Raw genomic sequence first — 117,500 nt, 5'->3', positions numbered from 1 at the left:
GCCACTTGTGTGGGTTGTAGACTCCGTCTCATGCTACCACTAGAGTGAAAGCACCGCCAGCATTCAAAAGTGACCAAAACATCATCCAGGAAGCATAGGAACTGAGAAGTGGTCTGTGGTCACCACCTGCAGAACCACTCCTTTATTGGGGGTGTCTTGCTAATTGCCTATAATTTCCACCTGTTGTCTATTCCATTTGCACAACAGCATGTGAAATTTATTGTCAATCAGTGTTGCTTCCTAAGTGGACAGTTTGATTTCACAGAAGTGTGATTGACTTGGAGTTACATTGTGTTGTTTAAGTGTTCCCTTTATTTTTTTGAGCAGTGTATATATATATATATATATATATATACAGTTGAAGTCAGAAGTTTACATACACCTTAGCCAAATACATTCAAACTCAGTTTTTCACAATTCCTGACATTTAATCCAAGTAAAAATTCCCTGTCTTAGGTTCCCTGTCTTAGGTCAGTTAGGATCACCACTTTCACCATTTTAAGAATGTGAAATGTCAGAATAATAGCAGAGAGAACGATTTATTTCAGCTTTAATTTCTTTCATCACTTTCCTAGTGGGACAGAAGATTACATACACTCAATTAGTATTTGGTAGCATTGTCTTTAAATTGTTCAACTTGGGTCAAACGTTTCGGGTAGCCTTCCACAAGCTTCCCACAATAAGTTGGGTGAATTTTGGCCCATTCCTCCTGACAGAGCTGGTGTAATTGAGTCAGGTTTGTAGTCCTCCTTGCTTGCACACGCTTTTTCAGTTCTGCCCACAAATGTTCTACATGATTGAGGTCAGGGCTTTGTGATGGCCACTCCAATAGCTTGACTTTGTTGTCCTTAAGCCATTTTGCCACAACTTTGGAAGTATGATGCTGCCACACCCGTGCTTCACGGTTGGGATGGTGTTCTTCGGCTTGCAAGCCTCCCCCTTTTTCCTCCAAACATAATGATGGCTATTGTGGCCAAACAGTTCCATTTTTTATTCATCAGACCAGAGGACATTTCTCCAAAAAGTACAATCTTTGTCCCCATGTGCAGTTGCAAACTGTAGTCTGGCTTTTTTTGGAGCAGTGGCTTCTTCCTTGCTGAGCGGCCTTTCAGGTTATGTCTATATTCAACTCGTTTTACTGTGGATATAGATACTTTTGTACCTGTTTCCTCCAGTATCTTCACAAGATCCTTTGCTGTTGTTTTGGGATTGATTAGCACTTTTCGCACCAAAGTGCATTCATCTCTAGGAGACAGACCGCGTCTCCTTCCTGAGCGGTATGACGGCTGCGTGGTCCCATGGTGTTTATACTTGCAACTATAAACAGCTGCCTCTGATTGGGAACCATACCAGGCCAACATAGAAATAATTAACCTAGATAGGAACACCCCCCCTAGTCACACCCCGACCTAACCAAAATAGAGAATAACAAGACTCTCTATGGTCAGGGCGTGAAGGTACTCTCCCCCCTCCCACAAAGGTGCGGACTACGGCCACAAAACCTGAAACCAACTGGGGAGGATAGGGGGGGTGACTAGTGCTGGTGGCGGCTTCGGTGCAGGTCTTTGCCCCCACCCAGACCACGGGTCTGGCCTTGGAGCCGGGTAGAACGCCGTGCCCAGACTGGGCATCGGCGCAGAGGAGGGCCCCGGCCATGGAGCTGGGTTGTACGCCGTACCCGGACTGGGTACTGTGGGAGAAATTAGGTACATATATGGATAAATATACTGTCCTATATAAAAGAGGGATGCATTTGCCATTCTGGTAGGGTACATTGTCTATTGTATAGGACAGGAAGCCAGAGTGGGACCATGGGAGTATGGAACAGCCGGGAACACTAAAGTAATGCAGACACATAGACGCCTAGAAATGGCTGGACATACAAAGGTCAGAGGGATATACGAAGGAGGGGGTCAGCCAAATGACCCCAGATGAATTACAGATATCAGTTACATCACAGGGGAGACACAAGTCTGTTTGATCTTATACAACCATATGAAGAGAAGGCGACCAGAACAGCTAGGCACCCTAAAGCTAAAGGAGATGAAAGACACCAAAAGGGACACATGGAGTTAATTACAGGGTCTGAACACAGGCCACAGGAAAGGGGGATGTATATTATCTTTAGGTCAAAGGAAGGGTCTTGTCACCATTAGGATCTAATGGAAAGCAGATGTGGGCGTTACTGGGCTGAACAAGCAGGATGCATGAAGTAGGATGGACTCATGGATTGTGTGTATAAAAGTCAGATTGAGTGCTCTGAGAAAGCTTGTGTGTTCCGCGGACCGCTCCGGCTTAAGATACTGTTGTATTAAAAGTCTACATTGATTTTCACAAAGTTCCTGGGTGTGTCATATTTGAAACGATTTGCCACTACAGTACCGGCGTGGAAGAAGGCTCCGGCCATGGAGCTGAGTTGACCGCCGTGCCTGGACTGGGCACTGGTGCAGAAGAAGGCTCCTGCCATGGAGCGGGACTGGATGCCGTGCCTGGACTGGACATTGGAGCAGAGGAAGGCTCCTGCCATGGAGCGGGAACAGACGCCATGCCTGGACTGGACATTGGTACAGAGGAAGGCTCCTGCTATGGAGTGGGACTGGACGACATGCCTGGATTGAGCACTGGCGCAGAGGAAGGCTCCTGCCATGGAGCGGGACTGGACGACGTGCCTGGACTGGACGCCGTGCTCAGACTGGGCATCGGCGCAGAGGAAGGCTCCTGCCATGGAGCGGGACTGGCCTGGGACCGTCGCCTGAAGCTCCGAACAGGGGACTGTCGCCTGAAGCTCCGGACCGGGGAGGCGCACTGGAGGCCTGATGTGTGGGGCCGGCACAGGTGGCACCGGGACTGGTGACACACACTTCAGGGTGAGTGCGGGGAGAAGGCACAGGACGTACCGGACTGGGGACACACACTTCAGGGAGAGTGCGAGGAGGAGGCACAGGACGTACTGGACTGTGGAGGCTCACTGGAGACCTGATGCGTAGGGCCGGCATAAATTGTACCGGAATGGTGACACACACTTCAGGGCAAGTACGTGGAGGAAAAACAGGACGTACCGGACTGGGGAGCGCACTGGAGGCCAGATGCGTGAAACCGGTGCAGATGACACCGGATTGGTGTCACGCTCCTTAGCACGCTCACGCTGCAGCACTCTCATCGCCACCACCTCTCTCCGGAATCTTTCATCGAGTTCCTCCATCGACTCCCTTACGGTCTCTGGCTCATTCCTTGGCTCCACCGACCACCCGTGTGCCAGCCCCCCCCCCCAAATTCTGGGCTGTCTTTTGGGCTTACTCTGTGGCTGCGAACCCCGGTGTCGTCGCTATCCTCCCTTCTCTCCCTGTGTCTGCTTCCACGGAAGGCTTTTGTCTCCAGCCATAATTTCCTCCCAAGTCCAGGATGTCTTCTCTTCCTTTAACTCCTCCCAAGCGCAGGATACCTTCTCTTCCCGGGCACGCTGCTTGGTCCTGTTGTGGTGGGATCTTCTGTCACAATCGTCTAATGAATTAACGGACCAAGGCGCTGCGTACGTAGAGTTCCACATGTTTAACCAAATGAAACTCACAAAAACAACAAAGAAGAATAAACGATACATGACACAAATGCAGTGCTCACAGGCAACTACACACAAACAAGATCCCACAAAAACCAGTGGGGAAATGGCTCCCCAATCAGAGACAGCGATAAACAGCTCCCTAACCAAAATAGAGAATAACAAGGCTCTCTATGGTCAGGGCGTGATGCGAACTGACTTGCCAAAACTATAGTTTGTTAACAAGAATTTTGTGGAGTCGTTGAAAAACGAGTTTTAATGACTCCAACCTAAGTGTATGTAAACTTCCGACTTCAACTGAATATATATACTTCAACTGTATATATACTGTACAGATCACTGCACCTGTACATAGCCCATCTGTAAACAGCCCATCTATCTACCTACAGTGCCTTGCGAAAGTATTCGGCCCCCTTGAACTTTGCGACCTTTTGCCACATTTCAGGCTTCAAACATAAAGATATAAAACTGTATTTTTTTGTGAAGAATCAACAACAAGTGGGACACAATCATGAAGTGGAACGACATTTATTGGATATTTCAAACTTTTTTAACAAATCAAAAACTGAAAAATTGGGCGTGCAAAATTATTCAGCCCCCTTAAGTTAATACTTTGTAGCGCCACCTTTTGCTGCGATTACAGCTGTAAGTCGCTTGGGGTATGTCTCTATCAGTTTTGCACATCGAGAGACTGAAATCTTTTCCCATTCCTCCTTGCAAAACAGCTCGAGCTCAGTGAGGTTGGATGGAGAACATTTGTGAACAGCAGTTTTCAGTTCTTTCCACAGATTCTCGATTGGATTCAGGTCTGGACTTTGACTTGGCCATTCTAACACCTGGATATGTTTATTTTTGAACCATTCCATTGTAGATTTTGCTTTATGTTTTGGATCATTGTCTTGTTGGAAGACAAATCTCCGTCCCAGTCTCAGGTCTTTTGCAGACTCCATCAGGTTTTCTTCCAGAATGATCTGGTGAAGAAAAGGAAGCCCAAACCATGATGCTGCCACCACCATGTTTGACAGTGGGGATGGTGTGTACAGGGTGATGAGCTGTGTTGCTTTTACGCCAAACATAACGTTTTGCATTGTTGCCAAAAAGTTCAATTTTGGTTTCATCTGACCAGAGCACCTTCTTCCACATGTTTGGTGTGTCTCCCAGGTGGCTTGTGGCAAACTTTAAACGACACTTTTTATAGATATCTTTAAGAAATGGCTTTCTTCTTGCCACTCTTCCATAAAGGCCAGATTTGTGCAATATACGACTGATTGTTGTCCTATGGACAGTCTCCCACCTCAGCTGTAGATCTCTGCAGTTCATCCAGAGTGATCATGGGCCTCTTGGCTGCATCTCTGATCAGTCTTCTCCTTGTATGAGCTGAAAGTTTAGAGGGACGGCCAGGTCTTGGTAGATTTGCAGTGGTCTGATACTCTTTCCATTTCAATATTATCGCTTGCACAGTGCTCTTTGGGATGTTTAAATCTTGGGAAATCTTATTGTATCCAAATCCGGCTTTAAACTTCTTCACAACAGTATCTCGAACCTGCCTGGTGTGTTCCTTGTTCTTCATGATGCTCTCTGCGCTTTTAACGGACCTCTGAGACTATCACAGTGCAGGTGCATTTATACGGAGACTTGATTACACACAGGTGGATTGTATTTATCATCATTAGTCATTTAGGTCAACATTGGATCATTCAGAGATCCTCACTGAACTTCTGGAGAGAGTTTGCTGCACTGAAAGTAAAGGGGCTGAATAATTTTGCACGCCCAATTTTTCAGTTTTTGATTTGTTAAAAAAGTTTGAAATATCCAATAAATGTCGTTCCACTTCATGATTGTGTCCCACTTGTTGTTGATTCTTCACAAAAAAATACAGTTTTATATCTTTATGTTTGAAGCCTAAAATGTGGCAAAAGGTTGCAAAGTTCAAGGGGGGCGAATACTTTCGCAAGGCACTGTACCTCATCCCCATACTGGTATTTATTTACTTACTGGAGCTTGCTCCTTTGCACCCCAGTATCTCTACTTGCACATTCATCTTCTGCACATCTACCATTCCAATGTTTAATTTCTATATTGTAATTACTTCACCACCATGGCCTATTTATTGCCTTACCTCCCTTATCTTACCTCATTTGCACTCACTGTATATATACTTTTTGTTTTCTTTTGTTCTACTGTATTATTGACTGTATGTTTTGTTTATTCCATGTGTAACTCTGTGTTGTTGTATGTGTCGAGTTGCTATGCTTTATCTTGGCAATGTCGCAGTTGCAAATGAGAACTTGTTCTCAACTAGTCTACCTGGTTAAATAAAGGTGAAATACATTTTAAAAATAAAAAAAACTGTAAAAAAAAACATATATATTAAATTATGTGATCTAAACATAACAAAAACACACATATTTTATATATATATATATGTGCTTTTTTATGTTACGCTCACATAATTTAATTTCAATGTATGCATTAAGGCTAATATGGCTAATTGAGTGACTGTCAGTGACTGACATAACAAGAGAAAAACTGCTGAGGCACAACCACATTTTTTAAATGCATCTTGTGTATTCTACTATTCTAACTCTCAACAGTAATTATTTTTAATTTGTTCACTCTGATATGTCACGACCCACATTAACATGGTGCTTGCCTACGGAGCAGCAAGGGGAACTGCCCCTCCCTTTCCCTACTTTAAGGCTATGCTCAAATCAGGACAGGGAACTGCCCCTCCCCACCCTACTTTCAGGATATGCTTCTTTATTGAGGAAAATGTGCTTACTATGACTGTGATATGCAGTTGTCTCACCTTAAGATGAATGCACTAACTGTAAATCTCTCTGGAGCTAAATTACTCAAATGTAAATGTGGCATACTTTAGAAAGGATGCATTAAGCTGTCTAACAGAATAAATGTGACAAAAACAAATGAGGACATTACATGTATTTCTATAGCTTCAAAAATATATTTTAGTGAAGGAGTGCCAAGATGGAGGCACAGTGGCTTCAACACAGCACCCCTATCAGTCATCTAGTGTATAAATCTTGGGTTCAGATAGACAAAACTGTCTGTTCTTCTCTTGCATTGCTGTAAACACTGTCAGTGTAATGTTGCATTGTAGTGTCAGTGTAATGTTGCATTGTAGTGTCAGTGTAATGTGGCATTGTAATGTCAGTGTAATGTGGCATTGTAATGTCAGTGTAATGTGGCATTGTAGTGTCAGTGTAATGTGGCATTGTAATGTCAGTGTAATGTGGCATTGTAATGTCAGTGTAATGTGGCATTGTAATGTCAGTGCAATGTGGCATTGTAATGTCAGTGTAATGTGGCATTGTAGTGTCAGTGTAATGTGGCATTGTAGTGTCAGTGTAATGTGGCATTGTAGTGTCAGTGTAATGTGGCATTGTAATGTCAGTGTAATGTGGCATTGTAATGTCAGTGTAATGTGGCATTGTAATGTCAGTGTAATGTGGCATTGTAGTGTCAGTGTAATGTGGCATTGTAATGTCAGTGTAATGTGGCATTGTAATGTCAGTGTAATGTGGCATTGTAGTGTCAGTGTAATGTGGCATTGTAATGTCAGTGTAATGTGGCATTGTAATGTGGCATTGTAATGTCAGTTTAATGTGGCATTGTAATGTCAGTGTAATGTGGCATTGTAATGTCAGTTTAATGTGGCATTGTAATGTCAGTGTAATATGGCATTGTAATGTCAGTGTAATGTGGCATTGTAGTGTCAGTGTAATGTGGCATTGTAATGTCAGTGTAATGTGGCATTGTAATGTCAGTGTAATGTGGCATTGTAATGTCAGTGTAATGTGGCATTGTAATGTCAGTGTAATGTGGCATTGTAGTGTCAGTGTAATGTTGCATTGTAATGTCAGTGTAATGTGGCATTGTAATGTCAGTGTAATGTGGCATTGTAATGTCAGTGTAATGTTGCATTGTAATGTAAGTGTAATGTGGCATTGTAATGTCAGTGTAATGTGGCATTGTAATGTCAGTGTAATGTTGCATTGTAATGTCAGTGTAATGTCAATGTAATGTGGCATTGTAATGTCAGTGTAATGTTGCATTGTAATGTCAGTGTAATGTGGCATTGTAATGTCAGTGTAATGTGGCATTGTAATGTCAGTGTAATGTTGCATTGTAATGTCTGTGTAATGTGGCATTGTGATGTCAGTGTAATGTGGCATTGTAATGTCGGTGTAATGTTGCATTGTAATGTCAGTGTAATGTGGCATTGTAATGTCAGTGTAATGTGGCATTGTAATGTCAGTGTAATGTTGCAGTGTACATGAATAGCAGATCATTTCTCATTTAACTGAGTCTAATTTGGATGTGTATTTATGCACAAAGCACAAAACCTCAAGAGACATGCAGTGTTTTAGAAAACCGTGAAATTGTTCTCTTTTATTTGGCATCATGGAGTTTTTAGAAATTCTGTATTTACAATATTGTCATGTGGTGAGTTCTTTTAATTTAAGAATTTTATTTAAACGGAAATTTCAGCCTTTGGATGAAAGGAAAACATGCTTACTATCAAACTGTCAGTGTATTCTGTTTGGAATGCTGATGGTCTAGCTACATGCCTATGTGATCATCTTGACACACCCTTTGCCATCTGGCCTTCACAGGTTGCATGAGAGCACTGGTGGTAACCATGATGTCTGCCAATAGAACAGTGGTGTATGTGTCTCAGTTCTGTCGGTGTATCCTCCCTTTATCCAGGCAGAGGCTCTCTTGTGTGCTCTTTGGAGGCATTGAGTACAGACTGATTGGACTACAGTGCATACAAACAGGTTCCATGCTACATCACCCAGACGGGACAGAGAACAGAAGTCTTCTGCCCAGTCAGAGGACTCAGTGATAAACCACCACTGTTTTACTCCCCACCCCTGCTTGTTTGGGTCTCAGACAGTGGCTCACACAGTCTGCCAGAGAACTTTGCTGTCTAATAAAGCTGAACACCTCTTGTGTGGTTAGAGCTCCCTCCCTTGGGCATACCTTTATGTATCGCATATTACACAATTGTTTGAACGCTTGATCAGTGAAGTGATTTGATTTTACACTATATCAATACACACTGACCCGGCATGTGGTCTCTGTCATCAAGGCTGACCTCTGAAAAAGGGTCAATGAATTTACCGCCAGTCGTCCTTGCATGCTTCAGACTACACACACACAGACAGACACACACACATAGGCAGCCAAGCATACACACAAGCACGCAGACACACACACACCCGGGGGATCAGCGAAGTCACTCAAGCCTACCTATTCATCCCTGCTCTGTGAAGCGCTCAAATCAATTACTCCTGTCATCTTTTGAGGGCAAACAGCAGAAAAATAGCCCTCTTTATCCTTCCTTCCTTCTTTCCTTCCCTTTTTCTTTTTCCCATTCTGTCTTTTCCTTTCCTTTGCCTGACTCATTAGTCTACCACTTGCAGTCATGTCGTTGCCAGTTGTTCTCTTTCTTGGCTTTGCCTCAGGCACCAGATGCAACTCTGATAACTGGCACAGACTCACATGTCCTGACTCTTTGACATACGACCATAACAATAGAATAACAATCCATACAGTATACATCCCTATGCTTGTTGTGACACGTCTGATACATGAGAACATAGATATTGAAGCTGATTCCTGGGCATTATCTTTTTATGTGGGGTGTTTATTCAGTCTCACAGACATTACCACAAACTCATGAAGCAAAAACTATATTCACATAGTACATGGGAGCACACCTAGATCTTGCACTTGCCAAATGTTGCTGTTTGCTGAGGCTGTAACCGTGGCAACCCTTCAGTGCACCCCCTGGACAAAAACTATTTTGGTGCTGAGCTAAAATGCCTACATTTAATGAATTATGCATCTTTGTCAGATAAAAAGATCATCATGAATATTCCTGCATTATTTATTTTTTACAATAATAATCAGACTCTTAAGATTGATGTTATTTTTCTTTTTCTCTTTGTGTTTTTGTTTTCTAATAGTCCATCATTAGGGTGGTTGTAGTTACATTGTTCATGGTCATTTTACTGTGTGCACCTCTGTAATTGCTTGTGGGTGTTATTACTTTGAACTGTAAATCAATAGTTTGATCATTTTAATGAATACATGCATGGCTTGTTCATATGGATGGGGTGTTGAAACCATTGAGCATACACATGATCTGTCAGCTGGTTTGCTGAATGACTGACATTAGACCTATATGACGTCAGCATATTGACGCCCGTCTCTGTTGCTACAGGTGGTGCCACCAGAGCATTGTGACTGAGTTGTGGCTGAGCACGACTCGAGATACAGTGCCTTCGGAAAGTATTCAGACCCCTGGACTTTTTCCACATTGTTAGGTTACAGCCTTATTCATGTTTTCCTCATTAATCTACACACAATACCCCATAATGACGAAGCAAAAACAGGTTTTTAGAAATGTTTGCTAATAAAAAAACTGATTTTACATTTGCATAAGTATTCAGACCCTTCACTCAGTACTTTGTTGAAGCACCTTTGGCAACGATTACAGCCTTGAGTCTTCTTGGGTACGACGCTACAAGCTTAGCACACCTGTATTTGGGGAGTTCCTCCCATTCTTCTCTGCAGATCCTCTCAAGCTCTGTGAGGTTAGATGGATAGCGTTGCTGCACAACTATTTTCAGGTCTCTATAGAGATGTTCGATCGGGTTCAAGTCCAGGCTCTGGCTGGGTCACTCAAGGACATTCAGAGACTTGTCCCGAATCCACTCCTGCATTGTCTTGGCTGTGTACTTAGGGTCGTTGTCATGTTGGAAAGTGAAACTTCACCACAGTGTGAGGTCCTGAGCTCTCTGGAGCAAGTTTTCATCAAGGATCTGTCTGTACTTTGTGTAACAGTATAACTTTAAACCGTCCCCTCACCCGGACGCGAACCAGGGACCCTTTGCACACATCAACAACAGTCACCCACAAAGCATTGTTACCCATCGCTCCACAAAAGCTGCGGCCCTTGCAGAGCAAGGGGAACCACTACTTCAAGGTCTCAGAGCAAGTGACGTCACCGATTGAAACGCTATTTAGCGCGTACCACCGCTAACTAGCTAGCCGTTTCACATCCGTTACACTTGCTCTATTCATCTTTCCCTCGATCCTGATTAGTCTCCCAGTCCCTGCCGCTGAGAAACATCCCTACAGCATGATGCTGCCACCACCATGCTTCAACGTAGCGATGGTGCCAAGTTTTCTCCAGACATGACACTTGGCAATAAGGCCAAAGAGTGACTTTTGGCAATCTCCAAGTGGGCTGTCATGTGCCTTTTACTGAGGAGTGGCTTCCGTCTGGCCACTCTAACATAAAGGCCTGATTGGTGGAGTGCTGCAGAGATGGTTGTCCTTTTGGAAGGTTCTCCCCTCTCCACAGAGGAACTTGAGCTCTGGCAGTGTGACCATTGGGTCCTTGGTCACCTCGCTGACCAAGGTCCTTCTCCCCTGATTGCTCAGTTTGGCTGGGCAGCCATCTCTAGGAAGAGTCTTGGTGGTTGCCAACTTCTTCCATTTAAGAATGATGGAGGCCACTGTGTTCTTGGGGACCTTCAATGCTGCAGACATTTTTTGGTTCCCTTCCCCAGTTCTGTGCCTCGACGCAATCCTGTCTCTGAGCTCTACAATTTCATCGACCTTATGAGCTCTACAGACAATTTCATCGACCTTATGCACTGTCAACTGTGGGACCTTATATAGACAGGTGTGTGCCTTTCCAAATCATGCCCAATCAATTAAATTTACCACAGGTGGACTCCAATCAAGTTGAAGAAACATCTCAAGGATGATCAATGGAAATAGGATGGACCTGAGCTCAACTTCGAGTCTCACAGTAAAGAGTCTGAATACTTATGTAAATAAGGTATTTGTGTTTTTAATTTTAATACATTTGCTAAAGATTCTAAAAACATGTTTACGCTTTGTCATTATGGAGTATTGTGTGTAGATTTCTGAGGAACTGTTTTTATTTTTTAAATCCATTTTATAATATGGCTGGAAAGTAACAAAATGTGGAAAAAGTCAATGGGTCTGAATACAACAGCACATACTGTCATTAGATTACAGACAGACAGACACTGTATCAGAAAGGTGTCAATATGAATAAGCTGTGACAGTATCAAGAGAGCAAGAGAGGAGGAGAGAGGAGAATGTTAAAAGGCTTGGTACTACAGTAGGCTAGGAGAGAGAGAGAGAGAGAGAGAGAGAGAGAGAGAGAGAGAGAGAGAGAGAGAGAGAGAGAGAGAGAGAGAGAGAGAGAGAGAGAGAGAGAGAGAGAGAGAGAGAGAGAGAGAGAGAGAGAGAGAGAGAGAGAGAGAGAGAGAGAGAGAGAGAGAGAGAGAGAGAGAGAGAGAGAGAGAGAGAGAGAGAGAGAGAGAGAGAGAGAGAGAGAGAGAGAGAGAGAGAGAGAGAGAGAGAGAGAGAGAGAGAGAGAGAGAGAGAGAGAGAGAGAGAGAGAGAGAGAGAGAGAGAGAGAGAGAGAGAGAGAGAGAGAGAGAGAGAGAGAGAGAGAGAGAGAAAAAAACTCACCTGGAACATGACCCTGTACTGTTCCTCAGGCTTCTGAACCATACACATGTTACACCCCATGATGTCCTGGACTCAGGCCAGGCGGGGCCAAACTAGTCCAGGAGAACAGTACCTTAAAACACCGCTCTCTCCCTTCGGTGTGGCAGTCAGAGAGCTCCCCACAGACCTACAGGTCCTGAGTGTCAACCCCTCTTATTTCAGGGCACTGTGGATTATGGATATCAGAGTTTCTCTGTCCCCAAAAACAGGCTGTGTCCCTGTGTCCTGTTCCTATCCTCGTTCCAGATGTCAAGTTTTACAATCCAAACCTAATCCCTACATTTAAAAAAGGGTTTTGGGTGTCCTCCCATCTGTTTCTGTCCCCATTGCAGAGTACACATATCTTTCTTTGTCTTCATAAGCGTGGAGTGGTTATGTTCAGGTTAGGTTTTGCGTGACTTCATCATGATTTTTGGACTGGTGAGTCAGAGGGAGGGAGGGGACTGAGAGATGAGTAAGTTGACATGGGAGCTGAGGATGGGTTGAAAGGACTGACAGTTGATCGGTGTTATTGTGTTGTATTGTATTTAAGACAGTCCATCATAACTATTCAATAATGATTCAATCACCTGTCAATAATAATCATGCATGTGACCTAGACCTAAAGTGTATGCAGCCTAATTCTGCATGATTTCTGTTGAACAGTCACCTTTTGAGCTGTCTCTCTCAACTAGCTGAGACTTTTTCCCAAATGGAACTCAACGTGAACTCGCCCACTCCTTTCCCTGGTCTCACGCTCAGCTCAGCTAATCCTTAGCACTCTTTTAAAGAAACTCTTTCAAAGTTTCAGATGCAAACAGGCACCGATATCAAATAACTTCTTGCCCTCTTTTTCCCCTAACACTCCCTCTCGATTTTCCCACCTTCTTCGCTTTCCAGGTTTAGAAGAATTGCTCGAGTCTGGCTTGTGTGATAAGTTATCCCTCTGACGGCCTTTTTCTCAGGTTTCACTTTTCTTTTGCTCTGGTACTTTCACCTTTTCAGGATCAATGGACTCCTCAGTACTTTTTCATTGGTGCTTGGGGTCATTGACATCTTCTGGTTTACCTCCATTGAAACAGACCAAGAGGAGAGAGAGATAATCTGCCCACTGAACAATCTATCCTACTGCCTGAATCTCAAGCCCTGGCTGTTGAGCTAAGATTAGCAGTATGTATTGGCTACACGAAACCCAATAACACGCACACCTGCACACGAATCCCAGTGAGGCAACAACAGACGAGGAAACTGCTGTCTCAACTGCACCTCTCTGCTTGATGTTGTGTATCTGTCAGAATAACAGACGCTAAGAACCACTTTTAGGATACAACTGTTTCACTGACGCTGGTCTACATACAAAATGTATATAATGTAAATTATCACTGTGGAGTGTTTGAGGAAACTAGGCAGTTGTCTGCAGAAGGTGTGTGAGACAGACTGGTAGATTCAGCTTCAGGTGTTCTTTCAGGTTTCTAGCCAGCTCTTTTGACAGTTATGGCTCATTGATAAGCTAAACCAGGGCATTTCCAATCAACTGAAACACTGGAGGCTATTGATCTGGGGTGTCACTGAATGGAAAATTAAAATTAAATTATAGGCCTGTTATAGAACAGGAACCCTCCTACTCAGTCATGTGCAATAATCTATATCAAAACCTCTAAGGGATCAATTACATTGTGTTTTCAGGACTATTGGTGAAATCAGGACGAGTCAACATTAAGAACACCAATGATAAGCCATGTGTAAAATAATGGGCTTTTCATTAGAAATATAAGGTTTAAGGGTCTTTGTTTTCCTCATTAAAATGTGTTGATTGAAAGTATGCCTCTTGCTCCTCTCTCATTGCTATCTATCATTCAATCTGTCCTTCACCTGTTTAAGTGGACTAATTCAGTGTATTAACTTAAATCCTGCACTCCTTCTCTCATTATCCCCTAAGATAATGCATGCTGAAGTGGAAACGTACAGCATTATACTGTGACCGTGTAACCATTTACAGCCTGTAGGTTAAACGTTTAAGTCTCATCAGCACTTCCTCCAGAAGGCCCTGCAATCTGGACATCACTCAACATTTTATGCTTTCAAAAGTTCACCTCTGCCCAGCCAAGCTACTGTCAAAAACAAGGTGTTAGCTTCTGTAATCCTTCCTCAAAGCCTCACTGACTGCACCTACCTGTACTATCTCCAGTACTACACACAGTATATAACCAACTGCAATATAAAATATCAACACACACACACACACACAGAGACATGCACACACACTTGTAAAACCCCCTCCCAGTCTGTCAGGCTAGGCAGTAAGCACCAGAGCCAATGCCAGTCTAGCTGTAGAACTGTGTCAGACAGTCACAGCAGGTGCTGAAAGCCAAACAGGCGTGTCAAATGTCCCAACGGTTCCTACACTCTCTCCATGTTCAGTTCCACATTGAGCCTTTCATCGCATGAGGATGTACGCGAATTCTAATTCTGACCTGGTCACTATTGTAAAACCTCTAGTTTGAGACCCACAGTCTGCCATGTGAATGATCTGAGTCTAACAGGTATGGACTCTACTGATCCACGAAGGAAAGAAGGAGAGGAGATGTAAAATGTAGTGATGAGAAATGACAGAAAATTAGAGTATTTCCTCTTGCAGGACTTCTGCCACTCTATGTCCTCACAAACAAAAACAAAGCTTAAACTAGAGCCCAGAAAAAGAAAGTTCATCCATCTTCTACTGCAGGAAGAAAATAACATCAAATCAAGAATGTGAGGTACCAGATCTGCAGTAATAATCCACCTTTTGTCTGTTGGTCATTCTTTAAAAAATCCGCAATTAGAAACAAAAGCGTTGGGAGGGACAAAAGCGTCCATCCAGGTGGTTTATAGAGCCAGAGTGTAAAGCACACTGCCTCCCTCAGGTTGGACATAAATCCCAATCACCACACTCAGAAGATGATAGAAATCACTGACGGCTGATTGGGGGATTGTCTTGGCTTCTCCCCTCAGGCACGACAGTAAATGCACTCCCCCACTGCAGAGTGGAACACAAAGGCGTTCCTGCCCAGCGGTAAGGAGCCTGCTGATCCGCACACAGCACTATCAAGCATGTCTGCTACTGCTGAATAGGATTCTACTGGATGCAACACTGTTCTCTCTCTCTGGCTTTCCAGAGGTAGGCTCTGGCCCCCTCCCCTAGTCCCCCCCATTTGCTACCCCTCCTCCCCCTCTTGCTCTCTCTCTTGCTCCCTTCTCTCTCCCTCTTTCTCTGTCTCTCTCTCTGTGGGAAACACAGGGCATGCTCCAGAAAGCCTGATGATCTGTTTTCACTATGCAGGTAGAACAGAGCTGAAGGAGAGAGAGAGAGAGAGAGAGTAAGCTACTACAATCTACATGAAATAATGAACAGTCAAGGAGCACTATCAATAAACATTTGTCAATATTCATATATAATGTGACATACTGTATGTATCCCTACAAGTATCAATTGCTTAATGATAAGGTACCAAGAATAATATGGGATAATGTACTGTACTAGACAAACAGAAATGGCCAAAGGAGGTAGAGAGCCTCTAACCGCCTGTGAATTTAAATGAGTTGAAGCGCTGACACACAGAAGGAAGAAAATGAGAAGGAAAAGAGAGGGAGACAGAACAATTGGATAACAGGTGTATGATGGGATGGATTTAAAGATGGAACACAGCCAAGGAATGTGAAGTACATGACTGTGTGGGAGAGAGTGGGAGATGGAGAAAAAGAGGGGGTGGGGTGGAGACAGGGAGGGCTTTCAGCAGTACATTCAAAATGCAACCAATACAAACCTGTAAATGCTGCAATCATGTGGATAACAAAAAGGTTTAAATGCTGTGTATATGCACCTGTTTTGTTTGCACAATACTTGTGTATTCCCTCAAGTTATATATTTTCATTGACTTCCCTTGACCCTCTCTCCCTCTCTGAATATCAAGCTGCATTTTAGTACTGTTCATTGTCTAATTTCAATTTTAAACACAGCTCTGTCGGCACATTTGCAACAATCACACTGCCAATTGTTTTAGAACCAAATAGAGCTATGAGACACAGACCAGGGGACGGGGCGGATTAAATCAGTGAATCCCTGTAAACTGAACACTGTAAGAAAGAACAAATTTTAAAAATAAAATTATTGCCTACAAACAACTATTTAAAAAATGATATTTTTTACATTATTTCGGTATTTCTCTCTCCCTCTCCTTTGTCGTCCTCTCTCCTGTCTTCCTCTCCCCTGTCTTCCTCTCTTCTGTCTTCCTCTCTCCTGTCTTCCTCTCTCCTGTCTTCCTCTCCCCTGTCGTCCTCTCTCCTGTCTTCCTCTCCCCTGTCTTCCTCTCTCCTGTCTTCCTCTCTCCTGTCTTCCTCTCCCCTGTCGTCCTCTCCCCTGTCGTCCTCTCCCCTGTCTTCCTCTCCCCTGTCTTCCTCTCTGCTGTCTTCCTCTCTCCTGTCGTCCTCTCCCCTGTCTTCCTCTCTCCTGTCTTCCTCTCCCCTGTCTTCCTCTCTCCTGTCTTCCTCTCTCCTGTCGTCCTCTCTCCTGTCTTCCTCTCCCCTGTCTTCCTCTCCCCTCTTCCTCTCTCCTGTCTTCCTCTCCCCTGTCTTCCTCTCCCCTGTCTTCCTCTCCCCTGTCTTCCTCTCCCCTGTCTTCCTCCCCCCTGTCTTCCTCTCTCCTGTCTTCCTCTCCCCTGTCGTCCTCTCTCCTGTCTTCCTCTCCCCTGTCTTCCTCTCTCCTGTCTTCCTCTCTCCTGTCTTCCTCTCCCCTGTCGTCCTCTCCCCTGTCGTCCTCTCCCCTGTCGTCCTCTCCCCTGTCTTCCTCTCCCCTGTCTTCCTCTCCCCTGTCTTCCTCTCTCCTGTCGTCCTCTCCCCTGTCTTCCTCTCTCCTGTCTTCCTCTCCCCTGTCTTCCTCTCTCCTGTCTTCCTCTCTCCTGTCGTCCTCTCTCCTGTCTTCCTCTCCCCTGTCTTCCTCTCCCCTGTCTTCCTCTCTCCTGTCTTCCTCTCCCCTGTCTTCCTCTCCCCTGTCTTCCTCTCCCCTGTCTTCCTCTCTCCTGTCTTCCTCTCCCCTGTCTTCCTCTCCCCTGTCTTCCTCTCCCCTGTCTTCCTCTCCCCTGTCTTCCTCTCCCCTGTCTTCCTCCCCCCTGTCTTCCTCTCTCCTGTCTTCCTCTCTCCTGTCTTCCTCTCTCCTGTCTTCCTCTCCCCTGTCTTCCTCTCCCCTGTCTTCCTCTCTCCTGTCTTCCTCTCCCCTGTCTTCCTCTCCCCTGTCTTCCTCTCCCCTGTCTTCCTCTCCCCTGTCTTCCTCTCCCCTGTCTTCCTCTCTCCTGTCTTCCTCTCCCCTGTCTTCCTCTCTCCTGTCTTCCTCTCCCCTGTCTTCCTCTCCCCTGTCTTCCTCTCCCCTGTCTTCCTCTCCCCTGTCTTCCTCTCCCCTGTCTTCCTCTCTCCTGTCTTCCTCTCCCCTGTCTTCCTCTCTCCTGTCTTCCTCTCCCCTGTCTTCCTCTCCCCTGTCTTCCTCTCCCCTGTCTTCCTCTCCCCTGTCTTCCTCTCCCCTGTCTTCCTCCCCCCTGTCTTCCTCTCTCCTGTCTTCCTCTCTCCTGTCTTCCTCTCCCCTGTCTTCCTCTCTCCTGTCTTCCTCTCTCCTGTCTTCCTCTCCCCTGTCTTCCTCTCCCCTGTCTTCCTCTCTCCTGTCTTCCTCTCCCCTGTCTTCCTCTCTCCTGTCTTCCTCTCTCCTGTCTTCCTCTCTCCTGTATTCCTCTCTCCAGTATTCCTCTCTCTCTTTTAGCCTCTCTCTCACCAGAGGGAGTCATTTGACCAACATAAATACCCTGTCAATATTCAGGACACTGTGTTAATCTAACACACACACACACACACACACACACACACACACACACAAACACACACACACACCTCAATGCGCTTACTCTTATAAAAATGCATAAATCAAAGCATGTATTTGTCCATAACACTGAAATACCATCACAAACCTTTGTCCGATACAGACCACACATATTAAATGTACTCATTGACTGGCTATGTATTTGGTAAATGGAGCCATAGACCCTCTCTGTCTGTCTGAGCCAGTTTGAAACAGGATTTCACGCTGTCTGTGTCTGTCTGACTGACCCAACAGGCTTACAGACAGTTCAGTTCAGCGTGTCTGAGTAAGCTGCAGAGCTCCCTACATTTTACTGAACACACACACACTTACACTCAGACCTCAGTCAGACTCGGTTATCCTCGTGCGTCACCCTCTCCAAAACGTGAGGCTGCTGAAGATCTCTATCTTGACAAAAGATGTCAAAATACCAGCATAGAAAAACTGTCTAGAATATCAACTGCCTATTCTGCAAGACAGAACAAAAAGAGGGATCTATTTCATCACAGTGCATTCTTGTCTATCCTAAATATTAATGTTTGCCATTTCACTATCCTTGCCCTCTTCATCTATCTAAAGGGCAGGTGTAGAAAATGGGGCCTTGTCTGTTCTGCAGCTCTGACTTCTGTCTGTGGTTCATCTCATGACTTCAGTTCTTACTCTGCTCTGGCGATGCTCACACTGTGTTTCTGCTCAGTCTGCATGTCTACAGTTTGTCTGTTGGTACCATGTCTGCATTTTGTCACCATTACCTCTGGGTTCTGTATGTCTGTCAGCACTTTACCAGTCCTGTATGTGTGTCTGCTTTCTATTGCCCTCCAGTGCAGTGCAATTTCAGAGTGGTGCATTGACATTGCTGTGCATTTTGCCTTACACTCTGCAAATATGCACATAATGGAACCAACTATAATGGAACCATTTCTGAATTTGCACATGCAGTACTTGTGTACATGTACAGACCAAATATAGTGTGTACATACAGACCAGATGTCTCAGCGTTGAATAGGTAATGTAACACAAATGCTAATATTGGGAAATGCATATACAGTTGAAGTTGGAAGTTTACATACACCTTAGCCAACTAGATTTAAACTCAGTTTTTCACAATTCCTGACATTTAATCCTAGTAAAAATGTCTTGTTTTAGGATCACCACTTTATTTTAAGAATGTGAAATGTCAGAATAATAGTAGAGAGAATGATTTATTTCAGCTTTTATTTCTTTCATCACATTCCCAGTGGGTCAGAAGTTTACATACACTAATTTGGTATTGGGTAGAATTGTCTTTAAATTGTTTAACTTGGGTCAAACATTTCAGGTAGCCTTCCACACGCTTCCCACAATAAGTTGGGAGAATTTTGGCCCATTCCTCCTGACAGAGCTGGTGTAACTGAGTCAGGTTTCTAGGCCTCCTTGCTCGCACACGCTTTTTCAGTTCTGCCCACAAATGTTCTATAGGATTGAGGTCAGGGCTTTGAGATGGCCACTCCAATACCTTGACTTTGTTGTCCTTAAGCCATTTTGCCACAATTTTGGAAGTATGCTTGGGGTCATTGTCCATTTGGAAGACCCATTTGCAACCAAGCTTGAACTTCCTGACTGATGTCTTGAGATGTTGCTTCAATATATCCACATAATTTTCTTCCCTCACGATGCCATCTATTTTGTGAAGTGCACCAGTCCCTCCTGCAAACAAAGCCCCTCCACAACATGATGCTGCCACACCCGTGCTTCACGGTTGGGATGGTGTTCTTCGGCTTGCAAGCCTCCCCCTTTACCTCCAAACATATCTATGGTCATTATGGCCAAACAGTTCTATTTTTGTTTCATCAGACCAGAGGACATTTCTCCAAAAAGTACAATCTTTGTCCCCCTGTGCAGTTGCAAACCGTAGTCTGGCTTTTTTTATGGCGGATTTGGAGCAGTGACTTCTTCCTTGCTGAGCGGCCTTTCAGGTTATGTCGATATAGGACTCGTTTTACTGTGGATATTGTCATGCCCTGACCTTAGAGAGCCTTTTATTTTCTAATTTGGTTAGGTCGAGGTGTGACTAAGGTGGGTACTCTAGTTTTTGTATTTCTATGTTGGCCTGGTATGGTTCCCAATCAGAGGCAGCTGTCTATTGTTCTCTCTGATTGGGGATCATATTTAGGCAGCCTTTTTCCCACTGGGTTTTTGTGGGATCTTGTTTTTGTGTTGATGCCTGTGAGCTCTACAGAACGTCACGTATCGTTTATGCTTTATTGTTTTGTTGTTCGGTTCTCCTTAAAAGAAAAAGATGTTGAACCGATTCCACGCTGCGCTTTGGTCTGAGTATGATTATGACGACAATCGTGACAGATATAGATATTTTTGTACCTGTTTCCTCCAGCATCTTCACAAGGTCCTGGTTGACTTGACTAACATACAAGATGAACTGGCACAAAGAGACCGGAAACAGGGATAAAAACACTGGGGAGAATATGCGACACCTGGAGGGGGTGGAGGCAATCACAAGGACAGGTGAAACAGATCAGGGCTGTTCGGCGACAGTCCACTTGTCGACGACACCTGGAGTTGGTCTTGAGAAGTGCTGCCCAAGCTCTTCTCCAGGTACGTCGACAGCGGCGGAAAAACATTCTGGGCCGAGGGTATGCTGACCTCTTGTTTCGGGAAGAGTGGAGGTTGATACCCCAAAGAACACTCAAATGGAGAGAGTCCTGTGGCCGAACAGGCAAGGGTGTTCCGTTCATACTCCACCCAGACCAGCTGTCGGCTCCAGGTAGTGGGATTAGTTGAGACCAGGCACCTCAGGGTGGTTTCCAGGTCTTGGTTGGCTCGCTCCGACTGACCATTGGTTTGGGGATGGAATACAGATGACAGGCTGGCTGACAACCCAATAAGGGTGCAGAATGCCTTCCAGAACTGAGAAAAGAACTGAGGCCCCCGATTGGAGACCATGTCTACCGGGAGTCCATGGATCCGGAAGACATGCTGCACCATAAACTGGGCAGAAGGTAGGTTGGGGAGAGGGATGGAATGGGCGGCCTTGGAGAACCGGTCGACTACCGTCAGAATGAAAGTGTTGCCATCAGACGACGGAGGGAGCCCAGTGACAAAGTCCAGAGATATATGAGACCAGGGACGATGAGGAACCGGTAGTCGCTGCAGGAGGCCAGAAGGAGCTTGCCACAGAGTCTTATTTTGAGCACACACAGTGCATGCGGGGACGAAGGCAGAGACGTCAGGGACCATTGTGGGCCACCAGAAATATTGACAAAGGAAGGCTAGTGTATGACGGGACCCTGCATGACAGGTCAGCCTGGAGGAATGAGCCCATTCCAGGACCCGGGGCCGGATTGGGTTAGGGACAAACAGCCAGTTTGCTGGGTCCCTTTCAGGTCCAGGCTGGGAGCGTTGCGCCTTGCGAACCAGGTTCTCAATACCCAAATCCACAGTGGCAGCAAGGCATGAGGTATGGAGAATGGTGTCGGAGGTCAAGGGTGAGGCAGAGGAACTGTATAGGTGGGAGAGAGCATCAGGCGTTTACATATTTAGACCCTGGACAGTAGGAAATAGTAAAGTTGAATCTGGTAAACAGGAGGGCTTACTGGGCCTGCCTTGAGATGAGGCGCTTGGCTGAACAGAGACATTTCCAGGTTTTTATGGTCAGTCCAGACCAGGAATGGCTGTTCTGCTCCTTCCAGCCAGTGCCTCCACTCGTCCAACGCCATCTTCACCGCCAGGAGTTCACGGTTGCCAACATCATAGTTCCTTTCAGCAGGATTGAGACGATGCGACAGGAAGGCACAGGGATGAAGCTTCTGGTCCTGGGCAGATCGCTGGGACAGGATGGCCCCCACTCTAACATTCGAAGCATCCACTTCCACCACAAATTGACTTGAGTGGTCCAGATGGGTGCTGTAGTGAACCGATGCTTCAGGTCCATAAAGGCTATGTTGACAGCTGGAGACCATTTGAACGGTACCTTGGGGGAGGTGAGTGCCGAGAGGGGGCCTGCCAGGGTGCTGTAATCCTGAATGAAACTGCGGTAGAAGTTTGCAAAACCAAGAAACCGTTGCAACTGCACCCTGGACGTTGGTTGAGGCCAATCCACCACTGCTTTCACCTTTCTAGGATCCATCGGAACACTGCCCTCAGCAATGACGTATCCCAGAAAGGAGATAGAAGAGCGGTGAAACTCACACTTCTCAGCTTTCACAAACAATTGGTTCTCCAGGAGGTGCTGAAGGACCTGTCTGACATGGAGTACATGTTCTTGTGCAGATCGGGAAAAAAACAGGATGTAGTCCAGGTAGATGAACACAAACCGGTTTAGCATGTCTCAAAGCACATCATTGACCAAAGCATGGAAGACATTGGCGTTGGTGAGTCCAAATGGCAAGACCTGGTACTCATAATGTCCACTGGCTGTGTTGAAGGCTGTCTTCCACTCATCCCCCTCATGTATCCGAATCAGGTGGTAGGCATTCAAGGGTTCAGGGTTCAACTTGGAAAACATGGTAGCCCCCTGGAAAGGTTCAAACCCAGAGGAGAGGAGAGGTAGGGGGTAACAATTTTTGACAGTGATATCGTTAAGTCCCCGGTAGTCAATGCACGGGCCAGTATATTGTCCTTCTTCTCCACCAAGAAAAACCCTGCGCCAACAGGAGATGCAGATGGATGGTGCAGGAGCAAGAGATTCTTCTATGTACTCCTTCATAGCAATGGCCTCTGGTCCGGACAGACAGTACAACCGACCCAGAGGTGGTGTAGTGCCTAGGAGAAGATAAATGGCACAATCATAAGGACGGTGCGGGGGAAGGGAAGTAGCACGTGCCTTGCTAAACACTTCCAGGAGGTCATGGTACTCCGTGGGGATAGCAGAGACATCCACAGTCTTGCTAACCTCCTGAGGAAGATGACTAGGCTGTGCTGCTTTAAGGCAGTGGGAATGGCAAAATGGGCTCCAACCCAGGATGGAGCTTGTGGTCCAGTCAATCACAGGATTGTGCTTTTGGAGCCAGGAAAATCCCAAAATAACCGGAACATGGGGGGATGCAATGAGGAGGAACTGTATGGTCTCACTGTGGGTACCCGAAACCCGTAATTGAACAGGCACAGTACTATGGGTGACTTCCCCTATAGAGCGGCCGCCCAGTGCCCTAGCATCCATGGGGACAGAGAGGGGCTGAGTGGGAATACCAAGCTCCGAAGAAATAGTGGCATCCATAAAACTCATCAGCCCCAGAGTCAATGAGCACTCGGAGAGACTTAGATTGGTCTCCCCACAGCACCCACTAGTGACAAGGGTTTCCTAATAGGACAGGTAGCTATAAAATGTCCTGTCCCTCCACAGTACAGACAACAGTTATTATTCATCCTCCGTGAGCGCTCCAAAACTGATAGCCTTGTTCTTCCCAACTGCATAGGCTCAGGAGTATCCAACTGTTAGAGGAATTTAGTTCCTATGTGTTCATTAACCAATTCAATTAAAACACTGTCTGTTTATAAGAATTTGTAAGGTTCTTATTTACATAAAATAGACTAGTCATTAACATTAACCAATAGTGTTTATTCTCGAGAGCTCTGCTCATAATACCATGTACATTAGTTTATATACCTCACATTTCGTCATAAATGTCCCTCCTCCTCTTAGATACAATGGCAATATAGTTCACAAGCCTTCTCACATTGTCGGCCACCTGTTAAACAATCTACCTCAAGCCCAAGGTCTCTCCCCTCCCTGGGTTGGGACAGAATGTCCTGTAAGGAACAGGTGGCTCAGGTGGCTTCGACTCCTGTCGGAAGAGCTGCCTTCGGAAACTTCCGGACTCCATAGGAGGTGAACGTGCCATATCGGGTGCACGAGTGTAGACCAGACCTCTCACTCTTGCGTTCCCTTAGGCGTCCATCAATTTCAATGGTTAAGGCGATAAGAGAGTCGAGGTCCACTGGCAGTTCCCGAGTAGCTAGCTCATCCTTTACCTCCACAGATAATCCGTGCAGAAAAGTATCGAAAAGAGTCTCCGGATTCCAGGCACTCTCGGCAGCCAACATGCTAAAGTCCACCGCGTAGTCTGCCACACTACAGGAGTTTTGACTTAAGTCAAGCAGTTTGCTGGCTGCCTTTCTCCTGGATACCGGAGACTCAAAAACTTCTCACCTCTGCCATGAATTCCTCCAAATGACCGCAAATGGCAGATTGTTGTTCCCAAACTGCCGTAGCCCAGGAGAGCGCCCTTCCCAACATTAGCGTAATTATATACCCTATCTTCGATCGGTCTGACGAAAACAAAGATGGCTGTTGCTCAAAAATAAGCGAGCACTGAGAAAGAAAACCCTGGCAGGTACCAGGATGTCCCTCTCTGGAGGAGATAAGCGGGGTTCACGGGAAGTCGGGATAGGCTGTACAAACTCACCACAGATAGGGAAGAAATTACTGGGTGATTGAGGTTTTTCAGAGGTGGCAGGCAGCCTCTGAACTAACTCCCTGATTTGCCCTATAATAGCCTTTAACCCATGGTTGTGGTGTTCTGTCAAGGAACTGAGCCCTCCTCATGTCTCCTAATGGTGGCTCCCTGCAGAGAGACAGTGTGGCGAAGCTGGTCCAAGTCTGCTGGGTCTGTCATGGCCAGTTCATACTATCATGACACAAGATGAGACCCAGATGCACAGGAGGCAGATGGTTGGAGTCTTACAATATTTATTAATCCAACAGGGGAAGGCAAGAGGGGAAGGCAAGAGAATGGTCGTGTACAGGCAAAAGGGTCAAAACCAGAGTCCAAAAGGTACCGAAGGGCAGGCAGAATCAAGGTCAGGCCAGGCAGGATGATCAAGCAGGTGGGAAAGTAGTCCAGAGTCAGGCAGGGGTCAAAACAGGGAGGACTATCAAAAAGAGAATAGCAAAAGGGGTACCGGGAAAAACACGATGGTTCACTTGACTAACATACAAGACCAACTGGCACAGACAGGAAACACAGGGATAAATACACTGGGGAGAATAAGCGTCACCTGGAGGGGATGGAGAAAATCACAAGGACAGCTGAAACAGATCAGGGAATGACAATACCTAAACTGATAACTGAATGTATCTTCCGCAGAAATGTGTCTTCCGCATTTAACCCAACCCCTCTGAATCAGAGAGGTGCAGGGGGCTGCCATAATCACCATCCATGTCTTCGGCACCTGGGGAACAGTGGGTTAACTGCCTTGTTCAGGGCCAGAACGACAGATTTTTATCTTGTCAGCTCAGGGATTCAATCCAGCAACCTTTCGGTTACTGGCCCAACACTCTAACCACTAGGCTACCTGCCGCCTAGATAGAGAGAAAGACAGAGAGAGAGAAAAAGAGGAATGATGAAGTGAGAGACTCAAGATGAATGGTGAAGTGCAAGGAGAGGAAATCTACCTCTTAGATGGGTCCAGAGTACGTTGGTTTAATCCACCTTGAATAGAGGAAGCTTTGGTCAGAAGATGGGAGGATTCACAGTAATTAATTGTCTAGGGAAATAGGATCTATTATTGATTAATAGTTTAAGAGAGAAGATCAGGGCAAAGCCCCAGTCAGTCAGTAAATATGGGAAGTGGGGAAAGAGGACAATGTTATATATTCATGCCAGGCAAGGAACACATTTTCAAAAAAAGTTTCCGTATGAGAGCAGTGCAAAAATGCTAAGTTATTCAATCCGATTCAGTTCAATGGTTATAGTCTTTACGATGTCATTAATTTCTAAGAGGGCCTAGCAAAGGTCTAAGAACAGTTACTTCCCTGAAACAGAGATAGTGATCTTATTTCAGAGTCACACTGTTGATATAGAGGAGGAGAGGACAGATGATACTGTAGAGATAGTGTGTGAGAGAGAGCACAGTAGAGTGGCATCAGACAGAGAGAAATTTGATTATTCATGTGTATCACTGCAAAATGAAGAGACTGTTGTTTGGGTCATGTAAATGTTTTTGCTCATCTTAATAGCTTTGCATGCCCATCAAGCCAACTGAATTAGTCTGAGAGACAAAACAGAGGGGGAGACTATTCCCTACTGCCAATCCATCACTATTCTCCATTCCTTGTTTATCACTACTCTTCCCAGTCCCCTATTCCCATCTCATTTTAATAATTGTGTCACAACAGATGTAATGTGGTTACAGGATTCTGGAGGGAGGAGGTGGAGGGGGGGGGGGGGTCGACAGGAGAAATGAGGGAAAAGGGATAGACGGGCCTTTTTTGATTGTATCAAGATTCTGCCAGAGAGATAGAAAGAGGGAGATAAATAGAGAGAGAGAGAGAGAGAGAGAGAGAGAGGAGAGAAATATGGTTTTCAGAGTTCTTAAATGAGTGATATCCAATATGTAGTACATATGACCACATTTCCTTAAATTAGAACCCAGCTGTGAACACTGCTCGTGGCATCTTAGCACAGAGAGGGAAGGAAAGTGGAAAAGAAAGAGAAAGAAGAACTGTGAGAAGTTATGAGAGAGGGGAATTGAGAGGGCAGAGAGTGAGACCATGAGAGAGAGGAATTGAGAGGGCAGGGAGTGAGATCATGAGAGAGGGGAAGAGAGGTGGGTAGACAGGAGCAAGGAGAGACTGAATTAGCGGGGTGAGAGAATGTTTGTGGAGGGCAAAGACTGCACAGCATGAAAAAACAACGAGACAGGGAGAGAAAAGTGAAAAGTGGAAAGTAAGGAGGTGGCAGCTTTAGAGTTCTCCTTCCGGTGGGGATAGAGATTACTAGTAGCAGGCAAAAGGATGAGGGCTTAGAGAGAAATTACTAATGAAAGGAAGTGCTTAGAGGGACCACAACATGCAAGAGTCTTTAACTCCTATGCTTGGATTAATCCCTACTCTGACCCCTGTACACAGTATCCGGAACCACGTAGACCTTAAGAAACAGCCACAGGTACGACCACATCAGGTTCTATGGACACAATTGGAGGATAGGAGGGGATCATTTTATGAAATGAACTACAGCTACTATTTAAATGAATAGCTCATTAGATTTCCAAGGGAGACCTAGAACCTTGTGACCCCAGACTCATCTAAGTGTATAAACACGTCTACGACTTCAGGAACTCCTATGACATCTTCTCTTAAAGAGTCTATCTCTTCATCGCCCCTGTAGACTGATGTATTTTCCAATCTGTTTGTTTCATTTATATTTCAGCAGAGGGTTCCAGAATCAATACTCTGATGGCAACACCTCTGCTGGTGAATACATTTGCTGTTCTCTCTCTCTCACACACACACACACACACACACACACACACACACACACACACACACACACACACACACACACACACACACACACACACACACACACACACACACACACACACACACACACACACCTCGACACATGAAGAGGGAACCTTGAGAAAATACCATTAATCCCCTCTCCCCCACCCTCTCTCCCTTTACAGTGATCTCACCTTAATGTGCTCCCCAGACACTCTCCTCCTCCTAAACGCCTGATCTCCAGCTCTTGCAGGGAGTTGCTCTGATATTAATGATACTGAACACAGACCTGGACCCTGAACTCATTTCAATTCACTGCAACATAAATGGACTAATTTTAATTCACTGCAGCATAGGCCTACACCATGCCTCAGACAAAATGTCATTGTTATTTGAAAGGCTCTACTATTAGCTTGAGCCAAATACATGGTGGGGGTGGAGACTGAGTAGCTGTCAAACTGAGGGTCCATAATATTAGTACAGATTGTTAGTGTAGCATAAGAGCTGGAGCGCTTGACAGCATGACAACAGAACACCAGAGTAATTCAGCTCTCAGTCAAACAGCAGGCTGTTAACAACCCAATGGGTGTTTTTAAATTTTTTAAATTGAACCTTTATTTAAATAGGCAAGTCAGTTAAGAACAAATTCTTATTTACAATGACAACCTACCAAAAGGCAAAAGGCCTCCTGCAGGGACGGGGGCTGCGATTAAAAATAAGAACAAATAAATAAATATAGGACTAAACACACATCACAACAAGAGAGACTACACAACACTACATAAAGAGAGACCTGAGACAACAACATAGCAAGGCAGCAACACATGACAACACAGCATGGTAGCAACACAACATAACACAACATGGTAGCAGCACAAAACCTGCTGGAAAATGTGGGAGCTCATCTGGTCATGACCTCCCTCTCTCTATGTTTGAATGTTTGACAGGGTAAAAGGTTTAACTCGCTTATCTTCATACAGGTAACTGCCTAAATTAAGGAAACACCAACATAAATTGTCTTAATAGGGCATTGGGCCACCACAAGCCATCAGAACCGCTTCAACGCGCCTTGACATAGATTCTACAAGTGTCTGGACCTCTATTGGAGGGATGTTACACCATTCTTCCATGAGATATTCCATAACTTGGTGTTTTGTTGATGGTGGTGGAAAACGCTGCCTCAGGGCGTTGCTCCAGAATCTCCCATAAGAGTTCAATTGGGTGGAAATCTGGTGACTAAGATACACACAAACACACACACACACACACACACACACACTCTTTAAACCTCCCATGCTCATTTGAGACCCCTTTTTCAAAGTTACAGATCTCTTCTACTAGCCATGGTAAGCAAAATAACAGACACCTGGGCATTTTTATACATGACCCTAAGCATGATGGGATGTCAATTGCAGTATTGGGGAGTAGTGAACATGTATTTCAAATAGTAATTTAACTACATTTAGCAGTAGCTTGGTGGGAGTTGAACTCAATTTAAATCTAGGTAGTGTTTTCAGTAGTTAATTACTTTGTTGCCATGTAGCGGTACAAAAATAAAATATGGGTGAAGAAGGCAAGAATTTGACTTCATTTTTCGGCATCAGACCTGCCTATTTTTCACTTGAAACATTGTTTTTTTGTTTGTTTAAATTACACATTCTGTTTTTCTTAAAGATAGCTTTACTTCTCTGTCTCTGTCTTTCTCTCAATTCAATTCAATTCAATTTAAAGGCTTTATTAGAATGGGAAATGTTTACATTGCCAAAGCAAGTGAAATAGATAATAAACAAAAGTGAAATCAACAATCAAAATAAACCAATTATTCAGTAAACATTACACACATTTCAAATGTCCATTATGTGCAAATAGTACAAAAGGGAAAATAAACATCTGTCTTTCTCTCTCTCAGCCAGTCCCACAGTCATAGTTATGTGACCCCAGGCTGTGTCAGATCAATATATCATTAGCGCCAGCCTCTGCTTCAAAGCAAATCAAATCAAATGTTATTCGTCACATGCGCCAAATACAACCCTTCATTCCTCATTCAGGGGACCCCAGAAAGCTCGGCAATATCAAACCCCTCCTCTTCCTCGCGCGTTCCTCTCCAAGTCGTTCCTCCCCTGCAGTTCATGTTTATTCAGGTGACTTTCTTTCTATTGCTCCCCTCCCCTTTGATATCTTCTCTATTCCTCTTTCATGCTCTACCTCTCCTTTCCACTGTTGGCCTTTATGCTGCATTAAGTGGATTTCTCTGAACCTACAGTTGACAGGGGAGAGGGTAACAAGAAATCAAGAGGGAAAATGAGAGATGAGGGAGCAGAGGGGAAGGGGATGAGGAGGCAGAAAGAGAGAGGAAATGGAGAGGCTTTCTGTGTGCAGTGGAGGAAGACAGGGTTGCCTGAGAAGGAGGTAGGGAGGGAGATGGAGGAGAGTGATGGAGGGGGAGGGAAGACTGCCTGCCTTGCCTGGGTGAAATGAATGTGTAATTGCATTGTAGTGGCTCACCCCTTCAGCACATGGCTGACTGATGGCGTGGCAGACAGCTCAGTCTCTCCTGGCGGGGCAGACATGGCTGAGGCTGAGCCTGTGGGCTGTGTGGGACTGCCTGTGTAAACACAACAGCCTGTCAACATACTTTAACATAACAATGAGGTAACAACACCTCTAGACTGGATGGCAGACAGGTAATGGGAGAATAAGCACAAAGGTCATTGATGGCTCATAGGTAGAGGTGTTATATAAATTGGGGTCCTTTTGGTCATTGACTGGAAAGAGTAAGGTTGATGAAATTAACCGTAAAGCACAAGAGAGAAGGGAAATACTAACTTAATCAGCCAGGCAAGTGGGGAGTGTGGCAGCAATGAGGGAACAATAGCATGGAGAGGATGATTGTCCTCCCTCCTGTTACCTTACACATTACCACACACACACACACTCCACAAAGCAAGTCCTGCAGGCTCTAGTTGTCACACCCTGATCTGTTTCACCTGTCTTGTGATTGTCTCCATCCCCCTCCTGGTGTCGCTTATTTCCCTGGTGTATTTATCCCTGTGTTTCCTGTCTCTCTTTGCCAGTTCGTCTTGTATGCCTTTCAAGTCAACCAGTGGTTTTCCCGTACTCCTGCTTCTATTCTCTTTTGCTAGTCCTTCCGGTTTTTGACCCGTGCCTGTTTTCTGGACTCCGTACCGGCCTGCATGACCATTCTGCTTGCCCTGACCTCGAGCCTGCCTGCCACTCTGTACCTCCTGAACTGGTTTTGACCTTTTGCCTGTTCTCAACCATTCTCTTGCCTACCCCTTTTGGATTGGTTAACAAATATCAAGACTCAAACCATCTGCCTCCCATGTCTGCATCTGGGTCTCGCCTTGTATCCTTATACAAGTTTGAATGTATCTTGATTACTGTTCAGTCATATGGTCAAGTGCTGCAAAGAAAGACTTAGCTAAGCTGCAGCTGGACCAGAACAGCACATCTTGTTCTTCATCGTAAGAGGGCTAATATTAATATTATGCATATGAGTCTGTCTTGACTGCATCAATTCTTGTTTTTATAAGAAACATTAATGTCTTGGAAATTCCAAATTGTTTGCATAGTCAACTTACATATAGCACTGACACACACTTACCCCACCAGACATGCCACCAGGGGTCTTTTCACAGTCCCCAGGTCCAGAACAAATTCAAAGAAACATATAGTATTATGCAGAGCCATGAGCGCTTGGACTCCCTTCACACACACCGCACCCCACCAAACCCCTGTCTGTACATTATGCCCTGAATCTATTCTACCATGCCCAGAAATCTGCTCCTTTTATTCTCTATCCCCAACGCACTAGATGGACAGTTTTGATAGCCTTTAGCCGTACCCTCACCCTACTCCTACTCTGTTCCTTAGGTGACGTGGAGGTTAACCCAGGTTAACCCAGGTCCTGCATGTCCCCAGGCACTCTCATTAGTTGACTTCTGTAACCAAAAAAGCCTTGGTTTCATGCATGTTAACATCAGAAGCCGCCTCCCTAAGTTTGTTTTACTTACTGCTTTAGCACACTCCGCCAACCCTGATGTCCTTGCCGTGTCTGAATCCTGGCTTAGGAAGGCCACCAAAAATTCTGAGATTTCCATACCCAACTACAATATTTTCAGTCAAGATAGAACTGCCAAAGGGGGAGGAGATGCAATCTACTGCAGAGATAGCTTGCAAAGTTCTGTAATACTTTCCAGGTCTATGCCCAAACAGTTCGAGCTTCAAATTTAAAAAATGTATCTCTCCAGACATAAGTCTCTCACTGTTGCAGCCTGTTATAGACCCCCCTCACTTCCCAGCTGTGCCCTGGACACCATATGTGAATTGATTGCCCCCCATCTATCTTCAGAGTTCATTCTGGGATATGCTTACCCCCCGGCAGTCCTACAATCTAAGCTAGATGCCCTCGATCTCACAAAAATTATCAAGGAACCCACCAGGTACAACCCTAAATCCGTAACATGGGCACCCTCATAGATATTATCCGGACCAACTTGCCCTCCAAATACACCTCTGCTGTTTTCAATCAGGATCTCAGCGATCACTGCCTCATTGTCTGCATCCACTATGGGGTCCGCGGTCAAACGAACACCCCTCATCACTGTCAAACGCTCCCTAAAACACTTCTGCGAGCAGGCCTTTCTAATCGACCTGGCCCGGGTATCCTGGAAGGATATTGACCTCATCCCGTCAGTCAGGGATGCCTGGTTATTCTTTAAAATGTATTTCCTCACCATCTTAAATAAGCATGCACCTTTCAAATAAATGTAGAACTAAGAACAGATATAGCCCTTGGTTCACTCCAGACCTGACTGCCCTCGACCAGCACAAAAACATCCTGTGGCGGACTGCAACAGCATCGAATAGTTCCTGCGATATGCAACTGTTCAGGGAAGTCAGGAACCAATACACGAAGTCAGACAGGAAAGCAAAGGCTAGCTTTTTTTTACAGAAATGTGCATCCTGTAGCCCTAACTCTAAAAAGGTTTGGGACACTGTAAAGTCCATGGAGAACAAGAGCACCTCCTCCCAGCTGCCCACTGCACTGAGGCTAGGTAACACTGTCACCACCGATAATCGAGAATTTCAATAAGCATTTCTCTACGGCTGGCCATGCTTTCCTCCTGGCTACTCCAACCCCGGCCAACAGCTCTGCACCCCCCGCAGCTACTTGCCCATGCTTCTCCTTCACCCAAATCCAGATTGCAGATGTTCTGAAAGAGCTGCAAAACCTGGACACACAAATCAGCTGGGCTAGACAATCTGGACCCTCTCTTTCTAAAATGATCCGCCGCCATTGTTTCAACGCCTATTACCAGTCTGTTCAACCTCTCTTTTGTATAGTCTGAGATTCCTAAAGATTGGAAAGCTGCCAGGGTCATCCCCCTCTTCAAAGGGGGTGACACTCTAGACTCAAACTGTTATAGACCTATATCTATCCTGCCCTGCTTTTCTAAAGTCTTCGAAAGCCAAGTTAATAAACAGATCAATGACCATTTCGAATCCCACCGTACCTTCTCCGCTATGCAATCCGGTTTCCGAGCTGGTCACGGGTGCACGTCAGCCACGCTCAAGGTGCTAAACGATATCATAACCGCCATCGATAAAAGATTGTTCTGCCGTCAGCCGTCTTCATTGACCTGGCCAAGGCTTTCGACTCTGTCAATCACCGTATTCTTATCGGCAGACTCAACAGCCTTGGTTTCTCAAATGACTGCCTTGCCTGGTTCACCGACTACTTCTCAGACAGAGTTCAGTGTGTCAAATTGGAGGGCCTGCTGTCTGGACCTCTGGCAGTCTCTTTGGGGGTACCACAGGGTTCAATTCTCGGGCCGACTCTTTTCTCTGTATACATCAATGATGTCGCTCTTGCTGCGGGTGACTCCCTGATCCACCTCTACACAGACAACACCATTCTGTATACATCTGGCCCTTCTTTGGACACTTTGTTAACAAACCTCCAAACGAGCTTCAATGCCATACGACACTTCTTCCGTGGCCGCCAACTGCTCTTAAACACTGGTAAAACTAAATACATGCTTTTCAACCATTCGCTGCTCACACCCGCCCGCCCGACTAGCATCACTACTCTGGACGGTTCTGACTTAGAATATGTGAACAACTACAAAGTCCTAGGTGTCTGGCTAGACTGTAAACTCTCCTTCCAGACTTATATTAAACATCTCCAATCCAAAATTAAATCTAGAATCGGCTTCCTATTTCGCAACAAAGCCTCCTTCACTCACGCCGCCAAACATACCCTAGTAAAACTGACAATCCTACCGATATTCGACTTCAGCCATGTCATTTACAAAATAGCCTCCAACACTCTACTCAGCAAACTGGATGCAGTCTATCACAGTGCCATCCGTTTTGTCACCAAAGCCCCATATACCACCCACCACTGCGACCTGTATGCTCTAATCAGCTGGCCCTCGCTACATATTAGTCTCCAGACCCACTGGATCCAGGTCATCTATAAGTCTTTGCTAGGTAAAGCTCCGCCTTATCTCAGCTCACTGGTCACGATAACAACACCCACCCGTAGCACGCGCTCCAACAGGTATATCTCACTGGTCATCCCCAAAGCCAACACCTCATTTGGCTGCCTTTCCTTACAGTTCTCTGCTGCCAATGACTGGACCGAACTACAAAAATCGCTGAAGCTGGAGACTTATATTTCCCTCACTAACTTTGAACATCAGCTATCCGAGCAGCTAACCGATCGCTGCAGCTGTACATAGCCCATCTGTAAATAGCCCATCCAATCTACCTACCTCATCACCATATTGTTTTTATTTACTTTTCTGCTCTTTGCACACCAGTATTTCTACTTGCACATCATCATCTGCACATCTATCACTCCAGTGTTAATTTGCTAAATTGTAATTACTTGCTACTATGGCCTATTTATTTCCTTACCACCTCGCGCCATTTGGACACACTGTATAAATACTTTTTTCTATTGTGTTATTGACTGTACGCTTGTTTATTCCATGTGTAACTCCGTGTTGTTGTTTGTGTCGCACTGCTTTGCTTTATCTTGGCTAGGTCACTTGTTCTCAACTAGCCTACCTGGTTAAATAAAGATGAAATATATATTTTTTAAATAAACACACACTACATGTTAATGTATGTAAATTATAAAGGTACACTACCGTTAAAAAGTTTAGGGTCACTTAGAAATGTCCTTGTTATTGAAAGAAAAGCACATCTTTCTTCCATTAAAATAACATAAAATTGACCAGAAATACAGTGTAAACACTGTTGATGTTGTATATGACTATTGTAGCTGGAAACGGCTGATTTTTATTGGACTGTCAACATAGGCGTACAGAAGCAATTAACATCAACCATCACTCCTGTGTTCTAATGGCACGTTGTGTTAGCTAATCCACATTTATCATTTTAAAAGGCTAATTGGTCATTAGACAAACATTTTGCAATTATGTTAGCACAGCTGAAAACTGTTGTTCTGATTAAAGAAGCAATACAACTGGCCTTCTTTAGACTAGTTGAGTATCTGGAGCATCAGCATTTGTGGGTTCAATTACAAGTTCAAAATGGCCAGAAACACAGGACTTTCTTCTGAAACTCGTCAGTATATTTTTGTGCTGAGAAATGAAGGCTATTCCATGCAAGAAATTGCCAAGAAACTGAATATCTCGTACAACGCTGTGTACTACTCCCTTCACAGAACAGCGCAAACTGTCTCTAATCAGAATAGATAAAGGAGTGGGAGGCCCCGGTGCACAACTGAGCAAGAGGACAAGTACATTAGAGTGTCTAGTTTGAGAAAGAGACGCCTCACAAGTCCTCAACTGGCAGCTTCATTAAATAGTACCTGCAAAACACCAGTCTCAATGTCAACAGTGAAGAGGCGACTCTGGGATGCTGGCCTTCTAGGCAGAGATCCTCTGTCCAGTGTCTGTGTTCTTTTGCCCATCTTAATCTTTTCTTTTTATTGGCCAGTCTGAGATATGGCTTTTTTTTCAACTCTGCCTAGAAGGCCAGCATCCCTGAGTCGCCTCTTCACTGTTGATGTTGAGACTTGTGTTTTGCGGGGACTATTTAATGAATTCGCCAGTTGTGCTAACATAATTGCAAAAGGTTTTTTTAATGATCAATTAGCCTTTTAAAATGATAAACTTGGGTTAGCTAACACAACGTGTCATTGGAACACAGTAGTGATGGTTGCTGATAATGGGCCTCTGTACGCTGATTTAGATATTCCATTAAAAATCAGCAGTTTCCAGCTATAATAGTCATTGAGCTACGATATTTATTAATCCAAGGGGTAGGCAAAAGGTAGGTCGAGGACAGGCAAGAGTTCATCAACTCTGTTTTGGTCCGAGTCCAGCAGTCTCGAGGTCAGGCCAGGCAGGGGTTCAGTAACCAGATCCGAGTCCAAACAATACAAGGGAATAGGGGGGCAGCAGGGTAGCCTAGTGGTTAGAGAGTTGGACTAGTAACCGGAAGGTTGCAAGTTCAAACCCCCGAGCTGACAAGGTACAAATCTGTCGTTCTGCCCCTGAACAGGCAGTTAACCCACTAGGCCGTCATTGAAAATAAGAATTTGTTCTTAACTGACTTGCCTAGTTAAATAAAGGTAAAATAAATAAAAAATAGGCAGGCTTGAAGACAGAACACGTAGAGTGGTCAGGCTGGCGGGTTCGGAGTCAGGACAGGCTAGAGTCGAAACCAGGAGGACTAGAAACAAAAGAAAATGGGGAAACAATAGGAGCAAGGAAAGATGCAGGTTGACTTGACAAACAAGACGAACTGGCACAGTGAGATAGGAAACACTGGGATATATACACCGGGGGATAATAAGTGACACCTGGAGGGGTGGAGATGATCACAAAGGCAGGTGAAACAGATCAGGGTGTGACAATAATATGTTACGAATTTGCAAATGTACAATATGTTATGAAATCATATTTATTGTTGCTAAGGCTAACAGGGTTAGGAATTATGGTTAAGGTTAACATTAGGAGTTAAGTTAAAGGGTTAATGTTAGGGTTGGGAGAAGGGTTAGCTAACATGCTAAGCACAGTGCCTTCGGAAACTATTCAGGTCCCTTGAATTTTTCCACATATTGTTACGTTACAGCCTTATTCTAAAATGGATTAAATAAAAACAGTTCCTCAGCCATCTACACACAATATCCCATAATGACAATGCAAAAACAGATTTTTAGACATTTTTGCAAATGTATTAAAAGTACAAAAATGAATACCTTATTTACATAAGTATTCAGACCCTCTGCTACGAGACTTGAAATTGAGCTCAGGTTCATCCTGTTCCCATTGATCATCCTTGAGATGTTTCTACAACATGAATGCAGTCCACCTGTGGTAAATTAAATTGATTGAACATGATTTGGAAAGGGACACATCTGTCTATATAAGTTCCCACAGTTGACAGTGCATGTCAGAGCAAAAACCAAGTACTGAGGTCGAAGGAACAGTCTGTAGAGCTCCGAGACAGGATTGTGTCAAGACACAGCTCTGGGGGGGAAACTGTTTTTGCTTAGTCATTATGGGGTATTGAGTGTAGATTGATGAGGGAGAAAAAACAATTGAATGAATTTTAGAATAAGGCTATAACGTAACAGAAATGTGAGAAAAGTCAAGGGGTCAGAATACTTCCCAAAGGCACTGTAGTAGTAAAGTTGCTAAGAAGTAGTAAGTAGTTGCAAAGTTGCTAATTAGATAAAATGCTAAAGTTGTCCATGATGAGATTCACATGATCACATTATATGCTCATCCATCCACCCCGACCAACCACCCTACATTATTTTTTACCTTCAGTAACCTTCTGTTATGTAACCACACCACACCAAACCTAACATATCATACTAGTTTGAGTGTCCCGAATTTACATTTACTATGTTACATTTAGTATATGAGACCAGACTGTTTTGAGAGATGGAGAGAGCAATGGAGGGAAACACCATGTATGAATGATCACACTTGGAAGAGAAAAGAAAGATGGCAAATCACCTTGACTATGGCATGAATAACGCCGCAATAAAACAACAGAGTCGGGGTGCCATCTGGCCAGATGGGAAATGGAGATAAAATATTGGTTATTTGAAATACCTTTCAGACCACTGTTTATGTAAACAGTCTACGTTTACCTCTCTCTCGTACACACACACACACACACACACACACACACACACACAGACACACACACACACACACACACACACACACACACACACACACACACACACACACACACACACACACACACACACACACACACACACAACCAGCCACCACACCCACACACAGCCACCAATCTCGCCCACCCACACACACATACCCAGCCGCACACCCAGCCACCACCCCCACCCACCTACCAACACACACACCCAGCCACACACCCATCCACCACCCCCATCCATCCACCCACCCACCTAGGCTATGATTGCTTGCCACAACAATAAATAACATTTTTCCATGCTCAAAACATAGGATGCTTGAGCCAAACAGGTATTCAGGGACAGATGGTGATGGTTTTTTAAAAAGGAAGAGATAGATAGAGATGGAGATAGAATCACAGGACAAAAATAAGGATAACAGAGTCATGGTTATTGAGGGAATTTTTAGATTGGCAAGAAGAGGAAGGGGAAGATGGAAGAGTGTTACCTAGAGATAGAGGGGAGGAGGGGTTAATGCTGCCTAGTTGTTTCTATTCAGATACATGCTGACGCAACAGTCCTTTTTTGAATGAGCCACTGAACCAAATTCTGGTTTGGATTGTTATGTAAACACAATTGAATAAATATTTACACACACACACAACATACTCTACAAGAGGCAGATTATCTATGCATCTCCACAGCTATGTCTCCAAACGCATTCAATAGATAATGTATTACACAGAATGTTACAGTAGTTTAAGACACAGTTTTGTTCTATACTAGTGTTAGTGGGGGTCTGCTGTTTCTCCCAGCATGACAATGAGAATAAAATGAAACATATATTGATTTAACTTTCAGAAGCAGCATGATAGATCCATTTTCACACTTGTGTCTGGAGTGCAGTCTATCAGAAGTCCCTGTTGCATTCACCCAGAACAGTACTGTGAAGCTCACCCAGGGGCATAGGTGCAGAGGGGTGGTGTTAAACTACTCCTATCATTCTCTCTCATGCACACACACACTCGAGCACACACTCGGGCATGCACACACACAAATAAACAAACAAATGTGTGAACAGTACTGCCTTCTGATGTTTTGTGCTGTGCAGTGCTGGTTATGACTATACCATCTGAAATACCCAGTGATAGGTTATGTCTATGTTTATACACACTTTATTGTGGCCTAGTGGTTAGAGCATTGGACGAGTAACCGAAAGTGCAAATCCCCGAGCTGACAAGGTACAAATCTGTCGTTCTGCCCCTGAACAGGCAGTTAATCCACTGTTCCTAGGCCGTCATTGAAAATAAGAATTTGTTCTTAACTGACATGCCTTGTTAAAAAATAAATGGTGTGCTTCCTCTAGGCCTATTTGGGTCAAAAATTAAGCAATTTGTGTAATCCTAAATGATAGGGAGTATAAGTCTTTCCCAACCATTTGTATTGTGCAGACAACAGTGACACCTGGCGAAATATTTGAAGAACTGCATCAAGCACCAACTTGTGAGGGAGACTGAAAATGTTAAAATTGTTCTTAAATTATTTGTTCAATTATATTAATCTACACACAGATGTAATTTAAAAACATCTTACTTTCACGCCTGAGCAGAATTGATGCTTTCAAACACAGCAAAGACAAAGTACACGTTCACGGCCAGGATTGCAAGTTAGCCTGCACAGGCGCTAGTGGTCGTTATTTACCTGTCGTTTATTTTAAATTTTTTATAGTGAGCCGTCTAGAAACAGATCAATAGTGACCTATGTCGGCTGTTTATGCTAGTTGCAGGTGTGTTAACGTGTAAAAAAACAAAAAAACTACGCAAAACCTGTTATATAGATATCATCATATTGTAACTTGTTATATAGATCCACGTCGATATTTTAAAGGCGTATGCATGTACTGTAGGAACGGAACCAGTACAGCCATACGTACTGTAGGAACGGAACCATTACAGCCATACACGGGGACCAAAATTGGGTGCTTAAGTTTCTGGGGGAGTGTGTAAGTGATGCACCTAACATACAAAAAGCGCTCGACACTGCCATGAAAGTTGCATAGTTTGCTGTCGTTTGTGTAATTTCACCTTTATAGCGTTAAACGTTATTTTCTGTAAGTATTTTTCAATTAACTGCCACCTCTTTGTATAACATATGTGTATATGAATTGCAGACGTGCAAATGTTGATGGTCCAGCAACCCTCTTGAAAAATCTGCCTCGTCGCTTTAGCTGCTTGCTAACTAACGATTAGCTACAACGAGCCAACACAAATGTTATTAGCTATTCTAGCAAGCTATCCTAGGAAGCTAACGTTAGCTACAATCCACGCTCTTTCTTGATAGTTAGTTACAACCAGTCGCAGTGTCTTTCTGTACTTGACACGCATTTCAGTTTACAGCAAGTTTGTTTGAAGGTACGAAGATGCACTGGGTAGCTAGCTAGGTGAATAATGGCTTAATACCGTTAGTTAGCTACATTGCAGTATTACAAATGGCAAATTATATATCATGTATTTATCCATTGGTATGGGCACATGTTTCATTGTTAACATCAAACTTTCTTTTTTTTTTTTTTACTGTACTTTAGAGTTTGTCCTTTTACCTCTAATTTATTTAGTCTGACTCGTCTTTTTTGCCAGGGTTTTGGGTGGAGTAGGTAGACATGGCTGACCAAGAAATTGGGCACGTTGGGTTGGGCAAGCGGGCTGCAGCAGGTGCTGCAGTTTTCAAAGTGCGCGAGGCTGCAATGGCTATTCTTCAAACAGAATCTACTGGTAACCTGAAAGTACAAAAACGGAGTGTCCCATCGACTCCTTTCATCATACCAGAACCTTCCCTAAAACCATACAAGCGGCCCCCCACTCTGCTATTGCCACCTTCGCACCATGCCATCCCAGTTGGAGGATTTACCTGTGAGGTGTGCGGCCAGAACTTCTTCTCTTTTCCTCAGATGGTGAGACACAAACAGTTCCACGACGAAGAAAGGCCCTTTCCCTGTGGTGTGTGTGGGAAACGTTTCCTGAGCCGCAGCCACTACACTGAGCACCAGCGGGTTCACACTGGGGAGCGCCCCTTTCCTTGCGACCAGTGTGAGCGCTCGTTCACCACACACCACAACCTAAAGCGTCACCACACCATCCATGCCAAAGAGGAGGCGTACCGCTGCCGAAAGTGTGGTGTACTCTTCTGCCAGCGTCACGAGTACCCCAATGGCATACCTCAACCTGACCTCGAGCCTCGACCTGGGTTCGAATCCATGCCCACGATGCAACCCACACCTCCCATTCAGGTCACACTCACACCCAAGCAGCTTAAGAAGCTTAACAAGAAGAGCCATAATCTCTCAACCAAACATGATCATTCTAAGAAGAAGAAGAAGAAGAAAAAGAGGAGAGTCAAACATCCAGGCACAGCAGAGAAAGTACATTCTGTGCCTCAAGTGGAACTTTGGCCTGTGTTGTTAACTAGAGGAGAAAAATTGCAAAACGTTGCGTATGACATCGAGGTTATTCTTTGATTCTGCATGATGAAACAAATGGGATAATCAGTTAGATCATTATTTTTAAAAACAAGATGAACATTGTTCTGTTTCTTCTCCACCCATGTGGATGCACTGTTTCATAAAAGGACTTATACCTCAACACTTGTTTTGCATCACATCATGATTTTGGTATTTATTCCTTCATTGAGTTTGAGAAAATAAGAACTTTCTCTCCACCAGTGATAATGATTTAGAAAATATTTTGTCAAGCATTTAAAATGGTTAACAGTCCTCTGAAATGTTATGTTTTTGCCTTTGAGATCATGACAAGTTTTTGTTGGTGTTACTTTAGTGTATATATATTTTTGGGATTATGATTCATTCACTCAATTATACTTGATCCATTGTGAAGAAAGGGCTAATTAGACTGTCTATACATTATTAAATTACTTGCTGTTAAGCTATCTTACTCTTCTGTTACACATTCAAAACTAATTTCTATAACAAATCATGTTCATTCACTTTTTAGATTACGATCATAGAGGCCTGTAGTGTTTCTTGCTGGTTCTCAACCATTAAATTGTCCAGAAATTGCCCTCATCAATGTATGTACATGTAAATAAATCTGAGTTTTTTTGTTGATTATGAATTATGAATATCTATAGTCCGTGTCAAGTGAATAATTCTGTTGAATTGGAGTAACAATTAAAGTTCCAGAGTCAAATTGCTATGAAATGATATATTGTCTCTGATTTGAATTCTGCATAACTACCTCAGGCTGTAGATTGTAAATATGTATTTTTTTTAAAATTGATAATGTGTTTACTAATTTCTTGACTTAACACTTTACTATATATAAATGAATGATGTGGATCGCGTTACTTCAGCCACACCCTTTGCTGACAGGCGTGTAAAATCGAGCACACAGCCATGCAATCTCTATAGACAAACATTGGCAGTAGAATGGCCTTACTGAAGAGCTTTCAACATAGCACCATCATAGGATGCAACCTTTCCAACAAGTCAGTTTGTCAAATTTCTGCCCAGCTGGAGTTTCCCAGTCAACTGTAACTGCTGTTATTGTGAAATGAAAATGTCTAGGAGCGACAACTGCTCCTAGACATTTTCTATCACACAACTCACAAAACGGGACCGCCGCATGCTGAAGAGCAGAAAATCGTCGGTCCTCGGGTTACAAAACTTACTACCAAGTTCCAAACTGCTTCTGGAAGCAACGTCAGCATGAGAACTGTTAATCGGGAGCTTCATGAAATTGGTTTCCATGGCTGAGCAACCGTACACAAGCATAAGATCACCATGCGCAATGCAAAGCGTCGGCTGGAGTGGTGTTAAGCTTGCTGCTATTGGACTCTGGAGCAGGGGAAACGCGTTCTCTGGAGTGATGAATTGCGCTTCACCATCTGGCATTCCGACGGACAAATATGGATTTGGTGGATACCAGGAGAACGCTACCTGCCCCAATGCATAGTGTCAACTGTAAAGTTTGGTGGAGGAGGAATAATGGTCTGGGACTGTTCATGGTTCAGGCTAAGCCCTTTAGTTCTAGTGAAGGGAAGTCTTAACGCTACAGCACACAATTATATTCTAGATGATTCTATGCTTCCAACTTTGTGGCAATAGCTTGGGGTTGGCCCTTTCCTGTCTCAGCATGTCAATGCCCCCGTGTACAAAGCGAGGTCCACACAGAAATGGTTTGGCGATATTGGTGTGGAAGAACTTGACTGGCCTGCACAGAGCCCTGACCTCAACCCCATCGAACACCTTTGGAATTAATTGGAACGCTGATTGCGAGCCAGGCCTAATCGCCCAACATTAGTGCCCGACCTCACTAATGCCCTTGTGGCTGAATGTAAGCAAGTCCCTGCAGCAATGTTCCAACCTCTAGTGGAAAGCCTTCCCAGAAGAGTGGAGGCTGTTATAGCAGCAAAGGGGGATCAACTCCATATTAATGCCCATGATTTTGGAATGAGATGTTCGACGAGCAGGTGTCCACATACTTTTGGTCATGTAGTGTATTTTTTCTTCTTCTTTCTATTATGTCACGAGACTCCTCTTAAAGTGAATGTAGGCATGCATAGAAATATTGGCTCAGCTAACATAAAATACTGGTCTGACAAATACTGTAAAGTACTTTGTATCCTCCTCTGTATTACAGCAGACATGTCTATCACTTATCTTCAGTATTAAATAAGGTTAAAGAGGCACCCATCTTGCTTCTCTATATCATGCTTGTCTTGCAACAACATGTAAACACTAAATTGTGCTTATGTGAAACATAACATTTGATATGCATCAGCAGTGCTAGAAGTGGGTTATTACCATCACCAACTGTTATGGATCTAGTTCTGGGTCCTGAGCTTGACTAGCTCTAGTAAGATCCCTGTTTGGATATCGTCCAGAGATATGGACGGAGTAACGTTTACTATAGCTCTGTTGGAATAACTTTTATAGATAACTTTGACACCTGGAAACAGAAGATGCTCTACGGGAATGACAGAGTACATCCAAATCATCTTGGCTCATGGACTCTGTCCACGCATTTCAAGGCTGCGTTGAGACAATGACTTATCAATGACCCAAGCCCAGCTCCGATACCATTGTGTCGCTGAGTGTTAGTAATGCTGCAGCAAATATACATTATCCCAGGGGTGGTAGCAGTCACAATGTAAGTAACCTAATTTATGTCCCTCTTAACTCCCCTGAATGCCTCTGTCGATCCTACAGCTATTGTATACAGTAATTATGTTCTTATGGTGTGTCCTAGTAGGAAGTCCACTGTGTGCCGCTCACCCTGCACTATCAGCTCCAACATAAATAACATTATCATGTCTACTTCTGATAAGCTTCCCAGTAAAGCAATAAATACAATAAAGCATCCCAGAAAAGTGTGAAAAATAGCCTACATGAACATAAACAGCCTAAGAAATGAGGTTCAGAAAATCAACTTGCTAGTAACAGATGACATTCGTATTCTGACTATCTCTGAAACTCACTTAGATAATACCTGTGATACAGTGGTAGCAGTACATGGCTATAACATCAACAGAAAATACAGAAATGCCAATGGGGGAGGTGTTGCGGCCTATATACAGAGCCACATTTCTGTAAAGGTTAGAGAGGATCTCATGAAATACTATTGAAGTAATTTTGCTACTGGTTCACCTGCCTCACCTAAAGCCCATTATTTTGGGGAGCTGCTATATACCAAGTACTAACAGTCAGTGTCTGGATAATATGTGTGAAATGCTTGATAATGTATGTGATATCAACAACATTTCAATGTGACCTTAATATTGACTGGCATTCATCAAGCTGGCCACTCAATGAAAAGCTTCAAACTGTAACCAGTGCCAGCAACCTGGTTCAGGTTGTCAGTCAACCAAACAGCACAGGAATGAAATCATCAACATGTATTGATCACAACTTTACTAATGCTGCCGAAATCTGCTTTAAAGCTGTATCCAAATCCATCGGCTGTAGTGATCACAATATAATAGCTATATCTAGGAAAACCAAAGTTCCAAAGGCTGGGCCTAATATAGTGTATAAGAGGTCATAAAATACATTTTGTAGTGATTCCTATGTTGATGATGTAAATAATATTTGCTGGTCTGTGCTGTGTGATGAGGAGCAACCAGACGCTGCACTTGACACATTTGTAAAATAGCTTTTTCTAGTTACTAATAAGCATGCACCAATAAAGAAAATGACTGTGAAAACTGTTAAATTCCTGTGGATTGGTGAAGATTTTTTTTAAATTATTTTGAGAGGGATGAGGTCAAAGGAATGGCAAATAAGTCTGGCTGCACGACCGATTGGCAAACGTACTGCAAATGGAAAAATCATGTGACTATACTGAATAAAAAGAAGAAACTATACTATGAAACAGATAAATTATATAAAGAATGATAATAAAAAGCTTTGGAGCACCTTAAAGGCAAACTCAGCTCCATCATTCATTAAATAAGATGGCTCATTCATCACAAAACACATTGATACTGCCAACTACGTTAATGACTTTCATTGGCAAGATTAGTAAATTTAGGCATGCCAGCAACAAATGCCGACACTATGCATCCAAGTATTACTAACCAAATTATGATTTCCAAAAAGTGAGTGTGGAAGAAATGAAACAATTATTGTTGTCTATCAACAATGACAAGCCACCTGGGTCTGACAACTTGGATGGAAAATTACTGAGGATAATAGCAGACACTATTGCCACTCCCATATCTTCAATCTAATCCTACAAGAAAGTGTGGGCCCTCTGACCTGGAGAGAAGCAAAAGTATTTCCTCTACCCAAGAATAGTTAGTCCCCCTTTACTGGCTCAAATAGCTGACCAATCGGCCTATTTCCAACCCTTAGTAAACTTTTGGAAAACATTGTTTGACCAGATACAATGCTATTTTACAGTAAAGAAATTGATAACAGACTTTCAGCACATTTATAGGGAAAGACATTCAACATGCACGGCACTTACACAAATGACTGATGGCTGAGAGAAATTGTCGATTAAAAAGCTATTTTGTAAGACTTCAGTGTGGCTTTTGACATTATTGATCAAAGTTTGCTGATGGAAAAACGTTTGTGTTATGGCTATAAACCCACAGCTACAGTGGGGCAAAAAAGTATTTAGTCAGCCACCAATTGTGCAAGTTCTCCCACTTAAAAAGATGAGAGAGGCCTGTAATTTATCATAGGTACACTTCAACTACGACAGACACAATGAGAGAGAAAAAAATCCAGAAAATCACGTAGGATTTTTAATGAATTTATTTGCAAATTATGGTCATTCAAATCATTCACTAAACCTCAAAATACCTCAAATAAATCTTGTAATGAATTATGTGGAAATTGAGCAAGTTGAGGAGACTAAACTGCTTGGAGTAATCCTGGATTGTAAACTGTCATGGTCAAAATATATTCATGCAACAGTAGCTAAGATGGAGAGATGTCTGTCCATAATAAAGCTCTACTCTGCCTTAACAGCACTATCAACAAGGCAGGTCCTACAGGCCCTAGTTTTATCGCATCTGCACTACTGACACCAAGCTGTCTATTTATACTACTAGCACACAGCTCAGACACCCATGCATACCCCACAAGACATGTCACCAGAGGTCTCTTCACAATCCCAGTCCAGAAAAGACTTTGGAAAGCACACAGTACTACATAGTCCATGGATACATGGAACTATTCTACATCAGGTAACTGATGCAAGCAGGATCATTTTCTTTTTTTCTTTTAAAAGATAAAAATACACCTTATGGAACAGCGGGGACAATGAAGAGACACAGACACACGCATTGATTTTTTAATCATAGATATGTGGGCTGAGGTGAAAGGTGTTATAAAATGTAATGTCATGTAATAATTGAAATCGTATATACAGTGCCTTGCGAAAGTATTCGGCCCCCTTGAACTTTGCGACCTTTTGCCACATTTCAGGCTTCAAACATAAAGATATAAAACTGTATTGAAATATCCAATATATGTCGTTCCACTTCATGATTGTGTCCCACTTGTTATTGATTCTCCACAAAAAAATACAGTTTTATATCTTTATGTTTGAAGCCTGAAATGTGGCAAAAGGTCGCAAAGTTCAAGGGGGCCGAATACTTTCGCAAGGCACTGTAACTGCCTTAATGTTGCTGGACCCCAGGAAGAGTAGATACTGCCTTGGCAGCAGCTAATGACTCATATCTCTCATATAAATATTGGTTAAACTGAATTTTGACTTTTAGTTTGAAGTACTATTCATGTGGTAAATGTAAACTAGGTTGTGTTTACAAAGGCAGACAAATTCCGATATTTTTTTCACTAATTGGTCTTTTGACCAATCACATCAGATCTTTTAAAGAGCTGATCTGATTGGTTGAGCTGATCCCCCCCCAATCTACACACCATACCCCATAATGACAAAGCAAAATATATATATATTTTTGCAAATGTATACACAAAAAAAAAATGATATCACATTTACATAAGTATTCAGACCCTTTACTCAGTACTTTGTTAAAGCATCTTTTGGCAGCGATTACAACCTCGCCTGGGGCGGCAGGGTAGCCTAGTGGTTAGAGCGTTGGACTAGTAACTGAAAGGTTGCAAGTTTGAATCCCCGAGCTGACAAGGTACAAATCTGTCATTCTGCCCCTGAACAGGCAGTTAACCCACTGTTCCTAGGCCATCATTGAAAATAAGAATTTGTTCTTAACTGACTTGCCTAGTAAAATAAAGGTAAAATAAAAAATATAAAAAATAAAGTATTCTTGGGTATGATGGTACAAGCTTGTCACATTCTTCTCTACAGATCCTCTCAAGCTGCACAGCTGTTTTCAGGTCTCCAGAGATGTTTGATCGGGTTCCAGTCTGGGCTCTGGCTGGGCCACTCATGGTCATTGAGACTTGTACCGAAGAATACATTTGCAAAAAAATCGAAAAAACTTTTTTCACTTTGTCATTATGGTTCACTTTGTCATTACAATTGAATTGAATCCATTTTTAGAATAACTTTAACTTAACAAAATGTGTAAAAAGTCAAGGGGTCTGAATACTTCCCGAATGCACTGTATATAGACTAATTTGATATTCCCTGGTCTCCCAAAGCCACAGTATAGTTATTACTTTACTCACAATTCATTTGTACATTTGATTTGTTAGATTTTTTGCAAATCAATTGATCTATTATCTATCGATATGGTTTGTAAGGTTTGTCTGAGACAAAGCTATGCTCACTGGAACGCATTTGCGAATCCATGACCAAAAGGATATCTGCAGGCGGAGCGTATTTTTCGCTGTATGCGTCCCATTGGTCGCATAATACCTGTACCTTATGTACCCTTTGTGATTGGGCATACAGTCAAAGCCACCACTGGTAACAGTTGCAGTTGATTTGCTAACTACCTGTATCGGGGCAACCAACTCCAATAATTGGCTGATTCCTCTAAAGCGACGCAGTTGATTGGTTAATCCGTTTGTATGGTAGCACTGGCTGCATGAATTGCTAAAGCAACTGCTGCTGATGCTACAACCTGGTGCTTGGTGTCGGCGTCACGCTACATCTGGACCGGCCGTGCATGAAGCTCATAACATTGTGTCAAGTGGTTACAGATAGAAGAAACGGACAAGTAAACCCATTTGAGGGAACAACTGACTGAAGGGTTTGGAGGTAAAACACAATTTTCCTCTCAAAAATATAAGCAAATCTGGAATGATGCTGAGTCTCGTGAAAAAGCGTCTTTCTCCCTCTGGCGGTGTAGCGTGTGGGGCTCGGCTAACAATCCAGACACCACTGTGTGTAGGTATTTTCTTATCTGATCATGGTCGATGATTGGTGAGAAAGCATGGTCAGCGAATTTAATTAATAGCGGATAGCTATCGTTATCAAGTGAGCACAATAATGGAAGACTGTACTGCTACGACCTTTGCAAACCGCAGCCGACGTCAGTGTGAAGACAACTGCACTGCGGATTAGGACGGATTTGTATGGCGCCAGCCTGCTAGCTAGCTATTTGTGAGTTGTGCCTTGTAAACCAGCATGCAAATTAATGTTGTGTGTTGTAGCTTGGGAAACAACATAAACCTGTCCGTTTGTGGAAGACCATTTGGACCACTTATAGATTAAATGTACGATATATTGATATAGCAGAACAGCTTGCCTGGTACTGTCTGTAGTTGTCCATGAACGCACACAGCTGCCTGCATATCATATGCATTTTGTTGATGCACAGATGCCGCCTCCCCCCCCAAAAAAAGAGAAACTGTGCTTGTCTTTTCCTACTATCACAGACTTGATAACTACTTTACTGAGGAACGACTGTGATATATGATTGTGCCCCTAGCTATTTTAAGATTCATGTATTAATTGTAAGTCGCTCTGGATAACAGCATCTGCTAAAGAACTTACATTTAAAAAGTTAATATAGTTTAGCCAGTAACCCTGCTCTGCTTACTTTGTCAGCATGCACGAAGAGTGAACCTTCCAAGGTTCTGTGAATAGCATGATGGGGTCCTTCAGCCGACAGGAGTTCTTCCATGAGCTTGTGGAGGGCTGTCTTCTGCCCACCGCTCAGCAGGGCCTGGAGCAGGTCTGGCAGCTTCTGGTCATCTGCCTTCTATGCCGACTTCTCTGGATTCTGGGTGAGATTTCACATTCCTTTGTTTGAAACGTCACTTTTGGAATTTCATTGTCGCAGACATGATGAGTCATTTAGATTTGACATTTTTGAAAAATGATTATATAGTACTGAAGAACTACATGCATGTTTTATGACTGTCTACAACTACATGCTCTTATTCTCTTCTGTCTTGTTGTTTTGTTGGCCTGGTCAGGCCTCCCATCCTATGTGAAACACCTGAGCACTGTGGCAGGAGGGTTCTACACCCTGTACCTGTTCTTTGAGCTCCACATGGTGTGGGTGGTACTGCTCAGTCTACTGTGCTACCTCATCCTCTTCCTCTGTCGACACTCCAGTAACCGGGCCACCTTCCTCTCCATCACCATCCTCATCTACCTGCTCATGGGGTAGGTAGGCCTTCTCTGTTACCAGGCAACAACATACAACTTTTTAAGCAAAGATGATTGATGATAAACAACTTGACTTAGTCCTTTTAGCTCCTAGTGGAGTAAACCGCCTCTAATTGGTCTACTGTTGACTTATCCAACCAGAGAGCTGCATATGATGGACACCACCACCTGGCACAAAATGAGAGGTTGGTTCATACTTTGTAATTAGTTTTTATATATATATATACATGGTACCAGTCAAATGTTTAGACACCTACTCATTCAAGGGATTTTCTTTATTTGTACTTTTTTCTACATTGTAGAATAATAGTGAAGACAAACTATGAAGTAACCAAAAATGTGTTGAACAAATCTAAATACTTTTATATTCTTCAAAGTAGCCACCCTTTGCTGATGATGACAACTTGATGACAACTTTGCACGCTCTTGGTATTCTCTCAATCAGCTTCATGAGGAATGCTTTTCCAAAAATCTTGGAGTTCTCACATATGTTGAGTACTTGTTGGCTGCTTTTCGGGTGATTGTGGAGGCCTGTTCATCTGATGCAGCACTCCATCACTCTCCTTCTTGGTCATATAGCCCTTATATACCCTGCAGGTGTGTTGGGTCATTGTCCTGTTGAAAAACAAATGATAGTCCCACTAAGCGCAAACCAGATGGGATGGTGTATCTCTGCAGAATGATGTGGTAGTCATGCTGGTTAATTGTGTCTTGAATTCTAAATGAATCACAGACCGTGTCACCAGCAAAGCACCCGCACACCATCACACTTTCTCCTCCATGCTTCACAGTGGGAACCACACATGCAGAGATCATCCGTTCACCTACTCTGCGTCTCACAAAGACACGGCGGTTGGAACCAAAAATCTAAAATTTGCACTCAGACCAAAGGACAGATTTCCACCGGTCTAATGTCTATGGCTCGTGTTTCTTGGCCCAAGAAAGTCTCTTCTTCTTATTGGTGTCCTTTAGTAGGGGTTTCTTTGCAGCAATTTGACCATGAAAGCCTGATCTACACTGTCTCCTCTGAACAGTTGATTTTGAGATGTCTTTCACTTGAACTCTGTGAAGCATTTATTTAGGCTGCTATTTCTGAGGCTGGTAACTCTAATGAACTTATCCTCTGCAGCAGAGGTAAGTTGGGTCTTCCTTTCCTATGGCGGTCCTCATGAGAGCCAGTTTCATCATAGCGCTTGATGGTTTTTGTGACTGCACTTGAAGAAACTTTCAAAGTTCTTGAAATTTTCCAGATTGACTGACCTTCATGTCTTAAAGTAATGGACTGTCGTTACTCATTGCTTATTTGAGCTGTTCTTACCATAATATGGACTTGGTCTTTTACCAAATAGGGCTAGCTTCTGTATACCACCCCTACCGTGTCACAACATAACTGATTGGCTCAAACACATTAAGAAGGAAAGAAATTCCACAATTTAACTTTTAACAAGGCACAGCTGTTAATTGAAATACATGACTACCTCAGGTGAAGCTGGCTGAGAGAATGCCAAAAGTGTGGAAAGCTGTCATCAAGGCAGAGGGTGGCTAATTTGAAGAATCTCAAATATAACATTTATTTCAAATTGGTTACCACTTTTTTTGGTTACTGCATTATTCCATAAGGGTGAAGTCAGAAGTTTATATACACCTTAGCCAAATACATTTAAACTCAGTTTTTCACAATTCCTGACATTTAATCAGAGTAAAAATTCCCTGTCTTAGGTCAGTTAGGATCACAACTTTTATTTTAAGAATGTGAAATGTCAGAATAATAGTAGAGTGATTTATTTCAGCTTTTATTTCATTCACCACATGCCCAGTGGGTCAGAAGTTTACATGGACTCAATTAGTATTTGGTAGCATTGCCTTTAAATTGTTTAACTTGGGTCAAACGTTTGGGGAGCCTTCCACAAGCTTCCCACAATAAATACATTTTTGCCCATTCCTCCTGACAGAGCTGGTGAAACTGAGTCTGGTTTGTAGGCCTCCTTGCTCGCACACGCTTTTTCAGTTCTGTCCACAAATTTTCTATAGGTTTGAGGTCAGGGCTTTGAGATGGCCACTCCAATACCTTGACTTAGCTGATGTTAAGCCATTTTTCCACAACTTTGGAAGTATGCTTGGGGTCATTGTCCATTTGGAAGACCCATTTGCGACCGAGCTTTAACTTCCTGACTGATGTCTTGAGATGTTGCTTCAATATATCCACAGAATTTCTTTTGTGAAGTGCCCCAGTCCCTCCTGCAGGAAAGCACCCCCACAACATGATGCTGCCACCCCTGTGCTTCACGGTAGGGATGATGTTCTTCGGCTTGCAAGCTTCCCCCTTTTTCTTCCAAACATAGAGGGTCATTATGGCCAAACAAACATTATGGCCAAACTATTTTATTTCAGACCAGAGGCCATTTCTCTGGTGGTTTGGCTTTTTTATGGTTTTATAGCAGTGGCTCCTTCCTTGCTGAGCGGCCTTTCAGGTTATGTCGAGATAGGACTCTTTTTACTGTGGATATAGATACTTTTGTACCTGTTTCCTCCAGCATCTTCACAAGGTCCTTTGCTGTTGTTCTGGGATCGATTAGCACTTTTTGCAGCAAAGTACATTCATCTCTAGGAGACAGAACGTGTTTGGTGTTTATACTTGCGTACTATTGTTTGTACAGATGAACGTGGTACCTTCAGGTGTTTGGAAATGGCTCCCAAGGATGAACCAGACTTGTGGAGGTCCACAATTTTTTTCTGTGGTCTTGGCTGATTTCTTTTGATTTTCCCATGATGTCAAGCAAAGAGGCACTGAGTTTGAAGGTAGGCCTTGAAATACATCCACAGGTACACCTCCAATTGACTCAAATGATGTCAATTATCCTATCAGAAGCTTCTAAAGCCATGACATCATTTTCTGGAATTTTCCAAGCTGTTTAAAGGCACAGTCAATTTAATGTATGTAAACTTCTGACCCACTGGAATTGTGATTAAGTGAAATAATCTGTCTGTAAACAATTGTTGGAAAAATGACTTGTCATGCACTAAGTAGATGTCCTAACTGACTTGCCAAAACTATTGTTTGTTAACAAGACATTTGTGGAGTGGTTGAAAAACAAGTTTTAATTAGTGTATGTGAACTTCCGACTTCAACTATATTTTTTTAGTTTTTATGTCTTCTATTGTTCTACAATGTAGAAAATAGTAAAAATAAAGAGAACGCCTTGAATTAGTAGGTGTGTCTGAACTTGACTGGTACTGTGTATCCCCCAAAACCCAGTGAAAGATGAATTAACAGGTTACAGCTATGTGTTGTACATGAAAACATTAACAATGTGATGAATATTTCAAGTCTCACTGAGTACTGTATCTGCAGGTTCCCAGATGGTGGTTGCCATGAAGGCCATTTCTCTAGCCTTTGACCTGGATCGGGGCGTGGTGGCTAATGTGCCTTCTCCTGTGGAGTTCATGGGCTATATCTACTTTGTTGGGACTATCATATTTGGGCCCTGGATCAGCTTTAACAGCTACAGAGAGGCTATAGAGGGCCGCAAACTGGTAAGTTCAATGTTAAGTCCTGTCTAGAGCAGAGGGATACGGAAGAAGATAGATAAAGTATATTGAGAGGGATGGTATTTAGATATTCTCCTCGTCTTCCTCAGAGTTTCTCCTGGATATGGAAAGTGTGTGTCAGCTGGGTGAAGAGCCAGCTGTGTCTGATCACCTCTAACTGTGTTGCTCCCTACCTCTTCCCTTACTTCATCCCCATCTACGGAGACAAGCTGCTACGCAAGTAAGTGGATGACCTAACCTCTTATTGCTGTTGTAATGATTTAGTGTAGGTCATAGAATGCATCCACAGACATTGATGTGTGATCGTTCAAAGACAAGTGCAACGTAAATGTCTTTTGTAGGAAAGATGTTTGAGTAATGTTTTTCTGTAGTGCATTCTTATTTGTTTATTTTCCTCCCTTTAAATAAATGTTCTTGCCTTGGCTCTATCCCCAGCAAAACAAAACGGAAGATCAGGTAAATATTTATCAGATTTAATGACTATACAATATCCTCCATCTGTCTCTGTAATTTATTTTATGTTGCATGTCCATTTCTAACTCACCAGCTCTTCCACCTTCCTGACACCTGCACCTCTTTATCCCCATCATTCCTACAACCGCGTCTCTGTCCTGCCCATTCATGCCATGAGACTTAAGAGTGAGTGTGTATCAGTTAAATGTATTGAATAAAATAAATGGTGATAACTGATTAACATTTTCCTTCTATTGTTTGCTGCGCAGAGCTTCTGTGGCAAGGTATGTTTAATGGCATTTATATTACCATGGAGAATTGTATTATTGGTAGGTCCAATGCAGTAGTTTTAATCTCCATATTAAATCATTTCTGCTTAACAATTAAGTACCTTACTATGATTGTTTTCAATTAAATGTTCAAAAAGAAACCTAGCGAAGAGCAATATCTCAAGCAAGAAGAATAAAAATGGACTTCAGGTGGAAAAGTGCAGTGTGAAGGTGCGACAGTGGGAAAGAAGTGCTCGTATGCACCTCTGCTCACATCAATTGCGTTTGGTTGGGAAATCTGGTGGGAGAACAAGTAAACATTTGAGTGGGGGGGAGAACTAGCTGTTATTGGCAGAAAGGTTGGGAACACTCTTTTTTTTATTGGTCTATTTACCACATTACCAGGCAGGCCAAAACTACATCCCACCAAACAGCTCTTACACTAATAGGGCATTATCAAATTTTTAAAACAATTTCGCAGTATTAGTCCAACCTCAGTGTGGAAATATATACAGCACAGGAAAATACCGTAAGTGTGATTTGAGGCTTTTATTTTGACAGGTGTCTTCTAATCTAACCTTCTTCCATTGACCTCTAGGTGGCTCCTGGCCTATGAGAATGCACTCTCATTCCACTTCAGCAACTACTTTGTGGGTTACCTGAGTGAGACCACCACCACTCTGGCTGGAGCAGGCTTCACTGAGGAGAAAGACAACCTCAAATGGTCAGGGCATTAAAGCATCATGGTGACTAGGCTTGGCTTAGATGTGCCATCATGTACAGTGCATTTGGAAAGTATTCAGACCCTTTGAGTTTTTCCACATTTTGTTACGTTAATCTTGTTCTCAAAATGATCAAATCGTTTTTTCCCCTCATTAATCTACACACAATGCCCCATAATGACTGTTAGGTTCTAATTCTCAGAGTAAAAAACTCAACGGACACTATGAAAGATTAACTAAATTTATTCTTCACAGATGAATAAATTTAGTTGCATTAGACAAACACATTTTCACACAAGCACTGATATTTAACCCTTCCGCCTAGGCTGAGTCTCCTCCTACACACCTGTACAAACATTGTATCACTGCTAGCCAGGACACTAAGTGATATGGGCCATAAACCTTAACGTGGCCTGATCTTACCCCCCATGGCTCTCCCCTTATTAATGCCTGCCATGTGATCGCTTCCCGGCACTCAATATTTCAATAGGATACCTGATATAATGTAAACGTTAAACATTACCCTCTCTCCCTCAGTGTCAGAACCCAACATGACTAAGCAAAAACAGGTTTTTAGATATTTTTTTTGCAAATGTATATCACAAAGAGAAAAAAATATATCCCATTTCCATAAGTATTCAGACCCTTTACTCAGTACTTTTTTGATGCACCGTAGGCCGTAATTACAGCCTTAAGACTTGGGTATGACACTACAAGCTTAGCACACCTGTATTTGGGGAGTTTCTCCATTCTTCTCTGCAGATCCTCTGTCAGGTTGGATGGGGAGTGTTGCTGCACAGATTTTCAGGTCTCTCCAGAGATGTTTGATCGGATTCAAGTCTGGGCTATGGCTGGGCCACTCAAGGACATTCAGAGACTTGTCATGTAGCCACTCCTTCATTGTCTTGGCTGTGTGCTTAGGGTCGTTGTCCTGTTGGAAGGTGAACCTTGCCCCAGTGTAAGGTCCTGAGTGCTCTTGAGCAAGTTTTCTCCGAGGATCTCTGTACACTGCTCCATTCATCTTTGCCTTGATCCTGACTAGTCTCCCAGTCCCTGCCGCTGAAAACATCCCCACAGCATGATGATGCTGCCACCACCATGCTTCACCGTAGAGGTGGTGCCAGGTTTCCTCCAGATGTGACGCATGGCATTCAGGCCAAAGACTTCAATCTTGGTTTCAGCAGACCAGAGAAGCTTGTTTCTCATGGACTGAGAGTCCTTTAGGTGCCTATTGGCAAACTCTAAGCGGGCTGTCATGTATCTTTTTACTGAGGAGTAGCTTCTGTCTGGCCACTCTACTGTAAAGGCCTGATTGGTGGAGTGCTGCAGAGATAGTTGTCCTTCTGGAAGGTTCTCCCATCTCCCCAGAGCAACTTTGGAGCTCTGTCAAAGTGACCATCGGGTTCTTGGTCACCACCCTGACCATGGCCCTTCTCCCCTGATTGCTCAGTTTGGCCGGGTGGCCAGCTCTAGGAAGAGTTTTGGTGGTTCCAAACTTATTCCATTTAAGAATGATGGAGGCCACTGTGTTCTTGGGAACCTTCAATGCTGCAGAAATGTGGCTCGACACAATCCTATCTTAGCGCTCTACGGACAATTCCATCAACCTCATGGCTTGGTTTTTGCTCTGACATGCACTGTCAACTATGGGACCTTATATAGACAGGTGTGTGTGCCTTTCCAAATCATATCCAATCAATTTCAAGTTGTAGAAACATCTCAAGGATGATCAATGGAAACTAGATGCACCTGAGCTCAATTTCGAGTCTCATAGCTAAAGGACTGAATAATTGTGTAAATAAGGTTTCTATTTTTCCCGAATGCACTGTAAATACCTTATTTGGCCCCCTCCTAGTTCTCTTTCCCCCTTCAAACAGCCCAACTGAAATGCATGTGTTTTATTCTCCAGGGATATGACGATTGCCAGGCCCTTGCATGTGGAGTTTCCCAGGTCTATGGTGGAGGTGGCCACCTCGTGGAATCTGCCCATGTCCAAATGGCTCAACACCTGTAAGCTTTCTGTGAAATGGGACACATTTACAGCATTGTTACTCTGCCTATAAAAACCTTACTTTGAACCAAATACACAGAATTAATACAACTGTTATTTATATTAAAAAAATACAAATACATTTAAAAAACTTCAGTTGCCTCTCTACAAATTTAAATGTAAAGCAGTGAAAATCCCAACTCAATTACTCCATTTGAACCCGGAAACAACCATGATTCCCATAAAACTGTTTCTGTCTGATCACCCAGATGTTTTTACCAGTGCTCGCAACCTTGGAACCTTTTCAGCCATCCTAGTGACATACACAGCCAGTGCACTTCTACATGTGAGTATGCACACGCAGGTGTGAGTGCAGGTGTGTAAGAGATTTTCTTACCATTGTCTCCTTTGGCCTTTAGGGTCTCAGCTTCCACCTGGGTGCAGTGCTACTGTCTCTCGGGTTCATCACGTATATTGAGCATGGTAAGTCTATAAAATAAATGGCCTGCTATTCAAAAATAGCCCTTTGCTAATTTTATTTAAGTTCCACGTTACCTTTCAGTAGTAACACTATTTACATCTGGAGAATAACCTTTGGTGACATATAGAGTTGATTTATTACTAATGAACAATCAATTAACTTGGCTTTGTGGCACAAAACACAGCAAATGCTGAGTATGTATGACAGGATAAATCATTGAATTATATTTGATCTGCCTGAGACTAATTTTATTTTGTTTTCCTCTGTTCCAGTTTTGCGGAAGAGATTGGCAGCCATTTTTAATGCGTGTATTCTGTCAAAGAAATGCCAGCCAAACTGCTCTCACAAGAACAATAAGGTATGGTTTAAATATTTTATTTGTGTGATATTTATGCATAATGGAATTTTCATGTGTAAAGTCTAAAAGATTTGTCAATATTGTCCCCATGCAAATGGTCCATACAACATTTCACAATATCTCTTATACTTAAAGGAAAAATATACCCACATCCATTCAGTCCTGTAATTTAGTGTTAAATAACACTGGGAACAATATTTTTTGTCAACAAATGTTTCATTTTGGCGTTATAATAAGGTTGGTAGAAACATGGAAAATCATTGTGGAAATCTGTTATACCTCAAGTCGACTACAAAATCCACAATGCTTTCTAATGGCTGGCTGGCTAGCAAACGTAGCAACACACAATAATACCAATGACCATATTAGCATGTAACGTAGCTAGTTAGCTGTAAAATTGGCTAAACAAACTGCACTATCAATTTAGGCATCTACAATGTCACCATATTCAACCTGCAGATCGATGTGCCTCACAGAGTGGAGTCTAACATTTGCAATGGCAGATATACTTTTGAGGAGACGTTGCCCATGCTACGTCAATGGGCCGTGCGGTGCATTCTGGGACAAGGAGTTCTCTCCTGCAAGGAGTAAATAGGAGTATTGGGCGCTAGTTCAAAACCCAACATTAGCACAAATTCCGTCAACAAGAAGTAACACATTAGAAATATTTCCCGAGATGTGAGATAATTAACTTGCTATCCGTGATATCGCATAGCTTTGGGATCGTGACATTACGTACTTTCGAGGAAAATCCGCACCTTTCTCAACATATACACTGACTTTGAGAAGGGATTGCGTGACGATTAGCTTAGCAACCGCCTAATGCAGCATGATAACGTGAACGCGATTGGTTGACAGTCTGCTGGGTGGGGTGTTATACATTCCTTCATTCATTGGATTCCTATCTCCTTTCTATAATATCTATGGCAAGGGCACCATGTAATACACCCTGAACTAAATAGGAAAACTGTGCTAGACCCTCCATTAAATTCCATACAGTGGGGCAAAAAAGTATTGTCAGCCACCAATTGTGCAAGTTCTCCCACTTAAAAAGATGAGAGGCCTGTAATTTTCATCATAGGTACACTACAACTATGACCGACAAAATGAGAGAGAAAAAAATCCAGAAAATCACATTGTAGGATTTTTAATGATTTTATTTGCAAATTATGGTGGAAAATAAACTTTTGTTTTTGACCAAATACTTATCTCAATACTTTGTCATTGCCAACAAAGGGTATATAACAGAGGTCAAATGTTTTCTGTAAGTCTTCACAAGGTTTTCACACACTGTTGCTGGTATTTTGGCCCATTCCTCCATGCAGATCTCCTCTAGAGCAGTGATGTTTTGGGGCTGTTGCTGGGCAACACGGACTTTCAACTCCCTCCAAAGATTTTCTATGGGGTTGAGATCTGGAGACTGGCTAGGCCACTCCAGGACCTTGAAATGCTTCTTACGAAGCCACTCCTTCGTTGCCCGGGCGGTGTGTTTGGGATCATTGTCATGCTGAAAGACTTGAAAAATGCCCTTGCTGATGGAAGGAGGTTTTCACTCAAACTCTCACGATACATGGCCCCATTCATTCTTTCCTTTACACGGATCAGTCGTCCTGGTCCCTTTGCAGAAAAACAGCCCCAAAGCCTGATGTTTCCACCCCCATGCTTCACAGTAGGTATGGTGTTCTTTGGATGCAACTCAGCATTCTTTGTCCTCCAAACATGACGAGTTGAGTTTTTACCAAAAAGTTCTATTTTGGTTTCATCTGACCATATGACATTCTCCAATCTTCTTCTGGATCATCCAAATGCTCTCTAGCAAACTTCAGACTGGCCTGGACATGTACTGGCTTAAGCAGGGGGACACGTCTGGCACTGCAGGATTTGAGTCCCTGGCGGCGTAGTGCGTAACTGATGGTAGGCTTTGTTACTTTGGTCCCAGCTCTCTGCAGGTCATTCACTAGGTCCCCTCCGTGTGGTTCTGGGATTTTTGCTCACTGTTCTTGTGATCATTTTGACCCCACGGGGGGAGATCTTGCGTGGAGCCCCAGATCGAGGGAGATTATCAGTGGTCTTGTATGTCTTCCATTTCCTAATAATTGCTCCCACAGTTGATTTCTTCAAACCAAGCTGCTTACCTATTGCAGATTCAGTCTTCCCAGCCTGTTGCAGGTCTATAATTTTTTGTTTCTGGTGTCCTTTGACAGCTCTTTGGTCTTGGCCATAGTAGAGTTTGGAGTGTGACTGTTTGAGGTTGTGGACAGGTCTTTTTATACTGATAACAAGTTCAAACGGGTGCCATTAATACAGGTAACGAGTGGAGGACAGAGGAGCCTCTTAAAGAAGAAGTTACAGGTCTGTGAGAGCCAGAAATCTTGCTTGTTTGTAGGTGACCAAATACTTACTTTCCACCATAATTTGCAAATACATTCATTAAAAATCCTACAATGTGATTTTCTGGATTTTTTCTTATTTTGTCTGTCATAGTTGAAGTGTACCTATGATGAAAATTACACGCCTCATCTTTTTAAGTGGGAGAACTTGCATAATTGGTGGCTGACTAAATACTTTTTTGCCCCACTGTATTTCTCGAGGTAGGAATATCGCAAAAATATGATCAATGGCTCATTCGAAAGAAGACGTTCTGACATCGACCAGTATTAAAATATGACATGTATGATAGACGTTTTCACAATTTTAAAGTTGTATTCCTGTTAACTTCCAGTGTAGTGAGAGCGACTATCAGGGTGCAGCAAGGATTTCTGCCTGCTTGAACGCCAATAAAAATTACCCAGGGAACATCACTCAAAGATGCACAAAAACATAACATTCAAAATGGGTGAACCTTTCCTTTAACCAATGCCAAAAAATCACCAATAAGAATGTTTGCAATCTCTTCTGCTCCTCCCATCCACACAGGTCCTGTGGGTGTACGTCATTAACGTAGCCTTCAGCACCCTGGCTGTCTTCCACCTGGCATACCTGGGCTCTCTGTTCAACTCCAGTGTTGACTACATGGATGATGATGAAGAGGTAACTATTTACTGAATGGTGTCATCTCTAAGATGGTCAAATACATACTCTGAGTCATCGTCAGATCTTTTAGAACGAAGCATTATGGTTGAGTTAGACATTTCAAACCCATGTCTACGTTCTCTCCCTTTACAGAGTGACGTGGCCAACCACACCATTCAGAAGTGGTCGGAGCTGAGCTGGGCCAGCCACTGGGTGACGTTTGGCTGCTGGGTGCTCTACCGCATTATCCTCTAAATGTGTGTCTGTAAGAGAGAGCGAGCTGGGGATAGAGACGTGGAGAGAAATGAACCACCCCTTTGTACAGTATATAAACTATTTTACTCTAGACCAACATGCAGTGCTCAGGACACCGCCTAAGAGATTGGGCTATCTACTTACTGTAACCTGCTGGTGACAAACTATTTTTGATACTCTTAAAATAATGTCCCACTCTTCCTTAATCGCTTAATTTTGTTTTTAATCACATCATTTTGTTTGAGCTGCTGCATTCGTCCCTTGTGGAAAGACTGATCAGGATCTGCTATCTGACATCTCACTGTGATTCTCAATCAATACCCATCCTGTCAGCATGGCAGTGGTCATTCATTCACTCTTTTATGGACTGCTAAGAACTAGTTTTCAGAAGTGATTCCAGAATATGCCATTTAAGTATTGTTTTCCTGTTTCTCTATATTAGAATGCTATATATTTTTCTATTACATCTGTAGAGTATGTAAATAAAACCCAGGTTGGAGATTAAGAAAGTTTCTATTTGTATGACAGCACAAAACAGAATTATTAGGCAGCTTTCCTTTTGTGGATTTTAGTAGAAATATAAGTTTTTATTTTATTTATGGAAATAATCATGTCAATTGGGGCCAAATTTTAGCCAGTTTTTCCATTGTCCTGTTAATAACTATGTAACTGTGATATATTTGACAAATTATTGTAGTTCAGTCAAGAAAGAATACTAAAGTCTTTACTTGGTCAGTCAGAGTTCTTCATGTTGCTGTAAAGCAGATTATGAAAATACATAACTTCCTGTTTTCGATGCAAAATGAAGATGACGTTTGAAGTTGCATCAGTAACTAAAGGCTTTGGTCATTTTCTATATCCTGCTCTTTTAAAAAAAACATGCTTTTAAGAAAATGTATTATTTCTAATGGAATGCATACTGCTCCTGAACATACTGCACATAAACTGAATCGTACTGCTGCTGGTTATCCCACACATCCCATTCCTTACCGACAGATTCTACCGTATCTGTTATGTTTACGTAGATCTGTCCACGAGATATTACATATACTATAATTTAGTAGGCTTTCCTGTAGAATACAAGGTTCAACTCATTTGCATTGCAATGCACAAGAAAATATTTGTATAGCTAAACCAAGACCACAGCCTGTTTCCAATGTGAACAAATTAGTCATAGTGGGCAGAACAAGCAAGGAGGTTGGCAGAGCCAAGCACGAGCTAGTGAAATCCTATTGGCCTGTTCTAGCATGCATCTGCACATTTCGGTTAGGGAATGCGTACTCTGAAGTGTGCAATTACTCAATTCGCCTTTGCACACCTAAACAAAGCAAATGTTTTGTATTTTGCTTTGATAAACGGGAAAGTCTACAAAACTTAATCCACTTTGTTCATAACTGATTTATAGTTTTTGTAGCTGAACTGTATTGAGATCAAATGTTTAATTTGCAGACTGGCCATCTCCTTCCATCTTCTCCCACTGCTGGCCGCTGGGCTTCCTCTCACTACCATATTTGGTAGTGGGTGGAAACGGCTAACGGATGCTTCACCTTTATACATCTGGTGAAATATCTGTCTCATTGTTCTATCTGTGGCACAAGTGCACAGCCTTAGCACACCACCTTTCACCACTGTCCTAGTGAAATATTAATCTCAAGGGTTTGTTTTGTCAAACTTTTACCTACAATATGTGTGAAGCTACTGAGGGAGATATGTGATACTTTTTAATACATTTTGTATCAAACCTGAATCGCTATTTATCTTTGGTTCAAGTTTATGTGAAGTACTGTTAAAGGAAGCTACCTTGAGTAAACCATTTCTGACAAGCAGACATGTTCTTATGTAGCATTCAAAGACATATCTTGTGTGAACATGTAACAATAAACTGCTGGACTGTTTTAGGAAATAGTTTATTTGCTTATTTACAAGAATGGTTTGGACTGTTAGTTGATCAAAATAAGGAACTTTGGGAGGGAACAATTGGGTAGATGATGGTTTCAGTTTCTCGGGAAGCTCAGATCATTGGCTGAGTTTGACCTCGTGACCATCCATTTCCAAGCTTCCTACAATCCAGAGCAGACTGAGGGAGGGGAAACAGGGTGGGAAGAAAGGGCATACCCAGTGGATCACTGATGGATGGAAATGTGGGTCACTTTCTGCCCTTGTGAGAAGAGGTGAGCGTAGTTGTGTAGCGATGGCCTGTCTGCAGGCCCAAGGGAGGTTCTTCAGCCTTGTCTACCCTGAGGATCCCCATGCTTGTGATGGCAGGATCCCAGCAGAGTCTCCAGAGCCATCTTTACAAATACCTGGAAATTATTGCTTCTCTCCCTTCGGCTGTCCTAAGAGGGGATGGAACACCGAAAGATACCTTCAATGCAGACACACAACATGCAAAGTAGACAAGAGACCCTGCTTATCACATACTGTAGCATTGGGTGGGAAGAAATAGCCGACTATAATTGACTTGGTCCAGCTCAATCATTTGGAGAGCAAGGACTGGATTGAGTTGACTTAAACTTAGAAAATGACAACTCATATACACAAGGCTGTTTTAGACCATCATCCTCCTAACCTCAATCCTCGATTACTCTAATGCTTACCTCCTTGCTTTTTGTTATCTCCTTTCTGATCAGCTTTCTTCAGTTGCTCCTTAGGACTCTGAGGTTGCTGAGGAGATTCATTGGGGGGAAATAACTTAGACAAACTCAAACTTGAATGTTTTAATCTACAATGAATGAGAAGTTCTTGTTCTTACCTTGGTAGCTGATTTCTTGTCAGATTTGTTGCCCACAAACGATGAAAGAATGTTGATTTATTAGTCTTTAAAAATAACTCCCCATGATCCAGGAAAAGGGATGGTGCATTTTATTTTCCACCTTAACTGGGGAGGATGGGCTCGTGGTAATGGCATTAAATACAACAAACGGATTCCCCTCAGCCTCCACTGTAATGTTCATATAGTCAATGTTATAGTCAATGTATGACTGTAGAGGAGACTGGGCACAAATAACACACTATTTTACCTTTATTTAACTAGGCAGGTCAGTTAAGAACAAATTCTTAGGGTGCACCACCCTATGGGCTTCCCAATCACAGCCAGATGTGATACAGCCTGGATTTGAACCAGGTACTGTAGTGACACCTCTTGCACTGAGATACATTGTCTTAGCCCAACTAGATGGATAGTCCCATATTCAACTGAATAGAATAAAAAGACACACAGTATAGCATAGGCATGAATTCACTACATTATACACTACCCCGAGAAAAGCATTTATATATGATAATATTTGTTTTATATAGAAAAAATAGGCTATAATAAAAATATATATAGGCTAACCATATCATAAAATTTTACTTTACAAATAATACCTTTTGTTCCTGGCATTTTGGCTGCGCTCCATAGTCTGTGTATCTTTTACAAAACTCAGTGCTTATGTGGCGTCCAACTCGCTCATTTATTGCTCCGGCTCCTGAATGGTATCGTCACCAGAGAGAGCCCTTTCGGGAAAAAGCGCAGTTAACAAGCAAAGAGCCCCGTCAGCTGCGCGAGGGGGACACCGTCCTTCTGGACTTTGCTGAGCTCAGGCGAAACGTCTGAACGTGCGACCCAAACTCATAATCCCATCATTGTATGGACAATGCGCTGTAGATCTAATTGTTCTCAAGTACAACAACAAGAAAGAGTTTTCATCATAGACTATATGTGTGTGTGGATACGCGCGTCCATGTGCATGTGCGCGTGTGTGAGTTGTGTAAGGTATGAGTTGGCATAATCTCTCTTGCAAGACGTTTTCAAAGCTGATGATTGCCTTAATATATTGTTTTATTTCCAAATGTGATATCTAAAAGTGTCTAAATGTTGCAACTACATTCAAACCAGGCAGTTGATGTCCTCAACCGTGTTTCGTTAAATTATTAATATGAGTGAACGTTGGCTGTTTCAACAGAGCGTCATTACATTGCAACATTTCATTGTCGTTGTTTATCATTATCAGGGACAGTGTATTTCTTTAGGAATACGCCATAGTTGCCATAGTTTCCTGGCTCATCAAAGACTGTACAAACTCTACGTACATCTTTGGTGTACGTACATATTATTTGATTTGTAAATCATATTGATTAGGTTTAGACATAAAGCTGCATCAAACATATGTTGTACAAGTCAGCGTAGCTGCGCACGTGGGCGGAATCAATAGTGTCATATGACAGTTTGACCAATGTCATCGATGGCAAGATAGTGTCATTTTGACAGTTCGACCAATGACATCGATGGCAAGAAGCTAAGGAAGGAAGGAAGGAAGATAGGTAGGTAGGTGAGCTGTTGCTGACGTTTTCTTCGACGTCTTTATTTATACACGCAATGGAAAATGACGTGGTTTGAATTGCATTTAGAGAATTAAATAAAATCAGTTTGCTAAGTAAAATTTGAGGGCTGGGCGTCCAATTATGTCTCAAAGACATGGCTAACGCCGTTTTCTTTCTCCCTGTCAAAGCTAGCAGGCTCCATCTCTGATGATGGCGTCTGTTGCTAGCTAGCTGACTATGACTTAGTAACTAGCTACCCTCTGAACACATTACACTGCCCAATGCAGGCTTTCTATGCCACTGTCTTTGAGACATTCATCGCTTGATTAATGTCGATCTAGCTGGCAGTGTTCTGTACCAGCCAATAACTCGACTGTCTGGACTCTGGAGGAGAAAATTATTAGCCATCGTGTAGCCTACTCCCCTACCATTTATATAGGTATGTTGTTTATGTGTTTATAGATAGCTGACATCTGCCCTGGCCGTGGCTTCCCCTCTACCTTGACTGTTTGTGGAATGGCTGCAGTTTGGCAGCAGGTGTTGGCAGTGGACGCAAGGTAAGTCTCATTCAATAAACTGGTGGCATGGCATTGCCTGCCTGGTGGCCTCACAGTACTGATACAAATATGTTTACTGATACACATCTTGCATTGATTGCTGTCTAGGGCTAGCCTGGATAAACCAGACTGACCGCTGCTGAAACAATGGTGAGTGCGGAAGTCAGTCTGGTTAAACCAGGCTTGCCAAGCACCTTGATTGTAATTTAACTGCTGTTTGTATTAGTAAAAAGTGATACTTGAATAATGAATGACTCCATGTTATATTGAGCTTATACAGCAGTCTGCTGTCCAGGCAAAAAAAATCTAAGGAATTGTTTGTCTCTCACTTCCCCCGATCCCTTTCACAGGTACAATGCATACCGCACGCCTACGTTCCCACAGTTCCGCACGCAATACATCCGGCGGCGCAGCCAGCTACTCAGGGAAAACGCCAAGTGTGGCTTTGAGCCGGGGCTGCGCAGGCATTACCTGAGGCTGCGCAGCCAGCTGCTAGCCCTGCGCTACGGGCCCCTGTCTGAGCAGAGCAGCTTCAGGGCCAGCAGTGTGCGCAGCTCCCGCACCACACTGGACCGCATGGAGGTTAGACTGAGAGCAAGGAGCAGAGGGAAAGAGAGAGACAGACAAAGACAATAGGCTACTGTCAATACACATTAGGTCAGTTGAGATGGTTGGAGGCAGACAGATGGTGTAACTGACACTAATAAGGATGCGTAGTAGGCACACTAAACTGACCACTTTAGTTGGGAGGAATAGATGGATTTCAAAGAGTTGGTGAGTTCATATAGGCCTACTTTTGTCTCTGGCTAAGATTATTTGTTTTTTATATGGACGGCAAGTTCCTCACACTCACTACTTATGGTTTTCTATCTCCCTATTTCTCCTTCTCTACTTCCCTCTTTCTTGACAGGATTTTGAGGAGGACCCCCGTGCTCAGGGGGCTCGTGGTCACCGTCGATCTGTGAGCAGAGGCTCCTACCAGCTTCAAGCCCAGATGAACAGGGCAGTCTATGATGAGAGGTAACCCCAGCAACCTCTCGTTCAACCCTACTGACCCCATTCTATTTTAGTAGTTTTTTTATCTTTATTAGCACAGAATTTCCTTGAGTGATGGTCCGATTTGTAATAAATTATTCTCCCTGATTGGAAATGTGGGTGTGTAGGACCCCAGGTGCCTTGGTGCCAACCTCTGTGGCGGAAGCTAGCCGTGCCATGGCTGGGGACACCACTCTGAGCGAGAACTATGCTTTTGCTGGCATGCACCACATATTCGACCAACATGTGGACTCTGCAGGTGAGTGGAAAGTACAGTATGTGATGGGAAGATCAGTGCAAGGAGTGAGTATTTCTGTGTCTTATTCTCAAATTTTGTTGGGTTCCCTCCTTTTTAGTTCCACGGCTGCAGTTTGCTAATGATGACAAGCACCTCCTAGCCTGCTGCTCATTGGACGGCACCCTGTCCATCATGATCCTGTCCCCGTCCCCGCCCAGTGTGAAGGTCGTCCTGAAGGGTCATGCAGGTCCCGTCACCGACTTTGCTTGGTCCCTTAGCAACGACGTCATTGTGTCAACATCAAAGGATGGAACACTGCGTATTTGGAACACGGAGGATGGGAGGTGTATCCGTGAGGTCAGAGACCCGGAAGCTAGCGAACTGCTTTGCTGCACCTTCCAGCCCATGAATAACAACCTCACAGTGGTGAGTCATAGTAGAGACTCAGACAAAGTTTCTAACTCATACCCACACAATATCCACACTAGCATATCACTTAGAATACATGGCCAAGGCCAATACATTGCTTTATTCTAAGTGGTATGCTAGCTGTCCCTACAATGACCAAACTCTCTTCCTTATGGCTTTCCTGACCTTTACCAATGCTCACCTTGACTTCTGTTCAGGTAGGGAACAGTAAGCACCTCCTGCAGGTGGTGAACATCTCCACTGGGAAGAAGGTGAAGGGGGGTTCCAGTAAGCTGACGGGACGGGTACTGTCTATGTCCTTTGATGCCCCTGGGAGGATCCTGTGGGCCGGGGACGACAGGGGCAGCGTATTCTCCTTCCTGTTTGACATGGCCACAGGTATACTGAGGAAAAACATGCCTACTTTTGATTAATTCATATTAATTGTATTAATGAAACCCAAAGTGCTAGGCCACAAGTATGGGACAGACAAGTGTTGTGTGTGTGTGTGACAACTCTGAATTTCAACTCATAGGGAAGCTGACCAAAGCCAAGCGGCTTGTGGTGAGTGAGGGCAGCCCAATCTGCAGCATTTCTGCCCGCTCCTGGATCAGCAGAGAGGCTCGAGACCCTTCCCTGCTGATCAATGCCTGTGTCAACAAACTGCTACTCTACAGGTCTGTCAGAGAGAGCCAGAGAGCTACTCGTGCTCCATAATGCTCAAAATGCTTATACATATACTGAACAAAAATATATAAATGCCACATGCAACAATTTCAACGACTTTACTGAGTAACAGTTCATATAAGGAAATCAGTCAATTGAAATTATTTAATTAGGTCCCAATCTATAGATTTCACATGAGTGGGCAGGGGCACAGCCATGGATGGGCCTGTGAGTGCATAAAAGGGCTTTATTACAGACATATATAATCCTCAGTTTCATCAGCAGTCCGGGTAGCTGATCAGACGATCCCGCAGGTGAAAAAGATGTATGTGGAGGTCCTGGGCAGGCATGGTTACACGTGGTTTGAGGTTGTGAGGCTGGTTGGATGTACTGCAAAATTCTCTAAAACGAAGTTGGAGACTCTTATGGTAGAGAAATTAATATTAAATTCTCTGGCAACAGCTCTGTTGGACATTACTGTGGTCAGCATGCCAATTGCATGCTCCCTCAACTTGAGACACCTGTGGCTTTGTGTTGTGTGACAAAACTGCACATTTTAGAGTGGCCTTTTATTGTCCCCAGCACAAGGTGCACTTTTGTAATCATGCTGTTTAATTAGCTTGTTGATATACCACACCTGTGATTTATCTTGGCAAAGAAATGCTCACTAACAGGGATTTAAACACATTTCTGCACACAATTTGAGAGTAATAAGCTTTCTGTGCATATGGAACATTTCTGGGATATTTGATTTCAGTTCATAAAACATGTGACCAACAATTTACATGTTTAGTTTATATTTATTCAGTATAGCTTGATTAACTACTGTGTCGTGCCCTGGAATGTGTGTATGTTATATCATTCATGTACTGTGTGCTGTTGATTGAACAAGGAAAGCATGATCCACTCTGCACATTGCATGCAGAGTTGAGTTTGACTGGTTCTCTGTTCCTCTCGTCTTTATAGAGTGGTGGATAATGAAGGCACTCTGCAGCTTAAGAGGAGCTTCCCCATCAAGCATGGCTCTCAGCCCCTTCACAGCATCTTCTGCCCTCTCATGTCCTTCAGACAGGGCGCCTGTGTTGGTATGAGCCCTTCAGCCTTACTCTGACTTTCACTCTATCTGCTATAAATGGGATAAATGAAAGTGCACCACACTTAAGAACATTGATTGTGTACTGGTTGCCAGTACATCAACTCACTGAAGCCATAGTGTAGTTACTATATGTAACCATCTTCAATCAGTTATAGCAGGTCATAACAATCAGTTATAACCAATGTTCTTTCATTTGTTTCGGCAATGAGCAAATTTCAGGTCTGCTGAATTCTGTGCAATTTCCAGCATGCGTTTACTGTGAACATTGAAGCTGTACCCACTTTAAGTTACAGTTTGAACAGTGGCCATGTAGGTTACTGTGGCTATTTGATCATAATGTATACCATCAAAAACAATGTGGAAATGCATCCCATAACATTTTAACATGGAAATGGCTGTTCTATCATTCAGACTACAGTAGCAGCCAATGTGTGGTGTTCAATGTAGGCCTACATTCCATGAGACTTGAAAAAAACATGCAGGGCTTGACAGTGACCTGTTAATCCACTTGTCCTTCAGACAAGGAGCTGACTGAAAATGTTGTTTTCTTTTATGCAAGAAACCACTTTACAAAATAAAATGCATTATTATTCCCATACCATTATTACAGAGAATCAAAACACATTATACTACCCTCTGCATATTGGCTACTTAGCTTGTTCAACCCTGTCTCAAAATACAACACTGCCACTTTACCGGACTGGCTTTTCAAAGATGTTTTGTGCTCTGAAGCAATCACTCCACTTTTGCTGACTACAAATGATCTATAACTGGGCTAATAATTCACTAACTAGCAAAGGACATGAACAAAATGTGAACACAGGGCTCCATGCACCTCTCGCTTTGATCTCTAAACAAGCACATCTACTCATGACCGCTCATGCTATAAACACAGTTCAGTTCAAAGTAAATGGCACAGATCCATATATGGCAATGGTCTATTTGCATATAGGCCTACTGCAGCTCTAGTTGTTTATGCTGTTCAGGCTGAGTAGTGCGTGTCAGTGCAATAGAGTCCTACCCCAATGCATTATTCCTACAATAAAATTTATTGCATGGTTTGTTATGTTGCATTGAAAGTGGCTAATGCATTGTTGTTCGGGACATTTTTGTAAATTATATTTCCATATTTTTAGCTAGGCTATATGATCACTCCGAAAGTAGATCTGCTGTTGTATTACTTGTGAGGCACAGCTGAGTGAGCATACATTTAAATAATTTGCTTCTTATTTTAATTTTACTGGGCTGATGGTGCCTGCATCTGATGGTCTGTCTCAGCGGAGGGAGAGAGCAGCAGACTGAGGGTCCACCTCTCAACATCCCTCCTTTCTCCCTTTCCTCCACTGACATTGACCAAAAAGGCACACCGTCTTCCAGCTGATGTGGAAACTCGAGTCGCGCTGCATTATTTCTGCCTCATGCACAAATTCATGTTACTCCATGAACAGAGAAAGTGAAATCTTCCGCGATATTAATAAAGACCCAAGCCGCTAATAATAACAACGCAAGCCTATAGATACATTTTCCTACTCATTCATTGGAAGATGGGCTCCCTCCCGAGTGGTGCAGTGGTCTAAGGTGATACAGACGATTCCAGGCTGTATCACAACCAGCCGTGATTGGGAGTCCGATAGGGAGACACACAATTGGCCCAGTGTTACTGCTGGACTGCTTGTTGTAGCACTGAGTGGAAATAGGAAGAACGTATAATTTTATGCCTTATGAAAGTGTTGAATACAAACTTCAAAATGAACTCACAAACAAAAACAGCAGCTCTTTGCTGTATTTGTTGACCGTATCTCACTAATCATGGCTTTTAACGTTTTGAAATCTCACAGTATCAACTTTGCTGTAGCTTTCTTTTATGCCTGCTACGTTACTGCAGACATGGTAATCTGAACCATCCGATTGGCCAGCGGTAGGCCTATAGTGCACTTGATTTGCTCTCTGGGCCCGCCTGGAAGGCAGAGTTTGTACCTTCAGACACATGACATGGTTCAAAATTCACAACAGTTTGCCTACCCGGCGTGCAGTTTAGAGGGAACTTTGGTTATAACAGATTGGTTTTCACAAGTATTCTCTCTCTCGTCTCTCTTCCCTATTTTTCTCTTCCTTTCCACGCCTTTTCTCCACTCTGTATCCCAGTGACTGGCAGTGAGGATGCCTGTGTCTACTTCTTCGATGTGGAACGCAACACTAAGGCCATAGTCAACAAGCTGCAGGGTCACGGTGGCCCAGTGCTGGATGTCAGCTTCAACTGTGACGAGAGCTTGCTGGCTTCTGCAGACTCCACTGGCATGGTTATCATCTGGAGGCGGGAGCAGAAGTGACCAACCACCAAAAGATTCCTTCCATGCACTACAAAAAAAGCAACTACCACTTTGAACCATCCAATCACTAGAATGCTAAATACAAGGGGCAGGGAAAGGATATCTGTGTTTTTAAGGCTGGGATTTAGTGGTTACTGTGAGTGTGGTCCCCGCAAACGCAGGAAAATAGCCTTTTTCAATATAGTCAACAAACTGCGATCTAATTGAATCCCTGCCTAGGTTTTCAACGTAAAAGGGAGCACTGCTCCTCACTGAGGGTCTGGAGAGGTTTGCATGTGTCAAGAGTAGGACCTGTAATAGCGCTAACTACTTATTGTAAAGCATTAATATTGCAATATAGTAGTATTAAATGACAGCCTTGTTCCTTTAAAGTTGCCCATTTTCCTTCAATCATTCCCATGTTTATTGTTCACTGTGATGTGCATGGCATTCTATCAAGAACCCATCATAGAAATCAGTACTACATATTGGAATAACTACTGTGTGTGTATTGGAATAACTACTGTGTGTGTGTGTATATATTTAACAAAACAAAAAAAACTTGATGGAAATTCAAAGAACACCTTGTGTGTTTGTGAGAATTTGTGTGTTTGTATGTGCCTGTGGTGTCATTTTAATGTCATGGTTGCAAAGAAATATAATATATTTATGATATGCACATACTGAATAAAGTAGCCACTGTACATCTCACAGAGTTGAGTGTTAGTGTTACAATAGATCAAGCCAGCTTGTAGTTAAAAAAAAGGAAATGAGTTACCTCTGGATCATTCAACCATTACAAAGGGGGAAAGAATAGGGTTTTGGGAAGAACGCCGAAAATAAGGTGTGAGGTTAAGACAGGTTTAGGAGCTCTTACACGTTTTGTTCTATTAGATACCAGTTAACCTGACCATTATGAAGCCTTTGCTTTTTCTGATTACATAAATTCTTCAAAATTCACACAAAAAAAGACGTTCGCTGATTAAGATGATCTCATGGAACAACACGTTAAAGCGCTCTACGCCTGTTTTTACCATAGACCTTATTTTCCGCGTTTATCCTAAAACCCTACAAAAACGACATTTTCCTATAGGCTTTGTCCAAAGAACCATGGCAGAGTTAGTGCCTACAAAAAAGACGCCATTACTATTGCTCTGTTGCAAAGTGTAAATGTTTGTTTTTCCACACGTGCGCTAGAAGTCTATTGGTCATTTTGGCTGCCTGTCATTCTATAATCGGATCCAACCATTGGCTAGCTAGACTTCCTGGGATTTTGGCGGTGGAGTAAACATGGCGGAAGATTTAAAAGGTAATTCTAGGGAAAATGTTGGATTTTGCTTACTTTCCTTCCGTAACAATAGCAGTTATACGACAATCACGCATTTTAATAATACCATATAACGCGGAGTTGATTAGTGAAATGATGATGCACCACAGTTTGAGATATTTGTCGAATTTAGCCAGCTACTGTGGCTATTTCGCAATCAATGGTCGTAGCTATGTCATGCTGATTGTTTGATTTTCATTGATAAACAATAGTGACTATATCTACTATCACATTTTAAATAGTTAGCAACCTTGCTACTTAACGTTATGCACATACATAATGTTGAACATGTTGATAACTAAATGGAGTTATGATAGTTGTTGATCGAAGTGACCACAGTTGTGTTCTTTGTGTAACATTAGCTAACGTTAATTAACTGGCTTGTCACTCACTGCAGGGTGCCAAGTTGTATGTAAAGTGACAACGAACCAGTTGCAGACACTCTGTCGTCATGAAGGGATTGTGTGCTTGGATCTGGGGGTCAACAGGAAACAAATGCACAACTTCGAAGTGGAGTACCTGTGTGACTACAAGAGGACACTTGTTCCTGGTAGGAAGACAGCCAATGCCACAGGAGTACCAAAGGTTAGAACAAGTTCTAGCTAAACTTTGGATTGATTTTGGTAGCTAGATATTCAATTGATCCAGCTTGCAGTGCTATACTCTGACGGACATCACAGGCAACATGAACTTGTTCTTTTCAGTTCTTAACTGATGTGGTGCTGGTCACTGAAAGCATCCATCTGTACTTGAGAGAGAGAGAACTGCTCCCCTGCTCCAACCTCCAACCTGTATGTGTATGTGTGTCTTTCGGAGGGGTTGGGATAAAGCCGGAAGTCACATTTCTGTTGGCCTTGTGTACAATTGGACGTCTAAAGTGATCTTTGTCTACCTTGTCATAGGGGCGCCAGAGTTCAGTATGACTCCTTTCAACTGCTGTTTTTCTTCCTAGGAGCGAGAGTTCTACTTGGTTAAATGGAAGGGTTACCCAGATCACATGAACACCTGGGAGCCGAGGAAAAACCTGCGGTGTGTGGAGCTTCTACGTCAGTTCTGGGACGATGTCTTCCTGGAGCTGCAGAGACAGAAAAAGACTGTTGTCCCCAACCGGTTTGAAACAGAGATGTCCTCTTACCTGGAGCAGAGGGCCAGGCATAGGCAGAGCCTGCAGAGGTGGGAGACCCAGATCAACAGTGTTGGAGGCCTCACCAAACGCATCCTGGTCCGCAACCGTGTGGACCTGGAGGGCCCTCCGAATAACTTCACCTACATCAACAACTACAAGGTGTGCAAGGGCTTGTATATCACCAGTACTTTGTATCAATGACATGTTTCAACTGTAGTGATGTTGCCCTCTTTATGCCTGCGGTATTATGCATCACCAATAGAGTACAAATATAAAAATATACGCTACCGGTCAAACGTTTTAGAACACCTACTCATTCAAGGGTTTTACGTTATTTTTTACTATTTTCTACATTGTAGAATAATAGTGAGGACATCAAAACTATGCAATAACACATATGGAATCATGTAGTAACCAAAATAGTGTTTATTTGAGATTCTTTAAATAGCCCCCCTTTGCCTTGATGACAGCTTTGCACACTCTTGGCATTCTCTTAATCAGCTTCATGAGGTAGTCACGTGGAATGGATTTCAATTAACAGGTGTGCTTTCTTAAAAGTTTATTTGTGGATTTTCTTTCCTTCTTAATGCGTTTGAGCCAATCAGTTGTGTTGTGACAAGGTAGGGGGTGTATACAGAAAGTAGCCCTATTTGGACCAAGTCCATATTATGACAAGAACAGCTCAAATAAGCAAAAAGAAACGACAGTCCATCATTACTTTAAGACATGAATGTCAGTCAATCCGGAAAATGTCAAGAACTTTGAAAGTTTCATGTGCAGTTGCAAAAACCATCAAGCACTGTGATGAAACTGGTTCTCATGAGGATCACCACAGGAATGGAAGACCCAGAGTTACCTCTGCTGCAGAGGATAAGTTAATTAGTTACCAGCCTCTGAAATTGCATTCCAAATACATGCTTCACAGATTTCAAGTAACAGACACATCCAACATCAACTGTTCAGAGGAGACTGTGTGAATCAGGCCTTCATGGTCAAATTGCTGCAAAGAAACCACCACTACTAAAGGACACCAATAATAAGAAGAGACTTGCTCGGGCCAACAAACATGAGCAATGGACATTAGACTGGTGGAAATGTTGTTCTTTCGTCTGGAGTCCAAATTTGAGATTTATGGTTCCAACTGCCATGTCTTTGTTAGACGCGGTATGGGTGAATGGATGATCTCCGCATGTGTAGTTCCCACCATGAAGCATGGAGGAGAAGGTGTGATTGTGTGGGGGTGCTTTGCTGGTGTCTGATTTATTTAGAATTCAAGACACTCTTAACCAGCATGACTACCACAGCGATCTGCAGCGATACGCAATCCCATCTAGTTTGCACTTAGTCCCACTATCGTTTGTTTTTCAACAGGACAATGACGCAACACACCTCCGGGCTGTGTAAGGGCTATTTGACCAAGAAGGAAAGTGATGGCATGCTGTATCAGACGACCTGGCTTCCACAATCCCCCGTCCTGAACCAAATTGAGATGGTTTGGGATTAGTTGGACCGCAGAGTGCAGGAAATTCAGCCAACAAGTGCTCAGCATATGTGGGAACTCCTTCAAGACTGTTGGAAATGCATTCCAGGTGAAGCTTGTTGAGAGAATGCCAAGAGTGTGCAAAGCTGTCACCAAGGCAAAGGATGGCTATTTGAAGAATCTAATATATATATATATTTTTTTTACACTTTATGGTTACTACATGATTCCATATGTGTTATTTTATAGTTTAAATATCGTCACTATTCTATAATGTAGAGAAAAGTTTTAAATAAAGAAAAACCCTTGAATGAGTAGGTGTTCTAAAACTTTTGCCTGGTAGTGTATATAGAAATCAAAGCTTTTTTCCTAGGTGGGTGAGGGCATTTCGATGACGACGATGGCAGTGGGGTGTGAGTGCACCAACTGTTTGGAGAACCCTGTGGGTGGTTGCTGCCCAGGAGTATCGGGACATGGCTTTGCCTACAACGAGTGTGGGCAGGTGAAGGTTAAACCTGGGGAGCCCATCTATGAGTGCAACAATATGTGTCGCTGTGGACCAAACTGCCCCAACAGAGTGGTACAGAGAGGGATCCAGCATACCCTCTGCATCTTCAAAACAGACAACGGGCGGGGGTGGGGAGTACGGACCTCTGAGCGTATCCGAAGGCATTCCTTTGTCATGGAGTATGTTGGAGAGGTAAAAAAGACAACTTTGATTATAGAGACCACATATTTGGTGCTTGGTTTCTATTATCAGTAACATTTGACAAGCGAACATCAACATACTAACTCGTGGATTTCATCTCATGCAGGACTTGGTGTATCCTGGCTGTGTTCTAGTGTAGGGTGGTTCTCTCTTGTGATTGGCTGTGCTGTGTTCCATCCAGATCATCACTACAGAGGAGGCAGAGAGGCGGGGTCAGGTCTATGACAGACAGGGAGCAACGTACCTGTTTGACCTGGACTATGTGGAGGATGAGTACACCATTGATGCTGCTCACTATGGAAATGTATCCCACTTCGTCAACCACAGTGTGAGTAGTTCAAGTTCCATTTATTGCCGTTTGTAGGCACAAGTACATAGGCTAGATTGGAATTTCTCTGTGATAAGGCTATGTTTGAGTGTCCTAAAATAAATAAAAAATCATCTTCACCTTTCCTACCTCTATCCCACAGTGCAGCCCTAACCTGCAGGTGTATAACGTATTCATAGACAACCTGGATGAGCGACTGCCACGTCTGGCTTTCTTCTCAAACCGTGGTATCAGCGCTGGGGAAGAGCTCACCTTCGACTACAATATGCAGAGTAGGTTTCATCTGATATATCATATCTCCACAGATCCTAAGATCACTGAAATTAAAGATATGGAAATACAGTGAAGAACTGCATTTTTGAGAGGATACAAAATGGAGTAGGAATTCATATGCCTGATATAGAGCAGATGGAAAGGACTCAGGGTAAGACTAAGGACCACCCATTTAGGTCATAGATCAACCTGTTTCAAGATAACACAATCTATAATTTGGTCTGTCTTCTGTTCTCTTTCTAGTTGATCCAATAGATGTGGAGAGTACAAAGATGGACTCCAATTTCAGCATGACTATTTCACCCAAAAAGGCTTCTCTTGTGACTGGATCACCCAAGAAGGTTCACATGACTGGATCACCCAAAAAGGATCCTCTCATGACTGGATCACCCAAAAAGGATCCTCCCATGATTGGATCACCCAGAAAGGATCCTCTCATGATTGGATCACCCAGAAAGGATCCTCTCATGGCTGGATCACCCAGAAAGGATCCTCTCATGGCTGGATCACCCAAAAAGCGAGCGCGCATGGAGTGCAAGTGTGGGACAGACAATTGCAGGGGGTACTTGTTTTAGGGTTGCAGCAAGGACAAATGTATACATTTGACTTTTCCAGGATTGTCATTATGACAATTCAACTTTATTTCTGGCATTTTAAATGTATACTATGATGTCTGTGAATATTTTGCTCTATTTGATCATAAACTATTCATTAGTGTTTGGGGCATCTTATTTGTTTCTCACATGTATACTAAAACCAAATAACTTTAAAAAAATGTTTTTAACAACACTCAAATCCAATTTGTTGGCTACCCGATCTCATTGAATCTACACTACCTTTCAAAAGTTTGGGGTCACATAGAAATGTTCTTGTTTTTGAAAGAAAAACACTTTTTGTCCATTAAATAACATTAATTGATCTGAAATACAGTGTCGAGATTGTTAATGTTGTAAATTACTTTTGTTGTTGGAAACGGCAGATTTAAAAATAGATAAATAAATAAATAATATCTACAGAGGCCCATTATCAGCAACCATCACTCCTGTATTCCAATGACACGTTGTGTTAGCTGATCCAAGTTTATCATTTAAAAGGCTAATTGATCATTAGAAAACCCTTTTGTAATTATGTTAGCACAGCTGAAAGCGGTTGGGCTGATTAAAGAAGCCATAAAACTGGCCTCCTTTTAGACTAGTTGAGTATCTGGAGTGATGGTTGCTGATGCTCCAGATACTCAACTAGTCTAATGATCAATTAGTCTTTCAAAATGATAACTTGGATTAGCTAACACAACGTGTCATTGGAATACAGGAGTGATGGTTGCTGATAATGGGCCTGTGTATACCTATGTAGATATTCCATAAAAAATGAGCCGTTTCCAGCTACAATAGTCATTTACAACATTAACCATGTCTACGCTGTATTTCTGCACAGCCAGAAGAGGACTGGCCACCCCACATAGCCTGGTTCCTCTCTAGGTTTCTTCCTAGGTTTTGGCCTTTCTAGGGAGTTTTTCCTAGCCACCGTGCTTCTACACCTGCATTGCTTGCTGTTTGGGGTTTTAGGCTGGGTTTCTGTACAGCACTTTGAGATATCAGCTGATTTACGAAGGGCTATATAAATACATTTGATTTTGATTTATTTTAATGGACAAAATGTGCATTTCTTTCAAAAACAAGGATATTTCTAAGTGACCCCAAACTTTTTTTGAACGGTAGTGTGTATATAGCAATGCATACATGCTGAATAACTACTCTTCCTTTTCATGTAATCATGTGTTGTACAACACTGGCGTGTGAAAGTTAAAAAGGTGTGTTCTACAGCTTCTTAGGAACAGGAGCCATTGATAGAGTTTGGAAAGTGCTTTATGACTGGGTTGCAATAGGCTGGCAAGGCATCAATTATACGCTGTAGGCCTGTCACTCTCTGTTTGAGGTCTCCTTCATTGGTGGATGGAGCTACCGCCCCTCATTGAGGTTGCAATATGTTACAAAGGCCACATTCCAATTGTCGGAACTCTTCCCAGTGTGCGTTCCAGTCATGTAATTTGACCAGACATTCCATAAAGGATGTCATTCAGTTGCCAAAGCTACACTCTATATTGAGCATGCTACTCATCTTGGTCCAGATCTTTCTGTAAATAAATTTCCTTTTTATTTTTAAGAGTAAAACTAGCTAAATTAATATTTTATTATACCCACTGAATGTTGAGCTCAAGTTGTTTTTCATTCTTTAATTTTCTAAGGATATGGGTCCTATTGAAACTTGAAGTCAGCACTCAGAAGCCAGATCAAAATGCATCAAAAGTAGACTTTATTGGTGAGTGTAAAAACAACTGCCACTTCATATGCTCTACAAGAGAATATATTACAAAATAATGCCAGGCCCCTAATCTTCAACCCCAGTTCACTTCTCAGTTTTTGTTTTTTTGCCTAAAATGACATACCCAAATGTAACTGCCTGTAGCTCAGGACCTGAAGCAAGGATATGCATATTCTTGATACTTTTTGAAAGGAAACACTTTGATGTTTGTGGAAATGTGAAATTAATGTAGGAGACTATAACACATTAGATCTGGTAAAAGATAATACAAAGAAAAAAACATGTTTTTTTTGTATTTTGTTTGTACCATCACTTTTGAAATGCAAGAGAAAGGCCATAATGTATTATTCCAGCTGCAATTTAGAGTTTGGCCACTAGATGACAGCATTGTGCGCTCGCAAAGTTTTGGACTGATCCAATGAACCATTGCATTTATTTTCACCCTTTTGTATCAAGACTGCCCAAATGTGCCTAATTGGTTTATTAATACATTTTCAAGTTCATAACTGTGCTCTCTCCTCAAACAATAGCATGGTATTATTTCACTGTAATAGCTACTATAAATTACACAGTGCCGTTAGATTAACAAGAATTTAAGCTTTCTGCCAATATCAGATATGTCTATGTCCTGGGAAATAATCTTGTTACTTACAACCTTATGGTAATTGCATTTAGCCTACGTTAGCTCAACCGTCCCGTGGGGGACCCGCTGATCCTGTAGAGGTTTCAAGTCAGAAATAATTAATACTGAATTTCAAACATTCCCTGATGGTAAAATAAACTACAAAATCAAATGGATCTTGTTCCAATGCACATGAGATTCTTTCCAGTCTAGACTGCAGTTGATCATAACCTACACTGAGTGTACAAAACATATCATGGAAAGAGCAGGTTTTCCTAGACTGACCGGTTGAATACATGTGAAAGCAATGATCCCTTATTGATATCACTTGTTAAATCCTCTTCAATCAAGGTAGATGAAGTGGAGGAGACAGGTTAAAGAAGGATTTTTAAGCCTTGAGACAATTGAGACCTCGATTGTGTATGTGTGCCATTGAGGGGTATGGTAGTAAATAAAGAAGATTGAAGTGCCTTTTGAACGGGGTATGGTAGTAAGTGCCAGGCGCACCAGTTTGTGTGTGTCAAGAACTGCAACGCTGCTTTTTTTTTAATGGTCAACAGATTCCCTTGTGTATCAAGAATGTTCCACCACCCAAAGGACATCCAGCCAACTTGACACAACTGTGGAAAGCATTGGAGTCAACATTGGCCAGCATACCGGTGGAACACTTTCGACACCTTGTAGATTCCATGCCCTGACGAATTGAAGCCGTTCTGAGGGTAATATGGGGGAGTGCAACTCAAAAGTTTTGTACACAGTATATCCTGCTATTTATGGTGAAAAATCAGTTTTAACATGTTAATGAGATAATCTACTGAGAATGTTCATTACTAGTATTACTACAAACCTGCTTCTCATACTGCATGTCTCCACACACACATCATCTGCACATTACAAATGAAACAAAGTCGTAATACATTTGCAAAAATAGTAGCGTCTGATAAACATTCTCTTTACAAAAAAAGGTCAGATAGGCATTTCTGTATGATACAAACAAAACACCCCAATCCCACCCCATCACACGATATAGTAGTGCATCATGTGATGGTGAACACAAACAGCTCATGGCGGTGCAGCTGTTGGTGTTGTCTAGTCCTGCTGTAGGTGGGCAGGTGGGCCCTCAGCACTTTCCTCAAGTCCTCATTGAGCAGGAGGCAGAAGATAGGGTTGACTCCTGCTTGGGCGAAGCTCATCCACACTGTGATGGAGAGGTACCTGTGAGGGATGGAGCAGGACTTGACAAACACCCTCCAGAAACAGGCCACTATGTAGGGAGCCCAGAGCACCAGGAAGAGCAGGGTGATGATGTAGAACATCCTGCCTAGCCTCCTCTCAGATCTGACCTCCTCCATGCCCAGCAGGCGCTGCTGCTGCTGGTTGTGCAAAGTCTGCCTGATGCCCAGCAGGGTGGGGGGCATTGGGCCTCGGCCAAAGCCTGCGATCCAGTTGGCTGCTGCCTGACCCGTGGCACCCGGGCCATGGAAGGTCCAGTTCTGGCTGATGGCTGGCATTAGCTGGACAGGCTTCATCTTGCGGTGCTTGTATTCAAACAGCAGGAGTTTGGTGTAGAAACCGTGAGTGGCCAAGACCACGACGGCCAGCATGAGCATGAAGCCCAGAGTGTCATTGGTCTTAAGGTAGCGATGCTCGAAAATGCACTGGTCCTCGTCTTGAATGAACTTGTACGTCCCCACGTCAAAGACAGGCGGAGACGCCATGGCAATGGCCAAAGTCCAGACCATGCAGATGATGGCAGCGCAAGTCCAGACCGTCATGCGTTTGGCGTAGAAGCGGTGGTGGGCGATGGCCAGGTAGCGGGTCACAGCCACACAGAACAGCATGAAGGCAGCGTGAAAACAGAAGAGCACAGCTAGGAAGGCCACCAGCTTACAGCTGAAGGCACTGTAGGTCCATGCTGAGCTGTTGTGGACAGACACCAGGACGAAGGGGAAGCAGGCAGCAGAACGGATGACATCAGCTAGGCAAAGGTCCAGCAGGAAGAAATAGGGGGCCTTGTGAAGGGCCCGGTCTCGGAGGACCAGCAGAGACACCAGCAGGTTGCCTGCTAGGCTGACACAGAGGATCAGGCCCAGGAACACCAACTTGACATAGGTGGACACGGCCGCAGCTGAGATTCCTTCACTGCTGGTGCTGCTAATACTACTGGCCCTCTGTGAGGCCAACACTGCCAGCAGGCTCCCTGGGCCATCTATGCCAAAGATCTGGGTCTGGTTAGACATGCCTTCAACTCTATGATCCTAGGGGTAGGGGTGCTAGGGTGATTCTACCCCCTCTCTCTCGGACCGACGCCACTCTTCCGCCTATTGCACGGCAGCCCTCCTATCGTTCGTCCTGGGGTTTTCTTCCTTTGTCCCGCCTCTTACAGGGATATGTGAGGATCCATTCTACATAACAGGCTCATTTGACTCCATTACATTTAGCACCTGTGAACAAAGAAACAGAAGACAGTGCATTGACACTAACTCCAGGAGAACATAGCTAACATATTTATACATTTACCAGAGAGCAATCATCTGTACAACAGGCAGCCTTGGCTCATACCTTTGTCAGACCGATTCGGATCCATAAAAACAACAAGGAAAACTAAAACATGGCTTCCAGAAACGTGTGTTGGGCAACAGTGAGGATATCTCCACCTTCCTGTCTTTCTATTGCTGGGATCAAATCAGCAGTTCTCCAGCATGCCTGCTCCTTGGCGCTCTCAATAATCACCTTGCCTGTTGCTAAGATACAACAGCTCACATACTTTGTTCAGGAGTGTAGGTGTTTGAGTGCATGCATGGGGGTGTATAGGGGATGGAGCAGAGGACAATCAATCAGGTACAATAAGACAGACTGCAATAGAGCAACTAATTCACATTCTAAATGTGAAAATAGTGTTTGTGCCAAAAAAGGGTACTCAAAATTGATTGCATGTGATTAAAAAGAAATAAAGTTACCATTTGGGCCTACAGCTGAACAAAGGAGTTGGGAAGCAGATGTGGGTCTATGAGTATATCTGAGAGTGATTGATTAACCTGTTGACTTCATAGAATATAAACGATTCCCTAATATTTGAATACATAGGCCATGAACAATGTAGGCCTAAACGTAATACCAATATGGCAAGGAAATGTTTACATTGCATGCAGGGCATTGAAGAGGAAACTAGATTATTTTCTGCACATTAGAATACCATAACCCAAACATGTTGTAACTTAATTGTAGAAGCCGCAGGTACAATAAAGAAATCTAACTAACTGACCTTCGGGAATTCATTGTTGTGCCCAGCACTCAAACATTTAGCACCATGGACAGCGCCACACCAGCGCGAACTAAAACAAAGGACTGATCGCAGATTTATCAGCACCACTGCCACTGAACAGCGCCGCGCCCAGGCAACTCATATAACGATAAGGACGCACCTGTTGTTGGATCTGGGTCTGCAGGGAGGCCTAAATAAATGGAAGATTATTGCAATACTGCTTTCATCCCAAATAAGACTGGATGTATGCAATCTTAATCACAGGCCTTGCTACTAATGACTAGCTTTGATTAGAAACATATTTCTGCATGAACTCAAATCACTTAATCAATGCGTTGACTTTTTATATGTTTTAAGTAATGCCCTGTGAGCATCCAGCATGAGAAAGAGATATAAACAGGTGGATCATCATGTTCCATTTGGTAATTTGATTCATATACAGAATTAACTTACCTTCGATTTCTGGGATTTGTAAAGATGCGGGAAACCTCAGTCAGAGAGGCGGCACTGACACTGATATTAACACATTCTTCAGTCAATATTGAAACGACCACACTCAAGATAGGCTATGTCTGTCCTCTGAGCGATGATACGATTCGGCCACAGGTAGCCTGATGTTCACTGAGCCTCTTAAACATAAGTTTCACACAGACAAAGGTTGTGTCCAATTTTCGTGTCCATCATTTCATGTAATTTGTACGATCTTCGGATGTATTGTCACGTCGAGGTAAATATAGAGTCTAAAGACAATTTAGGAGAGGTTACAGCACGTAGGCGGCTAGCTTCTATGTAGCCTGCAATACAACCTATCTTCCTCTATATCGTCAGATCTAAGATTTTCATAGCGGTGAAATATCGAGTTTCCCTTGACGAACGTCTTGACGCTCCTTGTTTATGCATTTCCATCCATCCGTCTTCAAATGAACCTCGATGAATCTCTATTTTCATTATTTAGAAGTGAACGCTGTGCATTTATTAACCCCGTCATTTGTAGCCAGTCTGGTTTTTTTTTGTCAGGTGAAGGTCCACATTGCATTTGTCTGCCTAATTCTAGCGGACCGCATTTGATTTGGCATACTGAAAATTATAATTATTGGAATTCCTATCGCATTACGGTCAAACTAAAAAAGGTTGAGTATTTAAATGAATGATTTTAAAGTAATCCCAATTAATTAAATGGCTGCTTGTGTGGATGCTGCTCGCCTATTCGCGGAGTTCGTCGGTTCTATTCGTAGGGAAGAGAGAGCGTCAGAGAGAGAGAGAGACTGAGAGCGTCAGGGTCATAACTAAATCTATGAAATACAACGCGATAAATTCAACATCATTTAAATAAACACCTGAAAAAAAGTGATTAACCCATGTTTGGTATTTCTTAGATGGGGGGCTAATCCCTATCAACTCATGATTTTCCCTTGTACGGTGCCTTCGGAAAGTATTCAGACCCATTGACTTTTTCGACATTTTTGTTATGTTACAGCCTTATTCTAAAATTGATTAAATGAAACAATATCCTTAGTAATCTACACACAATTTCGCATAATAACATTGCGAAAACAGTTTTTGGGGAATTTTTGCAAATGTATTACAAACAAAAAACAGCAATACATTATTTTCATAAGAATTCAGACCCTTTGCTTTGAGGCTCGAAATTGAGCTCATGTGCATCTTGTTTCCATTGATCATCTTTGAGATGTTTCTACAACTTGATTGGAGTCCACCTGTGGTAAATTCAATTGATTGGACATGATTTGGAAAGGCTTACACCTGTCTAAATAAGGTCCCACAGTGACAGTGCATGTTAGAGCAAAAACCAAGTCATGAGGTCGAAGGAATTGTCTGTAGAGCTCAGAGACAGGATTGAGTTGAGGCACAGATCTGGGGAAGGCTACCAAAACAGCCCGGCAAACTGAGAAATCGGGGGAGACAGGCCTTGGTCAGGAAGGGGACCAAGAACCAGATGGTCACGCTGACAGAGCTCTAGAGTTCCTCTGTGGAGATGGGAGAACCTTCCAGAAGGACAACCATCTCTGCAGCACTCCACCAATTAGGCATTTATGGTAGAGTGGCAAGACGGAAGCCACTTTTTGGAGTTTGCCAAAAGGCACCTAAAAACTCTCAGACTATGAGAAACAAGATTATCTGGTCTGATGAAACCAAGATTGAACTCTTTGGCCTGAATGCCAAGCGTCACGTCTGGAGGAAACCTGGCACCATCCCTACGGTGAAGCATAGGTGGCAGCATCATGCTGTGGGGATGTTTTTCAGCGGCTGGGACTGGGAGACTGGTCAGGATCGAGGCAAAGATGAATGGAGCAAATTACAGAGAGATTCTTGATGAAAACCTGCTCCAGACTGCTTCAGGACCTCAGACTGGGCCGAAGGTTCACCTTCCAACAGGACAACGACCCCAAGCACACAGCCAAGACAGTGCAGGAGTGGCTTCATTATAAGTCTCTGAATGTCCTTGAGTAGCCCAGCCAGAGCCCGGACTTGAACCTGATTGAACATCTCTGGAGAGATCTGAAAATAGCTGTGCAGCAACACTCCCCATCCAACCTGACAGAGGTTGAGAGGATCTGAAGAGAAGAATGGGAGAAACACCCCAAATACAGGTGTGCCAAGCTTGTGGCATCATACCCAAGAAGACTACCTGGCTGTATTCGCTGCCAAAGGTGCTTCAACAAAGTACTGAGTAAAGGGTCTGAATACTTGTGTAAATATGATATTTCAGTTTTTGATATTTTATAAATGTGCAAACATTTAAATAAAATATAAAGGTTTTTCTTTGTCATTATGGGGTATTGTGTGTAGATTGATGGGGGGGAAACTATTTAATACATTTTAGAATAAGGCTTTAATGTAACAAAAATGTTGAAATAGTCAAGGGGTCTGAATACTTTTGAAGGCACGGTATGTGTGAAAGATCAAACATCAGGACTTCGGAGTGGAAATACATTGTGACCATAATCAATTCTGAACAACCTATGTGTCATAGAAACTGTTACAAAGCCCAACAGTGATTATAAAACACCTCTATAAGAGTAAAATATCTTAAAGGTTAGATATTTTATAGCTATACAAAAATACTGTATGTTAACAAGCCAAAAAGGGACAAGACTGCCATCACTTTTGTCTGTGTAGTCAACAACATTCGCTGGGGGCTACCCTGGCAAATTATCGACCTTTAAAGACTGATCTCAGTTTATAATGGCGGCTCTGGCCGCTGTAGCATGACACCGTGACTTCACTGCAATGCATGACCTTTTCAGTAATATCAGCAGCTCATGTTGCCTGGGGATATTTCCATTTGATCCAGGCCTGAGACATTTTGTGATCACCCTCTGTTCTAGCTGGCCAATCAGCTAGAGCAGGGTACCCCAACTGAATTTTGCCCACTGGTGATTTTATTTGGTTCCCCAATTATTCTGAGCAAAACATTATATTAATATATTTTTCTTGTGAATTTTCATTGTTGGACACAAGACATAATCATTTCAAACCTTGCTTACATTTGTATATGATCACATGCGTGGAAATACTTGGGAACAGTTTTCCTCAATTAAAATCACTTGGATTTCCTAGTGTTTTTATCACGCATGTGATCATATACAAATGTAAGCAAGGTTTGAAATGATTATGTCTTGTGTCCAACAATGAACATTTCTATCTATTTGGGCTTCAATTGCAGTCAATTTGCAGTCTACAAATGATTTGTAATTATGTTCTGGCCCCCTGACCATCCGTTCAAGAAAAATCAGCCCACGGCTGAATCTAGATCATGATCCCTGAGCTAGAGGCTGATAAAACATACTATTGTTAAACTATAGTCTTATACTATATCAAAAAGTGTCTTTAACGTTTGTCACAACTTTATGCGTGGTAGATTTTTATCAGTTAGTAATTTGTCTTGTGACTGTGGATGAAAATGGCTTACCTCAAAATGAGTACAGGTGTGATTTTGTGTGTCAGTGTTTAGAATCATATTAATTAGAACAGAGCGAAAGAAAGAAAGAAGAAAAGAGAGATAAGATAGAAATAAAGACCAGCACATAGTTTATTCATCTGATTTTATGGGAACCATAACGCACCATACCCAGACATACACACACCGCAAACACATAAATCACTTCAAACATCCTTTCAGGTATCATCACAGTGAAGAGTTGTTAAAACTCAGTCTAATTTCTGTCTATCTAGATTTGTGGCTAGATAAATTGTGAAACTGTGTAGGCTTTAACTTGCATGAACTACCATCTGATAGCAGCAACAGTATACTACTGTAAAAGGATTACCACAGCACACCACTATTCTAAAATGTGAGGACTGGCAATTCTCAGAGCACAAATGACAACATTTTGCATATGAACATACTTTATCTTGTAGCTACTGTCCTTACCCAAGGAACCTGTGTTTACCTTACAATCTACTGCTTCACCAGTTTCAGTCTCCCAGCCCAATCTAGAACATACATACATTCCGATTCCAAACAGCCGACAGTCACACTTCTCAACAATTCTTTGGATTTCCATGTTTTATACACAAAATCATACTCAAACCCTTTAAGAACAAAATTAGGCCTTAGTTTTGCATGGCTATGTTTTAACGAACTCAAACAGTTTTTTGACTAACTCTTGGCATGGAACACTGGAAATCCAATTAACTTCTCGCTACTTTTAACGAACAAGATCCCTTCTTTTTTGTGAAAACAAACAAAAATATACACACTTCCACAGGCACACATTTAAAATAAAACACCAGGAACCAATTGTGCACATAATACAACATTGTTTGGTAACATGAAAAGGCACTTAAAAAGGGATTAAGTCACTTCACACGTTTTTAAAGTAGGAACCCCTCAAAACACCTCAGAAACAGAGGGAGACAAGGAATAGTCCCATGAAGAGGAAGGTGCTGGGTTCATGAAGCCCGACGACGAGACCAATGGCCACACTCAGGAATATGATGGATGGGATCAGTGTCCTGTCCAGGGTCGGTTCAGCCTGGGGGCTTAGGGGCTTGGTGATCTGAGCCTCTGATGATCTGCTTGATAGACCTGTTTCTGAGGAAACCTGGAAAGTCTCCTCCTCTTCGTCAGCCGAAGTAGCGTCTTCCTCATTTGAACTGCTAGTACCATCTTGGGTCATGGTCATGGATGACTCTGAGATGTTCTCTGTGACTGCAAATGATACGGTTTTGCGCTGAACTCCCAGAGGTGTCTGGCTCTCCAACCCAGGAGTGGTGTGTTCCCTAGCAGTGATATCATCCTGCTGCTTAGAGTTGCCTGAGTCCTCAGAGAGCACAGCTGCCAGCTCGCTCAGGCCGGCTGCCACCCCTCGCTTGAAGCGCTGGTGAGACACAGGGTGGGATGAATGTGAGATGTCATTGGGCAGCTCAGCAGTGTGGCTGGCCAGACTCTGGGTCATTCTATCCTCTCCTGTGGGCCCAAGGTGTGTCACGGTCACCATGGGAGGGTGCCACGGACAGATGGCTACTACATCTACAACTACACCTACTTCGCCACCTGCCTGGAAGCTCTCTAGCTTGGGCCCAACAGCCTCTAGCATCAGGACTCCATCTTCTCTGGCCATGCCGTCATCCATTGATGTCAGCTGCTTATCATCAGACTCTTCAGGGAGAGATGGGGAGGCCTCAGAGAAAACCTTTATCTGGGATTTGCTACCCTCTTCAGCTCTGCTGAGCTTACAGTGGTTGGAATCTGAGGGATGTTCTAGGCGACTTGAGGAGCTGGTGCTTGTCTCCTGAATTCTGAAGGACTTCTCGTTTTCCTCCTCGGCATCTTTCTCTGCTTCCTGCCTTGGATCCTCCTCCTCCACCTTTGACCCATGCTCGAGCACCTCAATCTCCACCTCCTCAACATTCTCCTCCTCCTCCACCAACTTCCCCACCACTACATTTGGTGTTGCAGAAAGCACACTCTGATATAAAACATCTTCCAGTGAAGAAGACATGTTGGCTTGGATCTCCGTGTGAGGTGGGTCAAGTTCGGAGTGTGGTTCTGTGTGTTCCAGAGTGAAGGCTCCTCCCTCCTCCTCCTCTTTTTCCTCCTCATCAACATCTGAGGCTTCAGTCATGCTGCTGTGGAGAGGTGTAGGAGACGAGCTCCGAGGTGTGGAAGAACTACTATCTTTGGGCTCTTCCTGGGATGTTCCTCCTCCCTTTTCCTCATTCTTGTCATCTGATGCTTCAGCAATGCTGACATGAGGTGGTGTTAGAATGTACAGGTGTGTAGAGGGACTACTATCCTCCTCCTTCTCTTTCTCACCATCTAAGACTTCATCCATATTGCTGGGGAGAGGTGGAGGAACATGCATAGGTGTGGGGTGACTACTATCTTTGGGCTCCACCTGGAAGGTTCCTCCCTTTTCCTCCTTCTTGCCATCTGATGCTTCAGCAATGCTGATGTGGAGTGGTGGTGGAACATGTTCTTCTAATTCAGAGTCCAGTTTGGGTATTTCACAATCCAGTTTTAGTAATTCACAGTCCAGTTCCTGTGAAGGCTCTGGTTCAGTTGTCAGTTGGTTGGCTTCAGATGCTACAGGTTTGGATAGTACTTCATTGGCTTGTGTTGTGGATGTGGAAAACACATGAGGTGATTGTTTACCCAGGGATACAGTGGCACTGGACAGTGTTCCATCTGCTAATGGAAGGTCTAGGTTGGCTGGGAGAGGAGAACTGGGTATGTCATCGGCAGTCTGTAGGAATAACACAAAAATAAAGAAATAACAGTGACCACCATGGGAGCTTTTGGGTAGAATGGTTGCAGATCTGTTTGTTCTGTACAGCCAACTGCTAAGGTCGTTGTTTGACATGACAAAGAATCTAAGAGTTAGCTATACAGCACAAATACTGTAGATCTGGTACCAGGCTAGCTTTGAGGCACAGGGACGAGTCACAAATTGTGTTGAGGAACAGAGGAAAAGCAACTCAATGCATACTGAAAGTTTGGAATCCATGCTGATGTTATAAAACATTGTGGAGGACATATCATAAAAGGTCAAATGTATGTTTACATGACCCATGCATTTATGTAGGAGACAAAATACACTGACAGCAATCAACAACCAATAATTATCTATCAATCTTAAATCCCCAATAATTGTGTTTATCTGTTCATCCAAAATAAATGGTACCAAATTAACAATTACACTTACCCTCAATGGAAGACTGTGCAACTCTCTCCCCCCCAAAAACTACTAATGATCTTAAAGACATTAAAATATGGCAATTGTTCATTAGAAGGACAGTGGATGATAAGGATGAAACATGACATATATGGCTTCTAAAGAAACACGCACACACATATACAGGCTGTATAGATAAAACCATATGGACGTCATATGTTTTAGATTGAGTAAACACTTACATGACACTTGTTGAAACATCCATACCAAGACGATGGATCATTTGCTCATTCAAATTTCTAAGGCACGATACCCTTAGATTTATATTCTTTAGAAGAATATCAGTAAATATATTGTATGTAGGCTACAGTGGAGGCTGCTGAGGGGAGGACGGACATTGGAACAGAGTCTTTTGGCTGGAATGGAGTGAATGGAATGATATCAAACACATAAAAACTATGTGTTTGATACCATTCCATCAATACCATTCCAGCCATTATTATCAGCTGTCATCCACTCAGCAGCCTCCACTGGTAGGCTACTGATATACTACAATAGAATGGCTACTGTTACAGAAAGATTGTCTGTCATGACTGAGCCATTTGTGTTATTGAGAAATAGGTGGCAAATGATGAAACACTCAAACTCTGATGCAAAATCATGCACACATGGTGAATAAGAACTAGGGTTGAAAAATGTCCCGGTATTTTACAAATGTTCCATCCCGGTAATAAATCACTTTTCTCCCAGGTAACCTGGTATTTCCCACCAAATCTGGAAGTGTCATTAAAAGCATTATAAAGCATATATAGTTGAAGTCGGAAGTTTAAATACATTTACATTGGAGTCATTAAAACTAGTTTTTCAACCACTCCACACATTTCTTGTTAACAAACTATAGTTTTGGCAAGTCGGTTATGACATCTACTTTGTGCATGACACAAGTACATTTTAACAACAATTGTTTACAGACAGATTATTTAACTTATAATTCACTGTATCACAATTCCAGTGGGTCAGAAGTTTACATACACTAAGTTGACTGTGCCTTTAAACAGCTTGGAAAATTCCAGAAAATTATGTCATGGTGTTTGAAGCTACTGAAAGGCAAATTGACATCATTTGAGTCAATTGGAGGTGTACCTGTGGATGTATTTCAAGGCCTACCTTCAAACTCAGTGCCTCTTTGCTTGACATCATGGGAAAATCAAAAGAAATCAGCCAAGACCTAAAAAAAAACAATTGTAGACCTCCACAAGTTTGGTTCATCCTTGGGAGCAATTTCCAAACACCTGAAGGTACCACGTTCATCTGTACAAACAATAGTACACAAGTATAAACACCATGGGACCATGCAGCTGTCATACCGCTCAGGAAGGAGACGGGTTCTGTCTCCTAGAGATGAACATACTTTGGTGCGAAAAGTGCAAATCAATCCCAGAACAACAGCAAAGGACCTTGTGAAGATGCTGGAGGAAACAGGTACAAAAGTATCTATATCCACAGTAAAACGAGTCCTATATCGACATAACCTGAAAGGCCGCTCAGCAAGGAAGAAGCCACTGCTCCAAAACAGCCATAGAAAAAGCCAGACTACAGTTTGCAACTGCACATGGGGACAAAAATTGTACTTTTGGAGAAATGTCCTCTGGTCTGATGAAACAAAAATGGAACTGTTTGGCCATAATGACCATTGTTATGTTTGTAGGAAAAAGGGGGAGGCTTGCAAGTCGAATAACACTATCCCAACCATGAAGCACGGGGGTGGCAGTATCATAATGTGGGGGTGCTTTGCTGCAGGAGGGACTGGTGCACTTCACAAAATATATGGCCTCATGAGGATGGAAAATTATGTGGATATATTGAAGCAACATCAAAAGACATCAGTCAGTAGGTTAAAGCTTGGTTGCAAATGGGTCTTCCAAATGGACAATGACCCCAATCATACTTCCAAAGTTGTGGCAAAATGGCTTAAGGACAACAAAGTCAAGGTATTGGAGTGGCCATCACAAAGCCCTGACCTCAATGCTATAGAAAATGTGTGGGCAGAACTGAAAAAGCATGTGCGAGCAAGGAGGCCTACAAACCTGACTCAGTTACACCAGCTCTGTCAGGAGGAATGGGCCAAAATTCACCCAACTTATTGTGGGAAGCTTGTGGAAGGCTACCCGAAATGTTTGACCCAAGTTAAACAATTTAAAGGCAATGCTACCAAAAACGAATTGAGTGTATGTAAACTTCTGACCCACTGGGAATGTGATGAAAGAAATAAAAGCTGAAATAAATCATTCTCTCTACTATTATTCTGACATTTCACATTCTTAAAATAAAGTGGTGCTCCTAAGTGACCTAAAACAGGGAATTTTTACTTGGATTAAATGTCAGGAATTGTGAAAAACTGAGTTTGAATGTATTTGGCTAAGGTGTATGTCAACTTCCGACTTCAACTGTAAATATGTCTGGATTTGATTAGAGCTTTCATCAGCTTTGAAAATTAAAACCTGATGCTACCTGACCCTGATAAGCCATATGTTAACGACATTTAATGAGCCCGACATGAACGACATTTAATGAGCCCGAAATGAACAACATTTAATGAGCCTGACATTAACAACATTTAATGAGCCCGACATTAACAACATTTAATGAGCCTGACATTAACGACATTTAATGAGCCTGACATTAACGACATTTAATGAGCCTGACATTAACAACATTTAATGAGCCTGACATTAACAACATTTAATGAGCCTGACATTAACGACATTTTATGAGCCCGACATTAACAACATTTAATGAGCCTGACATTAACAACATTTAATGAGCCTGACATTAACGACATTTAATGAGCCCGACATTAACAACATTTAATGAGCCTGAGCCCAAAATATCCCAAATGATTGTGCCATTATCCAATACATATATGATATTGGCTACTGCACATTACCTGCGACAGAAAAACATAAAAGCCCATAGATGTAGCTAGCTATATGCGCTCTTGGGTAAATAAATTAAATTAGCTCCAGTAGGCTAGTCTTTTTGAGTGTGAACTGCATTACTGTACTGTATTATACTGTATCGTTCAAACCATGATAAAGCAGAAGACAACATGTGATTCTGGTGGAGCATATTCGGCCTACAAAGTTAGAAGTATAGACTAGCGAACCTTTCATAGCATTCCCCCTAATGTTATTAGCCTACCTCCTTTTTCTCTCTATTGTTGCTTCATTCCTTCCTCGCTTTCAACAGTTAAATTTAATACATTTCGTTGTCCTTATTTTCATCATTCTAATGACATCCTTGAGAAATATAGGACTAGAATTAGACGCAGAAGGCTTTCACTTCTCTTCACGAAGATTGAATGGTTATGGGTTTGAATAAATAATTGACATAGCCTTCCGCCATCACACGTTCGCTTTTCTTTCAAACTACCCGTTCTATTGGCTGCTGTATTTAACGTTCAGCAAAGAGCTTGCGTCCCTCTTGGAATAGTCTATTGGTATAAGAAATGCAAAAACAAATGTAGTGGCAAGAAACAGTATGTGAACCCTTTGGAATTACCTGGACTTCTGCATGAATTGGTCATAACATTTGATCTTCATCTAAGTCACAACAATAGACAAACACAGTCTGTTTAATAACACACAAACAATTATACATTTCCATGTCTTTATTGAACACACCATGTAAACATTCACAGTGCAGGGTGGGGAAAGTATGTGAACCCTTGGTTTTAATAACTGGTTGACCCTACTTTGACAACAATAACCTCAACCAAACGTTTTCTGTAGTTGCAGATCAGACCTGCACAACGGTCAGGAGGAATTTTGGAACATTCCTCTTTACAAAACTATTTCAGTTCAGCAATATTCTTGGGATGTCTGGTGTCAACCGCTCTCTTGAGGTCATGCCACGGCTTCTCAATCTGGTTGAGGTCAGGACTCTGACTGGGCCACTCCAGAAGGCGTATTTTCTTCTGTTGAAGCCATTCTGTTGTTGATTTACTTCTGTGTTTTGGGTTGTTGTCCTGTTGCATCACCCAACTTCTGTTGAGCTCCAATTAGCGGACAGAAATCCTTGCATTCTCCTGCAAAATGTCTTGATAAACTTGGGAATAAATTTTTCCGAGGATGATAGTAAGCTGTCCAGGCCCTGAGGCAACAAAGCAGCCCCAAACCATGACGCTCCCTCCACCATACTTTACAGTTGGTATGAGGTTTTGATGTTGGTGTGCTGTGCGTTTTTTCTCCACACATAGTGTTGTGTTCCTTCCAAACAACTCATCTGTAGTTTCATCTGTCCACAGAATATTTTGCCAGTAGCACTGTGGAACATCCAGATGCTCTTTTGCGAACTTCAGATGTGCAGCAATGGGGTTTTTTGGACAGCAGTGGCTTCTTCCGTGGTGCCCTCCCATGAACACCATTCTTGTTTAGTGTTTTACGAATCGTAGACTCGTCAACAGAGATTTCTGTAAGTCTTTAGCTGACACTAAGATTCTTCTTAACCTCATTGAGCATTCTGTGCTCTTGCAGTCATCTTTGCAGGACGGCCACTCCTAGGGAGAGTAGCAACAGTGCTGAACTTTCTCCATTTATAGACAATTTGTCTTATCGTGGACTGATGAACATCAAGGCTTTTAGAGATACTTTGGTAACCCTTTCCAGCTTTATGCAAGTCAACCATTTTTAATCTTGGGTCTTCTGAGATCTCTTTTGTTGAGGCATGGTTCACATCAGGCAATGCTTCTTGTGAATAGCAAACTCAATTTTTGTGAGTGTTTTTTATCGGGCAGGGCACCTCTAACCAACATCTCCAATCTCGTCTCAATGATTGTACTCCAGGTTGGCTGACTCCTGACTCCAATTAGCTTTTAGAGAATTCATTAGCCTAGGGGTTTACATACTTTTTCCAACCTACACTGTGAATGTTTAAACTATGTATTCAATATAGACAAGAAAAATACAATAATTTGTATGTTATTAGTTTAAGCAGACTTTGTTTGTCTGTTGTTGTGAGTTAGATGAAGATCCAATTTTATAACCAATTTATGCAGCAATCCAGATAATTCCAAAGGGTTCACATACTGTTTCGTGCCACTGTATGTCCAACAAGCTATTCTAGTCTAGCTTTTCCTGCATTGGACTCCAAGAGCTAAGGAGCGTTTTTTAAGGAAAGGCCAGCGAGGCACAGGTGCTTGCATATTGCGCAGAGACAGAGGCTATAAGTTAGACGCTTCTCATGAATAACCCATAATTATTTAGCTAAATATAATACAAATACTGCATTGAATGTGTTACCTAAAAGAGGTAGGCTAGGAAATCTATATATAGGGTATATATCAATATAGAACATAATTATCTATTTGGATGCACTATGAGTGGAGTTGATGGAGAGCGAGAAAGACTGCGAGAGACTGCTCCCTCGTGCACTGATTTAAAGCAACAATATTCAAGTGAAAGGCTGTTTTAAATTCTGGAGCTGCAATTAAAAACATAATCATCTTTACAATTAAAAAACAATGCCAGATGTAGATGGGTAAATTAGACACGGATTCTGTCTTTATATTAGTGTAAAATAGGCTATACTGCAGCAAATGTAGGCCTACATATCACAATAAATAAAGTTACCAAGATGAGTTGACCCTGAGCGTTGATTCATCATGCAGAGGCCGTAGCCAGATTTAGGCATTGCATATCATTTAACAGTTCCATTTCACGCCATGCTGTTGCTATAAATACATTCTTATAATTTGTCTGTAATACCAACATGTTTCAAGCAGACCACCATAGTCCCTGTGCCCAAGAACACTAAGGTAACTTGCCTAAATGACGACTGACCAGTAGCACATCTGTAGCCATGAAACGCTTTGAAAGGCTGGTCATGGCTCACATCAACGCCATTATTCCAGAAACTCTAGACCCACTCCAATTTGCATACCGCACCAACAGATCCACAGATGATGCAACCTCTATTGCACTCCACACTGCCCATTCCCACCTGGACAAAAGGAACACCTATGTGAGAATGCTATTCATTGACTACAGCTCAGCATTCAACACCATAGTGCCCTCAAAGCTCATCACTAAGCTAAGGACTAAACACCTCCCTCTGCAACTGGATCCTGGACATCCTGACGGGCCGCCCTCAGGTGGTAAGGGTAGGTAACAACACATCCGCCACGCTGATCCTCAACACGGGGGACCCTCAGGGGTGCGTGCTCAGTCCCCTCCTGTACTCTCTGTTCACTCATGACTGCACGGCCAGGCACGACTCCAACACCATCATCAAGTTTGCTGATGACACAACAGTGGTAGGCCTGATCACTGACACCGATAGGGAGGAGGTGAGAGACCTGACCGTGTGTTGCAAGGACAACAACCTCTCCCTCAATGTGATCAAGACAAAGGAGATGATTGTGGACTACTGGAAAAGGAGGCCCGAACACGCCCCTATTCACATCGATGGGGCTGTAGTGGAACAGGATGAGAGCTTCAAGTTCCTTGGAGTCTACATCAACAACAAACTAACATGGTCCAAGCACACCAAGAAAGTCGTGAAGAGGGCATGACAAAACCTATTCCCACACAGGAGACTGAAAAGATTTGGCATGTGTCCTCAGATCCTCAAAAGGTTTTACAGCTGCACCATCGAGAGCATCCGGACGGGTTGCATCATTGCCTGGTATGGCAACTGCTCAGCCTCCAACCGCAAGGCACTACAGAGGGTAGTGCGAACAGCCCAGTACATCACCGGGGCCAAGCTTCCTACCATCCAGGACCTCTATACCAGGCAGTGTCAGAGGAAGGCCCTAAAAAATGTCAGAGACTCCAGCCAGCCTACACATAGACGGTTCTCTCTGCTACAGCATGGTAAGCACTACCCCCAAGCCTTAAGACTCCTGAACAGCTAATCAAATGGCTACCCAGACTGCATTGTTGGTTAAGGGCTTGTAAGTAAGCATTTCACTGTAAGATTTACACCTGTTGTATTCGGCGCATGTGACAAATACAATTTGATTTGATTTGATTATAATTTACCAGTTTCTCACAGTTATTTATCCCAGTTATTTATCCTGGGAAAAGGCAGTGGTTTTGAGTGGTAAATTCCAGTAAATCTTGGTAACCGGGTTACCACTATTCAACCCTAATAAGAACTGAAAGACAAATGATACAAGTAGTAAAAACAGCCCATGCAGTTTGTGGCCATCAAGCGTGCACGTTACCTAAATTGTGGCTGAAGCTTCAATGAGCTGTGAAATGAATTGTCATAGGAGAAAAAAAATATTAGTTTGAAAATTATTGCACTTTATTAGTCAATTCACCCATATTTAGGAACAGAACATATTTGCCACTACTTGTTGTCGCATGTAAAATTAAGAACAATTCTAATATAATTATTTTATGCCCTAATGAATGAAAAATCTAATATGGGCTGAAACCTAAGATCTAATGAATTTGCAGTTTCGCTGAAAATCATGCATTGATGTCAATAGGAGATTTATGTGAAAGTTTTAGCTGGAAGTACAGTTCTCAAGTTAGGATTCAGCCATAATTGAATAAAATAACATAGTCTAGTTATTTAACCTGAAACTTTAAACTGTAACACTAACCAACACACTCTGGGATTCAATAATGAGATAGCTAAACATGCATGAGATTGAATGCATAGAAATTACAGTGAAGTTTATGATTTCAGCCGATCTGCTGAGTGGAAGGCATTAACTACAGATTCATACATCCATGGCTCTGCTAGCCATAGCTCTGCTAGCCATAGCTCTGCTATTCATTCATATCCATATTGCCATTCTATTCAATTAGCTGATGAAATAGGCATGCACATATTTATGACCATTCTTACAAATCATTTTTGCAGTTCTGTTATACTGTATCTACCGGTTTACACTTCATATTAAGTTGCTGTAACTGTACGGTAACCCTGTTATTATACTAGCATCAACATTGTACTAACATGTTATCACAACAATGCCTCTGATGGTGTGTGACCCATTAAATCCTCATCCTGACGATGACAAACTGTTCCAAACACGTATGAGGCCTACGATGTGCATATCCAATGGAACTTTTCCAGGTGCTGAATTGACTGAACAGTTCAAGAAAACTGAATTCCTTTAACTGTACACAGTGCTCCTCTACACTTTTTACAACCCGAGTGTGTCATCCCTAAATGTACCAAGATTAAATGTACAACATAGAGAATGTAGTATAAATATATGAATACAAGTTCAAAGATAACTGGTAAGAAATACTGATGAGTTATTCCACCGTTACCTCTATGTCAAGCTCTGGTTGAAGAATGACTGGACACTGAGGACTGGGCTTCAACATGTCTGGCACTGGCTTAGTCACCGGTTCATCTTCAAAAACAAAGGTCAACAGTTAATCACACTACTCATTATTCTAAATGTACACTTTTATATACAACTCTGTACGTACATTGTATGCATTGGACTGGCCTGAGAGGAAACAGTATGATTGAAACGGTGAATATAGCGAGAGTCAAAATAAGGATAGAAAAATGTCTCCTTACTCTCTCTCTTTTGTTTCATCCTTTTACAACTTTGTAATAACTCTGTGTGATACTCATATGCAGCACTCCTGCTTTACCTTCACCCTTCTCTGGGAACTGTGCAAAGTAGTCCGAATCCTCCATACTGAAAGCAAAGACATAACATGACTGTTAACCAATGGCACTGCAATGAAGACACTCATGATCCTATTGTAAATATACATTTGATCAGCATGATCTTATATTACTATTTTTTAGAACACGAGACATACAGTGCATTCGGAAAGTGTTCAGACCCCTTCCCTTAATCAACATTTTGATACGTTACAGACTTATTTTTCCTCATCAATCTACACACAATTCCCCATAATGAACTTTTTGCAAATGTGTCAACAATAAAAAACAGAATACCTTATTTACATAAGTATTCAGACCCTCAGGTGCACCCTGTTTCCATTGATCATCCTTGAGATGTTTCTACAACTTGATTGGAGTCCACCTGTAGTAGATTCAATTGATTGGACATTATTTGGAAAGGCACACACCTGTCTATATAAGGTCCTACAGTTGACAGTGCATGTCAGAGCAGAAACCAAGCCATGAGGTCGTAATTGTCTGTAGAGCTCCGAGAAAGGATTGTATCAAGTCACAGATCTGGGGGGGCTACCAAAAAATGTCTGCAGCATTGAAGGTCCCCAAGAACACGGTGGCCTTCATAATTCTTAAATTGAAGAAGTTTGGAAGAAGGGCCTTGGTCATGGAGGTGACCAAGAACCTGATGGTCACTCTGACAGGGTTCCAGCGTTCTTCTGTGGAGATGGGAGAAGATTCTAGAAGGACAATCATCTCTGCAGCACTCCCAACAATCAGAACTTTACGGTGGAGTGGCCAGACGGAAGTCACTCCTCAGTAAAAGGCATGTGACAGCTATATGACAAACTTGGAGTTTGCCAAAATTTACTCTCAGACCATGAGAAACAAGATTCTCTGGTCTGATGAAACCAAGATTGAACTCTTTGGCCTGAAGGCCAAGTGTCACGTCTGGAGGAAACCTGGCACCATCCCTACGGTGAAGCATGGTCGTGGCAGCATCATTCCGTGGGGGTGTTTTTCAGTGGCAAGGACTGGGAGACTAGTCAGGATTGAAGGAAAGATGAACAGAGCAAAGTACAGAGAAATCCTTGATGAAAACCTCATCTTCCAACAGGACAATGCAGGTGTGGCTTTGGGACAAGGCCCTGAATGTCCTTGAGTGGCCCAGCCAGAGCCTGGACTTGAACCCGATCGATCGCACATCTCTGGAGAGACCTGAAAATAGCTGTACAGCGACACTCCCCATCCAACCTGACAGAGCTTGAGAGGATCTGCAGAGAAGAATGGGAGAAACTCCCACAATACATGTGTGCCAAGCTTGTAGCGTCATACCCAAGAAGATTTTGAGGCTATAATCACTGCCAATGGTGCTTCAACAAAGTACTGAGTAATGGGTCTGAATACTTACGTAAATGTGAATTTTTTATTTATTTATGCATTTGTAAAAATGTTTAAAAAAATGTTTTGCTTTGTCATCATCGGGTATTGTATGTAGATTGATGAGGGGAAAAACAATTGAATCAATTTAAGAATAAGGCTGAAACGTAACAAAATGTGGAAAAATGTCTTAATATTTTACGAATGCACTGTAGGCCTACAGAAAGCATGGTTCTCACAGAGCCTTACTCTCACATCTCACACATTAGTGGAGTGGAGTGTTGGTCACTACTTGTTGAGTAATAGCCTACAAGATGGAAGCCAAGATAATCTTGTACTATAGCACAAGACATATACCTCATGATCACTCTTGGAAATGCGAGTGGATACACCTTCCTCCTGATCTTCGCGTTTTCCCTTTACCTACCATTCACTTGTCATTTCTCTGAAGAGTTTGGGGTGTTAATTAAGACCTAGACAACCAGGTGAGGGGAGTTCCTTACTAATTAGGGACTTTAATTGATCAATCAAGTACAAAGATGAAGCGAAAACTCACAGACACTTGGCCCTCTGTGGAATGAGTTTGACATGAGTTAGAGGATCACGGCTAGAAGGGATGCAGTTCATGTCAAAGTGACGTCAAAAGTTGCTTGTTCGAGTCGCATCTGGGATAATTTTCACATTTTAGTTAACCCTAACTAACTATTTTCTTAATCTTAACCTAATTCTCCAAACCTGCCACGTAAATTCTCCTAACCTGCTACCCCTTTTTCTCCCCAGTTTCATGGTATCCAATTGGTAGTTACAATCTCGTCTCATCGCTGCCGTACGGACTCGGGATAGGCGAAGGTCGAGAGCCGTGCGTCCTCCGAAAAACAACCCAACCAAGCCACACAGCTTCTTGACACAATGCCCACTTAACCCGGAAGCCAGCAGCACCAATGTGTCGGAGGAAACACTGTACACCGTGCGACTGTGTTAGCGTGCACTGCGCCCGGCCCACCACAGGAGTCGCTAGTGCGCGATGGGACAAGGACATCCCTGCCGGACAAACCATACCCTTAACCCGGACGACACTCGGCCAATTGTGCGCCGTCCCATGGGTTTCCCGGTCACGGCCGGATGCGACAGAGCCTGGACTCTTACCCAGAATCTGTACTGGCACAGCTAGCACTGCGATGGAGGGCCTTAGACCACTGTGCTACTCGGGAGGTCCCCGAAAAGTCACTTCTGAAATTAGCTTCATCATTTAGTCAAAATCAATTTAGAGACATTGGCAGAAAACCTGATATTAGCAAGAGTCTCCAGTGTCAGGGGGTAGTGAAATAAGATATCGCATATAACAAATTGTGACAAAACAACTGGCAGAGGCAGTGGAAAATAACAGCCACAAGTGTATTGGTAACTGATGCTGTGGCCTAATGACCTTGATAAAGCAAGCTATTTTGGAGATTCTCTTCATGACTAGCGTCCTGTCCAGGGGGTGTACTTGTATATCAAGCTGCCTAAAGCTACAGAAATAGGAGATAGAATCCTGCCCTATAGCTGTTGCTCAGACAAGGCTACTTACTTACTTCCCTAACATCCCGCATAGGATGGCAGATTTCACTCCAAAGTTTTCCGTTTAGTTAACTACAGAACCCATTTTTTAATAGGGGGGTTTTCCGTGCCCCCCACCAAACACCTTTTTCGATGCCCCACTTCTTTGTCCCACCTTTTCTCCTCTCAAGGCTGCATACAGTAGTAATGAAGACCCATGTGACTGGATCCATCTATGTCCTATATCCCAGGAATCCAGTCTTTTTAAGGGTTTTCAGGGGGGATGACCCCCAAACCCCCTGACTACTCACACGTAGGATCACAAGTTTCATCATGTGTTCCATGCTTGTGAGTGTGAGATGCCAAACAATAACTCAGTAGCCTATGTTCCCATCCTTCTCAATGGCAAACCGCCATTGCAGACAGATGCCAAGTGTTGAGAGGCAGTGGAAAACTACAGAAATCTAGATACACTGTTTTTATATTATGCCTTGGGGTTTAATGATGGGGTGATGTTTTCCATTGATCACATGGTGGCAGTTGATGCATACACTGTGATGCACAATTGACTGCCAAATACGAGTGCGACAACCATCATTTTAAGAATAGAGGTGTGAATTAGACAATTGGTCATTTATGAGAGAAGGACACTTTCTATCTATCCATCTAGCCTATCTATCAGGCTACACTGAAAATGAAACGATCCTGTCAATGAAAAGGAGAGCCCTGCAGACGATCAGATTGCTTTGGAGGAATAAGGCCAAAAAGAGCAATAAGGGGAGGAGTCAGGTAGAGCCTCAGAGATGACCTATTCCATTGAAACCGGATTGGGTTGATGTCAACTGGTTTTCCATTGAAAGGTCAGGGGTAAGTGTCAGAGAACGGCGGGGCTGAAAGTGACACCTGCCTTGTACAAGCTATTTCAATCCCCCACACAGCTCATACACCCCTGGATTGCTGGCATTCTGAGAGTGTGTGTGTGCATGTGTCTGCCATCTCCGCCCCCCTTCAATGTACTGGAGACTGGATCACAAAATATAACCTGGTTGAAATATTATGAGATTGTCCCACAAAAACCACTGATGCAAACCAATCTGATTTTGCGTAACTGCACTGGTTGGGTAGGCCAATTATATTGCAATGTAAGTCACTGTCTGCAACCAACCACTCTGTTAAAATGAGGTGCTTTGTAACCCCAAAACTAGTGATAACTGAGCAGCCACTCACTCAAAGGAGGACAAACCTTAAAGGGATACTTCAGGATTCTGGCAATGAAGCCCTTTATCTACTTTCCCAGTCAGATGAGTTTGTGGATACCATTTTTGTCTCTGCGTGCAGCGTTAGTGCAATTGTAAACTAGCATTAGCGCAATGACTGGAGGTCTATGGTAACTGCTAGCATGCTAGTACACACATAGACTTCCAGTGCTAGTTAGCATTGACTCACAAAACTACCTCTGTAGTATTGTAGATGAAGGGCTTTATTGACAAAATCCCGAAGTATCCCTTTACCTTTGCAGGTGTATTGAGACACATCATCCTGAGATGTTTTGAAACATGACATGGGGTGTGTTGTAACTTCACTTAATCAAGTGTTGTGCAACACCTTGCCAGGACCGGGAGCACTACCAGAAAAGGTTGAAAACACTGTGTTGGTATTTCAAAATCTGTTAAGTTCAGAATTAGATCCCTTCTCTTTTGGTGCCATTTCCTCTCTCTAAAGCTTCAAAACAATATTATGATGTTTCACATCCTGTCTAGCGCAGAATTAGATACCTTCTTCGGGAGCATTTTAGCTGATGAATGTATCTGATCATTTGCCAGTTTATCCCATTTTCGCCGGCACTGCTGAGCACAGTGCTCAATCCACCAGCAGTAGCTGGAGGTTTTAAAGCAAGGATTGCAGGATACTGTATTTGCCTCTACCATTAAAAGTTGGAAATGTGGGAATGGGACGTCTCATTATTGATCATCATTTTGCCTGATGGTTTTGATATCATTTAATCATGATCCATTACACCTCATGACAAAAAAAGCTGCTTAATACTAATATATTAGTATACTTTTCTTTCTTCAAACGTGCCTCTACCAACATTGTGTCAAATAATCATAAAGTAAAAATAAAAAAATATTACTCACAATCCAAGATTTGGCAAGATAGGAAATGCAAGGAGATTAAAACCAGACGTCTAATTCGTTCAATCACTAAATGTTCTCTATCTTCGTTTATCCTCATAAATAAATCTACTTACATTTTGAGAAAGATATTAAGTTGGATGATTTATTTGGTAAAATGAAATTAAGAAATCATTGAAATTAGTTGAATTAATTATTATTAAAGACATGCTCCGGAACTTTGGCGATAAATAAATATTTTTTTAACCTCCCGCTTTGGGCTGGATGTGTCAATGTGTAGTTCATACATGCACAATCTCTGAGCAGAATCACTGTGTACCTCAATTAGTTTGGAAGCTATGTTTTTTCTGGAAGCTGTTTTGCGCCATTTTCCATCACGTGCGCCAGACCCCCAACAATTGAAGTTCTAGCCAATGAGCTTCAGCCGCTCGCCATTTCAGTGACAGCTAGCAAGATGCACACACAGCAGAGTGAGCGAGAGAGCAGTGACGTGGTGCACATATCTGTTCATATGTGACGTAGTACGCAATTCTCGGGGCCACTTTTGGCTCGTGAGCAGTACTTTCAGACCTACTGGCTAAAAAGTATACAAAAGTACTGGAGAATCTCTTTACGTACACGTTGGTGGGTTTACATTCAAACACCCTCCAAACAACAGCTCTCAGGAAAGATGCACTTCTTTTCATGGTTTCATCACACAATCATGGTGTTTTGAGTATTTCTATTTTTACAGTGCACTAGAACAAGTGTTCCTGGAAGAAGTGGTCCTGAGACCATTCACCCTGACTTCCTCACAACCCCTTAGACAACTTTCCTCACTGTAGTAGCGACCACAGTAGTCCCTCAAAACTATTATCAAATGTGATTCATGTGAAAGTGTAATAGCAGATTGTATTATCATCTTATTATAGGCTTGCTATTATCTTCCATTCCTTTCCATGTTTGCATTCCTTAGGCTATAGGCTATAGGCCTACTGTACATAGCCTACAGTAAGTAGGCCTATGTCTATTTTGTTTGACGTCAACAGATTGATAGGATGCTTGGATGATGATCAAGGGAATTTACCTGTAACTGCTTTCAGTTTTCAGGATACTTGTAAGGTCTGGCATATCAAAAGGGCTAGCTTGTGCTACATCGTCTTCGTAGGACACGAGAAGAGTTACCGCGTAATTCAATTGCGAGTTGTTCGCCCAGTAATCGCCATCTGGAGTTTCGTAACGGACAACAAACTCAATGCGAGCCCCATGGTGAAGATACGGTGGGCAGAAGGAGAGCTTGAAGGAAAATTTATCAGTCTCACCGTCGCCCTGGACATAATCTGCTGGACAATCAAAGTAGGTGCTCCAGCTGTCCATAGTTGATCGAATGCACACAGTTTTGTTAAATGAAATATTAAGCACTCGGATAAACACGATAAATGCCAAGGGCTCGTCTTCAATAGGTGACACACTCTCCACCTCTACTTTATTAATGTGCACTGCTTTCGTCAGGGCAGCCGCAGTGGGAATGGTCCACTCCGGGTTTATGCGGTAGGTCGGTTCACGGATTTTCGGTCGGTATTTTGCCTCCTCTTCTTCCCACCTGGCATCATCCTCATCATCCGAATCAAATTGGACGAATTCCTTAACATTGGTTAGGTCTCTACCTGTTGTATCGGCAAACGACACTCTCCTGCTGGGAATTGCATCTTTGATTTTCAGATACTCTGCGGTCTCATCATAGATGGACCGTCCGCGTTTCCTTGGGATAGGAGAGCACCTGGGGATGAGACGCACGTTTGTCTCCTCGCTGTCTTCGTATTCTTCATCCGAATTACACTGGCCTTCGTCATAACACCGTCCTTCTCCGGATGACCCCTCTTTCTTCACCTTGGTGAAAAGACCCTCCTGGGATGGTATGGTTAAAAAAGACATTTTCTCGGTTATTCACCCTTCGAGTCGACTGTAAACAGCACCGGTCAGAGGATAGAATCCAATAGAATCAAGTGGTATGGGTTTGTACAGCTTTAACCCAGCGTTACGAACAGAACTGCCACTTATCCTGAGTTTCAGAACGTGTTGTACAGCATGACGGCAATGGAGCACTGAGGAGCATGTGCTAGTCTCTATAATACCAACATTTGTGGCTCGTACAGGGTAGTCCTCCTTGTTTAGAAGACCTTAGCTGGAACTTTAGTTAGGTCTTATTCCCAGAGGAATAACCGTCTAATTTTAGCTGTGTATTGCCTGCTCCAAATTTGCTATTGAAGTTGGTACAACCCTGGACTGGCGACTCCACCCTCTGTTTCGGTTTGCCGAGACCGTACACGCCCACCTCCAGGCTACTACACTCTGTTCGGAAACATGCTTTAATATTCATAAATCGTATTAGACGGAAATCAACCACGCCTAAACAGTGCAAAAGGATATTATGGTCAATCCTATGTTTTCTTCTGTATTATTCTTATTATTGGGCTATGTAATATTCCATAACAAATTACAACAGTATTGTACATCAATGTTAGATTTGTTTTTAAGTTCCTTTACATTACCTGAAGGGTTTCCCTTCTGATCGAACCACAGGATGTTTTGAAGTTCCTTTACATTACCTGAAGGGTTTCCCTTCTGATCGAACCACAGGATGTTTTTAAGTTCCTTTACATTACCTGAAGGGTTTCCCTTCTGATCGAACCACAGGATGTTTTTTGTTGTTGTATTATGATTTTTCAGTCCTTTACTCTCTGTGAATGGAATATTCCCATGATGTCACATCATGTTCTTTTTTATTATGTAACGTCACATTGTGTCACAATGGGCTACAGTGTATTTAAAGGGCTCTTGGGATGCCTATCATAATGTGATGCTTCCTCAAATAGCCATATTTTTCATTACATCGTATTTAAACATACGACAATAAGCACATAACCTACGGTAGGCTATAGGTTACAATATAATATGTAGGGAATTTTAATTTCATAATTCTACAGGAATGTTTATTTGATCATTCTTTTGTTGCTGAGAATTTTCTTGAAATGCAGATGAGCTTTGTGATTGACATAAATTCACTGAAAACCCATGCTAACACATGGTTATAACAGTATTGCATTTTTCATGTAGCCTACTTTTGGCCAGCTAATAGCCTAACCACCGATCAAGTAACATTATGGACTAAACGTTCAAATCCTGTTACAGCAGGATTATTTTGCTGTGACAATATAGGTCCAATTAAGATTCCCTTCACCAGGACACCACCGCCACCAGCCTGTACCAGGCAGGAGGGGTCCATGGACTCATGCTGCTTACGCCAAATCCTGACTGCCATCAGCAGGACACAACAGGAACCGAGATTCGACAGACTAGGCAATGTTTTTCCACTTCCAGTGTTGTTGATCGTGTTCCCGCTGTAGCTGCTTCTTCTAGTCGTCTGCTGCAATAGCCCATTCAGGACAAGGATCGATGAGTTGTGCGTTCCAAGATGCCGTTCTGCACATCATTGTTGTACTGCGCCGTCATTTGTCTGTTGTTGGCCCACCTGTTAGCTTGCACCATTCTTGCCATTCTCCTTCGACCTCATCAACGAGCTGTTTTCGCCCACAGGACTGCCGTTGACTGGATGTTTTTTGTTTGTCAAACCATTCTCAGTAAACCCTCGACACTGTCGTGTGTGAAAGGCCAGGAGGGCTGCCATTTCTGAGATACTGGATCCGGCGCCTGACACTGACGATCATACCACGCTCAATGTCACTTAGGTCACTCGAATAGTAACTGAATGCCTCGATGCCTGTCTGCCTGCTTTATAGAGCCATGGCCACATGACTCACTGTAGGAGCAAACCATTTTCGTGAATGGGATGGTGTACCTGATAAAAGCGCCGGTGTGTGTAGGTTGTATGACATGTTTGATCTAAATAATCATAGCTAGGCCTATATGGATAATCAAGCATATTGTAGACCTTCCTAGTACAAAATAATATACTGTCTTGTGCTCAGTTATTGATGGTAAATGAATGGTGTGGTTATCATTCTCATACTCCATAGACTCCTTGTTTTGGATCATTACTCCATCTGATCCACTAGGTGGCATAAGTAATGCTGCCATTCACCTTTGTGTCTCTGTTATGATCCAATAATAGTTGCCTGGCTATCCATCCACATTGCTCTGCCACCTGAGCAACTGAATGCAATTCAGGTTGAATCGTCAGGCAAAAATAATAGGCCTATTTCAAATTTTGTGCTGACTACATGAAGTGCTGACTACATGAATGGAAAGCTAGTAGGTTGGCTATGCAATAATGTAATTAAAGAGAACATCATTGGTACAAGACTCTATCAACTTGGTCATATTCAATATTACCAGAGACCATAACTTGGACTGGAACAAAAACAGGGCCAAGTTGCTCGATACCTGTGTTATAACACTTAAGTTACTACAGTGATAACATTGTTGTCATGACATTGATGTAACTATACTCCCTTGTCAGGTGCCATGTGCAAGCAGTTTGCATGATAAGGGGAAGCCGGTGTTCTAAATTGATGTTGAAATTGATATTGCTTTCCTTTCTCTGTCCTCGAAAATCAGCCTCTCATCTTTCGAGCAGGCAGCACATTCAACTTGACATTGTTTCTCCATATACTATATTTTAATAATCGGTAATAATGAGCAAGTTTCAATTGCTGGTAGGCCTACAATGAAGTGCAAAATGATTCCTAACCCAACGTATTTTTCAATTCACATATCAAGTTAAGGCTACATTGTAGGCCAGAAAAAAAAATAATCCTATCAAAATAGATCGAGTGTGGGGTACTGCATACAATGTCAGTGTACGTGTACGTGCGCGCTCCCTAGTACTGTAAATATGCAGCGCAGCTTCTGTTGGTAAAGCTGACTCACTCAAACATACCTCCTTTGTATGATTGGTGGATATGTTTCAGCGCGGCGTACTGTAACCAATCAGCGGATTGTTTTCCTATCTCGTAACGTAATAAACATCGCGGCCGGAGAAATAGTGAGGGAAAGGAGAAATGTAAAACATTTCAGGACCCTATGGATTTATAAACCAGGATTTTATTCAATATAATACTTTTAAAAAATTAAATAATGCACAATTAGTGCTAAATTAATATATTGCTTTTAAGAGAACGGGACTTAGTTGTAACACGAATAACACACGCAAGGTAAGCTAGCTAGCCAGCTAGCTCGCGCTACAGTACTGTAGGCCTCTAGCTAAATTTACGCGGAAAAGGAACTTGCTAACTGTTTATAGAAAATACGCTCGTAGTAGCTAGCTAGTAATTTGTGCAACGAACAAGGTTGCTAGTTTTATCTAGCTATTTAAACACTTCCACTAACGTTACCCTCTAGGCTAGTTAACTAATTTGTAGGCTATTGCGTTAGCTAGCGCAGCAGACTAATTGGCAAGAATGAGCGAAAAAACGAGGTACAGCAAAAAGTCTGCAGACTCCGCACCGAAGAAACGATGTCAGTCCGACGAGCAGGCTGGCCAGTCCCCTCTTCCAAGTAAGTTAGCCAAAGTGGACGGCGAGGTGTCCAGTGAATTACCATCGAATTCTCATGGAAACAAAAATGGGGAAGATGGCGATAAAGTACCAGCCATAGAAGAGAAGAATGGAAATGAGGAGAGTGGACAAGATCTGAAAAAGGGACCCGGGGGGGGGATTTGTGCAGCTGTCACTGCCAATAACCCATCCAGCGCTGATGCACATGTCAGCGCCGTCAACAGTGCTCTTGTATCGGGTGCACCAGTCTCTAGCGATGCAAAGGAAGTAAAAAAAACGGGATGTGCTGGTGCTGGAGATTGCCGACCCTCAACTTCACTGGACCAGTCTGATTCGGCCGCTATAGCAGCTGCCGAGGCACTTGCTAGTCTCACAGGAGCAGCTACGGGTGAAGAGATTAAACAAAAGTCATTTTCCTCAAAAAAAGTTGGACATTATGAGAGAATGGGACACAAAGGTAAGCGTGGTGACCAGGAGTCCTCAAAGGAACGATCAAAACCTGAAAGGGGTCTTCACACACAGGCAGCAGCGGCAGACAGCTCTACCTCACTGCGTGGAGTTGACAGGGAGGATGCCGAGGACATGCCCGATGCGGATGAGGAAGACGACTCAATACCCGGATCTTCGTCCACACCGAGTTCCTCTTTCCCTTCAGATAATGATGATGATGACGGGGAGTGCGCTATAGTGTCAGTGAAGATGGCCCCGGAGATCCGACAGTCAGTGGCCCTTCTGGCGCAGGTACAGATGAGGCTGGACGCTCTGGAGAAGAAAGGTGCGCGGCTCCACCAGCGGCTAGAGCTGAAACTGAGCCGCCAGCGCCGTCCACACGTGGACCAGCGTAGCTCCATCATACAGGCCATCCCTGGCTTCTGGGTCACGGCAGTATCCTTTTGAATACTCCTACACACACACACACACGTATGTTGTTGATTGTGAGTGTGTTGGTATGTCACATTTATTTTTCCCTTGGCTCAAAGCTCAACAGTTGTTGAACCACCCTCATCTCTCTGCTCACATTGACAAAACAGATGAAGGCGCTCTCAGTTACATGACCAACCTTGAAGTAAGTAAATAATCACAGCGAAAATGTAATGATTCTTTAAAGTCTTCTGAATAAATGTTCTATTGCTCCCCTGAAATGAAAATGTATTCTTGTCTCCTCCTTAGATTGAATCCTTCAAGACCAACAAGCTTGGTTACAGAATCGGGTTCCACTTCAAACGGAATCCTTACTTCCAGAACAACATCATCGTGAAGGAGCTCCACCTTGGAATGACAGGTGAGGGACAGATCCAGTTGTCATATCTATCTTGCTAGGATGCCACATTTTACATGGGCCAGGTGTCCCTACATCTTTGACAGGTGTAGATGTAGAGGTGCAATCAGGTATCGGGTGTAAATGAGGCCAATAATGATGATATCCTTCCCCTGTTATATGTCCTCTCACAGGATCTCCAGTGTCTTTCTCCAACCCCATCCTGTGGCACCGCGGGCAGAACCTGACGCTTCACAGTGAGCCCAGGAGGTCGGGACGCGGCATCTATCAGACCTTCTTCAGCTGGTTCAGCGACCACGCCAGTCCTGGCCGGGACGACATAGCACAGGTAACGGCATGCTCACTGCCAGGCATAGGTTGAGAGCTGGTGCACAGTCTAACATGCATGGAGTAATCCAGCAAAGACGCATTGCACAGATCCACTGGTGATCACACAACTGACTTTATTTTAGGCTCCGTATATAACATTTACGGTTACTGCACTATTCCAACACACTCTTCTTCTCTCTTTGTTCCGTGTGAATCTATAGATTCTGAAAGATGACCTTTTCAGAAACCCTCTCCGATACTATTTGACTCCACTGTGGGAACCCAGGCAGAATGGCAGGTAAGCAGCCCAACAAAACCTATTGTCGTGGAACTTAGCTCAATAAGGACTTTCCATCTTCATGATACTATTACCATTTTATTACCACTTTATTATGTGCTGTAATGTAGCCTAAAACACTGCCAAACACTTTTATAACCCTTTATTATTAAGCATTTTGTGTAAAAGAAAAAGAAATGGAAGGTCTTTTGATTGTTCTAACTATCACAACATACGGTTCCAACAGCACCAGTGGGCCCAAGCCAGCTGACAACAGCAACAGGGAGGATTGTGTGGTGATCTCTGACTCGGATGATGATGATGATGATGAAGAAGAGCAGGCTAAGTCTGGACGAGGTCTTAGCAGGGAAGAGGAGAATGAGGATGAGGACGAGGAGCATGGGGGCCGAGATGCAGGTTAGTCAGTACTGTAATAGAGCTTTAGAAGCCCATGATTCCAGTCCGTTAGGGCTACACTGTCTGCTGGTTGACAGAAAAGACAATGTGATGAGTCAGGTTTTATGCTCCAACACAGATGTACACAACATATGCTATGATTCCAGTCCTTTAGGGCCACAGTGTCTGCTGGTTTACCTCTGCTTCCTGAGAAATGTGTATACGTGTGTAGTAAGATGTCCTTGTATGAGTAATCCAGGTGAAACTGAATAGACAGCGAATATGTCCTCAGAATCAGATGAAAGCCCAGAGGAGGATGATGACGGAGAGGTTGCAATAGACGGTAAGACATTATCCACGAGCAGAAATGTTATTATAGAGGGTTGTTGGATCTGTTGCTCGGCTTTGCAGCTCAGTTCAGAACATGAAGTCATTGTTTAGATGAAAGTCTTATTTATTTCAATGGTCCAGGAAGACTGATTTTGAAATGCCAACTCAGCAACCTATTCTGCAAAAAATTCAAGGACTGTTTTTACTTTAAATGCAGAGCCGTTTTGTACAATCATTGGAAGTTATATTTTGGAAGATTATTGGATTAAGGGGTGCTTTGTCTATTTGTGTATCCATTTTGGTTACCTGATACTTCAATCCACCACTTACTGTTTTCACCATTCACACAAAATTGCACAACAGAATTATATTCCTACTCCTGGGCTTTCACCATAATCCAGTGTTAAACCCCTCTGTTTATATCCCATACTAATCACCCCATTGGCTCAGAGTGGGAAGCCCATTATAAAAGGTCTGATCATCTCCATTCCCCAGGCTCTGATGACAGCGACCAGGATGCCAGAGAGGATGAGGACTCATCATACGGAGAGAAGGATGAAGAGGTGGACGTGGAAGACGTGGATGAATCACGAGGTCGCGAGGTCAGAGACCAAGATAAAGAGGAGGATGTTGAGGTGGACGAAGAAGAGGATGAGAGCTAAGATCGTTTGATCTTTCCAATTTCCTTTTTTTCTTATTATGCACAAAATATCAATTATTGTTAATAAATTCTAAATGCTTGAATGCATTTTAAAATCAGGGTAAATAAAACAAATCCAGGACACCATGTTTTGACTGTATATTTTACTGTAATCTTTGTTGGATTTAAAGAAAAAAAAAGTTTTTGGGTAAAGATTCTTTATTACTGGGGTCTCAAATTCGAAGGATTGTAACTTAATCATGCATTAGATCTTGACTCATTCATTCAATTTACTCTCATTGTTAGGGCTACTCAACACAAAACGAAAATAATACCAGTACAATAATATTCTACGAGATTTGAGACCCCTGATTGAATGTTGTTAATACTGCCAAGATTTGGTAGAATCTCTTGTTGCAAATGGTCCAATAAAACAATACTAGATATTTTACTGACAGGTATCAGTGATCACGTCTTCAACTCAATTTATCTTGGACTTTTCCTATTGTAAATCTGATCTTTGACGAGGTAAAAGGGAGATTTTCGGAGAGGTTGTAATATTATTCCCAACACATCTCGGATGCACTTCCTACTGAACCAAATCTTGTTCTCAGGGATGACCTAGTCGTAAGTGTTTTCATGGAAGGAAACTGTATACTATATAATGTTTTCTCACACTCCTGCCATTGTTTGGGTGTATCTGTGTAAAATAAGTTTACTCTACAGTAGTTTGTGTTATTTTAATAAGGTAAATATAGGTAATATTTCCTGTGTTTTCACACCTTTCCTATCATAAACTTAGTGTGTAGCTGTGCACCCATATTAATTAATATTCACACATGTTTATGTTTTTCAATTCTTTAAGTATATTTTAACATTCATTGAGTTATTTGGGTGGAATCCCACATTTTTGTAACATGAATTGTAATATTTTCAGCTTGTTGCATCCATGCATTCAACATTTTTTGCTTTTGTGTAACTTTTAGAAACTGTTATCGTCACATTTTTGTGTTTTTTTAATAAATAAGTGTCTATCAAAGTAAGACAGAATGATGACCTTTAACAGTTTGAAAGATTCTGTATAGAGCAAATATTTGCAGTGACTGTTGCCTCAAAGGCATTGACGAGTGTGGTCCGACAAAGTAACAGAACTGTAGCCCAGGGCAGCTCTTAAAAGTACTGTAACAATCCTAGCTAGTGGTTTTATGTTGTTTCTTTTCCACACAGACTGATGGCATTGGCATGTACATATTTAAACTTAACTTTGTGTGCAGAGTTTGGATCTGTTAAGCTTAAATCATTACCTGTAGCCATCTGGAATTTCACAAATAGGGTATATTAACAAAAAGTAATATTTTGTGTGCTGAATTATTTTATAGTATGCTATAGTACTGAAGAAAACGTGTTTTGTTTTTTAAGATATAATGTCTGCATTTTGAATCCAATTTAATTAAATAGCAAGTTATTTATTTTTGCTTTCTGGTTTTTGTTGTCTGAGTTTTAGTAGTTAGGTAAATACAACCTTCTGTACTGAATATATTGCCAAACCAGAAGATGGCAGTATACAACTGCAAGGATACATGGTATCACAAAACTCACAAAATAGTATTCTAAATCAGGAATATAGGCCTAATGTGTATCGAACATAACAATCCCTGCGTCCATTGATGAGTCAGCCAGATAGTGTGTATAATACTGTGAATATCAGTATGAAAGCTTTATACTCAAGATGACAACTGACGTGACATTATGACAGTAAAGACATACTGTTGTTTGTAAATTATGTTTAGGTTGGCCTATTCTTATAGGAACAGGCAAAGGGCTTTGAAGACACCAACAATATCAGTGTATCATTTATGGAGGATGTCAACCAGTGTCACAGCTTTGACATGACACAGGTCAGAATGTGATATCACTTTTAAGGCTGTGTTTATAGAGGTAGCCCAATTCTGTTATTGCTTTCACTAATTGGTCTTTTGAGTTCAGCTCTGAAAAAGATAAGATGTGAAAATATCTGATGTGATTGGTTAAAATACCAATTAGTGGAAAAAATGATGGTATTGGGCTGGCTAAACGCAGTATTCGGATTCACGTTAGCTCTTGGCTCTGCAAATAGCCTCCGGCGGGGCATTTTTGGACAGGCCCGGACAAAGGAACAGCGGCAATGTTGCAATGGTTCACTTAAACCCTTGATTCCAGTTTTAATGCACAGCTATAAATGTTCCACGAGCAAAAACCTGTCCTGCTGTTAGCTCCAGAGCACACTGAGGCATGCAGACTAGGAGGGGCACTTACTATTAATAAAAGCAATGGGGAGAAGATACAGCATACGCACACCATCAAATGATAACACAATGACAAACCCAATATCTCTGCCTCATCTTGTCTAATCTCTCATCCCACTTCTATTCAGCCCAGGGGATTACTGTAGCACCTCATGGGCTTTAGTGCAAAACCACAAATGCTTTTATGTGTGAATTAATTGAGGTGGTTTCCACAATATTGATTATGGCAAACAGACTCATAGATTGCAGAGAAAACAAGGTAATCCAGAGACTGGAGCTTGTTTGTGGTTGGAGCAGCACGTGTTACGGATTTGTTTTATAACGGGTGGCAGACCGAAGGCAACCCTCTGTTAGATTCCCACTGGTGTCAAGTCAATGTGACTGAACATCTCCCTGTTATGTAAGTTTGATGTCTAACTTCTCTGGTTTCATCAGGAATTTTACTGACTCATCAGGCACTTATAGGATCCTAAAATGATGTATGACGGGATATGCTCATCCATGGTACATAAGTCATCTTTGCATTTTAGTACAACATGGTGAACCAAAAATGCGAGATACTTTAGAATGTGTATGCATGTGTGTTTTCACCACCCGTCATAGTATGTACTATGCTTCATTTGTGGTAAGTAAGTTATGGGAAGTTCAACTGAGCAAAAGAAAGAGTGGACAGGAAGAGCGAGGGAGTGAGATTGGAGAGCAAGAAGGAGCGTGGGAGACACTGTGCGGTGGGAGATAGATGATTGGAGTGATTAGCCTCAGCCTTCCCTCCCAGGCCCTGACAGATATGCACAGCAGATGGATGACTGTTATCTGAGAGATCACAGAAAGCATGATGACTGCTCTGCCCAGTCAGAGAGATGCATGATCTCACACGCTTGCACACGCTCTCTCTCTCTCTCGCACACATACACTGACACATTTGTGCACACACACACACTTGCACACACATGCATGCATGTGCACACACAGGCTTAACACAAGCTTAACACACTCCTACAGTACATTATGCTGTGCACTCAACAGGCTGTTGTATACAGAGAGAAGCATCCTCTGTCTCCATTAGTTTGCCCTGACTGATTTATGTTAGAAGACAATGAGTTTACACACAGTGTGAGCGGACAGAAATTACAATGCAGGCAATTTTGTCTCCCCATAACAAAGAAACACCTGGGGATGGATGATTGGAGAGAGAGAAAGAAAGAGAGATGTTACCAGGAATCATTTGATTGATTTTGAGTGCAGTGAGTGCTATTCTCACTTCAACAGCTTGACTTCTCAAAGTGGATCTCCGTAAGGTAGAAGACACAGGTAAACATGGGAGGGGATTGTGGCACCAGTAAGATGAAGTGGAGGTCTTAATGCATGTTGAAAAATAACAGTTCCCTTTGGACCCTTATTTCCCCAAAATCCTGCCATGGAGAATCTATCTTTAATGAGCCTTGGGAGCATTAGCATGCTTATCCATTCTGCTCCCACCAAGGCGAGAGATTTAACTCCCAAGACAGATGCACTGTACTTTTACTCATGCTGTCTATTTTCCCAGCTGCATTTTATAGAGAGGGAGAGTGCCAGTCTTGTCTTCTGTGCAGATGGTGACTGGATAGCTGGCTATGGCTTCGTGAACATGTGGCATACCACCGGCCATACACATGGAGACAGACAGAGCTTCAGAGGGAAACTGCCGCCTTCCTTCACTGTAAAAACCTGCAATAACCTGGCTTCCAGTTCCAATACTGTACAAGTGCTGACTGGAATGTATGAGCGCCACGTATGCACTGTTCCTGTCAAATAGGTTTTCACAACTTCATTTAAGCATGAAGCTTATGCATGTCACTTACATCACCTCTTCCACTATCTTCTATTATCTATTGACTTCATTTTTTTCTAAGCAAAAGCTCCTGTTGGTATGAGGATAGTCCTGAATTATAAAATGTGAATAAAATATTGTCCTTCAGAAAATAAATCAGATCTATTTCCAGACCATCCATCAGTATAATAATAGGTTTTATTTTCTCTCAGGTCTTTGGTTTTGTCCATGTTATTTTGATTGATGTGTCTCTGCCTCTTCTCAGGGTCAGAGGTGCTGTTTGAGGCTCTGTGGGCTGTCTGTCTTACAAGGTTTTCAATTCCACAGTAATCACATGGCACATTACCTGAGGGTCAGATAGCGAGGTCCAGAGACACAGACAGACTACAGGCGTAGTCTGTAGTCAGACTACAGGCGTAGTCCATGTCCATTGCATGTGTTATGTTTGCAGGTGTACTCTTCCTTTTGAAGGAGATGTCTACAAATGGAGACTATCTAACGCACTTGAGATGTGGAATTGTTGTGCAGTATGGGTTCTATGACTGAACGTAGCATCTGCTCTTCCACTGTACTGTTTCTTTGACTCATATTGAAAAAGTGACCTTTCAAATCACAGCAATAAAAATATGATTTAAAAAAAAACTCTTTCTGTGCACATAAACAGATGTTAACAGAGGGCAAAAACGTCATTCCCACTATTAGGGTGGTGGCGGTGAACACTACATCTACACTATCTTACTCAGTGGGCATGGGGCCGATAACCCATTGAGAGGACCATATCAGTCACATTAGTGGTGCCCTGTAAAGCAGTGGGAGCCGGTCAGTGTGGTGTTGTCCATGGCTGCTCGGAGTACAGAGAACGTAGTACGAAAACCTGAGCTCAGCGCTGACTCATGACTCATTTCCTCAGCTGGAAAGAGAAGGATGCCTCCCACAGAGCAAGACAGAAAATAGCACAAAGACTTCACTGCTCACTCACAACCTGGATGTACTGTAATCTGGACACACCAGTGTAGAGAACGTTTGGCCGAAGCCTAAACTAAAGTAACCCAAAGTTCTCCATCTACTGCTTTCCCAATGAGCCAGGCCAACCAGAACGATGGGTATGAGTGAGAGTGTAAATAAATTCAGCATCCAACTGCAGACCTAGGGAGGGAACGAGGGCAGATGGGAGGGAATATATTCCTGGAATGAAACACAGCCCTGTTCAGTACTGTCCTGACAGGGAACCTGGCTGAGAAGTTACTTGGCACACTATTTGGCACAGGATCTGTCAATTTCTAAATC

General features: G+C 42.7%; 8 protein-coding genes and 1 long non-coding RNA gene across 23 annotated transcripts in view; 5 read left to right on the top strand and 4 right to left on the bottom strand.

The window, feature by feature from the left end:
• Positions 1-15,229, bottom strand: part of LOC109907032 (PDZ domain-containing protein 4) — a 37,662-nt gene extending 22,433 nt beyond the window's left edge. The window contains exon 1 of the mRNA XM_031794439.1: positions 12,104-15,229. Coding sequence (XP_031650299.1) covers positions 12,104-12,163 — 60 coding nt within the window. The 5' untranslated portion in view covers positions 12,164-15,229. The remainder of the gene's footprint in view (positions 1-12,103) is intronic.
• A 24,144-nt stretch (positions 15,230-39,373) lies between these two features.
• Positions 39,374-41,611, top strand: LOC109908159 (myeloid zinc finger 1). The gene is made up of 2 exons (XM_020506687.2): positions 39,374-39,503; positions 40,030-41,611. Exon 2 carries the CDS (start codon positions 40,053-40,055, stop codon positions 40,905-40,907), a length of 855 nt encoding a protein of 284 aa, XP_020362276.1. The 5' UTR covers positions 39,374-39,503; positions 40,030-40,052; the 3' UTR covers positions 40,908-41,611.
• Positions 41,612-47,871: 6,260 nt separating this feature from the next.
• Positions 47,872-62,409, top strand: LOC109908160 (protein-serine O-palmitoleoyltransferase porcupine). 2 transcript variants are annotated; one of them, XM_031794433.1, is made up of 15 exons: positions 47,872-48,063; positions 48,856-49,034; positions 49,227-49,419; positions 49,564-49,607; positions 52,775-52,956; positions 53,061-53,191; positions 53,407-53,427; positions 53,694-53,708; positions 54,292-54,417; positions 56,325-56,425; positions 56,675-56,751; positions 56,825-56,888; positions 57,159-57,244; positions 60,161-60,274; positions 60,410-62,409. In XM_031794433.1, exons 2-15 carry the CDS (start codon positions 48,896-48,898, stop codon positions 60,509-60,511), a joined length of 1,395 nt encoding a protein of 464 aa, XP_031650293.1. In that variant the 5' UTR covers positions 47,872-48,063; positions 48,856-48,895; the 3' UTR covers positions 60,512-62,409. The 2 variants fall into 2 exon arrangements, with proteins under 2 accessions (XP_031650293.1, XP_031650294.1); XM_031794434.1 differs by lacking the exon at positions 47,872-48,063 and adding an exon at positions 48,107-48,408.
• On the bottom strand, positions 62,400-64,013 carry LOC109907116 (uncharacterized). 2 transcript variants are annotated; one of them, XR_002257485.2, is made up of 4 exons: positions 63,881-64,013; positions 63,264-63,389; positions 63,109-63,175; positions 62,400-62,847 (listed from the first exon to the last, which is right to left on the bottom strand). It is a non-coding gene; the product is annotated as an uncharacterized LOC109907116 (long non-coding RNA). The 2 variants fall into 2 exon arrangements; XR_004203687.1 differs by having other exon boundaries at positions 63,264-63,452; positions 63,881-64,012.
• Positions 64,014-64,487: 474 nt separating this feature from the next.
• On the top strand, positions 64,488-71,836 carry LOC109908158 (WD repeat-containing protein 13). Of its 7 annotated transcripts, none has more exons than XM_031794431.1 (11): positions 64,777-64,816; positions 65,279-65,373; positions 65,482-65,523; positions 65,724-65,955; positions 66,284-66,393; positions 66,537-66,667; positions 66,765-67,072; positions 67,273-67,453; positions 67,590-67,731; positions 68,687-68,805; positions 70,962-71,836. In XM_031794431.1, the coding sequence occupies exons 4-11, from the start codon at positions 65,950-65,952 to the stop codon at positions 71,144-71,146; spliced, it is 1,182 nt and encodes a 393-aa protein (XP_031650291.1). In that variant the 5' UTR covers positions 64,777-64,816; positions 65,279-65,373; positions 65,482-65,523; positions 65,724-65,949; the 3' UTR covers positions 71,147-71,836. The 7 variants fall into 7 exon arrangements, with proteins under 7 accessions (XP_020362272.1, XP_020362273.1, XP_020362274.1 ...); XM_031794432.1 differs by having other exon boundaries at positions 64,777-64,820; XM_020506683.2 differs by lacking the exon at positions 65,482-65,523 and having other exon boundaries at positions 64,488-64,816.
• Positions 71,837-72,090: 254 nt separating this feature from the next.
• LOC109908559 (histone-lysine N-methyltransferase SUV39H1) lies at positions 72,091-77,292 on the top strand. Of its 5 annotated transcripts, none has more exons than XM_020507224.2 (8): positions 72,091-72,434; positions 72,850-73,037; positions 73,157-73,249; positions 73,405-73,737; positions 75,432-75,758; positions 75,949-76,095; positions 76,238-76,367; positions 76,612-77,292. In XM_020507224.2, the coding sequence occupies exons 1-8, from the start codon at positions 72,416-72,418 to the stop codon at positions 76,941-76,943; spliced, it is 1,569 nt and encodes a 522-aa protein (XP_020362813.1). In that variant the 5' UTR covers positions 72,091-72,415; the 3' UTR covers positions 76,944-77,292. The 5 variants fall into 5 exon arrangements, with proteins under 5 accessions (XP_020362813.1, XP_031650287.1, XP_031650286.1 ...); XM_031794427.1 differs by having other exon boundaries at positions 72,095-72,434; positions 73,157-73,243; XM_031794426.1 differs by lacking the exon at positions 72,091-72,434 and adding an exon at positions 72,463-72,615 and having other exon boundaries at positions 73,157-73,243.
• A 1,366-nt stretch (positions 77,293-78,658) lies between these two features.
• Positions 78,659-83,810, bottom strand: LOC109908157 (probable G-protein coupled receptor 173). Its single transcript, XM_020506681.2, has 2 exons — positions 83,031-83,810; positions 78,659-81,756 (listed from the first exon to the last, which is right to left on the bottom strand). The coding sequence occupies exon 2, from the start codon at positions 81,550-81,552 to the stop codon at positions 80,350-80,352; it is 1,203 nt and encodes a 400-aa protein (XP_020362270.1). The 5' UTR covers positions 81,553-81,756; positions 83,031-83,810; the 3' UTR covers positions 78,659-80,349.
• A 2,803-nt stretch (positions 83,811-86,613) lies between these two features.
• LOC109908156 (uncharacterized) lies at positions 86,614-107,691 on the bottom strand. Its single transcript, XM_020506679.2, has 5 exons — positions 104,459-107,691; positions 98,347-98,393; positions 98,011-98,096; positions 96,945-96,971; positions 86,614-89,290 (listed from the first exon to the last, which is right to left on the bottom strand). The coding sequence occupies exon 5, from the start codon at positions 88,907-88,909 to the stop codon at positions 87,443-87,445; it is 1,467 nt and encodes a 488-aa protein (XP_020362268.1). The 5' UTR covers positions 88,910-89,290; positions 96,945-96,971; positions 98,011-98,096; positions 98,347-98,393; positions 104,459-107,691; the 3' UTR covers positions 86,614-87,442.
• Positions 107,692-108,324: 633 nt separating this feature from the next.
• LOC109908155 (testis-specific Y-encoded-like protein 2) lies at positions 108,325-113,587 on the top strand. 3 transcript variants are annotated; one of them, XM_020506676.2, is made up of 8 exons: positions 108,325-109,772; positions 109,876-109,953; positions 110,058-110,169; positions 110,340-110,494; positions 110,697-110,773; positions 111,000-111,169; positions 111,441-111,491; positions 111,974-113,587. In XM_020506676.2, the coding sequence occupies exons 1-8, from the start codon at positions 108,792-108,794 to the stop codon at positions 112,138-112,140; spliced, it is 1,791 nt and encodes a 596-aa protein (XP_020362265.1). In that variant the 5' UTR covers positions 108,325-108,791; the 3' UTR covers positions 112,141-113,587. The 3 variants fall into 3 exon arrangements, 2 of the variants coding, with proteins under 2 accessions (XP_020362265.1, XP_031650284.1); XR_004203686.1 differs by having other exon boundaries at positions 108,326-109,772; positions 111,408-111,491; XM_031794424.1 differs by lacking the exon at positions 111,441-111,491 and having other exon boundaries at positions 108,326-109,772.
• Positions 113,588-117,500: the final 3,913 nt, after the last annotated feature.

Source organism: Oncorhynchus kisutch, linkage group LG17, assembly GCF_002021735.2.
Source record: "Oncorhynchus kisutch isolate 150728-3 linkage group LG17, Okis_V2, whole genome shotgun sequence".
NCBI classification, from domain to species: domain Eukaryota; kingdom Metazoa; phylum Chordata; class Actinopteri; order Salmoniformes; family Salmonidae; genus Oncorhynchus; species Oncorhynchus kisutch.
Note: the sequence above shows the minus strand (reverse complement) of the source record. Positions and strands in the feature narration are given on the sequence as shown.

Coding starts and splice junctions, on each gene's coding strand:
- LOC109908159 (XM_020506687.2), top strand. CDS start 40,053: ATGGCTGACCAAGAAATTGGGCACGTTGGGTTGGGCAAGCGGGCTGCA.
- LOC109908160 (XM_031794433.1), top strand. CDS start 48,896: ATGATGGGGTCCTTCAGCCGACAGGAGTTCTTCCATGAGCTTGTGGAG. Junction 49,420..49,563: donor CTCATCTACCTGCTCATGGG/GTAGGTAGGCCT, acceptor TTATCCAACCAG/AGAGCTGCATATGATGGACA. Junction 53,192..53,406: donor GGAGACAAGCTGCTACGCAA/GTAAGTGGATGA, acceptor CTCTATCCCCAG/CAAAACAAAACGGAAGATCA.
- LOC109908158 (XM_031794429.1), top strand. Junction 67,073..67,272: donor TGAATAACAACCTCACAGTG/GTGAGTCATAGT, acceptor ACTTCTGTTCAG/GTAGGGAACAGTAAGCACCT. Junction 68,806..70,961: donor CAGACAGGGCGCCTGTGTTG/GTATGAGCCCTT, acceptor TCTGTATCCCAG/TGACTGGCAGTGAGGATGCC.
- LOC109908559 (XM_020507223.2), top strand. CDS start 72,546: ATGATGATGCACCACAGTTTGAGATATTTGTCGAATTTAGCCAGCTAC. Junction 73,038..73,156: donor ATGCCACAGGAGTACCAAAG/GTTAGAACAAGT, acceptor TGTTCTTTTCAG/TTCTTAACTGATGTGGTGCT. Junction 76,096..76,237: donor CCCACTTCGTCAACCACAGT/GTGAGTAGTTCA, acceptor TCTATCCCACAG/TGCAGCCCTAACCTGCAGGT.
- LOC109908157 (XM_020506681.2), bottom strand. CDS start 81,552: ATGTCTAACCAGACCCAGATCTTTGGCATAGATGGCCCAGGGAGCCTG.
- LOC109908156 (XM_020506679.2), bottom strand. CDS start 88,909: ATGCATGTTCCTCCACCTCTCCCCAGCAATATGGATGAAGTCTTAGAT.
- LOC109908155 (XM_020506676.2), top strand. CDS start 108,792: ATGAGCGAAAAAACGAGGTACAGCAAAAAGTCTGCAGACTCCGCACCG. Junction 109,773..109,875: donor CTGGCTTCTGGGTCACGGCA/GTATCCTTTTGA, acceptor AAAGCTCAACAG/TTGTTGAACCACCCTCATCT. Junction 110,774..110,999: donor GAACCCAGGCAGAATGGCAG/GTAAGCAGCCCA, acceptor CGGTTCCAACAG/CACCAGTGGGCCCAAGCCAG.